This window comes from Mauremys mutica, chromosome 2, assembly GCF_020497125.1.
Source record: "Mauremys mutica isolate MM-2020 ecotype Southern chromosome 2, ASM2049712v1, whole genome shotgun sequence".
Lineage (NCBI taxonomy): Eukaryota > Metazoa > Chordata > Testudines > Geoemydidae > Mauremys > Mauremys mutica.
The window spans coordinates 296,032,989-296,154,884 of NC_059073.1; the positions used below are offsets into that span (position 1 = coordinate 296,032,989).

The window sequence follows — 121,896 nt, forward strand, 5'->3', positions numbered from 1 at the left end:
GGTTATTTAACCAATTATATTCCACCACCTTCATTGGTTTACACCCAACAACATTAATTATACAGCAGCCAGAAGCAACCACAGAACCAGACAGAGACCATGCAAATAAACATACAAAACAATACAGAGGTGAGGATTTCACAACTACACCTATACAGACATAAGAGTTCTCCAGCTGTGTCTATTGATCAGTGAGTTCTTACCAGACAGGCTGCGATCAAACTACGTTTCCTTTTACATCTTCTAGGCTCTTCCCTTTCTCTGGAGGTGGGAGCAATATCAGGGCAGGGTTGGATTCCTAACAGCCCAATAGCACCTTATTTCAATGGGACTAGTTTGGAATGGGAGGATGTGACCAGACACTTCCCAGCTTATGGCTGCCTTTGCTGCTTAGCCGAAGAATCAGGACTCAGACTGTCCCAGTAAGAGAAGGCCATTCCACAGACAGTGATTTTGATTCTTTCTTTTATACCTCTATAACTAGCTAAGTGATAAACATACACCTACATTCTTAAAGTATAGGCCTTTGCAGACAGGCCTGAATATCTATATCCTAACAACAACCTTCAAAAGACATGTGGGGAGATAATGTTTGTGTTTCTGTGTATTTACATATGTATGAGTAGGATCAACGATGTAATCAACAGTCCCTGTCTATGCTGTATTCTGATAGTTCAGAGAACACCCTAGCATGTAAATGAATTGTAAACACGGGATATCTCGGTATTCATCTCTCCTTGAAATGTACTGTGAATGGTGGAGGAACCAGCAAATGGCCTTATGTTAATTCTATAGCTAAGTACCAGTGATGGCCCTCCTTCAAAGTCATCCTAATGACCTTTTGTTCCCTGAGGAACTCCAACTTGTCAAAAGAGGACATGAAATTGTCTAAAAGATCCTTGGGTCCTGATTCTGTCATCTCAGATCTGCTTAGGCTTCATCAGGGGAAGTTTGAGTCTCAAGACTGAGGTCCCAGTTATGCTGGGACGCCCTGAATATGAGATTTGGACATTGGACTATGACCTATGACCTGAATTCTAAAGGAACTCTTTGCAACTACAAAGCTCACCAGCTCTGCTGTGAATCTGCACCTCAATGCATTGAACGCATGTCTGTATGTACATTGATCTCTTAACCATACTCTCTGTCTTTTGATTTTTAAAAAATCTTAGTTTAGTTAATAAGAACTGGCTGCAGCGTGTATTTGGGTAAGATCTGAAACATTCGTTAACCTGGGAGGTAACATGTCCAATCCTTTGGGATTGGTAGAACCTTTTCTTTTATATGATGAAATAAGATTTACAGAAATTTTCATCATATTTGATGTGGGTACCTGGATGGAGGCCTGAGACTGGGCACTCTAAGGGAACTGTGTTGTTTGGACTCCTGAGTTACCAGGCAGGTAATAAAGAAGCTGTTTTGTGCTGGTTTGGTGAATCTAAGTACTGGAATATCCACCAGCTTTATGGGGATTGTCTGCCCCATCTCTGCAGTTCACCCTGATTGAGTGACCACTGCTGGCTCCCCACTGGGACCCCGGTCACATAAGGGGACATAGTCGCCGACTCAAAGATCAGTATGGATCAGACATGCAGCATGGAGCCAGTCAGCTTCACCTCTGCCGTCTGCCTGATGCTAAGAGAAGGATTCTGCTCCCAGAATCCTCTTCCACAGTTCAGTCATGTCAAGCCATGTCCTCACCATCCATTCACTACGGTCACACCAATTCGGCACCATCGCAACGGTCCCCCATTCAATATTCAGTTACCACAGATAATTGTAACATCGCATCAATCATACCCGCAATTTGTACACTAACTGTTAGATCATGTGTCTCCTTTTCTGGTTTTTATAAAATTTAAAGCATTATTTTGTGATTTTGAGTAGCATAGTCCAACAGCTCAATCTTATACGTTTTCCGTAAAGCTTGTTTTTTTGTACATTGCGTACACATTTGGTATTCAAAACAGAAACATACAAGGAACAATGCTGCAGTTTTAGAGATTGAAAATAACATTGTCCTTTCGACTCCATTTTATGCTGTTACTTGACATACAACATTATACCAAGCACACATTTGAGATCTTATTTTTCCTACAGTTTTTTTAACAATTTTATGTTTTCGAGCACGCACACCTGTTACAGACATTATCAGGCTGGTTGACCGTTCTGTTTGGTATGGTGTGCCTTGACTAGCTTGTGTTTTCATATCCCAATTGGTATCAGTTCACTTTGGGTATTTGTGACGAAGTGGGAATGTTCTGGCTGTGTTCTGTGAATGCTGAGTCGGGAGTATTGACCTGGAAAGGTGGCAGGGGAGTTGTGCTGGGACGGCCCGGGCCTGCCTTGGGGAAGGGAGGATACCTGAGCATGTCACCTGAGAACCCAGGACGGGGGTTGGAGGCCAGGTGACACCTCTGCCCGGGACACTGAACAAAGGACACAAAGGCTGGGGGAGGAGCCGGGGGGAGGCTGAGTAAGGTTGGAGGGAGTTTCAGTTTGGGACTGCCTGGGAAAGAGAGGGGCGCCCTGACCAACAAGGCTGTGGCCTCCCTGGGGCCCTCAGATGGACCTAACTAAAGGGGGTCCTGTTGTTTGTCTCGGCAAGACCTGTCTGGGACTGTGTTCCTGTCGTCTAAATAAACCTTCTGTGTTACTGGCTGGCTGAGAGTCCTGGTGAATCGCAGGAAGCCAGGGGTGCAGGGCCCTGACGCCCCCACACTCCTTGACAGTATTCACCATAATCCATTTCCTTTGGGTACTACTCCATAGTACCCTGTTTCATTTTCCAGGCGCTGGTACATTTTTTGTTGTAAGAGAGTCTATGTGAGAGCTGACTGTTTTGCATAAATACTGGGTGGTGCCTTAGTTTTCCTGCATGTTGCACCAATGCTTAGGTGGGAGGAACAAGGTTGTGTGACTTGCTGAGACCCTTGGGGGCAGGCAAAGCCACTCCAGGTGCCTGTAGTAAGCTAAAGAAGGTGCTCTTCAGAACCTAAAGCCTAGGAGGGGGATGCGACCAGGTGACACTTTGCCCAGGACGTGAGCGAGAGACCAGGAGGAGGGGCAATAGGCGTGTTGGAGGTTGGGCTGCTGGACGCTGGACAGTCTGTGGTTGGGAGAGAGGCGGGGAGTCCAAGTTGGACTTGGCTAAAAAATTCCTGTGCCACCAAGTCCGTTCCACACTGTGTACCTGTTAATAAGCCCCAGGAGCCATGCCCAGGCTGACTCACTGCAGGGCTGCTAAATGCCCTGAGGTCGGACACAGGGAGGCCGAGATCGCTCAGGCTGTTCCCCCCCCCCGGGAACAGTGTGAGGGGAGGCATGCCTGCAGGGTGTGACTGGTGTTTGAGAGCGCAGTTTGAGAGCATGAGCCTGGTGAGTCTGTGACAGACTGCTGATTGTTCACTCCTTAGGGACTCCAATTACAGAAATCTGACACAGATTCCTTGTGTGTGTGTATACACTATGGTTGCAATCTGGAATTAACCATTTCCTACGTTTTGTGTTGATTTGGTTACATTAACCCATGTTTATTCTCCCCTCTGGTGCAGATTGTCCCCATATGAGTACGACATTTTAAAGCACATTTATGTCAGGGCACTTTTGTTTGGATGCTTTACATACAGATTTATTCCCAGACCCCAGTGAACATGTTCAGGGTGCACCAATTACAGCTGCAGTGACACATCTCCACATTCTCAGTGAGTTGATCCTGTATTTATGACTGGAATTTTAGTTTTAAACCAAGCCCCTTGAATTATATATTCTTGGGGTGCTTTTTCCCGATGGTGTCGGTGTCTGAGGGGTTTCTTTATGTGATATTAATTGCTGGGATACGTTGGCCTCCAATGCATATGCCCCATTTGTTGCCCTTGAGGTCCCTAAACACCTTTTGCTAGTTGGATATATTCCCTCTGAACCACTACAGCATGTTTTCCTGAAGCGTCTTGCCACCCGTTTGTGAATATCTTGGCTGTTAATCCCTGTTCCCACACAGAACTACAAGCCTTATTTGGTACATGAAATGTCCACATTCCCTGAGCGTCTTTTATGGCCTCAAAGGGAATGACAGATTCTGTTACCATAGGGTGCCAGATTTCCCGATCTTCCCCATTCTTCCTTCTTAGCATTCGACATTCCTTTATTGAATTGTGGAGAGCTCTGTACTGGAAAATCAGTTAACTGGATAGAAATGTCTTTTATTCCCTTTCACTTTGCTTTCTTTTCGCCCCTCTGTGAACCTAGTGAAATAAATGCTGCTAGAGTAAACAGTATCAGGGAAACAACTCTAATATGAGTTTTGTACAGGACTTTTTTGCAGAGGTTGGCTTCCAGTTGCTGCCCACAGTAAGGTTTACTTTGGCTAGGACTTTGATTAAATCTGCACTGTTATCTCTCCCAATACTGGAATTGAGACTTTCCAAAAGCTTTTTTTTTTTTAAACTTTTCCCTCCTCACAGAATTAAGCCTGGAGGCTGCTTTCAGATTTTGAGATTTTCCTATACTGAGAGTATATCGAAAGCAGAAAGCCTATTACACAACCAGTGAGGCCACTGGGTAATTAAGGTCTCCCTAGCAACCTAGAACACCCAAGAAGAATAAAGCCAATATAGACCAACTAAAGAAATTTGCATTCATCTTCACAGTTAAGACATTATAGTAAAGATTAGTTTACGGAGAAGTCTTTGAGAGGATTAACAAGGATCCAGAAAAGGCGATTTAGTGAATCTAGTGTACTCAGCTCTTCAGAAAGTCTTTGAACTCTCACGGAAGGTTTTTAGGCAAGGTGAGCTGTTACGGGATAAGAGAGAAAGTTCTTTATGGATCAATAAGAGACAAAAGGCAAGGATATCTGGTTAGTTTTTAGAATGGAGAGAGGAAAACAGTAGCGTTTCCAGGGGTCTGTACTCAAGGTGACCAGATGTCCCGATTTTATAGAGACAGTCCCGATATTCGAGGCTTTTTCTTATATGGGCATCTATTACTCCCCACACTCTGTCCCGATTTTCCATACCTGCTGTCTGGTCACCCTATGTACTGGGAAAAGGTAATACTGTTAAATGACCTATATATTAAAAAGGCAAACAATGAAGTGGCAAAAATTTGCAAACGACACAAAACCTCAAGATAGTCAAGTCCAAAACAGGCTTTGAAGAGTTGCAAAGGGGTTTTACAAAACTGGGTGACTAAGCAGAGGAAATTCATTGCTGACAAATACAAAGAAATGCACGTTGGGAAAACATAATTCCAACTATATATATAAAAGAATGGGGTTTAAATTAGCTGCTACCACCCAAAAGGAAAACGGTTCTGGAATCATTGTGTATAGATCCCGGAAAACAGTCACTTAATGTGCAACAGCCATAGCTGAAAAAAAAGCACAGCAAAAAACATCTAAAATAATCAGGGGTCTGGAACAACTTTATATAAGAAAAGATTAACAAAGCTGTTAATGGAGGGATAGCTCAGTGGTTTGTGCAGTGGCTAGCTAAGCCCAGGGGTGTGAGTTCAATCCTTGAGGGGGCCATTTTAGGGCAGAGTCAGTACTTGGTCCTGCTAGTGAAGGCAGGGGGCTGGCCTCAACTCAATGACCCTTCAGGGTCCCCTCCAGTTCTAGGAGATAGGTGTATGTCTCCATATATTAATTTGACTAGGACTTTCCAACTTGGAAAAGAGATAAGTAAAGGGGAATACAATAGAGGTCTATGAAATCCTGACTCTTGTTGAGAAAGTGTTGTTTACTTCTTCTTTAGAACACAAGAACGAGGGGTTACCGGTTAAGATTGCTAAGCAGCAGGTTTGAAATAAATACAGGAAAATTATTATGCAGCTTCTTATCAGAAACTGTTGTAAAGGCCAAGACTATAACAAGGTGGTTTTTGTGATAAAAGAAAGAGGTTGATTCATAGAGGCTGTTAGCTGAGATGGGCAAGGACAGTGTCCCTGGCCTGTTTGCCAGAAGCTGGGCGTGGGCTGCAGTGATTTTCACTATTTCGCTAGGAGGGTGGTGAAGCACTAGAATGGGTTAGCTGGGGAGGTGTTGGACTCTCCTTCCTTAGAGGTTTTTAAGGTCAGGCTTGATAAAGCCCTGGCTGGGATGATTTATTTGGGATTGGTCCTGCTTTGAACAGGGGGTTGGACTAGATACCTCCTGAGGTCCCTTCCAACCCTGATGTTCTATGATTCTATGATCATTGCCTGTTCTGTTGATTTTCTCTGAAATACCTGGCATTGGTCACTGTTAAAAGACAGGATGCTGGGCTAGATGGACCTTTAGTTTGACTCAGCAGTTTTCATGCTTGTGTCCCTAAGAAGAGTGCTCACTGTATTGAAATTTGAGTAATTTAACAATCTTCTTGCTTATTCTTCAGCTGGAATCCTGTAGCACAGACAGGTCTAGTAATCACATGGCCAACCAGCCATAGCACATTTCACAGGACTCTTCTTGCTTCCACACATTCAGAGATTAACCTGCAAAACATACGCAAACAAAACACACCAGGCTCTGACCGGACCTTACAGGTTAATACAGACTGTGCATTGATTTCTGAAATTGCTTATATTTAGTCCCTTGGCAAGTATAATTGGATTTGATCAGAATGTTTTTACACGTCTCCATCCGGAGTGGTTACTAAACTGCCACGGGCCTGGCCATATACTTACCTGGTAATGGGAAAGGGTTTCCTTTATTTTACCTTTGTTCACCAATTTTAAGCATTACTGTGTTTTCTATTTTTCATTGATATTTTAATGCCTTTGGCTCTTCCTTTTGCTTGTGTTGATTTCTCTGTCCAGATGTTTTCCAATGTTTGCATCAAATTTGCTAACCGGATCTTCTTCTGTACCTGCGCAGGCATCAGTTTCTTTGGTGTTAACAGGAACTCGGGAGTTCTTATAATGTAGCCTGTTCTCGATTCAAAGAGGTGAACACCATGTCAAAGAAACAATTAACAAATAACGAATTCAGTACAGAGACCTGCGCTGGCCAGTCTAGTTGGCAGGTTGGCTACACCGAGGGCAGATTTACAATGCTATTGCTAGAATATAACCATGGGATGTCATCTGCCACCCGGTCTCTGTACAAGCCAGGCTGGGGAGTCGCAGGGGCTTTGACACTTCACTACCCCTTGTGCTTTTAGATCCTGCAACGGGGGGGGGGGGGGGTTGGTTTTTTAATGTGGGGAACAGCTTCTGCCGCCTAGGAACGCTGAGGAGCTGCTTTACACATTTTGTTCACTACCTTGACCACGGCCCTTTCGTTCTAGCCCAAACCATGAGAAATTTCCCCGATCCACTTATTGTCTGGCAGTGCCAGGCTCACGCTCTTAATCCTTCAGAAACAACCTGGTTATTTATAGTCTCTTGCTTCACTCCCAGCCTTCCTGCCACATGAATCCTTCACTTTTCCCGTTGTACCAGATCTACTTTTCCTAGTTATGCGGTTACAAACCACTGTATTTATTTAAAATGTAGTTTGCTCTACTACCCGCGGCAGGTGTTTTAATACTCAGCATTGCCTTTGCTCCTGTATTAATTAATGCCAGGGACCATTAGATGTTTCCTTCTGTCCCCTCTTCCACGGAAGATTTACCAGTTATGTGGGGCTGAAATTTGGCTACTAACATTTACCTCTGGGGACAGGGGTTGCTAAGGGTGAGGCATTTTTACTGAAATGTGGAGCCACCCTGACAGGGAGCTCCTAATTTCATCTGAGCCAATTCCAGGGAGAACGAGCCACAAGAACTCACCGGCAGATCTCCTGGGCCTGTTCCCACACTCCCCACAGCCTCAACTCCTGGCTGCAGCATTGACTGTGACCTAGTCCTTGCCGTCAAATCACTTAAAGCAGCTAGCAAAGTCTCCAGAGGCTGCCTATCCAAACGGGACGGATCTGCCCCTTTCCTGAAGCTGAGCCCACACCTGTGCTCGCAATGATCCCCCATTGAACACTCCACGTCTCCTACCACACCCTCCTCGGCCTTGTCCTATTTCATTGCAACTGCCACGTCCCGTATCAGTGTGGTGGAGCCATTCCAGCCTGTAGGAAGCCTCACTAATCACTTTCCGAGAAGAACCACCTGCTCCTTCCTTCTGATGTATTAACAGAGCTCCTCTTCTCCGTTCAGAGGGGGTCAGAAAGTATCGGGCGACGTCTCTGTCACCTTGGTTTCACTCTGCCTCCGTTTCTGCCAACAAAGCCGTTCCTTCGAAGGGCCAGCACAAGTTATCATCGGCTCCCTTAAGTCTTCAGGATTGAAATGTTTTCTAACCACGTATTCCAGCAGCCAAGACAAACACGCTCTCTTAGTCAGAGAGTCCATTTGTCTAGCCAGTGCCTGTGTTTCAGTTTCAGTCAGAGGACAATTTACTTTCTCTCGTATTTGCCGTGAAGGCTGAGGCATTTTGCTATCATTACTGGCTGGGCTGCGGGAGGCCCTGGCAGGGGCTCCTCTTCCTCTTCCACCTGTAGAGTGATTCTTTCCGGACACGTATGGGTTAAAGCTGTTATCTGCTGAGCCTTGGTTACATTCAATGCTGGTTTCTGGTTTTCATTCTGCAAGTTTCGTTTTTTCACTTCCTGTTCCAAACTTTCTTGCACAACATCGCGCTCCCTTTACAAGCTTATCTGCAGCACTAGACATAGCACGGATGACATGTGCTGCTGGTTGGGCTTTCTTGGGACTGTAACCCCTTCGGGACCTCAACAGCAAGTTGTCCAAAACTTCCTCATGCAGTGTGGGGACGGCATCAGGCAGACATGGATCAGACCCGAAGCTTTTAAACACCTCTCTTAAACACTCATCAACCACACCCGGAGGCTTTGGGGCGTCCCCCTCGTCCTCCGGTTCGACGACCCTTCTCTGTCTGCGTTTGTGAAACATCATCAACCCCAGAACGCCCAATACAACCCCGCTCCCCAGTATATTTCCCTCTCTGCGTACTGTAACTAAATCTGGTCCCCCACGTTAAAATTAATATAACTCAGAACTGATTCCGAACAATATTTTAATTAGTTGGTTAACACCAGTGATTCAGGATACCAAGCTCCTCAAAGGCCACCACTTCAGAAAACAGTTTGATTCAGTTTCAGACCATTTTTTTCTTGGACATGACAGTAACCATCCTCTGCTACCAAATGTTGGCACCAGGGGGCTACTGCCCCGACTGGCTCGTTCAGGGCCGCCCAGAGAATTCCGGGGGCCCGGGGTCTTCGGCGGCGGGGGGCCCCCGCTCAGGGGGGGGGCGGCATTTGGCTCCGGTGGACCTGCCGCAGGCATGACTGCGGCGGGTCCCCTCTTCCCGCGGCTCCGGTTGAGCTCCCGCAGGCATGCCTGCGGGAGCTCAACCGGAGCCGCGGGAAGAGGGGAAGGGCGGCGCAGCGCACCGCGCTGCTTGGGGCAGCCTATTTTCTAGAGCCGCCCCTGCCCCCACTTCAGCAGTAATTCAGCAGCGGGGGGCCCTTCCGCCCCCCCCGCCTGGGCGGCCCTTCCGCCCCCCCCCCTCCCTGGGCGGCCCTGGTCTCACGTCGGGCACAAGAGCGAGACTGGCCCCGCAACCAGCGGGTCCATGCTGGGAGCAGACCCCGGGCTGCCCGGCTCCCCGCCCGCCCTGTACCTCAGCTAACGGAGACACGTCCTCCCTGATCAGTGTCCCGGGGCCAGGACAAAACTCCCGGGGCTCCATGCCGCGGCCGCGCGCGCTGCCCCCCCCCCCCGGGGCTCCCTGCTCACGCTCCCGCCACGCTCCGCACCCCCCTCAAGGACTCACCGGCCCGACCCCCTGGTGCTCTCTTGGTGGCCCCGCCCCGCGGCCGCGCTGTGTCGGCACGTCCGGCGGGTCTCGAAGATGGCGGCGGCCCGGCTCCTGGCCCCGCGGTTGCAGTAGCCGCGCTCAGTTCCCTGTCGGGGCCCTTGGGCGCCCCCTCTCCCGCGCCGGCTGCCCCGGAGCGGAACGACCCCCCTCCCGCCAGCGAAGACGGGAGAGGAAAAGTTTTCCGGCCCCCTGGAGTGAGTGAAGGACCCCACTCCAGGGGCCCCGGAAAACACTCGGGGGGCCCCTGCGGGACGCGGGGCCTGGGGCAAATTGCCCCTCTTGCCCCCCCCTCTGGGCGGCCCTGGGCTCGTTAATGGCTCCCGGCGGAGCAGGTCACCGTCACACCAGTGAAAACCGCCCACGGTCATTAACTTGCACACACGGCAGTGCACTGAGAAGGAATCACAGCAGCGGTGAAGGGCTCCATTAAGCACATAACTCCTGTGTCAGACATTAAGAGCTCCAGTAAGAGCGATACCTTCCTCGGAGCGAGCGTCTCTGTCACAGCCAGGCACAGACACGCCCTGCGCTCGCCTCACGCAGCCCCTGCCTGGCAAACAGAGACGGTGGTTACCAATTCCATGGACCACGACTTCTTCTCGCCGGGCCTGGTCTCCTCAGCCCTCTGCTCTGTCTGATTCCCTCGAGGCCAGGCCTCGGCTGCCGGGAAACCCCTCCGGTCACAGTCCCACTCGAGCCCACTCAGCAGAGTTTTGGCTACTCTCTCTAGCAGCGTTGCTTCTTCAAGCGTCAATTTAGGAATCCCCCCAACAGTAATTTACTTTGCTGCTGGGCCCTGGCAGGGGGCTGCGAGCCTGGGCCAGGGCCATGAATTGGGCTGGGGTCTGCTAGAGACTAGCCTGGCCTCTCTATGCCAGCGCAGCCCCACAGGAGGAGCTCAGACTCCCTCCTCCCCCGAACAGCGCTGGTTCCAGCCGTGGGAGCCCTGCTCTGCCGGCATGGCTGTGCTGGGGCTTTGCTGGCAGAGCAGGGCTGCTGGGGGCGGGCTCCCTACTCCTGCCCGACAGAGCCACACAGGAGAAGTGCAAGGTGCAGCCCAGCCCAGAAGAGTCCTTAGGTCAGCCTGGAAAAGGAGCCTCAACACGGGCTCGACGGGAGCGGGAGCCAGGCCCGGGCAGGCACTGCGGAGACCACAGCTCTCTCTTGGGTTCCTATGTCTCCGCTGATCCCACAACACCACGGAGAGCCTCTGTTCCCTCCAGCCGCCCTAGGTCTCTGGCTCCAGCCAGGCGGCACTGAATTCCCAGGGAGAATCTTCTGTAATATGTTGTGTGCCTCAGTTTCCCCTAAATGTTTCAGTGTTTCTGCGTGGAGGGAGGGCAGGCTGAGATACACGGGTGGGTGTCACCTCCCTCTGTGGGTGGAACGGCCCCGAGCCGCAAGGGGACCAGCGAGACAAGGCCAGCAGCGCCAGGGACTCAGGGACTCATCCCCCCTCGCAGCAGGGAAGCAGAACAAAGACCCAGTGGGAGAACAAAGGACTGAGAGGCATGAGAAGTGTCGGCTTCTGAGGGAAGCTGGGACCTGCCCAGGGAGGTCGGCCAGAGAGACAGAGCTTGCACCAAGGGGTTCCCTGCAGCCGAGATGGCTTGGGGCTGGCCAGGATGGTCTGAACTTTAACCTTCATTCCTCTGGGCTGCCCCAAGGCCTTCCTGTGTCCAGCTGACTAATAAACACTGCAAATACTCAGGAAGGTGCTGCACTTCCTGGGCAGAGCTCACAGCCCGAAGCAGGAGGGAGAGGCTCCGTCTCATGAGGCAGGGGGAGGTCACCTGGCTGGCCCTGAAGGGAGAGGGTGACCCCTTGTGGGGTCTGGCACACGGAAGGGTTCCTCCAAGAGACTGTCCCCAGGGGTGACCCTGCGGAGCCATGACAGCTGGTGTCAGAAGTGGGATGTTGACCTCACCAGGAGTACTTTGCAATAAGTGATGTGCAGCAGTAAAACAAGGGTAGCCAAAGGAAACTGGCGTGTTACCACCTCGCTACGGTCATCGCAATGCTGGGCAGGGAGACAGGTCCAAGAGCTGGGAAGCTCATCAAGGTGCCGCTGATTGCTCAGCTGGAGACAGATGATCAGTCCAAGAAGCAGGGTCCACACCTAGGCAGGGTTCCCAGAATGTCCAAGAGAGACAGAGGCAGTAGCCGGATGTGCTCCAGACCCAGTTCCCCATCGAGAGAGCTGTGTGGCGGGAGTTGGAGCTGTAGGTGGAGCAGCACAGACGGCAGGACACGGACAGGCGAGAGCTGACAGCAGAATCAGTGAAAGCAGGAACTGGAGCTGGAGAAGCCGAGGGGGAAAAGGCCCCACCGAGGGGTATGTGGGGAAAGGCCCCAGTTGGGGGGGGAGCTACAGGTGCTGACTTCACTGCCTTTGGGAAGGCCTGGGATTTGAACCAGGCTGGCCCTGCAGACCGGCTCCGCTGTCCCACCCCCTCGCTCGGGCCCACGGCGCCCCCTGCTGGTGCCATCGATCTGCCCAGAGCTCAGGGAGGACGTGACTCTGCTCTGATCTGTGTGTGGGAACTGAGGCTGAGTGACTAACACCAGTGCCGGGAGAACCCTGGACATGCCAGCTAGGACAGTGCCCAGGGGACGGGAATGATGCTGCGGCCTTGGGGGGGTAACGCTGGGGGCAGGTCCCAAAGGACCAAGCCCCAGACCCAGGTCAATATACACATCAGATCTTACCCACAAATCACGCTGTTGCCAATCCTTTAGAATCTAACATCTAAAGGTTTATTCATAAAAGGAAAAAGATGAGAGCTAGAATTGGTTAAATGGAATCAATTACATCCAGTGATGGCAAAGTCCTTGGTTCAGGCTTGTGGCAGTGATGGAATAAACTGCAGGGTCAAATCAAATCTCTGGAACATCCCCAGCTGGGATGGGTCATTCAGTCCTTTGTTCAGAGTTTCAGTTTGTAGCAAGGTCCCTCCAGAGGCAAGGAGCAGGATTGAAGACAAGATGGAGGAGATGCAGCAGCTTTTTATAGTCTCTTGCCATGTGGTCTTTGATTTCTTTGTTCCAAACACAAGCTGCCCAGCATATGGCATGGAAATATCTGAGTTCGGTCGATAGGCAGGTCCCTGCCTTGCTGAGCTACAAGGTGTATCTGCTTCTCTCAGTGGGTCAGTTGTAGCTGATGGGCCATCAAGCAGGCTAGCTGAGCTGACACCAACTTGTCTGGGGTGTCACCCAGAAGCACAGCACAAGTTTGAAATACAGACAGGATAGAGCCAATACTCATAACTTTAAATACAAAACTGATACAGGCACCCAGACAGCATAACCAGAACCAGCCAATCATAACCTTGTCATGGACACCTTATTAGACCCCCTTTATACAAGATTTGGTGCCACTACCGGACCTTGCTTGCAGCAGTGATCTATACGGTCCCAGTTCATGTCAGTAACGTCACAGACCCCTGGGTTGGGGCAGCTGAGGGGTTCCTCCCGGGGCCTGTCTGCAGTCCAAGGCACAGCGCCTGTGTCACAGACCTACAGGCTCGGGGCTGGACCCCCAGCTTTGGGACGGTCTCTGGGAGGCCCCTTCACTGCGCCAGCCCCCGGGGGTCCCGCTCTGCCTCCAGGGTGAGCCACACGGCCTCACCGCCCCTAGACTGGCCCTCTGGGCCTGCAGCCCCCCGGCCCCGTGAGCTCCGGGCAGCGAGTCCCCCGAGACAGCCCCTGAGGGAGACTCGGCCGCTCGCAGGGATCAGGGCCCCTCACCCAGCCCCGGCAGGGACGCTCCCAGCGCGGGCACAGCCGGGTTCACTCGTTAGCTGGCGCCCGGCCTAGGGGCCCGTCGGGCAGCCTGGGGCAGTGAAGGGTGAAGCAGGGTCCGTCCTGGCCAGCCCCGAGCCCAGCCCGGCTGTGGGGAACCCTCGGGTCCGGCTCCGTCCGTCTGTCTGTCTGTGCGGCCTCCTTGGTCAGAGTGCGGGTGAGAGCCCCGACTGCTTCCCACAGCCCCATGTAACCCCCACCTCATCCCGCCCCCAGTCCTTTGGTCACGAGCTGGGGAATGCGGCTCAGCCCCCTGCAGAAGGGGCTGGGGGGTCCAGAGCTCTCTGGTCTATGGCAAAGTCCTGGTGCTTGGATTTGCCATGGTCTTCTCAAGAGCTCCACTGATGTGGCGCCCAAGCGCCAGAAACCCGGCGCTGTTCACACCTGCCCCGAGAGCAGCCACTCCCTTTTCACTCACTAGAGAACAATGCAGCACCTAGGGGAAACTGAGGCACACACTGTTTCAAACCATTCCCACTGGGTCACACCGTGACACTGCCGGCCCTGCACACAGGGGAGCAGCCCGCAGGGCTCCAGCCAGCAGATGAAGAGGAAGAACCGACCAGGATGGTAGGAGAAAAATCACCCCATTTCAAAGCCAGTCGGGGTTTGGGGGCCAGAGCCTGCATGTTGGATGCCCCACCATGCTGCTCCCCCACAGCCCTGCTGCTCTGTTCCTTCCTTCCCCTCCTGGGCCTGCCAGTCCCTGCCCAGCAGCGCCCCTCATCCCCCGCTTCCCTCCTCCTGCCTTTTGCGTTATTCCTCCCAAGGCTCAGGAAGGAAACCTCCCTGTGGGTGATCCGGGCGCGGCTTCCCGTCTGCAGATCGGGAACAACACATGGGCCCGCTGTAAGGGTGGGGGCAGGGCAGGCAGCACAGCCCCCCCCCCCACAGCCTCCCTACCCCTGCCTCAGCACAGGCCCCCAACCCTGCTCCCAGCAAAGCCCTGCCCAGCAGCTGCCCCCATCCACATAAGCCACAGTCCCAGGGCTGGGAAGGGCAGGGGCATCCCAGCGGGGCACCCATGGGAGGGGCACAGAGAGCGGGATGCCCAGGGAGGGACCCTGGGCACAAGGCCAGCAGCATCGATTCCAGGCACTGGGTGGGGCACTGCCATGGGGGGCAGGGAGGCCCAAGCTGGGGGGGCCACGTGGGGGGCTGCACTGATTGTAAGAACAGTCTCTCTGGGTCAGCCCAAAGATCCATCTAGCCCAGGATCCTGTCTGCTGATGGGGCCAGTGCCAGGGGCTGCAGCGGGAATGAACAGAACAGGGCAATTTTGGAGTGATCCGTCCCCTGTCGCCCAATCCAAGCTTCTGGCAAACAGAGACTAGCGACCCCATCCCTGCCCATCCCGGCTAATAGCCAGTGGTGGACCTGTCCTCCATGAACCTGTAACCATGTGGCCACTGGCAGGACACAACTGAGAATATCAATTCAGGACAAATTGCTCAGAGCAGGGCAGTAACACACACCAAACCCGCCGTCCAAAGAGGACTTTGGTCTCACCCCACTGGCTAACCACAAATCACACAAGCAATTCCCTTAGACACTCCAGTTTCCCAGTATCACCACCAGTGCCACTCGTCCTGGGGATGAATGGTTATGAAAACCAACACCCCAGTGAAAGAAAACGGTTCTCTCGATCCCAAAGGACCAAGCCCCAGACCCAGGTCAATAGACAAATCAGATCTTACCCCCCAATCACGCTGTTACCAATCCTTTAGACTCTAAAATCTAAAGGTTTATTCATAAAAAGAAAGAAATATAGATGAGAGCTAGAATTGGTTAAATGGAATCAATTACATACTGTGAGGGCAAAGTTCTTAGTTCAGGCTTGTAGCGGCGATGGAATAAACTGCAGATTCAAATCAAGTCTCTGGAACATCCCCCACTGGGATGGGTCATTCAGTCCTTTGTTCAGCGCTTCTGTTTGTAGCAAGATTCCTCCAGAGGTAAGAAGCAGGATTGAGGACAAGATGGAGGGGTTTCCAGGGCCTTTTATCTCCTCTGTCCTATGGAAGGACTTGTTCTTACTGTGGAAAATCACAGCAAGATGGAGTTTGGAGTCACATGGGCAAGTCACATGTCCATGCATGACTCAGTTTGCAGATAGAGCAGCCATTGCTCACATGCTACCTTGAACTTTCCCAGGAAGGCTCCTCAGATGTGGATTGGAGTCTCCCAAGGTCCATTGTCCATTAGGGCCTTGTCTACACTACAGGACTATTTCGAATCTACTTAATTCGAATTTGTGGATTCGACCTTATGAAGTCGAATTTGTGTATCCATACTAAATACACTAATTCGAACTTCTGAGTCCACATTAACGGGGCCGGCGTCGACTTTCGAAGCGGTGCACTGTGGGAAGCTATCCCACAGTTCCCGCAGTCCCCGCTGCCCATTGGAATGCTGGGTAGAGCCCCCAATGCCTGCTGGGGGAAAAAATGTGTCGAGGGTGGTTTTGGGTAACTGTCGTCATTGAACCGTCAATCACGCCCTCACTCCCTCCCTCCCTGAAAGCTCCTGCGGGCAATCTGTTCGTGCACTTTTCTGGTCAGTGACAGCGTGGACGCCACAGCACTGCAAGCATGGAGCCCGCTGCGATCCTCGCCGTTTTCTCCTCCTCACACTTTATCGTCCACCTCTTCCACATTCAGCTGCTGAGAAATTGGGCTACTTTTCAATGGTTCTGCAAGCACTGGGGGACCATAGGGGACGTTTTACCAACATGAACGTCGTATGGCCGGGCAAGGTTCCTGATGCGTGTGTTCTCAGGAACTGTGGGCTGCTCAGACGCCTGCTGGAAGGTAGTTTCTTCCCGTACCACGAAATAACTGTTGTGGATGTGCATTTGCCTATAGTGATCCTCGGTGACCCAGCCTGCCCGCTAATGCACTTGCTCATGAAGCCCTATACAGGCGCCTGGGACAGCGACAAGGAACTCTTTAAATACCAGCGAGCAGCGTGACCTGTGACTGTTCAGTTTCTTTACAGAGAAGCTGAACCTGCCCCTGTTTCTTTACCCAGTTACTGTTGACTCTCCTCTTCGGTTAAATACCCCGTTCTCCCCGTTTCCTCCACTTCCAAGACACGTGTAAAAATAAAATACATGTCACACTGTTACTGAGGAGAGGTTTCTTTATTCATGACTTTTCGTTAAAGGGTCGAAACTGGAACGCAGACTGCGGTGGGTAGGGTGTGCGCTGATGTAAAGACCGCCTCTAAACTCAAGGAATGACAGGCTCCTGCTCCTACAGCGGTCCGCATTGCCGGACTGCTTGTTTCAACGGAGCCTGCCATCCCTCCTTTTTGGGATTCTGTGTGCGGGGGGCTATGTGGCCTTGTGGCGGAGGAGGACGGATACAGATTCCTCTGCTGCGTGACTCAGCGGTCCACGACAAGGACCGCTGTATAAGATCTGTACCCGCCCTCCCCCGCTAAAAAGTCACATCCCCACCGCCCACACAGAACCTGGAAACCACCTCCCATACCGACCACGGTGCCTGCTGACTGCACTGTGTGTGTTACCCGCTGCTGATCCGGCCCCCGTGTCTGTACCCTGCGAAAGGTGCCTGTCCTATGCAATTAGCAATGCACTTCCCCACGCACCCCATTCAAACACAGTCTTCAGTGAAGAAACATGACGGAAACAGTACTTAACAGCAAAGTATTTTTATTACTTAAGTACACAGTTATGGGATGGGACTGGGATTGGGACTTGTTTGAGTCCGGAAGGGAAGGACTTATGCAAACGTAAGGTATGAGAGCTTTTGGTTACTTGAGCACTCTGCTGGGGTGCAGTGACAGTATTCACGGCCCAGGGCGGGCATCCTCCTGGTTATTTGGGGTGAGGGGGCTATGTGACTTTGTGGCAGGGGAGGGCGGTTGCAGAGATACTGCCGGGGGCTCTGTCCTGCAGCGGTCCTGCAGAACATACACAAGTCGCCGGAGCGTGTCCGTTTGCTCCCTCAGTAGTACAAGCATTGCTTGAGTCGCCTGCTTGTGTTCCTCACGCCACCTCTCCTCCCATTCGCTGTGTGAGCGCTGGTACAGAGAGACTTTCTCCCTCCACTGCCTCTGCTGGTCCGCCTCGGCTAGGTAGCAGCCCACACATTCATCGAAAATCGTGTCCCTTGTCTTTTTCTTTCGCCGCCTAATCTTCGCCAGCCTCTGCGAGGTGGATGCTGTGGAAGGTCTGGAGACAGTGGAAGCTGTGAGATGGGAAACAGTTAGTTAATTCCTTGCAATGATACTTTTTTGCGAACAATTAACTGAGTCTAGGCTGTCTCTGTGAATTTTTTGTTGAGACCCCTGTGCCTGCTGTTGCACAAATCATTTGCGCGGTGGATTCTGGGTAAATGTCGCCAGTCATTCCTTCCTCCGGGAAAGCAACGGCAGACAATCATTTCGAGCACGTTTTCCATGAAATGCCCTGGCACACGCCATAGCGTGGCAACAATGGACCCTATTTTGCCTTTTGTGTATGTCACCGTATGTGTACTGGATGCCGCTGACAGAGGCGGACCAGCAGCGCTACACAGCAGCATGCTTATGCTTTTGCATGACAGCAGCGATGGTTACCAGGCATACTGCACCGTCTACCATACCATGAACTGGTAAGAAAACGGTAATAAGATGGTCATGGTTACCTGTCCTTTTGCACTGCGCCATTTGGTGCTGTCATAAGTGCCCCTGGTCGATCAGCCAGGGGCGCAAAAGCTAAATTTGGGAATGACTCCCCGAGTCAATCCCTCCTTTTTGGGTATCTAAAAATAGAATCAGTCCTGCCTAGATTATGGGCAAGTGTACTAGAGAACCACTGTATCATACAACCAGAGACCACAGCTGCTCTCTGTCCAATCCTGCATAAATTTTGAGCTGAACGCTATTCACAGGGTGTGCTCCTGAAACAACCCCAGCTGTTCATTCCGTTCTTCCCCCAGCCTTCCTGGGTTCCAATACCATTGTCCCCCCACTTGTGTGATGAAGTAATATAGAATGCATGAATAAGACACAGGTAGTCGTTTGTGAGAAATGAGTGGAAGGAAGCCTCCAGCTGCAATGATAGTCCAGAGATGACATTAAGGGGTGTGGAGGAGGGAGCCACTCATCCCTCTGCTAGTCCAGGGGCAATTGAATCTTTTCTTTACAATGAAGGGTGGGGGCTGATGGAGCTCAGCCCCCTGTTGCAATGATGAGGACGGTTACCAGCCATACTGCACCATCTACCATGAAAAATTAGCAACAGGCGGCCTTGACCGACCTGTCCCAAGCAAGTTGGTATGGTCGTTATGGTTACCAGTCCTTTTGCACTGCCCCATGTGCCAATAGGCTGATGATGAGGATGGATTTCCATCTTATTGTACCATCAGCCATCCATAGCGTGGGGGGAGCAAGGATGTTGGTGTTGAGTGCTGCACCATCGCGTCTATCTGCAGCATTCAGTACAGATACGGTGACATGTAAAACAGTCAACAGAGGATTGTTTTCCCTTTAACTTCTGGGGGTCGGGGGGGGTGCGTAAATTGCCGAGCTATGCCCCGACCCACCGCGGACACTGTGTTTGACCCTAGAAGCATTTGGAGATCAGCCAAGAATGCAAATGCTTTTCGGAGACAGCAGGAACTGTGGGATACCTTGCGTCCTCGTTCCCCCCTCCCTCCATGTGCGTCCATTTGATTCTTTGGCTTTCCGTTACGCTCGTCGCGCAGCTGCGTGCTGAGTCTGTGCTATGCCGTCTGTCCGTTTATTTATTAAAAATACTTTGGACCAGGCGTAACGTAACATTTCTTCCCCTACTTAGATGCAGGAGTCTCCGAGCGAGATCACCGTGAGGACGGGCACTGAAGGAGATAGAGAGCGCATGCTGCGTGAAATCTAGCACGAACCACGGACCTATGCAGCCGTGCTCGGGGAGGCAATGCTCCCTGAATACCGCATGAAAGCCTCGCGCGGAAAAGTGTGCTATCACGGAGCACCCAATAAGGCAGCTCTCCCCAGGAACCTCCTGCTGATGCTTATCGATTAACGGCAGGAGAGCTTCGTGGAGTTCTCCCAGGAGGATTTCTGTTCTATCACCATATATACAGAGACCTCCTTTTCACACACTTCAGATTCCTGTTATATTAAGAATAAAAGTTAACATGGTTAAAGCACTTACCGACTGATCCTACCCCTGATTCAGGATCCGGGTTCCTGGCCGGGGAGGGTTGGTAGGGGATCTCCGTGACGGTGATGAAGAGATCCTGGCTGTCGGGGAAACCAGCGTTGTAAGCGCTATCGCCTGCCTCGTCCTCCACAAACCCTTCCTCATCTTCCCCGTCCGTGAACATCGTCGAGGAACTGTCCGTCGACACTGTCCCATCATCAGAGTCCATGGTCACTGGTGGGGCAGTGGTGGCAGGCTCCGTAGCGTCCGTTGGCCGCTTTGATTTTTTGGTAGGCTTGTCTGGGGTCCTTGATTTTCACGCGGCGCTGCGTTGCATGACGGCTGTATCCTCTGTCTGTATCATGGCTTTGGAGACCTTCTCGTAGGTCTTTGCATTCCGTTTGTTGGAGCGCAGCTCCGAAAGCACAGACTACTCGCCCCCCACACCGATCAGATCGAAGAGTTCCCGGTCAGTCTATGCCGGGTCCCTCTTTCTATTCAGAGATTACATGAACTCCTCTGCTGGAGAGTTCTGCATTGCTGCCGGTGCTGCGGAGCTCGCCCCGATGTGCAACCAGAACGTCAGATTCAAACCGCCCAGACAGGAAAATGAATTCAAATTTTCGCGGGTCATTTCCTGTGTGGCTGGGCAGAGAATCCAAGCTCGGGCTGCTGTCCAGAGCGTCAACAGAGTGGTGCAGTGTGGGATAGCTCCCGGAGCTACTAAGTTCGATTTCCATCCACACCTAGCCTAATTCGAACTAGCCATGTCGAATTTAGCGTTACTCCACCTGCCGGGGTGGAGTACCAAATTCGAACTAAAGAGCCCTCTAGTTCGAATTAAATGGCTTCCTGGTGTGGACGGTTGAGCGGTTAGTTCGAATTAACGCTGCTAAATTCGAATTAAAGTCCTAGTGTAGACCAGGCCTAAGTGTTTCTTGATTGGGCACTTACTGAGAATAGTCCCTTCTCAAGAAGCTGACCAAATGCTTCATTGGTGCTACTTAGAGTCAAACACACTGAGATACCAGTACATAGCCAATATTCATAACTTAAATACAAAAATAATACACACATACAGACAGCATAATCATAGCCAGCAAATTACAACCTTTTCATAGACACCCCACATGACCTCCTTTGTACAAGATTTGGTGCAATTATAGGACCTTGGTTGCAGCAATGATCTATATGGTCACAGTTTATGTCAATAATGTCACAGAACCCTGTTACAGTCTTGGCCCTTCACAACATCCCCTGGCAAGGAGTTCCACAGGTTGACTGTGCGTTGTGTGAAAAAAGACTTCCTTTTGTTTGTTTTAAACCTGCTGCCCATTCATTTCATTGGGTGACCCCTGGTTCTTGTGTTATGAGATGGAGTAAATAACACTTCCTTATTTACTTTCTGCACACCGGTCATGATTTTATAGATCTCTGTCATATCCCCCCTCAGTTGTCTCATTTCTAAGGTAAACAGTTCCAGTTTTATTAATCCCTCCTCATATGGCAGCCGTTCCATACCCCTAATCATTTTTCTTTGTCCTTTTCTGAACCTTTTCCAATTCCAATACATCTTTTTTGAGAAGGGGTGACCACATCCGTACGCAGTATTCAAGATGTGGGTGTTATTTTCTGTCTTATTATCTATCTCTTTCCCAACATTCTGTTTGCTTTTTTGATGCTGCTGCACATTGAGTGGATGTTTTCAGAGAACTATCCACAATGACCCCAAGATCTCTTTCTGGAGTGGTAACAGCTAACTTAGACCCCATCATTTTAACTCCAGATCATTTGAGCAACACTGGTCCTAGTACAAATCTGCAGGGGACACTGCTATTTACCTCTCTCCATTCTGAAAATTTAACATTTATTCCTACCCTTTTCCTATCTTTTAACCAGTTACCAATCCATGAGAGAATCTTCCCTCTTATCCCATGGCAGCTTACTTTGCTTAAGAGCCTTTGGGGAGGGACCTTGTCACAGGCTTTCTGAAAATCTAAATACACTGTATCCACTGGATCCCCCTTGTCCACATGCTTGTTGACCCCATCAAAGAATTCTAATAGATTGGTGAGGCATGATTTCCCTTTACAAAAGCCATGTTGACTCTTCCCCAACAAATCATGTTCATCTCTGTGTCTGACAATTTCATCCTTTCCTATAGTTTCAACCAGTTTGCTGGGTACTGAAGTCAGGCTTACCAGCCTGTGATTGCCTGGATCACCCCTGGAGCCCTTTTTAAAAATTGGCATCACATTAGGTATCCTCCAATCATCTGGTACAGAAGCTGATTTAAATGATAGACGACAGTTAGTAGTTCTGCAGTTTCACATTTGAGTTCCTTCAGAACTCTGGGGTGAATCCCATCTGGTCCTGGTGACTTATTGCTGTTTAATTTATCAATTTGTTCCAAAATCTCTTCTAATGACACCTCAATCTGGGACAGTTCCTTAGATTTGTCAACTAAAAAACGAATGGCTCAGGTTTGGGACTCTCCCTCACAACCTCAGCCTTGAAGACCAGTGCAAAGCTCATCCGGAAGTTATCACCAGAAGTTGTCTCTGTCCTTTGTCATGCAGGATGGTCAGAATGGTCCCTTCTGGCTTTCAAATCTACAGATCTATAACCAGAATAATGCAAATTCCCAGGGAGCCAGAGGGGTGAGGTCAGGAACAGTCTGAGGCTGAGACTGTTCCAGGGCGGAAGCAGCGACCGTGGGCAGCGACCGTGCCGGGGCGGGGGCAGCGACCGTGCCGGTAAGTGTAAAACCCGAACTGAGGGAGGAAAGGGGAGATTTGTGATGGATTGTTGGCTGGTACAGCTTGTAAAAGGGAACCTGAAAAAGGTGACTGTGATTTGCTGGAAGTAGCTCAGTGTAGTGCGGAGAACAGCAGTTTACCTGGTAAGGAAGCTGCCCAACTCTCCCAGTATTTGCCTGTAACCAGCCCTGGGTGCTGGGGCAAGGGAGAGGAAGGCAGGGAAAGTTTGGATGGGCCTAAGCAGCCTGGTGAGCTGATGGATTGGTCTAGTCAGCAGTTTGGGAAGACAAGGTGTCACGGCGTCCCCGGGCGCTGCTCTGGAACTGCTCCCCACAAAGCCAGGCAGGACTCTGGGAGCCTCCTCTCCCTCGGAGCAGCCTGTCTGCAGGGCAAGAAGCTCCCCCGGCTTCACCTCCTGGGTCTCTCCTTGGAGCATTCAGTGTCCTCTGCCCCTCCGTGCGCTTCCCCCAGCGAGTCTGCCCAGGCGGGGTCCTGGGGGGGCCACAGGGTCCTGCACCCTCACTGCGCAGTCAGACGTGACTCTCAGCCAGCCAGTAACACAGAGGTTTATTAGATGACAGGAACAGGGTCTAAAACAGAGCTTGTAGGTACAGAGAACGGGACCCTCAGCCGGGTCCATTGGGGTGGGGGGGCAGTGAGACAGACCCCCACATCTGCCCTTCACTCCTCGTCCCCAGGCAGCTCCAGACTGACCCCCCCTCCAGCCCCTCCTCTGCTCAGCTCCTTTCCCGGGCCAGGAGGTCACCTGACCTCTTTGTCTCCAACACCTTCAGTTGGCACCTTTGCAGAGGGGGGGCCCAGGCCATCAGTTGCTAGGAGACAGTGCCAGGCATTTAGGTGCACTGGCCCTTTGCTCTGTAGCAACTGTATATCCTGATCCCACCACCTAGATATTTAAGAACTGCATAGGGGACATTGAGGCACGAACACATTAAGAACATTCCCAGTTCGCCACACAAGGACAGTGGAAGATGAGTGTCCCTGTCCCTTATCTGTTACCTGTGTGGAGAATTGTGACCGTGAAGGGAATGTGCCGGTGTCTGTCAGGGGTATTGACTTGCCTATGGAGGGAGCTACCTGGGTCTCCAAGCAGTTGTCTGTGAACAGCCCTGTGTGCTGGGACCAGGGAAGTGAGATCCCAAGCTGGGTGTCTGGTAAAGGAGAATGTGTCTGTGACAAAGTGGGGGATTTTCTTGTTTTTCCGTGTTCTCCAGGGGGTTGCATGCAGAGTGGGTGGGACTCAGTGTTCCCGGGTGTTACTGGTTTAACGAGGGAGGGCAGAGGGAGTTTGTTGTTACAGAGGCCTGGAGAGGGAACTTAGGACCCCGGCCGATGGCCTGGAGGATGGAGACCCCAGCGACTGGGGACCTGGTGACCTGGAGACCCGGCTCAGGAGTCACAGCCGGTTCTGGCCAGTGGGGGGACAATGGGCTGCGGGGAGAGGACCCCAGTGACCTGACCAGCCGGTTCCAGCCTGAGGGGCCAGAGGACAGACGAGGGGAGAGGAGGCCCAGGCGACCCTGTTTACCTGGGGAGAAGACAATGGGGATTGGTCCTGCTTTGAGCAGGGGGTTGGACCAGATACCTCCTTGAGGGCCCTTCCAACCCTGATAAATTCTATGATTCTAAGACTCGCACCCGGCAGAGCCCGGCAGGCTCTGTGGAAGGAGCAGCCGGGCAGCAGCCATGTGGCTGGGAACCCCCGACCAGTCTCAGGCCAAGCCGAGGCCCCGCAGCCAGTGGGGGATCCTGGAGCAGCGTGGCGGGGGCTGGCTCAGCTGGAGGGGCTGCATCCCTGGCCCCCTCCTGCCACTCACAGCCGGGCACCAGCCCCTCCGGGCTCTGCGGCCAGGCCCTACGGCCATCAGGCAGCACCTGGGGATTCAAGCCAGTCGCCCCAGCCCCAGGTGTGGGCTGTGTGGGGCCTACAGACACGGGGCTGGCACTGCCCTGCACTTGGGGGGCGCTCGGGGCCGGACACGGGGCGTGGGGCCTGCAGACACGGGCCGGCGCTGCCCTGCGCTGGGGGCGCTCGGGGCCGGACATGGGGCGTGGGGCCTGCAGACACGGGCCGGCGCTGCCCTGCGCTGGGGGCAGTCGGGGCTGGACACGGGGTGTGGGGCCTGCAGACACGGGCCGGCGCTGCCCTGCGCTGGGGGCGCTCGGGGCCGGACACGGGGCGTGGCGCCTGCAGACACGGGGCGGCGCTGCCCTGCGCTGGAGGCTCGCGGGGCCGGACACGGGGTGTGGGGCCTGCAGACAGGGGCCGGCGCTGCCCTGCGCTGGGGGCGCTTGGGGCCGGACACGGGGCGTGGGGCCTGCAGACACGGGCCGGCGCTGCCCTGCGCTGGGGGCGCTCGGGGCCGGACACGGGGCGTGGGGCCTGCAGACACGGGCCGGCGCTGCCCTGCGCTGGGGGCGCTCGGGGCCGGACACGGGGCGTGTGGGGCCTGCAGACACGGGCCGGCGCTGCCCTGCGCTGGGGGCGCTCGGGGCCGGACACGGGGCGTGGGGCCTGCAGACACGGGGCCGGCGCTGCCCTGCGCTGGGGGCGCTCGGGGCCGGACACGGGGTGTGGGGCCTGCAGACACGGGCCAGCGCTGCCCTGCGCTGGGGGCGCTCGGGGCCGGACACGGGGCGTGTGGGGCCTGCAGACACGGGCCGGCGCTGCCCTGCGCTGGGGGCGCTCGGGGCCGGACACAGGGCGCGTGGGGCCTGCAGACACGGGCCGGCGCTGCCCTGCGCTGGGGGCGCTCGGGGCCGGACACGGGGTGTGTGGGGCTTAGGAGTAGGTCCCTTCCAGGGGCGCGTGTGCAGCATTCAGCCGGCCCACGCTGGCTGCGGGGCCCTGGGCTTTCCTGACACCTCAGCCCCAGGGGGACGCCCTGGCTCCGAATCAGCTGCCTACGCCAGCAGGGCTGCAGGAGGGGAGGAAGCCCGGCCCGCGTGTCCCGGCCTCGCTGAGCAGTACAGGGCGAGCGCTGACACGCGCCCTGCCCCAGGGACCAGCTAACCTGCCACACAGATGGGGAATCTGGTGTAGAGCTGGGAAAGAACCCAGGAGTCCTGACTGCTGCCTCACCCCCACTCTTACCACTAGACCCCTGCTCCCAGGGCGGGGCTAGAACCCAGGAGTCCTGGCCCCATGCCCACCCCTCCCCATTGTGTGCCGGGCAGGGGCGTGGGAGTCACTCAAAGGTCCCCGGTTCGTCCCCGGCAGAGGAAGTGACTGTTGCCGGTCCCGGGCCGGAGCTCAGTCGACCCGGGGCTCAGTCGTGGCGTGATGGGGAACCTGCAGGGAGTGCTGCACGAGCCTGCCCGCACCTGTGCCCTCAGCCTCTGCTCCCGGCAGCGGGGCTCTGTGCCCGAGGATGGCGCCGGCTGCGCCAAGGCCAGGTAAGGGCCGAGGGGACACCGGGGTGAGCTGCCCTGCCCTGCCCACAGCCCCGTTCTCCCAGGCCCTGGCACTGGGCTGGCATTCAGGGGTGCTGGGCGCCAGTTCCTGCTCTGCCACATGCTCCCACGGGACCCTGGGCCAGGGGGTAACAGCCCGGCCCTGCCCCCCAGGCTCCAGGGAGCAGACACCCGACAGCGGGGAGATGCCCAGACGCTGCGTGACGGACACCAGAAAAGTGTCCCAGAGATGGGTGTGAGACAGAGAACCTCCGGCGACCCCGAGTCCCCCCCCCCCGACAGCGCCCCCCACTGAGCGCCTGACCCTCCCCCTACAGCATCCCCACTGACCCCCCACGCCCCTGACAGCACCCCCACTGACCCCCATTGCCCCTCCCCTGACAGCACCCCCACTGAGCCCGACCCTCCCCCGACAGCGCCCCCACTGACCCACCGACCCTCCCCTGACAGCACCCCCACTGAGTGCCTGATCCTCCCCCTACAGCACCCCCCACTGAGCCCCCTGACCTTCCCCCTACAGCGTCCCCACTGACCCCCCGACCCCCGACAGCGTCCCCACTGACCCCCCGCCCCTCCCCTGACAGCACCCCCACTTAGCCCCTGACCCTCTCCCTACAGCGTCCCCACTGAGCCCTGACCCTCCCCCTTCATCACCCCCGTCTGTGCCCCCTGACCTTCCCCCTACAGCGTCCCCACTGACCCCCCGACCCCCGACAGCGTCCCCACTGACCCCCCGCCCCTCCCCTGACAGCACCCCCACTTAGCCCCTGACCCTCCCCCTACAGCGTCCCCACTGAGCCCTGACCCTCCCCCTACAGCACCCCCCACTGAGCCCCCTGATCCTCCCCCTACAGCACCCCCCACTGACCCCCCCCGCCCCTCCCCCTACAGCGTCCCCACTGAGCGCCTGACCCTCCCCTTGCAGCCCAGCACACCCAGCTTAATGCTGCGCTGGAGGTTTGGGGTCGGCACCGACTGAGGGGAGAGCCCCCACCTGGCTCCCTGTAGCACAGTGCCCCCTAGAGGGAGGGGCGCTGCTGGGGGCAGGAGGGGTATTGTTGGGGGCCAGGAGGGACACTGCTCGTGGGGCAGGAGGGGCGCTGCTGGGGGGACAGGAGGGGTGTTTCTGGGGGGAGCAGGCGGGGAGCTGCTGGGGGGAGCAGGTGGGGAGCTGCTGGGGGGAAGGAGGGACACTGCTCATGGGGCAGGAGGGGCGCTGCTGGGGGGACAGGAGGGGTGTTGCTGTGGGGACAGGAGGGGAGCTGCTGGGGGGAGCAGGCGGGGAGCTGCTGGGCGGGCAGGAGGGGTGTTGCTGGGGGGAGCAGGCGGGGAGCTGCTGGGGGGAGCAGGCGGGGTATTACTGGGGGCAGGAGGGGTGTTGCTGGGGCGACAGGAGGGGTGTTGCTGAGGGGAGCAGGCTGCTGGGGGGAAGGAGGGGTGTTGCTGGGGCGACAGGAGGGGTGTTGCTGGGGGGAGCAGGCTGCTGGGGGGACGGAGGGGTGTTGCTGGAGCGACAGAAGGGGTGTTGCTGGGGCGACAGAAGGGGTGTTGCTGGGGGGAGCAGGCTGCTGGGGGGAAGGAGGGGTGTTGCTGGGGCGACAGAAGGGGTGTTGCTGGGGCGACAGAAGGGGTGTTGCTTGGGGGAGCAGGCTGCTGGGGGGAAGGAGGGGTGTTGCTGGGGCGACAGAAGGGGTGTTGCTGGGGCGACAGAAGGGGTGTTGCTGGGGGGAGCAGGCTGCTGGGGGGAAGGAGGGGTGTTGCTGGGGGGAAGGAGGGGTGTTGCTGGGGCGACAGGAGGGGAGCTGCTGGGGGTGAAGCTCTCACACAGGGTCCCCTCGCTGACTGTGCCCCCCCCACTGCTCCCAGCTCTGTGCCCGTCCGCCCCATTGAGCCCCCGAGATACTCGCGGATCAAGAACTGGGAAGCAGGTACCATCGCCTACGACACGCTCAGTGCGCAGGCCACGCAGGTGAGGGGGCGCCGTGGGGCACGTGGGGTGCGATGCCAGGCCCGTGGGAGGGGGCTGCAGTTGGGCTTGAGGAGCTGGGTGCCAGGCTGCTGGGGGGAGTCCAAGCCTCTGGCTCCCTGATCTCGGGGGGCTGTGAACCTCGGGGGCCGGACCAGAGCTCAGCCAGAGCCCCTGCAGCTCCTGAAACGGGCGACTGGCCTGGAGGCTGCCCCTGTCCTGGGCCCCACTGGGCCTGGCCCCTCGTTCCCGACCCCATTGTCCTTCTCCAGCTCTTCCACCAGCCCTGGGAATTGGCTCCCTCACGCGCCATTTCCTCGCAGGTCCTCTGCCCGCCCTGTCCCGGACTCCCAGGACTCGGCTCCATACGGTCCCCAGGGGGAACCCCCATCAGGGCGACAGCCCTTCTCGGGGGGCCACTCTCTCTTCGGGGTTACACCCCTCGCCTCCTGGGCCTGCACCTCTGAGCCTCCAGCAGCCTGGCTCTGCCATGGGCCCCGGTGCCCCCAGCCCCAGAGGGAGCAGTACCCCCCCCCGATCTCCCCTCCAAGAGGGAGCAATGCCCACCAATCTCCCCACCCCCCGAGGGAGCGATGCCCCCCCCCGATCTCCCCACCCCCCCGAGGGAGCGATGCTCCCCCTGATCTCCCCACCCCCCCAGAGGGAGCTATACCCCCTGATCTCCCCACCCCCAGAGGGAGCGATGCCCCCCCCGATCTCCCCACCCCCAGAGGGAGCGATGCCCCCCCCGATCTCCCCACTCACAGAGGGGTTGATGCCCCCTGATCTCTAGCCCAGAGCGACTCTCAGCCAGCGTAACACAGGAGGCTTATTGAGGGTTGAACCCAGCACAGGAAACTCTCCGGCCTCAGGCCTGGCTCCCTCAGCCCAGCACATCCCAGTCCCCCTGCAGCCAGGGGGGCTCTGCCTGCTCCCCCTCTCCAGCCCAGCACATCTAGGTCTCTCCAGCCTCCAGGGGGGCTCTGCCTGCTCTCTCCTCCCAGCCCCGAGCCCCCCCTCCCCCGCTTCCAGCTGGGCATCTGATATCACCTGCCCCCAAGCCCCGCCTCTGTCCTTTGTCTTCTGTCCCAGGTAAACAGGTCGCCTGGGCCTCCTCCCCTCTCCACTTCTCCTCCCTCGGGCTGGAACTGGCTGGTCAGGTCACCGGGGTCCTCTCCCCGCAGCCCATTGTCCTCCCACTGGCCAGAACCGGCTGATTGCCAAGCTGGTCGTTAGGTCCTCCATCTCCCGGCTGTTGTCCGGGTCCCGACTGCTGGGCGAGGTCACACCTGGCCCTTTCTAACAACAACCCCCACACCCACCCTCACCCCTTCGTTACACACGCAGCAGACAGGGAAACTGAGGCATACACTGTATTCATGCAAAACATTAAGAAGATCCCCCACTTCGTCACATCTCTTCCCCCTCCAGTCTGAACTGAGCGGGGTCACTCCAGCCGGTGACCTGGGGAAGTTCAGGGTCCCTTCTCCGGGACAAAGCGTTGGCTAGAACGTTTGAACTTTTATCAACATGGACCAACATCCACCTCATAACCCTGGGGGTCAGACCCCATCTTAGGGCTGGGCATTACCCCTGTCAGTTGGTGCAGCCCTGCCCTGCATCTGAACTTGTCCGCGTCTGGGCCTACCCCTGGGTTAGAGCCTCCTTCAGTGCACAGAGCGACCCGGCACTGCTTGGCCCAGGCTTCCCCGGCCAGCTGACCCGTCTCACGCAGCCCCGTGGTGGGAGCTGAAGTGGGGCACGAACCTCCAGTGGTGCCCTGCCTGCCATCCCATGAGAGACCTGGGCCTGCTTCTTGCTTTGAGGAATGGGCCAGTCTCTGATCCCCCTCACCTTGGCCGGCTCTGGCTTTAGACGGACGCTTCCTGTCCTGTGTCCCAGCCAGGTACGACACCTCTGCCATCCACCTTCCCCTTCCAGTCTCTATCGTCGTCCAGCATCCTGGTGCCCCAGCCCCTCCTCACCAGGACACGGTTCTCCCCAGCTGGCCTGAAGACACACGTTATTCATGCTCTCCCTGGCACACTCCTCCACACCCCTCAGGAACTGATCCCCCAGGCGCTGGGAGCGGCAGGTGCCCCCTTGAGGCTGACAGGCAGGACCAGGAACCCCAAAAGCCCCATGGGGTGATGGGAGCAGATTCCATCCCAGCATCTGGGTGCCAAGGTACCTGCCCGTAGCCTTTGGTGAGATCCCTGGTATTGAGGTAACTTGTTTAGGATCTTGTCAGGCTGAGGCCTGGGCCAGGCATCGGGCACGGTGATGGCATTGAGCTTCCGAGAGTCCACAGAGTCTGATCGACCCATCCTTGGGGACCGGCCCCACGGGAGAGGCCCAGGGCTGGTGGGTGGCTGGACCTCCCCTACAGCCAGCATGTCTCTGACCTTTCTGGCCAGGGCCTGGGCTGTTTCCCAGTGACTGGGGATGGGGAACACCTGGTGGGTGGGTGATTTTTGTCTCCCCTCCCCCGTGGACAGCTAGATTAGTGAGCCCAGGCCGGCTGGAGGGCAGCAGCTGGGAGGGACGCAGCCCCTCTACTTCCTGCCTATGGGCAGGGTTAGCTGGGCAGAGGGGGCTTGATTCCAGCAGGAGGCTGGCTCCTGTCTCAGGGAAGAGACCCGCTGGGGACCCCCCCCACTGCCTTCTCCTCCCCGTGCCCACACACAACCAGCCCCCACTGCTCCCTGTCAACGTGTGGCTGCATTGTGTCCACATGGGACACGCGCCTGACTGGGCCGCGCCAGGACATGACTCACCTGTCACGGAGTCCCCGGGCGCTGCTCTGGAGCTGCTCCCCACCAAGCCAGGCAGGACTCTGGGGAGCCTCCTCTCCCTCGGAGCAGCCTGTCTGCAGGGCAAGAAGCTCCCACGGCTTCACCTCCTGCGTCTGACCTTGGAGCATTCAGCATCCTCTGCCCCTCCGTGAGCTTCCCACAGCGAGTCCGCCCAGGCGGGGTCGTGGGGGGGCCACAGGGTCCTGCCCCCCCACTGCGCAGTCAGACGTGACTCTCAGCCAGCCAGTAACACAGAGGTTTATTCGATGACAGGAACAGGGTCTAAAACAGAGCTTGTAGATACAGCGAACCGGACTCCTCAGCCAGGTCCATTCTGGGGGGCAGTGAGCCAGACCCCCACGTCTGCCCTTCACTCCTCGTCCCCAGCCAGCTCCAGACTGACCCCCCCCAGCCCCTCCTCCTCTGCTCAGCCCCTTTCCTGGGCCAGGAGGCACCTGACCTCTTTGTTCTCCCCCACCGTTAGCCTCCCCTTGCAGGGGGAAGGGCCCGGCCATTAGCTGCCAGCGACAGAGGGGCGGCCAGGCACTGAGCCCCCCCAGGATTCAGAGGGAGCGTTAAGACCAGCCCCACTCCCTCACACCTCCCTTTTGCTGAGCTGTTGAGTGGCTGCTCCTGTGCAGCCTCTAGGCGGCCTGGCGGCCCCAGCTCGCTGCTCCTTTCCTGGGTGGGGGGGTGGCGAGGCAGCTGTCTGCACCCAGATGAAGGTATTACAACCGTCCCCCGCGCCTCACAGGCTGTGGGGGATCCCAGGGCTCGGGGCCTGGTGGGGGGAGGGGGCCCTGAAGCACCGGCGCTGGGGTCCATGCCGGGTCTGACCCCAACAGCCCCCCAGCCTCAGCTCTGCCTGTCTGTGCTCCAGGAGCTGCCCTGCAGTGGGAAGCGGTGTCTGGGCTCCCTCCTGTTCCCCAAGCAGATGGTTTGCCAGGCAGATGAGGGGCCCCCAGCCAAGGAGGAGCTGCTGCCCCTGGCCCGGGACTTCATCCACCAGTACTACAGCTCCATCAAGCGGTGAGTCCCCCCCCCCCCTCCGCAGGGACTGCCACAAGGGAAGCCCAGCAAACCACCAACAAACCCCTCCAAAGCCCAGGACTCGGGGGGCGGAATTCAGCTGCCCAGACGCCTGCTGGGGAGATAACACAGCGGGGCCAGCGCTGGGGGGAGCTTCCTGCTGCAGGGGATGGAGAAGGTGCCTGAGGGGAGGCTGCTCTGCCTGGGATGGGACAATAGGGAGGAGCTGGTTGGGAATTTGAAATCGGAAGGAGGATCCTGCAGGGTCCGGTTCTGTTCAATATCCTCATCACTGACTTAGATCATGGCATAGAGAGAGTCCACTTATAAAGATTACGGCCAATTGTGATGCAGTAGGGGCTGTCTGTGTGGTTGGTAGGTGAGAGCAGGGGCTGTCTGTGTGGTTGGTAGGTGAGAACCAGGTCTGCAGCTGTAACATGAGCCTGGCCTGGGGGAGGGGAGGTCTCACCTCTGGCTGGGGCTAGACAAAAGGGAAGGGTGGAGTGGAATCAGTCTTCGGTTTTGGGAGCTGGGAGGTGGGTTTTCAGGGGATCCTAGGCTGGGATCCAAGCACCCTGAACCCCCCAGAAAGGCCAGATCGAGGGGTCCTGGCTCTGAACACAAGCTGGGCTGTATCCTGTGTTCCTGTTGTTCAATAAACCTTCTGTTTTACTGGCTGGCTGAGAGTCACTGTGAGTTCAGGAAAAGGGGTGCAGGGCCGGACTCCCCCACACTCCGTGACACCAATACCAACTGGGAGGGGTTGCAAGCTGTCACGGACTCCCAGGACTCGGGCTCTCTCAGCTCCATGCGGTCCGTGGGGGGTGCCCCTTTCAGGGTGACAGCCCTTCTCGGGGGTCCACTCTCTCTCGGGGTCAGGCCCCTCCACCTCCTGGAGCTGCACCTCCCTGAGCCTTAGCACGTCTGTCTCTGCCGTGGGCCCCTCAGGGAGTCCCCTCGCTCTGGATCCCCAGGGCCTCCACTCCCAGAGGGAGCAATGCCCCCCTGTTCCCTAGCCTGGAGCGACTCTCAGCCAGTGTAAAGCAGGAGGATTTATTGAGCATCTGAACCCAGTATGGGAAACTCTCCGGGCCTCAGGCCTGGCCTCCCTCAGCACAGCACAGCTAGGTCTGTCCCACATCCAGGGGGGCTCTGCCTGCTCTCTCCCCCCGCCCAGAACCCCCCCCTGTAACGATGCTGCCTCTGGCAGGACAGTTCTGAGAATATCAATTCAGGACAAATTGCTTAGAGCAGGACAGTCACAGTAAAGGTTTCCTTTACTTCTAAGGCACCAAACCAGCAAGACAGAGAGGACTTCGCTCTCACCCCACTAGCTAACCACAAGTCACACAAGCAATTTCCTTAGACACTCCAGTCTCCCAGTATCACCACCAGTGCCACTCATCCTGGGGATGAATGGTTATGAAAACCAACACCCCAATAAAAGAAAACGGTTCTCTTGATTCCAAAGAATCAAGCCCCAGACCCAGGTCAATAGACAAATCAGATCTTACCCACAAATCACGCTGTTGCCAATCCTTCAGAACCTAAAATCTAAAGGTTTATTCATAAAAGGAAAAAGATATAGCTGAGAGCTAGAATTGGTTAAATGGAATCAGTTACATACAGTGATGTCAAAGTCCTTGGTTCAGGCTTGTGGCAGTGATGGAATAAACTGCAGGGTCAAATCAAATCTCTGGAACATCCCCAGCTGGGATGGGTCATTCAGTCCTTTGATCAGAGCTTCAGTTTGTAGTAAGGTTCCTCCAGAGGCAAGAAGCAGGATTGAAGACAAGATGGAGGAGATGCAGCAGCTTTTTATAGTCTCTTGCCATGTGGTCTTTGATTTCTTTGTTCCAAACACAAGCTGCCCAGCACATGGCCTGGAAATATCTTAGAGTTCGGTCGATAGGCAGGTCCCTGCCTTGCTGAGCTACAAGGTGTATCTGCTTCTCTCAATGGGTCAGTTGTAGCTGATGGGCCATCAAGCAGGCTAGCCGAGCTGACACCAACTTGTCTGGGGTGTCACCCAGAAGCACAGCACAAGTTTGAAATACAGACAGGATAGAGCCAATACTCATAACTTTAAATACAAAACTGATACATGCACCCAGACAGCATAACCATAACCAGCCAATCATAACCTTGTCATGGACACCTTATTAGACCCCCTTTATACAAGATTTAGTTGCATCAATGATCTATATGGTCCCAGTTCATGTCAATAACGTCACACACACCCTTCCAGCTGGGATTCCGATATCACCGTCCCCCAAGTCTCGCCTCTGTCCTTTGTCTTCTGTTCCAGGTAAACAGGTCGCCTGGGCCTCCTCTCTCAGCTGTCCTTTGTTCCCCTCTGGCTGGAGCCGGCTGGTCAGGTCACTGGGGTCCTCTCTCACAGCCCCTTGTCCTCCCACTGGCCAGAACCGGCTGTGACTCCCGAGCTGGACCTCCTGGGTACCAGGTCACCAGTTGCTAGAGAGTCCATTCTTCAGGCCATTGGCTGGCCCTCTGAAACAACAAACTCCCTCTCCCACCACCTCATTTAACCAGTAACACACAGGGAAACTGAGTCCCACCTCCTCCGCATGCAAACCATTGAAAACAACAAGAAACCCCCCTGCTTCATCACACAAGTGCTTTGGAGGATAGGATTAAAATTCAAAATGATCTGGACAAACTGGAGAAATGGTCTGGGGCTAAGTAGGATGAAATTCAATAAGAACAAATGCAAAGTGCTCCCCTTAGGAAGGAACAATCGGTTGCACACATACAATGGGCAATGACTGCCTAGGAAGGAGTCCTGCGGAAAGGGATCTGGGGGTCCGAGTGGATCACAAGCTAAATATGAGCTGTATTAGCAGGCGTGTTGTTGTGACAGTCACAGGCCCGATGCTCTGGAACTGCTCTGAATGGAGCCAGCCAGGAGTCTGGGTAGCGTGACTCCTTTCAAGGTCACCTGGTCGCATCCCCCTCCTGGTTCTCAGTTAACGAGGGGCATCTGCCATCCCTTACATGCATGCAGCTGGAGCCTCCTCAAATGGCCCTGAGGGTCTCAGCAAAGTCACACACCCTTACCCCCATCACCCAGGCATTGGTGCAATACACAGGGAAACTGAGGCACACACAGTATCCATGCAAAACAGTTAGACTCACATGCAGCATAACCAGGGAAAACCCACTTTGTTACAGTTATAAGCAGGACATGAGAAGTGATTCTTCTGCTCTACCCTGCTCTGATTAGGCCTCAACTGGAGTATTGTGTCCAGTTCTGGGCGCCACATTTCAAGAAAGATGTGGACAAATTGGAGAAAGTCCAGAGAAGAGCAACAAGAATGATTTAAGGTCTAGAAAACATGAGCTATGAGGGAAGATTGAAAAAATTGGGTCTCTTTAGTCTGGAGAAGAGAAGAGTGAGAGGGGCATGAGAACAGTTTTCAAGTACATAAAAGGTTGTTACAAGGAGGAGGGAGGTAAATTGTTCTCTTTAACCTCTGAGGACAGGACAAGAAACAATGGGCTTAAACTGCAGCAAGAGAGGTTTAGGTTGGACAGTCGGAAAAACTTCTTAGCTGTCAGGGTGGTTAAGCACTGGAATCAATTGCCCAGGGAGGTTGTGGAGTCTCCATTATTGGAGGTTTTTAAGAGCAGGTTAGACAAAGGAGGTCTAGATCAGTGCTTCTCAATGCGCGGCCCGTGGGCCACATGCGGCCCAATTAGCATACAGCTGTGGCCCAGCTGTGTGCCAAAGGCCACAGGGCCCGTGTGGCTGGGTTCCAGGCTGCCAGGCTTCCCCACCGGTATGGTGGGCCTGGGGCTGCTGGGCGGCCACAGTAGCTAAATTGCAGTGGAGTCTCTTTTTATTGGGGTTGATGGCCTGTAGACCAACAGATATTTTGCTGATCTATCTTCCAATTCAGCTATAATATGGGCATCGGCTAATGCTTGTTCAGTCCATGAGCTCTGCCCAAACTTTTGGAAAATGTTCTTAAAAGGAGTAGTTTCCTGTATGCATGGTACTTTTTTCTGCTCTTTTTGAGCTTTGTTTTTAGGGAATTCTTTTCACCTGAACATATTTTTTTATGAATTTTGTTTACTTTTATAATTTTTCTGTGCCGACGCTTGCGCTGGGACTTACATAACACAAACAGTCTGTACCCACTAAAACTCTGCCTGACAGAGCAGGAGGGGGGAACACTAAGCCCCTATCTTTTGGGCTCGATCCTGCTACGACCGAGGGTATATTCACCTGAGCAATTTTTCCCTGACAGACGGGTAGGAGCGAGGACTCTAATCCTCCCCCTTATGGCCCGCCACTTCCACACCTGGGGGTGTGTATACCTAGACAGTTTGTATATCTCTTATTTGTATGGTTTTCCCCAACAGACAGGTCGGAGCAAGGACTCTAATCCTCTCTCTATTGCCCGGTATTTCTACGACCGGGGGTGTGCACACCTGTATGATCGTTCACTTGATACGGATGGGATATTTCTCAGTGTGCTCAACAGACACAGTGCACGTCTTCCCCCTCTCGCAATTCTCCACCAAAAATGTTATGCTTATAGGAGGCACACGGGATCTTTTTCAGGGGAAAAGGCAATTCGCCGCATTTATTGAAGATACAACAATTAGCATATGCATTCAATCACACACACACACACGCTGTCCCGCCAGTCGATGCTATAGTTACCAGTCCAGAGTCCGGATCAATCTAGTGGCCAGCTCAGTTGATCACAGGTAGGGAAGAGCCGGGTTCCGACGGTCGCGACACGATGCTCCAGGGAAGTCTTGGCAGGACGAACCCAAAGTTTTATGGCAAAGTCCCCGTTTAGACAATGATCTTCCTTCATTGGGACCAGTGAGTTTTGCGCTGTCACGCTGTAATTTATTGTTGTTTGACGAGTGCTTGGCTTTTACATTTTTTTTGTATTGTTTTTAGGGAGTTACCCCAGCCTGGTTTACAGATATCTTGTCCCCACCGATAGGTGCTTGTTTTATAATTTGCCCTTTTTTGACAGTTCAATAGGGGTGGGTTGTAATTTGCTGGCGCTCTTGCATCTGGTTTTGGTTTTTTCCCAGAACATCTGGCTCGGCGATGGCCTTTACATTTATATTTTACACCCACATTCCTCATTCACACACAACACAGGACTGATTTACACAGAGCATTTTGAACAGGAACATCAAGTTGCAACGCACAAGAACACAATCACGACATCCTTTTACTGATTTTCACATGCTAAACCTACAACAAAGTGGTGACCTTAAAACGTCTCTTACTGCCTTGAAATCAGCCCAGACACAGATTCCGGCTGAGACGGCCCATTAGGCCACCCCTTTTGCTATTTAGAAAGGGTGGCTGGCAGGATATGGTTAAATCACACACCAATACATTTAAGACATGCTACATTATTATTTTTTATTTTAAATTATATTAAATTCATACATAAAATCCTACTACTACAGTGGGTTCCGTAGCTGCCAGGCCTGGCCTGCCTTGCCCCACGTGGCGGGGTCCAGAGCTCCTGGGCTGCCCTGCCCTTCCCAGCCCTGCAGTGGGTCTGCTCTTGGCCCCACTCTGTGGAGGGGTCTCTGGGCGGGGCAGGCTGGGCATAGGGGTGGGGGGGGCGCAGTGGTTCTCAGCTTGTGGCCCACAGTGATAAGTAGGCTGAGAACCCCTGGTCTAGATAATACGTGGTCCTGCCTCAGTGCAGGGCCTGGACTAGCTCACCTACGTTCTCTGGTGCGCCCACACCTTGAATACTGTGTCCAGCTCTGGACACCCGGCCTCGAGTGGAACTGGAAAAGGGTCAGAGAAGGGCAGCAAAGAGGACCGGGGGATGGAGCAGCTGCCACACGACGAGACACTAGGAAGATTAGGGTTGTTCCGCTTGGACAAGAGACGAGTGAGGGGATGTGATTGCGTGACTAAGGCTGTGTTATTTACCCCTCACATGACAAAATCCAGGGGCCACCGGACAAAATTAACAGGCAGCAGGTTTAAAATGAAGCCAAGGAAGGACTTTGTCACCCAATGCCAGGGCTGCCGGGACAGTCTGTGTAGTGGGGGTGCCAAGAGCCACTGAACCAAACTGTAACCCTGGATTCGTGGAAACCACTTCAAACCAGGGGGGTGCAGCAGCCCCCACCCCCCACGAGTCCCAGGACCTCTGCCCAACACACAACCAGTGGAACTCACTGCCAGGGGATGTTGTGAAGGCCAAGACTATAACTGAGTTCAACAAAAGAACTAGATCAGTTCCTGGAGGGTAGGGCCATCGATGGCGATTAGCCAGGATGGGCAGGGACACCACCCCATGCTCCGGGTGTCCCTAACCCTCTGCCTGCCAGGAGTGGGGAGTGGGCGACGGGATGGATCACCCCACATGGTCTGTTCTCTCCCCATAGGGCTGACTCCAGGGTCCACATGCAGCGGCTGCAGGAGGTGGAGCAGGAGATCGAGGCCACGGGCACCTACCAGCTGCTGGAGCCTGAGCTGATCTTTGGGGCCAAGCAAGCCTGGCGCAACGCCGCCCGCTGCCTGGGCCGCATCCAGTGGAACAAGCTGCAGGTGGGGAGGGGGAGCCACTGCTGCCAGCTGGGTTAGTACGGGGCTGTGCCAAGGACAGGGCCCCAAGAGCTCCCCCTCACCCCCAGGACAGGACCCCACCAGGGTTCCCCCTCACCCCCAGGACAGGACCCCCCAGGGTTCCCCCTCACCCCCAGGCAAGGACCCCCCCAGGGTTCCCCCTCACCCCCAGGCAGGGACCCCCCCAGGGTTCCCCCTCACCCCCAGGACAGGACCCCCCCAGGGTTCCCCCTCACCCCCAGGCAGGGACCCCAAGGGTTCCTGCTGCCCCCAGGACAGTGACCCCCCAGGACTCCCCTCCCGCCCCAGCAGGGCCCCCTGGGGTTCCCGCTCCAGGATCAGGGCAGAACAGGCACTTCCATGCCACTCATGGTGAGTGCTGGTCAGGGAGGACAGCGGGGCCTAGGGGTTAGAGCTGGGGATGTCATGCAGCAGGCCCGAGGGGCTGCTGCTCTGCCACTAACTGCTGCCCCCTGAAGGTGTTTGACGCCCGCGACTGCGCCAGCGTCCAGGAGATGTTTGGCTTCCTGTGCACCCACCTCCAGTATGCAACCAACCGAGGCAACCTCCGGTGAGATGCCCGCCTCCCCGGGCCCGTCCCCCATGGGACCCCCACGCCTCCCTGGGCCTGTCTCCCATGGGACCCCCCACGCCTCCCTGGGCCTGTCCCCCGTGGGCCCCACCTGCCTCCCTGGGCCCGTCTCCCATGGGCCCCACCCGCCTCCCTGGGCCCGTCCCCCGTGGGCTCCACCTGCCTCCCTGGGCCCATCTCCCATGGGACCCCCCACGCCTCCCCGGGCCCGTCTCCCATGGGCCCCACCCGCCTCCCCAGGCCCGTCCCCCTTGGGGCCACTCCCGACCCAGGCCCGTCCTCCATGGGACCCCCACGCCTCCCTGGGCCCGTCTCCCATGGGCCCCACCCGCCTCCCTGGGCCCGTCCCCCATGGGACCCCCACGCCTCCCTGGGCCCGTCTCCCATGGGCCCCACCCGCCTCCCTGGGCCCGTCCCCCATGGGACCCCCACGCCTCCCTGGGCCTGTCTCCCATGGGACCCCCCACGCCTCCCTGGGCCTGTCCCCCGTGGGCCCCACCTGCCTCCCTGGGCCCGTCTCCCATGGGCCCCACCTGCCTCCCTGGGCCCATCTCCCATGGGCCCCACCTGCCTCCCTGGGCCCATCTCCCATGGGCCCCACCTGCCTCCCCAGGCCCGTCCCCATGGGGCCACTCCCGACCCAGGCCCATCCTCCATGGGCCTCACCCGCCTCCCCAGGCCCGTCCCCATGGGGCCACCCCTGACCCAGGCCCCCCCATCTCCCCAGGTCCACCCCCCATAGGGCCACTTTCCCGGGCCCACCCCCCATGGGCCCACCCCTCACAGGGCCACCCCCTCATCCGGGCCCACCCTCCATGGGGCCACCATCCACCCAGGCCTTTCCCCATGGGCCCAGGCACACCCCTACAGGGCCACCCGCCTCCCTGTGCCCACCCCACACCTGGGCCCATGCCCCCGGGCCACTGGCCTCCCCGGGCCCATCGCCCCAGGCGGCTCTGACCCACGCCTCTCTCACAGGTCGGCCATCACCATCTTCCCGCAGCGCGTGCCAGGCCGGGGCGACTTCCGCATCTGGAACAGCCAGCTGATCCGCTACGCCGGGTACCGGCAGCCAGACGGCTCTGTGCTGGGGGACCCGGCCAACGTCGACATCACCGAGGTGGGGCAGCCGTGATTGGGGAGAGCGTCCTGCCTGACCCCCCAGAGCCCCCTTCCCGCAGCCCCGCCCCCCCGCAGCACAGCCCCCCTGCCCTGCCCAGCCCCCTGCACTCCAGCATCCCCCGATGAGCCCCTCACCCCGCACTCAGCCCCCAGCCCTGCCCCACTCTCAGCCTCCAACCCTGCCCCACTCTCAGCCCCCAGCCCCACTCTCAGCCCCACAGTCCAGCCCTGCTCTCAGCCCCACGATCCAGCCCCTGCTCCACTCTCAGCCCCCGGCCCTGCCCCTCCCCCACTCTCAGCCCCCAGCCCAGCCCCTGTCCCTCCCCTGCTCTCAGCCCCCTGCCCCACTCTCAGCCCCGGGCCGAGCTGTGTTCACAGACTCTCCCCTTGCAGCTCTGCATCCAGCATGGCTGGACGCCTGGGCACGGCCGCTTTGATGTCCTGCCCCTGCTGCTGCAGGCGCCAGACGAGGCCCCGGAGCTTTTCCTCCTGCCGCCCGAGCTGGTCCTGGAGGTGCCCATCCAGCACCCCACGTAAGTACTGGGAGGGGCAGAACAAGCAGGGCTGGGACCCTCCCTGTCCCGCAATGCAGGTGCCAGTTTCTGCTGATCCCTTGAGCAACTTGCCTAGTAGTGTGCTGGGGGACCCTGGGCACAGGCAGTGCTAGGGGGCAGCGTGGGGCTGGGGCAGTGCCGGGGGGCAGCATGGGGCTGGGGCAGTGCCGGGGGGCAGCGTGAGGCTGGGGCAGTGCCAGGGGCAGCACTGGGGCTGGGGGTGGTGCCAAGCGGCAGTGCTGGATATGGGGCAGTGCCAGGGGGCAGCACTCGGGCTGGGGGCAGTGCCAGGGGGCAGCATGGGGCTGGGGCAGTGCCAGGGGGCAGTGCTGAGGCTGGGGGAGGTGCCAGAGGGCAGCGTGGGGCTGGGGCAGTGCCAGGGGGCAGCACTGGGGCTGGGGGCAGTGCCAGGGGGCAGCGGGATGCTGGGGCAGTGCCGGGGGCAGCACTGGGGCTGGGGGCAGTGCCAGGGGGCAGCGTGGGGCTGGGGCAGTGCCAGGGGGCAGTGCTGAGGCTGGGGGAGGTGCCAGAGGGCAGCGTGGGGCTGGGGCAGTGCCAGGGGGCAGCGTGTTCCAGTGTGGGGCAGGAGCCCTCCCCTCTTGCACTCACCTACTTGTGCTTTCTCCCGATATCCCACTTCCCCACGTACCTCGGGGCTTTGGCTTTGGGATGACTGTTCTGTCCCAGAACATCAGGTCCCAGCTGGGCTGGGGACAGAGGGAAGCTCCCGGGGAAACTAATCCTCCTGCAGCCTGGCAGGGAGGGAGCCAGGTCTAGTGGTTAGAGCAGGGGGCTGGGCACCAGGATGCCTGGGTTCCATTCCCGGCGGTGCTGTAGGATGGGCTGTGTGGCTTGGGGCGCGTCCCTTCGCTCCGTCCCGCCCGTGCCCTGAGTGTGGTGTTGGGTGCAGGCTGGCGTGGTTCGGGGAGCTGGGCCTGCGCTGGCACGCGCTGCCCGCCGTGGCCAACATGCTGCTGGAGATCGGGGGCCTGCACTTCCCGGCCGCCCCCTTCAACGGCTGGTACGTGGGCAGCGAGATTGGCATGCGCAACTTCTGTGACAGCAACCGCTACAACCTGCTGCAGGTACGGGCTGCCCCCCAGCTCCCCCACTGCCCCCCAGCACCCCCTGCCTCCCACCCCTCACCGCTACAACCTGCTGCAGGTACGGGCTGCCCCCCAGCTCCCCCTGCCCCCCCACTGCCCCCCAGCTCCCCCACTGCTCCCCAGCACCCCCTGCCCCCCACCCCTCACCGCTACAACCTGCTGCAGGTACGGGCTGCCCCCCAGCTCCCCCACTGCCCCCCAGCACCCCCTGCCCCCCACCCCTCACCGCTACAACCTGCTGCAGGTACGGGCTGCCCCCCAGCTCCCCCACTGCCCCCCAGCACCCCCTGCCCCCCAGCTCCCCCACTGCCCCCCCGCACCCCCCCACCCCTCACCGCAACAACCTGCTGCAGGTACGGGCTGCCCCCCAGCTCCCCCCACTGCCCCCCAGCTCCCCCTGCCTCCCACCCCTCACCGCTACAACCTGCTGCAGGTACGGGCTGCCCCCCAGCTCCCCCTGCCCCCCCACTGCCCCCCAGCTCCCCCTGTCCCCCAGCTCCCCCTGCCCCCCACCCCTCACCGCTACAACCTGCTGCAGGTACAGGCTGCCCCCCAGCTCCCCCTGCCCCCCCACTGCCCCCCAGCTCCCCCTGCCCCCCACCCCTCACCGCTACAACCTGCTGCAGGTATGGGCTGCCCCCCCAGCTCCCCCACTGCCCCCCACCCCTCACCGCTACAACCTGCTGCAGGTACGGGCTGCCCCCCAGCTCCCCCTGCCCCCCCACTGCCCCCCAGCTCCCCCCACTGCCCCCCAGCTCCCCTTGCCCCCCCCACTGCTCCCCAGCTCCCCCTGCCTCCCACCCCTCACCGCTACAACCTGCTGCAGGTACGGACTGCCCCCCAGCTCCCCCTGCCCCCCCACTGCTCCCCAGCTCCCCCTGCCACCCACCCCACACCGCAACAACCTGCTGCAGGTAAGGGGTGTGCACCTGCTCCCCCTGCCCCCCCACTGCCCCCCAGCTCCCCCACTGCTCCCCAGCTCCCCCTGCCTCCCACCCCTCACCGCTACAACCTGCTGCAGGTACGGGCTGCCCCCCAGCTCCCCCTGCCCCCCCAGTGCCCCCCAGCTCCCCCCACTGCCCCCCAGCTCCCCTTGCCCCCCCCACTGCCCTCCAGTTCCCCCTGCCTCCCACCCCTCACCGCTACAACCTGCTGCAGGTACGGGCTGCCCCCCAGCTCCCCCTGCCCCCCCACTGCCCCCCAGCTCCCCCACTGCCCCCCAGCTCCCCCTGCCTCCCACCCCTCACCGCTACAACCTGCTGCAGGTACGGGCTGCCCGCCCACCTCCCCCTGTCCCTGTGGAGCGGGGGCAGGGCTGGGGATTGGGGGTGATGGTCCCTGTGGGGCAGGAGGTGGTGTGGGGGCAGGGCTGGGGGTGACGGTCCCTTTGAGGCGGGAGGTGGTGTGGGGGCAGGGCTGGGGGTGACGGTCCCTGTGGGGCAGGAGGTGGTGTGGGGGCAGGGCTGGGGGTGACGGTCCCTGTGGGGCAGGAGGTGGTGTGGGGGCTGGGCTGGTGGTGACGGTCCCTTTGAGGCGGGCGGTGGTGTGGGGGCTGGGCTGGGGGTGACGGTCCCTGTGGGGCTGGAGGTGGTGTGGGGGCAGGGCTGGGGGTGACGGTCCCTGTGGGGCAGGAGGTGGTGTGGGGGCAGGGCTGGGGGTGACGGTCCCTGTGAGGCAGGAGGTGGTGTGGGGTGACGGTCCCTGTGGGGCTGGAGGTGGTGTGGGGGCAGGGCTGGGGGTGACGGTCCCTGTGGGGCAGGAGGTGGTGTGGGGGCAGGGCTGGGGGTGACGGTCCCTGTGGGGCAGGAGGTGGTGTGGGGGCAGGGCTGGGGGTGACGGTCCCTTTGAGGCGGGAGGTGGTGTGGGGGCAGGGCTGGGGGTGACGGTCCCTGTGGGGCAGGAGGTGGTGTGGGGGCAGGGCTGGGGGTGACGGTCCCTGTGGGGCAGGAGGTGGTGTGGGGGCAGGGCTGGGGGTGACGGTCCCTGTGAGGCAGGAGGTGGTGTGGGGTGACGGTCCCTGTGCGGCAGGAGGTGGCCCTGCACATGGGGCTGGACACCGGGAAAACCTCGTCGCTGTGGAAGGACAAAGCTGCTGTGGAGATCAATGTCGCCGTGCTGCACAGCTTCCAGGTACGGGGACGGCAACTGGGTGTGGGGAGCATGGGGGGGGTGTCATGGAGGGTGGGGGAGTCAGGGCCCTGCACCCCTCTTTCTGGGGACTCACAGTGACTAAATTAATTATTTAATTAAATTAATTAATAATTGGAGATATACCAATCTCTTAGAACTGGAAGGGACCTTGAAAGGTCATCAAGTCCAGCCCCTGCCTTCACTAGCAGGACCAATTTTTGCCCCCGATCCCTAAGTGGCCCCCTCAAGGATTGAACTCACAACCCTGGGTTTTGCAGGCCAACGCTCAGACCACTGAGCTGTCTCTCCCCCAGGGGACTTGCAACCAGCCAGTAAAATGGAAGGTTTATTGGACAATAGGAACGCAGGCTACAGCAGAGCTTGTAGGCACAACCAGGACCCCTCAATCAAGTCCTTCTGGGGGTTCAGGAAGCTTAGACCCCAGCCTGGGGTTCCCTGCATTGCACCCCCCAGCCCCAAACTGAAACTAAAAATCCCGCCAGCAGCTCTCTCCCCCCTCCCCTCTCTCCTGTCCTTTGTTCAGTCTCTCAGGCAGAAGGTGTGAATTCTCCCAACCCCCCTTCTGGCTCAGGTAGATTTACTCTCATCCCCAGTGTAACCTCCCTGCAACATTCCCAGGTCAAATCCGCCCTGCTCCCTGCTCCCGCACATCAGTCCCTACAGCCCTGGCCCTGGCGCGGGTCCCTCACCCACTCGTGGGGTGCAGGTGTAACCCACACACCTCCTGGCGGTGGGTTCTGTCCCTCCAGTGGTGCCGAGACCATGTAGCGAGAGGGGGAAGGAGTCTCTCTGCTGCAGCCTTAGCTCAGGCATTGAACTCCAGGTGTCCCAGGTTCGAGCCCGCCTGCCACCGACCAGGCTCTGGTGGTGTCCTGGGTCTCTCCTCCCTCCCTCTGTGAGCTGGGCCCCCTGCCTTGCTCCTGGGCCTCCGGAGTCCCCTGCCCTCAGACGCACCCTGTCCCACAACCTCTGAGAGCTGGGGCAGGAGCCTGTGGCAACTGGGGAGCAGATCACACGCATATGCACGTATGTACACACAGGCCAGCACTTGCCAGCTCTCACAGACCCACAGGGACGGTCTCTGAGAGGCCCCTTCCCTGGGCCAGGCCCCCTGGGGGTCCTGCTCTGCCTCCAGGGTGAGCCACGCGGCTTCACCGCCCCTAGTCGGGGCCTGCAGCCCCCCCTCCCGGCCCTGTGAGCTCTGGGCAGCGAGTCCCCTGAGGGAGACTCGTCTGCTCGCAGGGATCAGGGCCCCTTGCCCAGCCCCGGCAGTCTTGGGGGTCCCAGTTCCCCAGGTGGGGAGCAGGGTGGCGGCTCTTCATTCCCAAGAGAGGCGGCAGCCTGCCCCAGAGCCACACGCAGCTCAGAGACCCCCCATGGGCGCCAGCTCCAGGGGGCGTGACTTGCTGCCCGGGGTGGGGGCTGGCTCTGCCATCTGCTCCTTTCCTTCCATCCCCCCCAGGTTGCCAAGGTGACAATCGTGGATCACCACGTGGCCACGGAGTCCTTCATCAAGCACATGGAGAACGAGCTGCAGATGCGCGGGGGGTGCCCGGCCGACTGGATCTGGATCGTGCCCCCCATCTCGGGCAGCCTCACGCCCGTGTTCCACCAGGAGATGGTCAACTATCTGCTCTCGCCCTGCTTCCGGTACCAGGTGGGCCCCGGATCCAGGTCCGGATTAGCGCAGGGCCCCGGGCTAAGGGGGACCCCGGTGCTGCAGGCCTCAGGCAGGCTGCCTGCAATGCCCTGTCCCGGAAGCAGCCAGCCGCTGGCATGTGTCTGCAGCCCCTGGCGGGGGGAAGGCAGCTCCATCCTCGCAGCTCCCATAGGCCAGTTCCGCTGCGGGAGGGGCACTTGCGGGCACGGGCAGCACATGGAGACACGCTGTCCCCCTCCCCACAGCGGCGTCCAGAGACGTGCCAGCAGCCGCCCACTTCCGGGAGCGGCATGGGGCCAGGGCAAGCAGGCAGCCTGCCTGAGCCCTGCTGCGCCGCCGGCCGGGAGCCACCTGTGGTCGGAGCCTGCACCTCGCACCCCCTCCTGCACCCCACCCCCTGCCCCAACCTGGAACCCCCTCCTGCACCCAAACTCCCTCCCAGAAAGAAACTAATCTAACAGCTGTTCGAGTGCTTGTTCATGTCCATTCCAATCAGGTGTGTGCACACGTGCACCGTTCACCCTAGCAGCATCTCTGGGGTCGGCCTGGGCACCCCCTGGAGTGGTGCCATCATGGTGCCCAATAAAGGGCCCTGCCAACCCGCCACCCCCTCAGGTCCTTCTCAGCACCAGGGACGGTAGCTGGGACTTCCCCGGCTCTTGCTTTGGCGCGCGGCTAAGCAGAACTTTCGCTGGAGGTAGTTACTTCTAGTGGGTTAGTGTCACGGAGTGGGGGGGAGTCCGGGCCCTGCACCCCCACTTCCTGCGATTCCCCGGGACTCTCAGCCAGCCAGTAGCACCAAAGGTTTATTAGCCGACAGGAACACAACCCAAACCAGAGCTTGTAGGCAGGGCCGGCTCTAGGCACCAGCAAACCAAGCATGTGCTTGGGGCGGCACCATTTTTTTTTTTTTTTTGCGCTTCAGCAGTTGTGCTGCCGGAGGTTTTTACCTAGAGCCGGCCCTGCCTGTAGGTACAGAAAACAGGGACCCCTCAGTGAGGTCCATCCTGGGGGCTGGAGAGCCCAGACCCAGGCTCTGAGCATCCCACCAGACGTCTCACCCAGCCACCCCCTCCCCCGGCTCCTCCTCCAGCCTTTGTCCAGTTTCCCGGGCAGAAGTTGTCACCCGGCGCCAGCCCCCTCCTGGCTCAGGCTACGAAGGGAAGCTGCCATCCTTTCATCCCCCAGTGAAGTCACCCCCTTATTTTCCATCCCCATCTAGTATCAATACAGACAGTAAACTAGTAAAACTCCCACGCAACATTCCCAGGTTAATACTCCCTACTGCGTCACACCTCTCCCCCCTCGAGACTGACCTGAGCGGGGTCACTCTGCCCAGTGACCCGGGGAAGTTCAGGGCCTCCTCTCCGGGACAGCGCGTCCGCTATCAGGTTGGCACTTCCCTTCACGTGGACCACGTCCATGTCATAGTCCTGCAGGAGCAGGCTCCACCTCAGGAGCTTGGCGTTGGCTCCTTTCATCTGGTGCAGCCAGGTCAGGGGAGAGTGGTCGGTGTACACGGTGAAGTGGCGCCCAAAGAGAGAGGGCTCCAGTTTCTTAAGGGCCCACACCATGGCCAGGCATTCCTTCTCGATGGCTGCGTAGTTTTGCTCCCAGGGTAGCGACTTCTTGCTCAGGTACACGATGGGGTGTCTCTCCCCCTTTTCATCTTCCTGCATCAACACCGCCCCCAGCCCCGTGTCTGAGGCATCGGTGAACACCATAAAGGGCTTGTCAAAGTCTGGGTTTGCCAGAACTGGGCCACTGACCAGAGCCTCCTTCAGCGCCTGGAGAGCCTCCTGGCACTGCTCGGTCCAGACCACCTTGTCTGGCTTCCCCTTCTTGCACAGCTCAGTGATGGGGCGGCTATGGCGCTGAAGTGGGGCACGAGCCTTTGATAGTACCCCGCCAACCCGATAAAGGCCTGGACCTGCTTTTTGGTCTGGGGAGCGGGCCAGTCTCTGATCACCTCCACCTTGGCCGGTTCCGGCTTTAGGCAGCCGCTCCCCACCCGATGGCCCAGGTAAGATACTTCAGCCATCCCCACCTTGCACTTCTCTGCCTTTACGGTTAACCCAGCCTCTCAGAGTCGGTCCAGCACTTGTTTAACCTGGGACACGTGGTCCTCCCAGGTCTGGCTGAAGACGCAGATGTCGTCAATATACGCCACAGCAAAACTCTCCATCCCCCTCAGTAGCTGATCCACCAGGCGCTGGAAGGTGGCCGGCGCTCCCTTGAGTCCGAAAGGCAGAGCCAGGAACTCATAGAGCCCCAGAGGGGTGATAAAGGCCGATTTCAGCCTGGCATCTGCGTCCAGCGGCACTTGCCAGTAGCCCTTGGTAAGATCCATGGTGGTGAGGTACCGAGCGCCTCCCAGCTTGTCTAGGAGCTCGTCAGGCCTGGGCATGGGGTAGGCATCAGATACGGTGATGGCATTGAGCTTTCGATAGTCCACACAGAACCGGATCGACCTGTCCTTCTTGGGGACCAGCACCACCGGCGAGACCCAAGGGCTGGCGGACGGCTGGATCACCCCCAGGGCCAGCATGTCCCTGACCTCCCTTTCTAGGTCCTGGGCAGTTTTCCCGGTGACCCGAAAAGGGGAGCATCTTATAGGAGGATGTGACCCAGTCTCCACCCAGTGGACAGTCAAATTAGTGCGCCCAGGCTGGTTGGAAAACAGCTGTCGGTACAGATGCAGCACCCCTCTGATCTCAGCATGCTGGGCCAGGGTCAGCTGATCCGAGAGGGGAATTGCCCCCAGGGGGAAACCAGCTTTTGTCCCAGGAAATAGATCTACTAAAGGGTCATCCCCCGGCTCCTCCCAATGTCCACACACGGCCAACACCATATTCCCCCCGTCATAGTACGGCTTCATCATATTCACATGGTACACCCGGCGGTGATGAGCCCGGTTCGACAGCTCCACCACATAGTTTACCTCATTTAGTTGCTTGATAACCTTGAAAGGATCTTCCCAGGCGGCCTGGAGTTTGTGTTTGCTCACAGGGATGAGAACCATCACTTGATCCCCGGTGGCGTAGGAGTGAGCCCGCGCCGTGCGGTCGTACCAGACCTTCTGCTTCCTCTGGGCTCGGGCCAGATTCTCCCTGGCCAGGCCCATGAGCTCAGCCAGTCTCTCTTGGAAGGTCAGGACATACTCCACCACTGTCTCTCCATCGGGAGTGGCCTTCCCCTCCCATTCATCTCTCATCAGGTCCAGGGTCCCTCTTATCCTTCTTCCATATAACAGTTCAAAAGGCGAAAATCTGTTAGACTCCTGGGGCACTTCCCTGTACGCGAACAGCAGGTGAGGTAAGTACTTGTCCCAGTCCTGCAGGTGCTGGTTCATGAAGGTTTTCAGCATCATCTTTAGCGTTCCATCCGCAAGGAGGGATCTTTCTGCAACTCGGGCTGGAACTCAGCGGCTGGGACAGGGATGGGGACCTGCTCTCTTTCACTGGCTGGGTCTGAGGCCACAGCCTCCCTGAGCCGTGTCCCTAGGCACTCACTCCCCTCCAGGGTAGGGCCCTGTGCCTCCAGGGAGGTACCCTCCCCAATGTCAGGGCATTGTGCCCCTTGCCGGCTCTGGCTATGGGTCACGACCAGGGCACCCTGGGGGTTGCTTGGCCAGTCCTCTTCATCACCCCCCATCAACACCTCAATGGGGAAATGATGGTGCACCCCCACATCCTTGGGGCCCTCCTTGGCCCCCCATTTCAGATGCACCCTCACCACGAGCCCCTTGAATGGAGTCCTGCCCACACCCATCAGGGTCAGGTGGGTGTTGGGCACCACCCAATCTGGAGTCACCACCTCGGGCCGGGCCAGTGTCACCTCCGCGCCCATATCCCAGTATCCATTGACCTTCCTCCCATCCACCTCCAGAGGAACAAGGCACTCACTCCACAGGGACAGCCCCGCGCCCACCCTGTAAACAGAGAACCTTGAGTCCGGGGCATCCAGCCCCCCAGAGCAGCTGGTCTGGGAAACTCCTCCATCCTGAGCCGTTGGGAAGCTGTCAGCCCCCCTTGGCTGGGAAGCCTGCCCCTCGTCCGGCTGGGTCCCTACCCAGTTAACCCGGTGTGGGTTCGGTCTGCTCAGTCTGTCCTTGAGCTTGGGGCACTGGGTCCGTATGTGGCCTCTCTGGCCACAGTAATAGCAGCCCATGTCCCATTGGTCCCCTCGAGCCGGCTGGTTGGTCCTGAGGTCGGTTGTTCCCCTTGAAAGGGGATTCTCCAGGTTCCCCCTTTGGGGGGTCTGTCACGGAGTGTGGGGGAGTCAGGATCCTGCACCCCCAGCTTCCTGGGACTCACAGTGACTGTCAGCCAGCCAGTAAAGCAGAAGGTTTATTTAGACGACAGGAACACAGTCCAGGACAGGGTCTTGCAGGCACAGATAACAGGATCCCCCCTGTTAGGTCCATGTTGGGGTCCCAGGAGCCCCACAGCCCCCATTGGGGAATCAGAGCCCTGACTCTCCCACACTCCGTGACAACTGGTGGCAGTGGTGGGATCTACTGCACCCTGTGGACGGCGCTTCCTGCAGTACGTGACTGGGGAGCAGTAAAACGAAGAGGCGATTGCAGGGGTGATTAACCCCTGGGAGTGTGTGACCAGAGAGAAGGACTTTGCAGTAACAGGGTCCCCCGGGGGGATTGCAGGAGCAGTCCCAGGGGCGGAGGAGTCTGCAGCTCGACCCTGGCAGAGAGGCGGTGACCTGAAGGACTGGCACATTAGGGGTCCCCCTGGAACCCGTGGGGAGCGGTGAGCACCCCGGCCTGTGAGTGGCCAGCAGGAAGATGTATGCCCAGCAGCGCAAGTGCAACCTGGTGGAGCTGTGCAAGCGGAGGGGGCTGCGCAGTGGGAAGCTCACCAAGGACCAGCTGATTGCCCAGCTGGAGGACGAAGATCGCGTGAATGAACCGGTCCCTGTCTCTGCGGGAAGCAGCCTGGCAGAGGCAGCGCAGGCACCAGTGTCTGTCCCCGCTGGGAGTGGTCAGCCGGCCGCTGAGGGCTCCCCGAGATCTCCCACCCCTAGGCCTAGGGGGAGGGGGAGGAGGAGCCCAGCGACTACCGAGGGCACCGTGAGCCCCCCGGCCAGCAGGGGAGCCTCCCTGCGACGCTCAGCCTCAGGCGGCTGGACTGGGAGAGAGAGATAAAACTGAGAGAGCTGGAGGATCGTAAGGAACAGAGGGAACATGAGGAGAGACAAAGCCAGCGTGAGCGGGAGGAGAAGGAGAAGCAGCGTAAACACGAGATGGACCTGGCCCAGATGAAAAACAGGGAGGCCCCGGCTGCGGTGAGTGAGGGGGGACCCAAGCCTACAAGAGCTTTGATAAGAGCTTCATGGCCCGGTGTAGGGAGGGGCTGGGCAGACTGGAGCTGGCTGGGGAAAGAAGGGAAGCAGGGACAGGGCTCTGATCCCCAATGGGGGCTGTGGGGCTCCTGGGGCCCCAAGATGGACCTAACGGGGGATCCGGTTATCTGTGCCTGCAAGACCTGTGTTGGTCTGTGTTCCTGTCGGCTAAATAAACCTTCTGCTTTACTGGCTGGCTGAGAGTCACTGTGAGTCCCAGGAAGCTGGGGGTGCAGGACCCTGACTCCCCCACACTCTGTGACAGGGTCCCAGGGTGACTCTCTCTCTGCACCATGGTGGGCTTATTCTTTTGGGACTCCTCCCTGCCACCCCTGACCAGCAGTCCACGAACTCGTCAGCCAGCTGCCCTGCGCGTCGCAGGTCCTCTGGCTTTTTGTCCCCCAACCACATCCTCAGGTCGGATGGGCACCACTCATACAGTTGCTCCAATACAATCAGTTTAACCAGGTCCCCCTTCATCTGGGCCCCGTCTGCCCACTTGTGGGCATATCCCTCCGTTCGGAGGGTCAGTTCCAGATATGGGACTCAGGGGTTTTATGCTGAGTCCAGAACTTTTTCTGGTGCCCCTCAGGAGTCAGCCCAGACTCGCCTAGCAGGGCCTTTTCCATCGTCCCCCGCCTCCCCCCCTTCCATTCGGCTGTACATCCCCACGGCTTTGGGGTCCAGTAAGGGGGTGAGAAACCGGAGCCTGTCTGCAGGGCACAGTGGTGCAGGGGGCCCACTCCAGCAGGGGCTGGGGCAGAAGCAGCCAGGGAGGCGGTGGAAACCTGCAGCTACTTAGGGCGAAGCTCATTAGGAGCTGGACGGGAGGCAGCTGCTGGGGCAGCGGAGATATAAGGAGCTGCCCAGCAGAGCAGAGGGGAGTCTCTCCTTGCCAGGCCAGGGAGGAGGACTGGCTCCCACGAACAGCACCTGAGACAGAGCAGTGCTGGGCGGGCTCAGGGGAGCGGAGGGGGAGCTCCGGTCCGTTACCCGCCAGGCTGCAGGCCCCTGCCAGAAAGGACCAAGAAGGTGCAAGAGCCAAAGGGGAAGTGGCCCAGGACGATTGGCGGACAAGGGGAGAGAAGGAGGGCAGAGATGCTGCCACTAGAGGGTCCCTGGGTCGGGACCCAGAGTAGCGGGTGGGCCTGGGTCCCCCCCTTGCACTGCACCTGGCTGTGGAGGAGTGTGGCCAAGGCAGACTGCATCTTGCCCTGAAGTGAGGGGCCAGAGTTTGGGTTGTGGCTGGCCCCTGCGGCGGGTGCAAGCCTCAGGAAGTAGTGGGCACTGCCGGAGGGCAGCCTCCTGAAGAGGACACCGCTGAGCGGGGGAGCAACGCGGGTCCCAAACAGCAGAGTAGGGCAGACAACAGGCAAGACACCACCTGCAGGGGGCGCTCCAGAGCTGCACTGAGCTAATCCCGGAGCAACCAGCAGGAGGCACCAGTGGTGGTGAGTCTGACTCCATTACACAGGGTCAACCCTGTGCAGCTCGCGGGCCGTCTCGAAGGCCCCCAGGAAGTCATCCATGTCCTCCCCCTCGTTACGCGGGGCCAGGATGCACTTATCAAAGCTCCGCACAGTCCTGGGTCCCCCCTCACTCACCGCAGCCGGGGGCCCGCTGCCCCTCAGCCTCGCCAGCTCCAGCTCATGCTGCCTCTGCTTTTCCCGCTCCCCCAGTTCATGCTGCCATTGTTTCTCCTGATCCTCCAGCTCTTTCAGTTTTATCTCCCTCTCCTATTCCAGCCACCTCAGCTCAAGCGATGGGGGGCTCTGCTGTGAGTATCCTCTGCTGGCCACGGGGGTCACGGTGCCCCCGGGGTTTGCTGGGCTTCTTCCAGCCCCCCGCCCCCCCGCCATAGGTAGGAGGGGCCTTGGCAGCAGTCTGACCCCTCCCAGCTGACAGACCCAGGTTTAAGATCATTCCTCTCCTGTGACTGGCTACCTGGACTGAACAAAACTTTAACATCTTCCCCAATCAAAAGATCCTTAGGCAATAACTTCCTGACCCAGCTCTCACTTCGTGCTGAGCCCCGTTCCATTCGAGGTGGATTCTGGCTAAAGGCACACCGACAGTAAACTCATAGGCCTGGTCTACACTGAGGGGGTCGATCTAAGATACACAACTTCAGCTCCGGGAATAGCGTAGCTGAAGTCGAAGTCTCTTAGTTCGACTTACCTCCCGCCCTCACGGCGCGGGATCGACGGCCGCGGCTCCCCCATCGACTCCGCTACCGCCGCTCGCCCTGGTGGAGTTCCGGAGTCGACGGGAGCGCGTTCGGGGATCAATATATTGTGTCTAGATGAGACGCGATGTATCGATCCCTGATAAACCGATCGCTACCCGCCGATCTGGCGGGTAGTGTAGACGTACCCTTAGAGAACCACAACATTCACACTCTGATTTGGCAAATCATCTTCCTCTTTGACCAGCTCTGCTTTAACAAGAGTGATGGTAGAAGCCATCATTTGCCCTACACAGCTTTTACCATTGACCTTTACACTCTCTAGGAATGTTCCATGACCACTCCCGTACAGAGCCCTGGCACAATGTATGGAGCCACCTTCTACTGAACTCGCAGTAACAGCATTGACATAACAGGTGGCCGTGTTGGGGTGCGTTTAGTTACACCAGACAACTGCTCAGAGTTATACAACATACCAACATTGTTACAAACTGGTCTTTCAAGAGGATACCATTTCTGCTGTTCTTCCCTTGCTTCTTTGACTTGGAGCTGAAGTCTGGCAGTTTCTTGTCGCATCTGGCGAACCCCCTCCTCAGCAGCCAGCAGCTCCATGCGCCCCTTACGAGCTCTTTCTTCTCTCTCGTCAGCCTCCTTCTTTCTTTTAGCAGCTTCTTTCTCCCTCTCAGCAGCTGCTTTCTCTAATTCAGCTATTTTTTGTTTTTCCAGCAATCGAAGATCTGCTAGTTTCTGTTCATGCTCCAGTTGCAGTTTATTTGCTGCCTTTTGCATTCTAATCGCTTCTGCATCTTCTGTAGCCTCAGGTAAGGGCCGTGCTCCTGCCTCCTGATCACTGGCCATTAACAGCTCTCCCAGTTCTTGATTTGTAGCTTTCTTTCTAAAGCTTATCCCCTTTTCTGAACACAGATCTTTTTTATCAAGACCCTCATTTGCTCTTTGCTCATCCATTGCAACTCCTCTTTAACCAACCAAACTCTCAATACCAAAATTCAAATGTGGATAGTGTGGGGTTCTGACCCAAAGCTTAATTGACCTGGTTCTGTGGTTCCTTGCACGACTACGCCACTGTGACGGTGCTGCCCGTGGGAGCCAGCTGAGGTCACTCAATCAGGGTGAACTGCAAACAAAACGGGGCAGACAAACCCCAAATGCTGGTGGATATTCCAATACTTAGATTTACCAACCAGCATGAAACAGCTTCTATAGCACCTCACTGGTTACTTAGAAATCCAAACCATGCAGTTCCCTTAAAGTGCCCAGCCTCAGGCCTCCATCCAGACACACCTGTCAAGCATATGATGATGATTACTGAAAATCTTATATCATAGAAACGAAAAGGTTCTTCCAACCCCAAAGGATCAGCCACATACCCAGGTCCAATTATAACTTAGATCTTACCCAAAATACATGCTATAGCCAATTCTTATTAACTAAGCTAACATTTATTAAAAAAGAAAAGTGAGAGAGAGTTAGTTAAAAGATCAATCTACAGACAGACTTGAATTCCATTCTTGAGGTTCAGATGCACAGCAGAGATGAGCTTGTAGTTGCCAAAAGTCCTTTTAGAAATAGTCCAGAGGTTACAGTCCAATGTCCATATTCAGGGTGGCTCCAGTCAATGACTGGGGATCTCAATCATTGGGGCTTAAGGTTTCCCCCTCTTGAAACCCAAAGCAGATCTGAGATGAAGCAGGATCGTGTCCCAGGTTCTTATACATTTCCAGCAGCCTTTCAGCCTGAGAAAACAATCGGCTTAACTCCTTCTCTCAAACATCCTGGCAATTAGCACAGGGTAATGTATCCATTAAACAGTTCAGATACAGGTTACCACAACCTTCAAAGAAACACATAGACAATAATACTATTTCACTCAAGTATCTTCCTAAATGTTAATATTCCTTGTTTGGTCTTTGAATCAAAGCTCTAGCGATAGACAAGACTTGTTTGCTGACATCCCAAGACCTGAGCTAACACCTCCCCTTCTACCTCTACCAATGCAGCTGCATTTCAAAGCTCTAGTCATTAGTATCTTCCTAACCAGTCTCTAAAGTTCGGCCATGGGTCAGGTCAGTCTGTGAGTTAATTAACCCTTTCTGGCCCTGTCACCTTCCAATTAGATATTAGATCAGACTCATAACGTCACAACTCCCTACTCTGTCACAGTTAGTATAGCGTAGTTAGTTCACTTATAAGTTTCAGTTATGGGGGTGTGTCACGGAGTCCCCGGGCGCTGCTCTGGAACTGCTCCCCACAAAGCCAGGCAGGACTCTGGGGAGCCTCCTCTCCCTTGGAGCAGCCTGTCTGCAGGGCAAGAAGCTCACACGGCTTCACCTTCCTGAGTCTCTCCTTGGAGCATTCAGCATCCTCTGCCCCTCCGTGCGCTTTCCACAGTGAGTCCGCCCAGGCGGGGTCCTGGGGAAGCCAGAGCGTCCTGCCCCCCCACTGCGCAGTCAGACGTGACTCTCACCCAGCCGGGGACACAGAGGTTTATTCGATGACAGGAACAGGGTCTAAGACAGAGCTTGTAGGTACAGCGAATGGGACCCGTCAGCTGGGTCCATTCTGGGGGGCAGTGAGCCAGACCCCCACGTCTGCCCTCACTCCTCGTCCCCAGCCAGCTCCAGACTGACTCACTCTCCAGCCCCTCCTCTCTGGGCTTTGTCTCTTTCCCGGGCCAGGAGGCACCTGATCTCTCTGTCTCCAACACCTTCAGTTGGCACCTTGCAGGGGAGGAGGGGCCCAGGCCATCAGTTGCCAGGAGACAGGGTGTCGCCATTCTCTGTGCAGACAGTATCACAGGGGCCTTCTTGGGCTCTGCAACAATCACACACCCTGATCCCCCACCTAGATACCTAAGAAATGCATAGGGGAAACTGAGGCACCCACATGGTATTCAGAGAATACATTAAGAACATTCCCACTTCGTCACAGGGGGGTCCCCCCCATCGTCCCTCCCCCCTTTTCATTGTCACCGGAGAATGCCGTAATCCCCAGGCTTCAAGATTTGCCAGGACTGTGTGAAGCACATGCCTAAAAGTGACCCCCCCACACACCTCCTGTTTCCGCTGTCTGGGTGAGGGTCACCAAAGAGACCTGTTGGGAATTCTGACCAAGAACTCTTTAAGAGAGGGAGCAGTGGCTAAAATCCTCCTCATGGAGGCAGCTCTCCGACCTCAGTCAGATCCAGGTACCAGGGATCCTGCTCCCAGCACGTCTCCTTCGGCATGGAGCGTGCTGGCACCATCTTCAAGAGATCCAGCGTCGAAGAAAGACACTGCCGAGGAGGCTGGGCATCATCATGGAGCCTCTCAGGGGCATTCCAGCCTTCGGCACCAGTCCCAATCGCCAGCACAGAAGAAGAAGACAGAAAGAGGCCGATCTCCCTTGGCAAGACCCAGGGACCAGCCACCAGTGAAACCTCAGTCAGGCCACGGCTCGGGACCTCAGAATGGGGCTACGTCGACTCCTGCCCAAGCGAGGCAGTCGAGTCCGGTCCCATCGCGCTCGCCGAACCCCTCTGAGCACCTGCTGCTCCCGTCCATCCCGGAGGCTTTCGAGGCAGTGCAGGACCTGCTGAGACTCACGGCGCCGTTCTCGCCTCCGAGGCAGGCTCCGTCCCGGCACCCCATTCAGTCTAAGGGAAAGCTAGCAACAATGTCACGCCGATCCCTGTCACCTTGGCACCCCCCGATGCCAGCGCCTCCATCCAGGGAGCGCAGTGGGTCCTCAGGCTCCCGACACTACATCGAGAGGTGCAGCGCCACCCTGGTCCTCCTATTCAGACTCGTACCGCTCGGACTATAGCAGGAGCAGAAGGTCCAGATCACGGCACCACAGGGGGTCCCACCTGACACAGTGGCCCTCAGAATGGCTGAACCTGGCTCAGTGGCCCTTTTGGACTCCGTGGGCTTTCAATCAAGGCCAGGGCTGGAGCCAGGGGTCCCGTTCGGGAGCTGCATCAGTGGCGTCTGCAATGTTTGTCCCACCATGACCAGCGACTGAGGCAGTACCTCCAGCGACAACGCGGTCAGCCATGGCACCATCACCGACATTGGCACCGACCACGGCGCTGCCCTTGAGGACGCCTTCAGCACTGGAGGCCTCAGCAGCTCAGACTGCTTCTACAGTGCCAACTGCGCCTTCAGCACCAACAAGGGCACTGGCACCAGCATCAACGTTGGCTGCAGCCACAGGCGCTGACTCCGTGGGTGCTCCAGGCCCGGAGCACCCACGGGGAAAAATTGGTGGGTGGTCAGCACCCCCCGGCAGCTCCCCATGGCCCCACCCCCCTGCCCCAGCTCACCTCCGTCTCCGCCTCCACCGCGAGTGCTGGTGTGTACTGCTTCTCCCCCCCGCACACAGGGCTTGCGCTGCAAAACAGCTGTTTCGTGCAGCAAGCGCTGGGAGGGAGGGGGGAGTTGGAGGAATGCGGTGCGCTCGGGGAAGAGGCGGAGCTGGGGCGGGGATTTGGGGAGGGGTCCAGGAGAGGCAGGGAGGGGGCGGAGTCGAGGCTGAAAGTTGATGCCTGTGGCTGCCACGGTATCCACGAGGACCCCAGTGCAGATGCTACACCAGGAGTCTACACCAGCACCGGCGCGGGATCCAACATGACCACCAATACCAGCACCCTTTGTGGCACTGGGACCAGGCCAACCGACCACAGTCCCCCCTGGGGTCACGAGATCCCGTGGGTGGGGATGGTAGAGAGCAACCACCTCCTCCTTCTCTGCACCAGATGAGGCACTGGCGGGCGCTTCCGTAGCCCCAGCTCTGGAAGACTCCAGGGTGTTGCAGCAGCTGCTGTGCCGAGTTGCCCAGGGTCTGGGTATTAAGGCGGAGGAAGTAGTAGATGATGCAGACCCTATGGTGGATATCCTGGCTCCCTCCGGCCCCTTCAGCCGTATCCCTGATAAAGACAATCACAGACATGACCAAAACTCTGTGGCAGACCCCGGCCTCGCTGCCACCCACTGCCAAGCGGAACGAACGCCAGTACTTTGTGCCCTCCAGGGGTTATGAGCACCTCTACCCCCACCCCAGCCTGACGCGCTGGTGGTGGATGCTGCTAACCAGCGGGAGAGGCAAGGCTTTCAGGGCCCTTCCCCCACGAATAAGGACACTAAAAAGCTAGACCTATTCAGGCGAAAGGTGAACTCAATGGGGGAACTGCAACTCTGAATATTGAACCAACAGGCCATGGTCAGCAGATACCTACAATACCTGCTCGGCGATGGCTAACTTCACAGAGTTGCTCCCCTTGGGGTCCTGTGCCAAATTTTCAGCTTTGGTTGAGGAGGGGAGACTGACTCCCTGCAGGTAGCACTTGATGGGGCAGATGCTGCCACCAGGGTTATGGCCACAGGAGTGGCCATGAGAAGGGGCTCATGGCTCCAGGTTTCTGGGCTCCCCTATGAGGCCCAGCAGACCATACAAGACCTGCCTTTTGAGGGTGAGACTGAACAGCCGAAAGGACTCCAGAGTCACCCTCAGGTCCTGGGCCTCTACACACTGTGAACGCAGCGGAGACACTTCCATCTGCAGCCTCCTCAGCAGTTCGGTCACCAGAACCTCCAGGACGGGTCCAGAAGAAGAAACAGGACAGGCAGGATGTCATGGGATCTCACCCCCACTTTGAGCTTGTGGGTTCAAAGATGGGGACCCGCAGGTATTCTCCCCCCACCCTAACCCTTAGGGTAGGATTCCTTCTCGCTGCCACCAGTCAGGTTAACGTGTCTGACGCACTGCCTGTCCCCCAAGCTTCCCCTGGGGAACCCAGATTCAAACCCCTTGAATCTCTACACACAGGGAAGCAGCCCACTTCCCCCCTCCCTCTCCTGCTCTCTCTCTGCTTGGAGACAATCCTTGTCTCCACAGAGTGGCGCCTAGCTTCCTTCCCCTGAATCCACAGGTAAGGAACTTAACCAAGTCCTGAACTTAAAAGAGTTTATTAAAAGAATAAAAGAAAGAAGAGAAAAAAAATACACAATCTCTATGAATCCAAGATAGACATTCATAGGGTCTAATCTTATTAATCCCTGGAGAAATTTCTCCCTTTTCCTCAGTACAAACAATACAGGCAAAATTACGAATAATCAGTGCAAACACACAGAATTGCAGACACAGGATTCTTATATGCAATTACCCAGTTCTTTTAATACTCACTAGCTTGAATAGAAGAAATTAGTTCAGAAAGATGAGCAGACTTGGTTAAGCGTCTGGTCTGGTGTAGGTCCAGACGGCTAAGAACTCAGAACAAAGAACACAGAGACCCAAGTTCCCGCTCTCTGGGATTTTCAAATTCTCTTCCCTGATTGGTCCTTTGGTCAGGTGTTTCACCAGGTCTGTGTTAACCCTTTACAGGTAGACCTTAACCCTTAACTAACTACTTATGACACGCCCCCCAAATCGTCACAGTGGGATCCACTGGCGGCGATTTCCTCCTAAACTGCAAAACCAACAGAGTAATAAACACATGCACTATTACATATACTACTAAGCATATAACATGTAAAGAACACTTTTTAGCCACTAGATTCTGGGAAACTGTCACGAGAGAGTGCATCAGCAACTTTGTTGGAAGCTCCTGAAATGTGTTGAATTTCAAAATCAAAGTCTTGGAGAGCTAAACTCCATCTGATAAGTTTTTTGTTGTTTCCCTTGTTAGTATGAAGCCACTTTAGTGCAGCATGATCGGTTTGTAGCTGGAACTGCCGTCCCCAAAGGTATGGGCGTAGCTTTTCCAAAGCATACACAATGGCGTAACACTCTTTTTCACTGACGGACCAGTGGCTTTCCCTCTCAGACAGCTTCTTGCTGAGAAACACGACAGGATGGAAGTTGTGATCCGGTCCTTCCTGCATTAGTACCGCTCCTACCCCACGTTCAGATGCATCGGTGGTAACTAGGAAGGGTTTGTCAAAGTCCGGGGCCCTTAATACAGGGTCAGACATGAGCATCGCCTTAAGCTGGATAAAGGCTTCCTGACACTCATCAGTCCACTTAACTGCATTTGGCTGGGTTTTTCTGGTCAGATCAGTTAGTGGAGCAGCGATTTGGCTGTAGTGTGGTACAAATCGCCTGTAATATCCGGCCAAACCTAAGAAGGATTGGACCTGTTTCTTTGACCTTGGGACAGGCCACTGTTGGATAGCCTCCACCTTGGCCTGTAGGGGGTTGATGGTTCCTTGACCCACCTGGTGTCCTAGGTAAGTCACTCTGTTTTGGCCTATTTGACACTTTTTGGCCTTAACAGTTAGTCCTGCCTGCCTGATGCGCTCAAAAACCATTTTTAAATGTTCTAGGTGTTCAGGCCATGAATCAGAGAAAATGGCCACATCATCGAGGTATGCAACTGCACAGTCTTCCAATCCTGCTAGTAGACCATCCACCAGCCTTTGGAAGGTGGCAGGTGCATTCCGCAGTCCGAATGGAAGCACAGTAAACTCATACACCCCTGCATGGGTGATGAAGGCAGATTTTTCCCTGGCGGGTTCATCTAGTGGTACCTGCCAGTATCCCTTGGTTAAATCAATGGTAGAGATGAACTGGGCACGTCCCAACTTTTCCAATAGCTCATCAGTGCGTGGCATTGGATAGTTGTCTGGACGAGTTACAGCATTGAGCTTACGGTAGTCCACACAAAAGCGTATTTCCCCATCTGGTTTGGGAACCAGAACCACTGGAGATGCCCATGCACTGGTAGAAGGGCGGATGATACCCATCTCCAACATGTTGTCAATCTCCCGTTTAATAGCAACTTTGGCATGAGGTGACACCCTGTAGGGTGGGGTCCTAATCGGGTGAGCATTACCTGTGTCAATGGAGTGGCAGGTTTGCTCAGTCCGTCCTGGGTTGGCTGAGAACAAGGGCGCGAAGTGAATGCACAGCTCCTTGATCTGTTGCCGCTGCAGACGTTGCAGGGTTGTGGTGAGGGTCACCTCTTCCACACCACCATTTCTTTTACCTTCGTAGTAGACACCTTCAGGCCACTCGGTGTCATCTCCTTCCTGAACTGTAAAGTGACAGACCTGTAATTCTCTGGGATAAAAGGGCTTTAGAGAGTTAACATGAAACACTTTAGGCTTTAAAGAGGAATCAGGGAATGTTATGAGGTAGTTAACAGCTCCCAGGCGCTCCTGGACCATGTATGGCCCTTCCCAGGACGCTTCCATCTTATGGGCCTGTTGCGCCTTCAAGACCATGACCTGGTCTCCAACCTTGAAGGACCGCTCCTTGGCATGTCGATCATACCAGACCTTTTGCTCCGCTTGAGCATCTCTTAAGTTCTCTCGAGCAAGGGCCCAAGAGTCTCGGAGGGTGTTTTGAAGGTTGCTTACAAAGTCCAGAATGTTAGTCCCTGGAGGAGGTGTAAACCCCTCCCATTGCTGCTTTACCAGCTGTAATGGCCCCTTAACCTCATGGCCATATACCAGCTCGAATGGTGAGAATCCTAAACTGGGATGTGGAACAGCCCTGTAGGCAAACAGCAACTGTTGTAACACTAGATCCCAATTATTGGAGTGTTCATTGACGAATTTGCGGATCATGGCCCCCAATGTTCCATTAAACCTTTCCACTAGGCCATTAGTTTGGTGGTGGTACGGGGTGGCAACCAAATGATGCACCCCATGAGTTTCCCACAGGTCTTTCATGGTCCCTGATAGGAAATTTGTTCCCGAATCTGTAAGAATTTCAGAGGGCCAACCCACCCTGGTAAAAATGTCAGTTAAGGCCTGGCACACAGTTTGAGCCCTGGTGTTGCCTAGAGCTACTGCTTCCGGCCATCTGGTAGCAAAGTCCACAAAAGTCAGTATGTACTGCTTTCCTCTGGGGGTCTTTTTTGGGAAAGGACCCATAATATCCACAGCTACTCGCTGAAATGGGACCTCAATTATGGGAAGTGGCTGGAGAGGGGCCTTGACCTGGTCTTGAGGTTTTCCTACCTTTTGGCATACCTCACAAGACCGGACATACTTGGCAACGTCCTTGCCCATCCCCTCCCAGTCGAAGGACCTTCCCAACCTGTCTTTGCTTCGGTTCACCCCAGCATGGCCACTGGGATGATCATGGGCTAAGCTTAAGAGCTTTTCCCGGTACTTCGTCGGAACTAGCAACCGTTTTTGAGGATGCCAGCCCTCCTGGTGTCCACCAGAAAGACTTTCCTTGTATAAAAGTCCTTGGTCCACAACGAACCGGGATCGGTTAGTGGAGCTGAGAGGCGGTGGGTTGCTGCGTGCCGCCGCCCATGCTTTCTTGAGGCTGTCATCAGCTTCCTGCTCTGTCTGGAACTGTTCCCTTGAGGCGGGAGACACCAGTTCCTCTGGAAGTGATGTAGGTGATGTGATTGTTTCTGTTGACTGTGAACCGCTCCCTGCTGGTGCACAAGGTGTCATTTCAGGCTCCGGCTGAGCCTCTTGGGTAGGCTTGTGTGCTGGTTTTTCCAGTTCAGGCCCGTTGTCGCCCTCTGGCGGTGGAGTTGTAATCGCTGGCGCCGGTGCTGGCGCTGGTTGCTCTTCCAGTTCTGGTTCTGGGACTGGATGTAGTATGGCTGCTGTAGGTGTTGGCATGGGATCCGGTTCCACCACCTCTGTCTGGGTCTCTGGTAACACAGACGGGGTCTTGGTGGATGGCTCAGGAACAGGTATGGGTGCAGCAGCTCGTCTGGCTTGGCTGCGTGTAACCACTCCCTCTGTTTCTGGCGGCTCAACGTGATGGGCCAAGTGGTTGCCCAGTATCATGGGGACAGAATAATTGTCATAGACAGCAAAAGTCCACGTCCCTGACCAGCCCTTGTACTGGACAGGTAAACGCACTGTAGGTAATGTTACAGGTTTTGACATGAAGGGGCGAACTGTCACTTTGGTTTTCGGGTTGATGAATTTGGGGTCCACGAAGGTTCGGTGGATAGCTGACACATGTGCTGCAGTGTCTCTCCATGCGATAACTTCCTTTCCGTCCACTCTCAAAGTTTCCCTAAAGCATATGGGTATTTGAGAGATATCTACTTCCGGGTTTCCTTGGTGTGCAGGTGCAAGGAGTTGGACCCGGTTCAGGTTCTTTGGGCATTTGGCTTTGATATGCCCCAGTTCATTGCATCCAAAACATCGCCCACTTGATGGGTCACGGGGTTGTGTTGGTTTACTGGAAACTGGTGAGGTAGAAGAAGAGGTAGGGTGTGACTGTGCTTGGGTTGTAGGTGTGGGCTTGATTGGCCCTCGATGGTAAGGTTTAGTCTCGGTGGGTACCTTGTGTGATTCGCTCCCTTTGGCAGTAGCTTTCGTGTTGTCTACCGATGCCATCCATCTGGCTCCAATCTCTCCTGCCTCAGTGAGAGTTTTAGGTTTACCATCTTGGATGTAGCGTCTAATGTTCTCAGGAACACCATCTAGGAACTGCTCCATCAATATCAGGAGGTGTAGGTCGTCTAGCTCCTCAACCTTGGATCCTGATATCCAGGAGAAATAGTGTCTTTCCAGGTAAGCAGCGTGCTCTGGAAATGACATCTCTGGTTTCCATTTCTGGGCTCTGAAACGCTGACGGGCGTGATCAGGGGTGATGCCCATTCTGAGTCTGGCCTTGGTTAGGAACAGTGGAAAGTCGTCCATCTGGTCTTTAGGCATTTCAGCTGCCACAAGGGATAATTGTCCGCTGAGCTGTGACCTCAGCTCCATCATGTATTGGTCTTTAGGAAGATGGTATCCAATACAGGCCCTCTCAAAGTTTTCTAAAAAGGCCTCAACATCATCCCCTGCCTTGTAGGCGGGAAATTTTTTCCGAAAAGTGTGATCAGTAGGTGGATGGGGTGGTGGATTATGCTGCTTAGCCTGTTCTACTTCCAGAGCCTGCCTCTGGATTTCCAGATCTTTCTCTCTTAATTCCATTTGTCTGATGTGGTCTGCCTCTCTGGCTTTCTGGTCTGCCTCCATGGCCGCCATGGCCATCTGGTGTTCTCTCTCTTTGGCTTCCAGGATTTTTATTTGCAATCGAGCAAGCTCTAGTTGGTCACTTGTTTCCGTCATATCTGTGCCTTGGGGTGCTGGACACCCCCTCCCTGTTTATGATAACTTGAGTAGAGAAAGGGTAATTAATTCTGTGTATAGCAAATTGTGTGTTGCAACTCTCTATTGTTCTGTACTGAGCAACAGGGAAAATCTAAAAAACTCTCTGTCTCTCTGTGAGAAAAGACTAGTGAAAATCTCGGCTTCCTGGCTTCTGCATTTCAAAAGTCACAGGACAAAAAAACTGGCTTCAGGAGCTCTCTCTCCTCACCAAACCTGTTTTCCCTGTTGGACGGGATGAGCTCGGAGGAGCACTCCCCCCACCCAAGGAATCCTGATCACACAAAGGAGGGACACACCTCCTTGCAACCTGTGAGGGCACTTCCCCCCACCTAAGGAATGCACACACTTTCTTTTCCTCCAAGGTGCTTTTCTATGCCACCCGAAAGAAACTGCTTTCACCAAAGCCTGCTGGAAACTTAATTCCCTCCAGCCAAACTGCTGGAACTGCTTCTAACAATACCACTTAGAAACAGAAGACTAGTAAACTACCTCTTCTCTCAGGTTGCTTTCCTGCTCTAGAAGAAGAGAATAGCTTCCTTCAGCGTAGCCCAGCTGAAAAAACTCCTTCTAACAATGGATTCGAAACTCCGCTGCCACCATGTCATGGGATCTCACCCCCACTTTGAGCTTGTGGGTTCAAAGATGGGGACCCGCAGGTATTCTCCCCCACCCTAACCCTTAGGGTAGGATTCCTTCTCGCTGCCACCAGTCAGGTTAACGTGTCTGACGCACTGCCTGTCCCCCAAGCTTCCCCTGGGGAACCCAGATTCAAACCCCTTGAATCTCTACACACAGGGAAGCAGCCCACTTCCCCCCTCCCTCTCCTGCTCTCTCTCTGCTTGGAGACAATCCTTGTCTCCACAGAGTGGCGCCTAGCTTCCTTCCCCTGAATCCACAGGTAAGGAACTTAACCAAGTCCTGAACTTAAAAGAGTTTATTAAAAGAATAAAAGAAAGAAGAGAAAAAAAAATACACAATCTCTATGAATCCAAGATAGACATTCATAGGGTCTAATCTTATTAATCCCTGGAGAAATTTCTCCCTTTTCCTCAGTACAAACAATACAGGCAAAATTACGAATAATCAGTGCAAACACACAGAATTGCAGACACAGGATTCTTATATGCAATTACCCAGTTCTTTTAATACTCACTAGCTTGAATAGAAGAAATTAGTTCAGAAAGATGAGCAGACTTGGTTAAGCGTCTGGTCTGGTGTAGGTCCAGACGGCTAAGAACTCAGAACAAAGAACACAGAGACCCAAGTTCCCGCTCTCTGGGATTTTCAAATTCTCTTCCCTGATTGGTCCTTTGGTCAGGTGTTTCACCAGGTCTGTGTTAACCCTTTACAGGTAGACCTTAACCCTTAACTAACTACTTATGACACAGGAGAAGGCCGCATCAACCCTCTGGCCAGGGCTCAGGACAACCCAAGCCATCTTCAGGGCCCAAACCGGCCTTTGAAGGCGCGGTCGAGGACGGTGTACCACACCAAAGATTGGATCCACCCTGCCTTACCTTCTTGTCCCGACTGTCCCCTTTCTACTGTGCATGGTCCCATATCACCTCGGACTGCTGGGTGCTCCACATGGTAGAGAGGGGATACTCCATCCAATTCTGTGCCCTCCCACCCTTCCACACCCCTTCCCCATCCCTCTTCAGGGACGCTTCTCTTGAGCAGTTCCTTATCCAGGAGGTGCTGTCGCTCCTTTCGCTAGGGGCAGTGGAGGAGGTTCTCAGGAGTACAGGGGCAAGGGCTTCTATTCCCAGTATTTCCTAATACCGAAAGCCGAAGGTGGCCTCAGGCCCGTCCACGATCCTGTTGAATTCCTGCAGGTCCAGAAGAAACTCAAGTTCCGTATGGTCTCCTTGGCCTCCATCATCCGCTCCCTGGATCCAGCAGACTGGTGAGCCACCCTCGACTTGAAGGACGTGTACTTTCATATCGCGGTCACCCAGCCCCGCAGGAAGTACCTCAGGTTTGTGGTGAACAACACCCACTACCAATTTACAGTTCTCCCGTTCGGCCTGTCAGCAGCACCTCGAGCCTTCACCAAGTGCGTGGCAGTCGTCGCTGCATTCCTGTGCAGACACCAGGTACAGGTGTTCCCGTACCTCAGTGACTGGCTGATCAAGAGCCACTCCAGGACCCAAGTGGAAGCTCAAGTCAAATTCATCAGGGCCACCCGTGACAGCCTGGGTCTCCTTCTAAATGAAGCAAAATCGACTCTGTCCCTGGTCCAGAGGATAGAATTTATCGGGGCAATATTGGACTTGACCCAGGCCAGGGCATACCTGCCACAAGCGAGGTTCCAGACCCTGGCCAGTATCATTCGAGGCCTCAGACAGTTTCCCACCACCACAGCAAGAAACTGCCTGAAGCTTCTTGGACACATGGCTGCCTGTACCAACATGGTGCAGCATGCCAGGCTCGGGCTTCGACCTCTTCAGTCGTGGCTTGCGTCAGTGTACCGCCCGGCCAGGGGCAGCCTGGACAGGATTGTGACCCTGCCTCGCCTGGTCCTCAACCCCTCCTGCGGTGGCTTGACCCTCAGGAGGTGTGCTCAGGGGTCCCCTTCGCCACTCCGCAGCTGTCTCTGTCACTAGTGATGGACGCATCAGACTTGGGCTGGGGAGCACATCTGGGAGACCGCAGGACTCAAGGTCTCTGGTCTCAGGCAGATCTGGCTCTCCACATCAATGTCAGAGAGCTGAGAGTGGTGCACCTGGTGTGCCAGACCTTCCGGGCACACTTAACGGGACAATGTGTATCAGTCATGATGGACAAAACCACAGCAATGTTCTATATCAGGGGTAGACAACCTATGGCACGTGTGCTGAAGCCGCCACACGAGCTGATTTTCAGTGACACTCACACTGCCTGGGTCCTGGCCACCGCTCTGGGGGGCTCTGCATTTTAAATGAAGCTTCTTAAACGTTTTAAAAACCTTATTTACTTTACACACAACAATAGTTTAGTTATATATTATAGACTTATAGAGAGAGACCTTCTAAAAATGTTAAAATGTATGACTGGCACGTGAAACCTTAAATCAGAGTGACTAAATGAAGACTCGGCACAGCACTGCTGAAAGGTTGCCCACCCCTGTTCTGTATCAACAAACGGGATGCACACTCCTCGCCCCTCTGCCAGGAAGCCCTCATGCTGTGGGACTTCTGTGTAGAACATTTAATACACCTGCAAGTGTCATACCTCCCCAGGGTACAGAACACGCTGGTGGACCACCTCAGCAGGTTGTTTCATGGCCATGAGTGGTCCTTCCACCTGGCCGTCACAATTTCAATCTTCCAGAGGTGGGGATTTCCCCAGATAGACCTATTCGCCAAGTGATACAATGAAGTGCCAGCAGTTCTGCTCCTTCCAAAATCACAGCCCGGGCTCCAGCGCGGACGCGTTCCTCCTCCATTGGGGATGTTGTCTCCTATACGCCTTTCTGCCAATACTGCTCATTCACAAGGTGCTCCTCAAGATCCGGAGGGAATGCGCTCAGGTCATATTAATACCACCAGCTTGGCCCCGTCAGCATTTGTACACATCTCTCCTAGATATGCCCGTGGAAGCCCTGATCACGCTGCCGCTCTTCCCGGACCTTCTAACACAAGATCACGGTCATCTTCAACATCTGAACCTCGAGTTGCTTCACCTCACAGTGTGGAAGCTCCATGGACCCAATGGAGCTTTCCTGTTCAGACCAAGTTTGACAGGTCCTCCTTGGCAGCAGAAAACCATCTAAGAGAGACACATACCTTGCCAAGTGGGTGAGATTTTCAGTCTCGTCAGCGCAGCATCATTTGTGCCCGACACTAGCTTCAGTGCAGCTTATTTTGGACTACCTCCTACATCTGAAGCAGCAGGGGCTTTTGTTATCATCAATAAGGGTGCACTTAGCTGCCATTTCGGCCTTTCACCCAGGCGAGAAGGGCCTTTCTGTGTTTGCTAACCTGACAGTCAGCCTGTTCTTAAAAGGGCTCGACAGGCTATACCCTAATATCCGTCAGCGTGTCCTGGTCTGGGACCTCAACCTGGTCCTGTCTAGACTCACGGGATCCCCCTTTGAGCCCTTGGTGATGTGCTCCCTGCTGTACCTCTCTTACAGGGTGGCGATCCTGGTGGCGATAACCTTGGCCAGGAGGGTGTCTGAACTCAAGGCCCTAACCTCAGAGCCCCCTTATACTGTGTTCTATAAGGATAAGGTGCAGCTCAGATCTCCTCCTGCTTTCCTCCCAAAGGTGGTATCACAGTTTCACATTAACCAGGAGAGCTTTCTCCCGGTGTTCTACCCTAAGCCACATTCTAGGAGAAGGGAGCACTCCACTGCGTGCTAGCTTTCTACACTGAGAGAACGAAGCAGAAAATCGGTCCAGCTGTTCATGGCAGTGGCAGACAGAATGGAAAGGCCTACCCATGTCAACACAATGCATTGCATCGTGGATTACATCCTGCATCTGCGAGTGCTACAGCCTGGCAGGGGTTCCCGCACCCCCAATCACTGCACACTCCACCATCAACAGCATTCCTGGCTCAGGTTCCTGTGACAAAGTGGGACTGTTCTTAATGTTTCCTCTGAATACTGTGTGGGTGCCTCAGTTTCCCCTAGGCATTTCTTAAGTCTCTAGATGGTGGGCCAGTGCAAATAAATGGCTGACACTCAGTCTCCTGGCAACTAATGGCTGGGGCCCTTCCCCCCCCCCACCCCCGCAAGGGGATGCTAAAGGTGTGGGAGAACAAAGGAATCAGGTGACCTCCTGGCCCGGGAAAGAGACAAAGGCCAGAGAGGAGGGGCTGGGGGGGTTCAGTTTGGAGCTGGCTGGGGACGGGGAGTGAGGGCAGATGGGGTTGTCTGGCTCGCTGGGCCGCAGAATGGACCCAGCTGAGGGTTCCTGTTCTCTGTACCTACAAGCTCTGTTTTAGACCCTGTTCCTGTCATCTAATAAACCTCTGTGTTACTGGCTGGCTGAGAGTCACGTCTGACTGCGAAGTGGGGGTGCAGGACCCTCTGGCTGCCCCAGGACCCCGCCTGGGTGGACTCGCTGGGGGAAGCGCACGGAGGGGCAGAGGATGCTGAATGCTCCAAGGAGAGACCCAGGAGGTGAAGCCGTGGGAGCTTCTTGCTCTGGAGACAGGCTGCTCCGAGGGAGAGGGGGCTCCCCAGAGTCCTGCCTGGCCTTGTGGGGACTCCGTGACAGTTCCCACTCAGGAAATCTGCAGAGCGGCGACGTGGTCCCCCATCCGCACTTTTACCGCGCGCTGTGCCATTACGCAGCAGGCCAGAGACGATGCCGCCTTCGGATGAGCCGTGCTCCGATCAATGGACGACTCTGACTGCGCCTCCTGAACTTGGGCTTGTGACTCACATGATATGAATTGACATGAACAAGCACTCGAGAGTGAGTGGTGGAAAAAGCCGATTATTCATCTTCTCGTAACTGTTGTTCTTCCAGATGTGTTGTTCACGTCCATTCCAATACCCACCCTCCGACCCCTCTGTCGGAGCAGCCGGCAAGAAGGGCCTGAGGGGGTGGCGGGTCGGCAGGACCCTATATTGGATGCCATGAAGGCGCGACTCCAGGGGGCGCCCAGGCCGACCTGACGGTTGCTGCTTGGGGGGAAATCTTGTGGCTGGCGTGCCCGCGGCGCACGCCGCTGATTGGAATGGACATGACGAACACATCTCGAAGAACAACGGTTACAGGAAATGAGTCAGTGTTTCTAAGGTAAGAAGGAGCTAGGTTGAATTCCCTGTATTCTACAGGTTTTAACCGCAGAACGGCTTTATGTTAATGAACAGGCAGGTTCAGTACAGCGTTAAAGACTTGTATACGGGGGCCCCACAAAATCGAATAGCCCGGGGCCCACAAGAGAGTTAATCCGGCCCTGCCTGGATCGTCCCTCCCCCCAGGGACTGCCCCACCCCCCAGGATCACCCCTCCCCCAGCCCCCCCAGTGCCACCCAAGGGAACACATCTCCCCAGACACACCTTCTCCTTCCCAGGCAGCCCCACGCAGGCCCAGCCCCCCAACAGGGGCTCCCCCAGCACCTCCCTGGGGTGCTGCACAGCCAGCCACTTCCCATGCTCCTGCACAGTGGGGCTGGCCGGACCCAGGCCCTGGTGGGCTGCATGGCCGCTCCCCGCCCCCTCCCCACGGCTGCCCGGGGCTGACCTGGCTGGTTCTTTTGCAGCCGGACGCCTGGAAGGTTTATACCTCGAAGGGCACCAGTGTCACCAGGAAGAAAACCTTCAAAGAAGTGGCCAAGTAGGTGCCAGGCTGGCCCCGGGGTGGGGGTGGGGAGAGGGGTGGGGGGCAGCAGGTGGGGAGGGTAAGAGCACTATGAGCGGGCGGGGGTGCGGGGACCATGAGCAGGGGGTGGGATGGGGGAGTGAGGGCCCTGGGTGGAAGGCGGAAGTGTAAGGGATAAGAAAGGGCAGAGTCCATCCCCTCAGAACTCCCCTTCTCAGTCCTGGGACCTCACACTGCCCCTACCCCCCATCCCGTGCCCCCCTCAGGGCCATAGATAGGCGTGTCTGGGCGTGGCAGGACCGGCAGGGCACGGCGACGCGTGTCTGGGCATGGCAGGACCGGCAGGGCACGGAGAGGCGTGTCTGGGCGTGGCAGGACCAGCAGGGCGCGGAGACACATGTCTGGGCGTGGCAGGATCCGCAGGGTGCAGAGAGGCGTGTCTGGGCGTGGCAGGACTGGCAGGGTGTGAAGACACGTATCCAGGCGTGGCAGGACTGGCAGGGCGTGGATAGGCGTGTCTGGGCGTGGCAGGACTGGCATGGTGTGAAGACGCGTGTCCAGGCATGGCAGGAGCAGCAGGGCGTGGATAGGCGTGTCTGGGCATGGCAGGACTGGCATGGTGTGAAGACGCGTGTCCAGGGATGGCAGGAGCAGCAGGGCGTGGATAGGTGTGTCCAGGCGTGGCAGGACTGGCAGGGTGTGGGGATGCGTGTCTGGGCGTGGCAGGACTGGCATGGTGTGAAGACGCGTGTCCGGGCGTGGCAGGAGCAGCAGGGCATGGATAGGCGTGTCCAGGCGTGGCAGGACTGGCAGGGCGTGGATAGGCGTGTCCGGGCGTGGCAGGAGCAGCAGGGCATGGATAGGTGTGTCCAGGCGTGGCAGGACTGGCAGGGTGTGGAGATGCGTGTCTGGGCGTGGCAGGAGCAGCAGGGCGTGTATAGGTGTGTCCAGGGGTGGCAGGACTAGCAGGTTGTGGAGATGCGTGTCTGGGCGTGGCAGGAGCAGCAGGGCGTGTATAGGCATGTCTGGGCGTGGCAGGATTGGCAGGGTGTGGAGATGCGTGTCTGGGCGTGGCAGGAGCAGCAGGGCGTGGTTAGGCGTGTCTGGGCGTGGCAGGACTGGCAGGGTGTGGAGATGCGTGTCCGGGCATGGCAGGAGCAGCAGGGCGTGTATAGGCGTGTCTGGGCGTGGCAGGACTGGCAGGGTGTGGAGATGCGTGTCTGGGCGTGGCAGGAGCAGCAGGGCGTGTATAGGCGTGTCTGGTCGTGGCAGGACTGGCAGGGTGTGGAGATGCGTGTCCGGGCGTGGCAGGCTTGTCTGGGCGTGGCTGGACTGGCAGGGTGTGGAGATGCGTGGCAGGAGCAGCAGGGCGTGTATAGGCGTGTCTGGGCGTGGCGGGACTGGCAGGGTGTGGAGATGCGTGTCCGGGCGTGGCAGGAGCAGCAGGGCGTGTATAGGCATGTCTGGGCGTGGCAGGACTGGCAGGGTGTGGAGATGCGTGTCTGGGCGTGGCAGGAGCAGCAGGGCGTGTATAGGCGTGTCTGGGCGTGGCAGGACTGGCAGGGTGTGGAGATGCGTGTCCGGGCGTGGCAGGAGCAGCAGGGCATGGTTAGGCGTGTCCAGGCGTGGCGGGACTGGCAGGGTGTGGAGATGCGTGTCTGGGCGTGGCAGGAGCAGCAGGGCGTGTATAGGCGTGTCTGGGCGTGGCAGGACTGGCAGGGTGTGGAGATGAGTGTCCGGGCGTGGCAGGAGCAGCAGGGCGTGGATAGGTGTGTCCAGGCGTGGCAGGACTGGCAGGTTGTGGAGATGCGTGTCTGGGCGTGGCAGGAGCAGCAGGGCGTGTATAGGCGTGTCTGGGCGTGGCAGGACTGGCAGGGTGTGGAGATGCATGTCCGGGCGTGGCAGGAGCAGCAGGGCGTGGTTACGTGGTAGGAGCAGCAGGGCGTGTATAGGCGTGTCTGGGCGTAGCAGGACTGGCAGGGTGTGGAGATGCGTGTCCGGGCATGGCAGGAGCAGCAGGGCGTGGTTAGGCGTGTCCTGGCGTGGCAGGACTGGCAGGGTGTGGAGATGCGTGTCCGGGCATGGCAGGAGCAGCAGGGCATGGTTAGGCGTGTCCAGGCGTGGCGGGACTGGCAGGGTGTGGAGATGCGTGTCTGGGCGTGGCAGGAGCAGCAGGGCGTGTATAGGCGTGTCTGGGCGTGGCAGGACTGGCAGGGTGTGGAGATGAGTGTCCGGGCGTGGCAGGAGCAGCAGGGCGTGGATAGGTGTGTCCAGGCGTGGCAGGACTGGCAGGTTGTGGAGATGCGTGTCTGGGCGTGGCAGGAGCAGCAGGGCGTGTATAGGCGTGTCTGGGCGTGGCAGGACTGGCAGGGTGTGGAGATGCATGTCCGGGCGTGGCAGGAGCAGCAGGGCGTGGTTAGGCGTGTCAGGGCGTGGCAGGACTGGCAGGGCGTGGTTAGGCGTGTCCTGGCGTGGCAGGACTGGCAGGGTGTGGAGATGCGTGTCTGGGCGTGGCAGGACTGGCAGGGTGTGGAGATGCGTGTCCGGGCATGGCAGGAGCAGCAGGGCATGGATAGGCATGTCGGGGCGTGGTAGGAGCAGCAGGGCGTGTATAGGCGTGTCTGGGCGTAGCAGGACTGGCAGGGTGTGGAGATGCGTGTCCGGGCATGGCAGGAGCAGCAGGGCGTGGTTAGGCGTGTCCGGGCGTGGCAGGACTGGCAGGGTGTGGAGATGCGTGTCTGGGCGTGGCAGGAGCAGCAGGGTCTGGTGTCTGGGCATGGCAAGCTGCTTAGAAGTGCCAGGAGCTGCAGCATCCCTGACCCCTATGCGTGGGCATCGCGGGGGCTTGGGGGGTGGAGAGAGCAGCAGGGGGGCTGACAGAAGCCTTGGCCAGCTCTGCCTGGGCCAAGCTATGGCAGAGGCACTGAGGCCATATCCTGCCCCATCGTTGTCTCCTCCCCTCACCCCGCGGCTTGTAGCCATAGGACCCGGCTGCCCGGGCACTGCCCTGGCTGGCTCAGACCACTGGCCCGGCAGGGGCTGGGGCGGGCCCGGTGACTCTCTCTGGCCTCCCCACAGCGCGGTGAAGTTCTCAGCCAAGCTGATGGTCCACGTGATGGCGCGGCGCGTCAAGGCCACTATCCTGTATGCCACCGAGACGGGCAAGTCCCGCACCTACGCCTGGAACCTGGGCGAGCTGTTCCGGCGCGCCTTCGACCCCAAGGTGGGGCTGCGGGGGACTGCCTGTGGGGCGGGAGGGGGTTAGCAGGGGATTGGTTGAGGGCTGGCTGGGGGAGAGGGGGACTGGCAGGGGGGTATGGGGTGGAGATTCGCTGGGGGAGGAAGAGGGTCTGGCTGAGGAAGGTGGGGGGTTGGCTTGGGGGGCTGGGTGAGGTCAGGGCTGCCGGGGGCAGTGTCAGGGGGCTGGCTGGGGTGGGTGGGGGCTCATGGGGGGCTGGGGGAGGATGGGAGCTGGTGGGCAGGAGGCTGGCGGGGGTGGGAGACTGGCTGTGGCTGATATATTGTTCGCCCCTTGCCGGGTTCCCCATCTCCCCAAATGCTTTTCAGGTGCGGGGGAACCTGCAACATTTGGTTTCCCAGGGCTCCTGCCTTCTCTTCCCAGCTCGGGGGTGGGGGGGAGCGGGCAGAGTCTGGTGGGTACAGAGGGGGAGGGGGCGGGAACCAGGACGCCTGGGTTCTGTTCCAGCTCTGGGGGGCATTGGGGTCTGGTGGCTAGAGCAGGGGGAGCTGGGAACCAGGACGCCTGGGTTCCACCCTGCTCTGGGAACGCAGGCACTGCCAGCGGCTCCGCCCCATGGCCCCCATAGCCCCCATGGCCTGGCTGCTCCGGAGGAGGCGGGGAGACCCCTATAAGTCAGTGATGAAATAACCAGCCCAGGTGAGGCTCCCTGGACCCCCCGCGGGGCCAGGCCCAGCCGCTCCAAGGGACCCTGCCCAGAGGGAGACACCCCAAGCCCAGAGCAGAGGCCGGCCCAGCGCTGTCGCAGGCAGCCCGGCCGGATGCCCCTGGGGGGCTCTGGACAGTCTCATTATCCACAGCAAAGTCTGACGCTCTGCCTGTGCCTGAGTGCTTGGCCTGAGCGAGACCCTGTGGCAGGGAGTTCCACAGGCTCAGTGTGAGTGGGGACAGAGGGATCCCTCCCCCCAGCCTGGAGCATGCAGCCTGCCTGCCCTGCGCGGGAGATGGGCACAGCAGTGCCCTACTGACCCCCCGTGTCACCCCCTAGGTGCTCTGCATGGACGAGTACGACATCGTCAGCCTGGAGCATGAGACCCTGGTATTGGTCGTGACCAGCACCTTCGGCAACGGCGACCCGCCGGAGAGTGGGGAGGTGAGGGGGGACCCCAGGGGGCAAAGTCTTGGGGCAGCACCTATGGATTGTTGTTGGGTGGGGAGCTGGCATTAGAGGACCGGGGAGGTGCCCAAGATGGGGGGTCGGTGCCCGGGGGAGCAGCGCTAGGGGGCTGGGGGATGCCCGGGGAAGCAGTGCTAGGGGGCCGGAGGGGGCCCGGCGGAGCAGCGCTAGAGGGACGGGGTGTGCCTGGGGGTGGCAGGCAGCGCTAGGGGGCTGGGGGGTGCCTGGGGATCGGTGCCCGGGGGTGGCAGGCAGCGCTAGGGGGCTGGGGGGTGCCTGGGGATCGGTGCCCGGGGGAGCAGCACTAGGGGGCTGGGGGTGCTCGGGGGTGGCAGGCAGCGCTAGAGGGCTGGGGGGTGCCTGGGGGTCAGTGCCCGGGGGTCGCAGGCAGCGCTAGGGGCCCGGGGGGTGTCTGGGGATTGGTGCCTGGGGTTGGCAGGCAGTGCTAGAGGGCCGGGGGGTGACCTGGGGAGCAGTGCTAGGGGGCCGGAGGGGGCCCAGGGGAACAGTGCTAGGGGGCCGGAGGGGGCCCAGGGGGAGCAGCACTAGGGGGCCAGGCAGTGCCCGCCCAAGCCCCTGACCCCTCTCTCCCGGCAGAGCTTTGCCAAGGCGCTGATGGAGATGTCTTCCCCCTATGTCAGCTCCACGCAGCCCGAGCAACAAAAGTGAGTGATTCCCTGGGTGTGGGGCAGCTCTGGGCCAGCGCTGAGGACCCCCTGTGCCCGGGGCTATGGGGTTAGCGAGGTCCCTGGGCTGGCTGGGGTCACTGCACCTGGGGCAAGGCTGCGGGTGGCACGTTCCAAACCTTGGACTGGGGAATGCCTGGGACATGCACCCACCGCACCAGCACCCCTGAGAGGGGAAAGGCCCCCACCCAGGGGTTGGATCGGAGCTGGTGCCCCCACAGGGGAGAGGTCCCAATCCCAGCCCCCACCCTGGGGCAGGAAGGGGGGCCCCTGCCCAGCCTGGGCTCACTGCGTGTCCCCTCCTAGGAGCTACAAGGTGCGGTTCAACAGCGTCTCGCAGAGCGACGGGCTCGTGGCCTCGTGGAAGAAGAAGCGGAAGGAGTCGAGCAACACGGACAGTGCCGGGGCCCTGGGCACGCTCCGGTAGGGGCAGCCCATGGCGAGGGGCACCGGGACACCTGGGATCCGGCCCAGCTCTGCCCCTTTTAGCTCCTGGCTCTGGCTGCGTTCCCTTGTCTGTTGGGTGTGGGGGAGAGACGCACTCGCCCCTCGTCACAGAGCTGCAGGGTCTGGGCTGTGCCTGGCCTGTCAGCAGGATCCAGGGGGGACCCCTTAGCAGGCCGGGCCCAGGGACCCCCAGTTCCCTAGGGACCCACACTCCAAGGCGGGGCCTTCACCCCAACGCCCCGTCTCCCCGTGCTCCCAGCAGCGAGGCCTGCGGGAGGCCGTGCTGGGCCCGGCCGGGGGCAATGTTCCCGGGCGTGTTCACTGCCACGCGGGCCGCCTGTGCCAACCGGGACCCGTCGATTGGTCGCCTGGCCTGTCTGACGGGCCGAGGTCAGCGCAGCGAGGCAGGAGTCCAGCCGCAGGCCAGTACCCGCCGGGCCAGCCGAGCAGCGCCAGCCCCGGCCCCGTCCCCGTCCCACCAGCCATCTTCCAGAGGTTTCCTGCTGCCAGGCACGGCTGGTTCGGGCCTTGGCGTCTCTGTCTTGCGGGACGTGCTATGGGGCTGGGGTCGGTTTCAGCCGGTGCATGACCCTCTTTGCTCCAACCCCCTCTCAGGAGCCCCCAATCCCCTGCCACCTGCGCTGGTTCCCCAGGAGACTCAACCCTTCAGTGACAGTGCAACATGCAGAGGGAAACTGAGGCACATGCAGGTGTCATACAGATATCACCCAACTCCCCCTTTGGCCCCCTCCATCCATGTCCCCAGCTCAGCTCCAAGTGCAGCGTTAACCCTTCTGCCACCACTGGAGAGCAATGAAAAGTGCAGGGGAAACTGAGGCACACAGCGGCTTTGTAAAAATGTTACCGAAAATTCCCTTTGGCACTCGGGGAAGCCAGTGAGGGCCAGGAAACGCCCCCTGGGTGAGGGCAGCGGGCGGGGGATGGGAGTGGGAAAGTCACACGTGGGCCAGGGGGCATTCTGACCCCTCCCCCCACTCTCAGTGCCTCCCCAAGAGCCATGGCGCCCCCTGCTGCCCTAGGGGGCAGAGGCAGCCCCAGCCAGCACCCCCTTTGCCAATGCCTCTTAGAGGAGGAGGGCACCCTGGTCTATCTGCGATCCCAGCCCTGTGCCCCCCAGCTCTGCCAGTGCCCCCCACTCCCGACCCGCAGCCCCAGCTAGCCCAGCCCTGGGCTCCCCCTGTCCTGCAGCGTGTCCCCTGGGGCTGGTGGGAAGTGACTGGGTGACCCGTATGTTCCCACTCGGCCCTGGGGTCCCCCTCTTGGTGGGGCTGGAGCGGGGGGCGGGGCAAAACCCCGCCAGGGGCTCAGCTGATGTCTCCTGTGCCCCCCAGGTTCTCAGTCTTTGGGCTGGGCTCCCGGGCCTACCCCCACTTCTGTGCCTTCGCCCACGCCGTGGACACGCGGCTGGAGGAGCTGGGAGGCGAGCGCCTCCTGGCCATGGGAGAGGGTGACGAGCTGTGCGCCCAGGAGGAGGCCTTCCGCACCTGGGCCAAGCGCGTCTTTCAGGTGAGCGGGGCGGGAAGGGCAGGGGCTGGGGGCAGGGGGAATGGGGCTGGGAGGGCAGAGGGGGAGAGACCGGTGTCACGGAGTGGGGGGGAGTCAGGGCCCTGCACCCCTCTCCCTGCGAAAACCCGGTAGACTCCTGGGGTACCTCCCTGTAGGCGAACAGCAGGTGAGGTAAGTACTTGTCCCAGTCCTGCGGGTGCTGGTGCATGAAGGTTTTCAGCAGCATCTTTAGCGTCCCGTTGAGCCTCTCCACCCGCCCGTTGGTCTGGGGGTGGTACGCTGAGGCCCAGGTGTGCCGGACCCCACATTTCTCCCACAAGCACCGGAGCAGGGACGACATGAAGTTGGCTCGTTGGTCTGTCAAGACTTCCTTGGGGAACCCCACTCGGCTGAAAATGGTCAGCAGCGCATCCGCCACAGTGTCTGCTTCAGTGGAAGCTAAGGGCACTGCCTCGGGGTAGCGAGAGGCGAAATCTACCATCACCAGAATGTATTTCTTCCCCGACCGGGTCGCCTTGCTGAGAGGTCTCACTATGTCCATAGCCACCTGGAAAGGCTCCTCTATGATGGGCAAGGGTCTCAAAGCTGCTTTCCCCTTGTCCCAGGCCTTCCCCACCCGCTGGCAGGGGTCACAGGAGCGGCAGTGCTGCCGGACATGGGTAAAGACCCCAGGCCAGTAAAAGTTCTGCAGCAGCCTCTGCCTGGTGTGCCGGATTCCCTGGTGCCCGGCGAGGGGCATGTCATGGGCCCGGCGCAGCAGCTGGTGGCGATACTCCTGGGGTACCACCAGCTGCCCCCTGATCCCCCCGACTCCATCTTCCCGGGGGGAGCCCATTCTCGGTACAGGAACTCCTTCTCCCACAGGAACCTTTTCCGGCAACCTCCCCCCATGGTCTGTACCGCACTGAGGTCGGCCAGGTCCCTGGGCTTCCGCAAGGAGGGATCCTTCTGCAACTCGGCCTGGAACCCAGTGGCTGGGGAAGGGATGGGGACCTGCTCCCTCTCACTGGCTGGGTCAGAAGCCGCAGCCCCCCTGAGCCTTGTCCTTGGGTGCTCCCTCCCCACCAGGGTAGGGTTCTGTGCCTCCGGTGTGACATCCTTCCTGAGGGCAGGGCGTAGTGCCCCTCGCCGGCTCTGGCTGTGGGTCACGACTAAGGCGTTTTGGGGGTTGCTTGGCCAGTCCTCTAGGTCCCCCCCGGCATCAACACCTCGGTGGGCAAATGGTGGTGTACCCCCACGTCCTTGGGGCCCTCCTTGGTCCCCCATTTCAGATGCACCTTCGCCACGGGCACCTTGAATGGGGTCCCGCCCACCCCCCTCAGGGTCAGGTAGGTGCTGGGCATCACCTGATCTGGGGCCACCACCTCAGGCCAGGCCAGCGTCACCTCCGCGCCCATATCCCAGTATCCATTGACCTTCCTCCCATCCACCTCCAGAGGAACAAGGCACTTGCTCCGCAGGGACAGCCCCGCGCCCACCTTGTAAACAGAGAACCTTGTGTCCGGAGCATCCAGCCCCCCAGAGCAGCTGGCCTGGGGCCCTCCTCCATCCTGAGCCGTTGGAAAGCTGTCAGCCCCCCTTGCCTGGGAAGCCTGCCCCTCGGCCGGCTGGGTCCCTACCCAGTTAACCCGGTGTGGGTTCGGTCTGCTCAGTCTGTCCTTTAGCCTGGGGCACTGGGTCTGAATGTGGCCTCTCTGGCCACAGTAATAGCAGCCCATGTCCCATTGGTCCCCTCGAGCCGGCTGGTTGGTCCTGACGCCGTATGTTCCCCTTGGGAGGGGGTTCTCCATGTTTCCCCTTTGGGGGGTACCAGGGTGACTCTCTCTCTGCATCGCGACGGGCCTGTTCCTTTGGGGCTCCTCCCTGCCACCCCCCAACTGGCTCTTCACAAACTCATCAGCCAGCCGCCCTGCATGTCGCGGGTTCTCTGGCTTTTGGTCCCTCAATCACAGCCTCAGGTCAGATGGGCACCGCTCATACAGCTGCTCCAGTACCAGCAGTTTAACCAGGTCCCCCGTCATCTGGGCCCCATCTGCCCACTTGCTGGCGTACCCCTCCATGTGGACGGCCAGTTGCAGATATGAGACCTCAGGGGTTTTATCCTGACTCTGGAACCTCTCCCGGTACATCTCAGGGGTCAGCCCAAACTCGCACAGCAGGGCCTGCTGGAATGGGTCGTAGTTCCCTTTCTCCTCCTCTCCCAGCTGGCCGTACAATGCCACGGCTTTGGGGTCCTGTAAGGGGGTGAGAACCCGGAGCCTGTCCGCAGGATCCACCTGGTGCAGCTCGCAGGCCGTCTCGAAGGCCCCCAGGAAGTCATCCATGTCCTCCCCCTCCTTACGCTGGGCCAGGATGCACTTATCAAAGCTCCGCGCAGTCCTGGGCCCCCCCTCACTCACCGCAGCTGGGGGCCTGCTGCCCCCCAGCATCGCCAGTTCCAGCTCACAATGACACTGTCGCTCTTTCTCCTCCAGTTCATGCTGCCTCTGTCTCTCTTTCTCCTCCAGTTCATAATGTCTCTGTTTCTCTTTCTCCTCCAGTTCATGCTGTCTCTGTTTTTCCCATTCTGCTCGTTCTGCTCGCTCCTCCATCAGTTCCTGCTGCCTCAACTCCAGCTCTTTCAGCCTTATCTCCTTCTCCAAGTCCAGCCGCCTCAACTCCAGCAATGGGGAGCTCCGCCGGGACGATCCCCTGCTGGCCGGGGGTGTCACGGTGCCCTCAGTATTCGCTGGGCTCCTCCCCGCCCTCCCCCTAGGCATAGGAAGGGGGGGTCTCGGGAAGCCCTCTGCAGCCGGCTGACCACTCCCAGCGGGGACAGACACTGGTGCCTGTGCTGCATCTGCCCGGCTGCTTCCCTCAAAGACAGGGATCAGTTCATTCCAGCGATCTCCCTCCTCCAGCTGGGCAATCAGCTGGTCTTTGGTGAGCCTCCCTCTGCGCAGCCCCCTCTGCTTGCACAGCTCCACCAGGTCTCACTTACGCCGCTTGGCAAACATCTCCCTGCTGGCCACTCGTAGGCCGGGGTGCTCGCCGCTCCCCACAGGTTCCAGGGAGAACCCCTGGTGTGCCAGTCCTTGAGGTCACCACCTCTCTGCCAGGGTCGAGCTGCAGACTCCTCCGCCCCTGGGACTGCTCGCTGTGATCCCCCAGGGGACCCTGTTACTGCAAAGTCCTTCTCTCTGGTCACACACTCCCAGGGGTTTAATCGGGCCCTGAAACCGTCCCTCGCTGACTCTTCAGCACTCCTGGTCCTGTCAATCCCCCTTTGTTTTACTGCTCCCCAGTCACTTACTGCAGGAAGCGCTATCCACGGGGTGCAGTCGATCCCACCGCTACCACCAGTTATCACGGAGTGTGAGGGAGTCAGGGTCCTGCACCCCCACTTTGCAGTCAGACGTGACTCTCAGCCAGCCAGTAAAGCAGGTTTATTAGACGACAAGAACACAGTCCCAAGCAGGGCTTGTAGGTACAACCAGGACCCCTCAATCAAGTGCTTCTGGGGGGTTTAGGGAGCTTAGACCCCAGCCTGGGGTTCCCTGCACTGCAACCCCCAGACCAAAACTGAAAAACAAAACCCCCTCTAGCCATCTCTCTTCCCCTTCCCCCTGCTCCTTCCCTCCCTCTGTCCAGTTTCCCGGGCAAAGGTGTCACCTGGCACCTCCCCCCTCCTGGCTCAGGTTACAAGCTCAGGTAACTCTCAAGTAAAATCATCCCCTGCTCTCCCATCCCCCATGCAGACAGTCCCAGTAAAACTAGACAACATTCCCAGGTCAATCTGCTCCGCTCCCTACTGCGGGTATGGCTACACTTACGGTTTGCAGCGCTGCTCATCCAGCTGTGTAGGAGCAGCGCTGGTGTGTGGCCACATTTGCAGCATTAGCAGCGCTGCTGGGAGCAATGCATTATGGGCAGCTATCCCAGCATTCAAGTGGCCGCAACGTGCTTTTCAAAAGAGGGGGGTGGAGTGGGGTCTAGTGTGACAGGGAGCGGGGGGAGAGAGAGAGGGGATTTTTGGAGCCAACACTGTGTGTTTAGCTTCCTGCCTTGAAAAATCAGAACATGTTTCCAACCCCTTAGTCTTAACTCTTAATTGCAAAAAGCCTGCAGCTCCCCGCTGTTTCACTCCCTCCCTGCCTGCAATCTCATTTGATTGTTTACAGCCAGGTACAGATGATCACAGCAAACAGGAGCTCTGTTTTTGTTTTTTAGATAAGCAGCAGCGGCAACGGAGCTCCGCACGGAGCTCGTTCACAACAAAACAAAGAGAGGCTGCATAACAAAACAAAGAGAGTAATTTATAAAAGCATTCTGGGATACACCTTATACCCTGGAGGCCAATCACAGCGCTGGTGTGTGGCCACACTTGATGACCAGCGCTGCAATCTTTATTCCCCATGCTGAGTGAGGTGTACGGCCAGCGCTGCAGCCAGGGAGTTGCAGCGCTGGAAGTGCCCTGCAGGTGTGGCCACTTACTAATTGCAGCGCTGGTGGAGGCTTTCCAGCGCTGCAACTCGCCAGTGTAGCCATACCCTGCGTCACAGCTGGGCAGAGGGGGATTAGAGGTGCAGAGGGAGGGGCTTGATGCAGGGGGAGTTGGGGTGCAGCAGGAATTGGGGTGCACAGGGGGACTGGGGCGCACAGAGAGGGGAAGGGCAGGCTCTGGAGTGGGGTATTGGGGTTCTGGGAGATCACAGAATATCAGGGGTGGAAGGGACCTCAGGAGGTATCTAGTCCAACCCCCTGCTCAAAGCAGGACCAATCCCAACTAAATCATCCCAGCCAGGGCTTTGTCAAGCCTGACCTTAAACACCTCTAAGGAAGGAGATTCCACCACCGCCCTAGGTAACCCATTCCAGTGCTTCACCACCCTACTAGTGAAATAGTGTTTCCTAATATCCAACCTAAACCTCCCCCTCTGCAACTTGAGACCTTGTTCTGTCATCAGGTACCACTGAGAACAGTCTAGATCCATCCTCTTTGGAACCCCCTTTCAGGTAGTTGAAAGCAGCTTCAAATCCCCCCTCATTCTTCTCTTTTGCAGACTAAACAATCCCAGTTCCCTCAGTCTCTCCTCATAAGTCATGTGCTCCAGCCCCCAATCACTTTTGTTGCCCTCCGCTGGACTCTCTCCAATTTTTCCACATCCTTCTTGTAGTGTGCGGCCCAAAACTGGACACACTACTCCAAATGAGGCCTCAACAATGTCGAATAGAGGGGAATGATCACATCCCTCGATCTGCTGGCAATGCCCCTACTTATACAGCCCAAAATGCCATTAGCCTTCTTGGCAACAAGGGCACACTGTTGACTCATATCCAGCTTCTCGTCCACTGTGACCCCTAGGTCCTTTTCTGCAGAACTGCTGCCCAGCCATTCGGTCCCCAGCCTGTAGCAGTGCATGGGATTCTTCCGTCCTAAGTGCAGGACTCTGCACTTGTCCTTGTTGAACCTCATCAGATTTCTTTTGGCCCAGTCCTCTAATTTGTCTAGGTCCCTCTGTATCCTATCCCTACCCTCCAGCGTATCAACCACTCCTCCCAGTTTAGTGCCATCTGCAAATTTGCTAAGGGTGCAGTCCACACCATCCTCCAGATCGTTAATGAAGATATTGAACAAAACCGGCCCCAGGACCGACCCTTGGGGCACTCCGCTTGATACCGGCTGCCAACTAGACACGGAGCCATTGATCACTACCCATTGAGCCCAACGATCTAGCCAGCTTTCTATCCACCTTATAGTCCAATCATCCAGCCCAGACTTCTTTAACTTGCCGGCAAGAATACTGTGGGAGACCGTATCAAAAGCTTTGCTAAAGTCAACATATATCACATCGACTGCTTTCCCCTCATCCACAGACCCAGTTATCTCCTCATAGAAGGCAATTAGGTTAGTCAGGCATGACTTGCCCTTGGTGAATCCATGCTGACTGTTCCTGATCACTTTCCCCTCCTTTAAGTGCTTCAGAATTGATTCCTTGAGGACCTGCTCCATGATTTTTCCAGGGACTGAGGTGAGGCTGACTGGCCTGTAGTTCCCCGGATCCTCCTCCTTCCCTTTTTAAAAGATGGGCACTACAGTAGCCTTTTTCCAGTCATCCAGGACCTCCCCCAATCGCCATGAGTTTTCAAAGATAATGGCCAATGGCTCTGCCATCACATCCGCCAACTCCTTTAGCACCCTCGGATGCAGCGCATCTGGCCCCATGGACTTGTGCTCGTCCAGTTTTTCTAAATAGTCCTGAACCACTTCTTTCTCCACAGAGGGCTGGTCACCTCCTCCCCATGCTGTGCTGCCCAGTGCAGCAGTCTGGGAGTTGACCTTGTTCGTGAAGACAGAGGCAAAAAAATCATTGAGTACATTAGCTTTTTCCACATCCTCTGTCACTAGGTTGCCTCCCCCATTCAGTAAGGGGCCCACACTTTCCTTGACTTTCTTCTTGTTGCCAACATACCTGAAGAAACCCTTCTTGTTACTCTTAACATCTCCGGCTAGCTGCAACTCCAAGTGTGATTTGGCCTTCCTGATTTCACTCCTGCATGCCTGAGCAATACTTTTATACTCCTCCCTGGTCATTTGTCCAATCTTCCACTTCTTGTAAGCTTCTTTTTTGCGTTTAAGATCAGCAAGGATTTCACTGTTAAGCCAAGCTGGTCGCCTGCCATATTTACTGTTCTTTCTACACATTGGGATGGTTTGTTCCTGCAACCTCAATAAGGATTCTTTAAAATACAGCCAGCTCTCCTGGACCCCTTTCCCCCTCAGGTTATTCTCCCAGGGGATCCTGCCCATCAGCTCCCTGAGGGAGTCAAAGTCTGCTTTTCTGAAGTCCAGGGGCCGTATTCTGCTGCTCTCCTTTCTTCCTTGTGTCAGGATCCTGAACTCGACCATCTCATGGTCACTGCCTCCCAGGTTCCCATCCACTATTGCTTCCTCTACTATTTCTTCCCTGTTTGTGAGCAACAGGTCAAGAAGAACTTTTCCCCTAGTTGGTTCCTCCAGCACTTGCACCAGGAAATTGTCCCCTACATTTTCCAAAAACTTCCTGGATTGCCTGTGCACTGCTGTATTGTTCTCCCAGCAGATATCGGGGTGATTGAAGTCTCCCATGAGAACCAGGGCCTGTGATCTAGCAACTTCTGTTAGTTGCTGGAAGAAAGCCTCATCCACCTCATCCCCCTGGTCTGGTGGTCTGTAGCAGACTCCCACCACGACATCACCCTTGTTGCTCACACTTCTAAACTTAACCCAGAGACTCTCAGGTTTTTCTGCAGTTTCATACCGGAGCTCTGAGCAGTCATACTGCTCTCTTACATACAACGCAACTCCCCCACCTTTTCTGCCCTGCCTGTCCTTCCTGAACAGTTTATATCCATCCATGACAGTGCTCCAGTCATGTGAGTTATCCCACCAAGTCTCTGTTATTCCAGTCACATCATAGTTCCTTGACTGTGCCGGGACTTCCAGTTCTCCCTGCTTGTTCCCCAGGCTTCTTGCATTTGTGTATAGGCACTTAAGATAACTCGCTGATTCTTCCCGCTTTCTCGGTCTGAGACAGGAGTCCTCCCCTCTTGTAGTCTCCTGCTCGTGCTTCCTCCCGGTATCCCACTTCCCCACTTACCTCAGGGCTTTGGTCTCCTTCCCCCTGTGAACCTAGTTTAAAGCCCTCCTCACTAGGTTAGCCAGCCTGCTTGCAAAGAAGCTCTTCCCTCTCTTCGTGAGGTGGAGCCCGTCTCTGCCTAGCAATCCTCCTTCTTGGAGCACCATCCCATGGTCGAAGAATCCAAACCCTTCTCTCCGACACCATCTGCGTAGCCATTCATTGACTTCCACAATTCAACGGTCTCTACCCTGGCCTTTTCCTGCCACAGGGAGGATGGACGAGAATACGAGATGAGAGTGGCACAGGACCAGGAGGGGTGGGGGTGGGTGAGGGTACCGGGGTCTCCTCCCCCCACTGTAGAAGGAAAAGCGCCCCCTTGCTGCGCACTTGGCTCAGGTCTCACTGGCAGCCAGCTGCCCCCAGGGGTGGTATTGGGGTTCTGGGCCCCCCACAGCAGGGCCTGAGGGTTGTGACATCAGAGATCTGGGCTCCCAATGATCCCCCACCCCCCCACAGGCTGCCTGCGACACCTTCTGTGTTGGGGACGACGCCGAGGAGGCCGTCAGGGAGATTTTCACCCCCCGGCGAAACTGGAAGCGCCAGAAATACCAGCTGAGCGTCCATGCCAACCCCCCGGACATGCTGACAGGTACTTGCCGGCCAGTCCCCTCCACACCCTGCAGGGGGCGCTAGCTTTGGGGCAGGCGATCACCAGCGGGGCATGACCCCCCGTGCGACGGTGCAGTCACAAGGGCCCGTGCGATGCTGGCTGCAGGGTCCGGGCAGGGAGGTGCTTTTCCCTCGGCCTGGCCCTGGTGCCACCTGTCCAGAGGGAGGTTGATAAATTGGGGGGTGTCAGCGCAGAAAGCGATTGAGGGGCTGGGGACCTGCCTGCGCCGTCTGGTTAGCGTCTCCCAGCCATGCTTCAGGGGTGAAGGGATCAGAGCGGGAGGGCCTGGCTCGGCACTGCTGGAAGGTCTCTGTGGAGCGGCTCTGTCCCGCCAGCGTAACTCACCCAGTGAGCGCGGGGGCAAGGCCGGGGGAGACCCAGCGCCGACCTAGCGCTGTGCACACCGGAGCGGCTGTCGGGGACACGTCACTCGGGGGGGTTCACGCCCCAGCCGACCACAGTGCTTGGGCGGATGTGAGCGGGGTGCCCACACGGGGCACAGATCCAGCACCAGCTCCACACTGGAGCAGCAGATGGTCCAAGAGGAGCCAGTGGCCAGAAGCTGAAACTAGACAAAGCCAGGCACTGGGTTTCACGGACTCACAGATCGTGCCCACTCGTGGCCCCTTGCGGTCTGTGGGGGGGCCCCTTTCAGTGCGACTGCCCTTCTCGGGGGTCCACTCTCTCTCGGGGTCAGGCCCCTCCACCTCCTGGAACTGCACCTCTCTGAGCCTCAGCACGTCTGTCTGTGCCGTGGGCCCCTCAGGGAGTCCCTTCACTCTGGACCCCCGGGGCCTCCTAACCCCCGAAGGGGACGATGCCCCCTGTTCTCTAGCCCGGAGTGACTCTCAGCCAGCGTAACACAGGAGGGTTTATTGAGCGTCTGAACCCAGCTCAGGAAACTCTCCGGCCTCAGGCCTGGCTCCCTCAGCCCAGCACATCCCAGTCCCCCTGCAGCCAGGGGGGCTCTGCCTGCTCCCCCTCTCCAGCCCCAAGCCCCCCCTGCTTCCCCGCTGGGCCTCCGATATCCCCGGCCCCAAGCCCCCTCTGTCCATTGGCTTCTCTCCAGGGAAACAGGGTCGCCTGGGCCCCCTCTCCCCTCTTCTGTCCCCTGGCCCCTCGGGCTGGAACCGGCTGGTCAGGTCACCGGGGTCCTCTCCCCGCAGCCCATTGTCCTCCCACTGGCCAGAACCGGCTGTGACTCCTGAGCCAGGTCACCAGGTCTCCAGTCGCTGGGGTCTCCATCCTCCAGGACATCGGCCGGGGTCCCAAGTTCCCTCTCCCGACCTCTATAACAACAAACTCCCTGTCCCCTCCCCTCGTTAAACCAGTAACACCCGGGGACACTGAGTCCCACCCCCCTGTGCATGCAACCCCCTGCAAAACACGGAAAGAACCAAGAAACCCCCCCACTTTGTCACACTGGGGCGCGTTGTTAGCACCGAGGGGCGTTAGCCATGGGGACGATGGAGCCAGGCACGGGCTGGATTCTCCGTCACCACCGGTCTTCAGTCCAGCTCGGCCGTTTGCTTGAAGCATGGCTCTGGGAGTTGCTGGTCCCTGGCCAGTGTTACGCAGGGTCAGGCCTGCTGGCCTTGGCATCCATGGATCTGAGAGAGGCTGGTAAGGTGGATAGAAAACTGGCTAGATGGTCGGGCTCAATGGGTAGTGATCAATGGTTCCATGTCTAGTTGGCAGCCGGTATCAAGTGGAGTGCCCCAAGGGTCGGTGCTGGGGCCGGTTTTATTCAATATCTTCATTAACGATCTGGAGGATGGTGTGGACTGCACCCTTAGCAAGTTTGCAAATGACACTAAACTGGGAGGAGTGGTTGATACGCTGGAGGGTAGGGATAGGATACAGAGGGACCTAGACAAATTAGAGGATTGGGCCAAAAGAAACCTGATGAGGTTCAACAAGGACAAGTGCAGAGTCCTGCCCTTAGGACGGAAGAATCCCATGCACTGCTCCAGACTAGGGACCGAGTGGCTGGGCAGCAGTTCTGCAGAAAAGGACCTAGGGGTTACGGTGGACAAAAAGGTGAATATGAGTCAACAGTGTGCCCTTGTTGCCAAGAAGGCTAATGGCATTTTGGGCTGTATAAGTAGGGGCATTTCCAGCAGATCGAGGGATATGATCATTCCCCTCTATTCAGCACTGGTGAGGCCTCATTTGGAGAACTGTGTCCAGTTTTGGGCCCCACACTACAAGAAGGATGTGGATAAATTGGAGAGAGTCCAGCGGAGGGCAACAAAAATGATTAGGGGGCTGGAGCACATGACTTATGAGGAGAGGCTGAGGGAACTGGGATTGTTTAGTCTGCAGAAGAGAAGAATGAGGGGGGATTTGATAGCTGCTTTCAACTACCTGGAAGCGGGTTCCAAAGAGGATGGATCTAGACTGTTCTCAGTGGTAGAAGATGACAGAACAAGGAGTAATGGTCTCAAGTTGCAGTGGGGGAGGTTTAGGTTGGACATTAGGAAAAACTTTTTCACTAGTAGGGTGGTGAAGCACTGGAATGGGTTACCTAGGGAGGTGGTGGAATCTCCTTCCTTAGAGGTTTTTAAGGTCAGGCTTGACAAAGCCCTGGCTGGGATGATTTAGTTGGGTTTGGTCCTGCTTTGAGCAGGGGGTTGGACTAGATACCTCCTGAGGTCCCTTCCAACCCTGAGATTCTATGATTCTATGGGGCTGGGAGCCCCTCCGCCCCCGGACCCGCTGCTGCGAGAGGCCAGGGTGGGAGTAGCCGGGAGCCCCCCCCTTGCCCGGACCCTCTGATGGGAGGGGCAGAGGCTGGAGTCACCAGCAGCCTTCCCAACCCCCTCCCCACAGCGCCCCCTGCTGGGGGCTGGCCCCCACTGACCCCTCTGGCTGTGCTTGTTTGGCAGGTTTATCCCAGGTGCACAAGCGCAGGGTGTTTCCCTGCCGTGTCCTTTCCGTGCAGAACCTGCAGAGCGAGGAGTCCAGGTGAGACCCCCCCGGGCCGCCCTGCCTGGCCTGGGAGCCCCCCGCCCCTGGCGCTGGGGCCTGCTCTGACGCCTCCCTCCCTCCCAGCCGCTCCACCATCCTGGTGCGCCTGGACACGGCCGGGCAGCCGGAGCTGCAGTACCTGCCCGGGGACCACGTGGGCATCTTCCCCGCCAACCGCCCGGAGCTGGTGCAGGAGCTGCTGGAGCGCGTGGAGGAACCGCCCCCTGATGAGGAGCCCGTGGCCGTGGAGTTCCTGGAGAAGGCAACCAGTGGTGAGAGGCCAGGGGCTCCTCCCCAGAGCCAGCACTGGGGGCAGGGACCCTGGTGCTAGCGCCTGGGGGATCCCATGGGGGGTTCTGTGGGGGACCCTGGTGCTAGTGCCTGGGGGATCCCATGGGGGGTTCTGTGGGGGACCCTGGTGCTAGTGCCTGGGGGATCCCATGGGGGGTTCTGTGGGGGACCCTGGTGCTAGTGCCTGGGGGATCCCATGGGGGGTTCTGTGGGGGACCCTGGTGCTAGCGCCTGGGGGATCCCATGGGGGGTTCTGTGGGGGATCCTGGTGCTAGCGCCTGGGGGATCCCATGGGGGGTTCTGTGGGGGATCCTGGTGCTAGCGCCTGGGGGATCCCATGGGGGGTTCTGTGGGGGATCCTGGTGCTAGTGCCTGGGGGATCCCATGGGGGGTTCTGTGGGGGGGGGTGCCAGTGCCTGGGGGTCCCATGGAGGTCTGGGGGGACCCTGGTGCTAGTGCCTGTGGGGTCCCATGGGGGGTTCGGGGGGGGCGGTGCCAGTGCCTGGGGGGTCCCATAGGGGTCTGGGGGGATCCTGGTGCTAGCGCCTGGGGGTCCCATGGGGGGGAGGAATCCGGCAGCTAGAGCCCCCTTTTGCTCTGACTCTCTGTGTTGCTTCCTCCAAAACGACTCTGTGGTTGGGCACGTGGGGGGCCGCCCCCGATGGCAGCAGAGCTCGGCCTCCGTCATGGACCCCCCAGGTCTGGTCTGTGCCCAGCCTGTCACAGCCCTTGGGAGTGACCCCTTAGCAGGCCAGGCCCAGGGGCCCCCAGTTCCCTACGGCAGCCCTGTGACCTCCACACTCTGGGACGGGGCCTCCGGCCCCTGTGCCCCATCTCGCTCCGTGCTCCTGGCCGGGGCCTGCGGGAGCCTGTGCACACCCCTCCTGCCCCCTGCTGAGCACCCAGGGGGTAGCCACACAAAGTAAAGAGGGAAACTGAGGCATGGCTAGAGGTCCTATCCCAGACTACGTTCACTGCGTCACAGGGCAGACGTTCCCCCCCTCCCCGGTCTCTCTGCAGGTGGGCGCGCCAGCCCCAAGGCCAGCTGGGTGCCCCTCGGCCGCCTGCCGCCCTGCACCCTGCGCCAGGCCCTCACCTTCTTCCTGGACATCACCACCCCGCCCAGCCCCCAGCTCCTGCAGCTGCTGGCCACGCTGGCCGAGGACGCCGCTGAGCGGGAGCAGCTGCAGCGGCTCAGCCAGGTGCGAGGGGCCTCCGGGGGGCGCTGTCTGGGACACCGCTGGGGGAGCAGCCTGGGCAGTGGCCCTGCGCTGGGTGGGGGTGGCCACGGGGCCAGCCAGGCCCAGCACGGGGGGCGAGGGAGGGTCCGCAGGCTCCCAGCCCAGCGCCAGGGGTGGGGGGTTAGCATTGTCATTGGGGGCAGGGGGAGGTAGTGTTGGGAAGGTGGGAGGCAGCATGGGGGATGGGGGGAGCATGGGAGGGGCTGTGGGGGGCTCGGTGGGTCCCAGCCCGGCTGTGGTTGGGGCTCGGGGGAGGGGCTGTGGGGGGCTCGGTGGGTCCCAGCCGGCTGTGGTTGGGGCTCGGGGGAGGGGCTGTGGGGGGCTCGGTGGGTCCCAGCCGGCTGTGGTTGGGGCTCGGGGGAGGGGCTGTGGGGGGCTCGGTGGGTCCCAGCCCGGCTGTGGTTGGGGCTCGGGGGAGGGGCTGTGGGGGGCTCGGTGGGTCCCAGCCCGCCGGTGGTTGGGGCTCGGGGGAGGGGCTGTGGGGGGCACGGTGGGTCCCAGCTGGCTGTGGTTGGGGCTCGGGGGAGGGGCTGTGGGGGGCTCGGTGGGTCCCAGCCGGCTGTGGTTGGGGCTCGGGGGAGAGGCTGTGGGGGGCTCGGAGGAGGGGCTGTGGGGGGCTCGGTGGGTCCCAGCCGGCTGTGGTTGGGGCTCGGGGGAGGGGCTGTGGGGGGCTCGGTGGGTCCCAGCCGGCTGTGGTTGGGGCTCGGGGGAGGGGCTGTGGGGGGCTCGGTGGGTCCCAGCTGGCTGCCGTTGCAGGACGCCCAGCAATACGAGGAGTGGAAGTGGTTCCGGTGCCCCACGCTGGGCCAGGTGCTGGAGCAGTTCCCCTCGCTGGCGCTGCCCGCCTCCCTGCTGCTCACCCAGCTGCCCCTGCTGCAGCCACGTTACTACTCGGTCAGCTCCGCGCCCGGCGCCCACCCCGGCCAGATCCACCTCACCGTGGCCGTGCTGGCCTACCGCAGCCAGGGTGAGTGCCCGCCCCTTCCCCCCAGCCAGGGTGAGCGACCCCCTGTGACAGCTTCCCCCCGGGGTGTCCCCTGGAACTGGGGTACCACTGAGCCCCCTGACCCACCAGTATTAGCTCCCTTTGCACTGTATTGCTGTGACCAGCCTGCCAAGCCCTGTGCCAGGCTCCAGAACACATACAGGTAGAGACACACCCAGCTGCAGTTACATACACACCGGTTCTTTAACCAGCCCCTGCATGGGAAGGCACAGCTAAGGCACCTCCCAGTTCCTAAGGCACGGACCCGCCTCCCGAGCGTAAACCCACAATTATATCATCTTGCGCTGCCCAGAGATCTGTACAGCGTAAGCTCATGAAAGTCAATGTGGAGAGGAATATACACAGCTTTCTGCCCCAAGTTATGATTTCTACACACTAGTTTTAGACAAAACAAAAACAAGTTTATTAATTACAAAAGAGATTTTAAGTGATTATAAGGGATAGCAAAGAGATCAAAGCAGGTTACCTAGCAAACAAACAAAAACACAATCTAAGCAGAAACCTGGTGGAACAAGGATAATCAATGGGACACAGTAATACCAAGATACAAAATATATCGGAAGCACAGAACAGGTCGTGCTGGTGGGGGAGTGGCACCACACATGAAAGAAAGCGTAGAATCAAAAGAAGTAAAAATTGTCAATGAATCAAACTGTACCATAGAATCTCTATGGATAGAAATTCCATGCGCTAATAATAATATAGCAGTAGGGATATACTACCGACCACCTGACCCGAATGGTGACAGTGACTGTGAAATGCTCAGGGAGATTAGGGAGGCTATAAAAATAAAAAAAATCAATAATAATGGGGGATTTCAGCTATCCCCACATTGACTGGGCACATGTCACCTCAGGACAGGATGCAGAGATAAAGTTTCTTGACACCTTAAATGACTGCTTCTTGGAGCAGCTAGTCCTGGAACCCACAAGGGGAGTGGTAATTCTTGATGTAGTCCTAAGTGGAGCACGGGATCGGGTCCAAGAGGTGAATATAGCTGGACCCCTTGGTAATAGTGACCATAATATAATTAAATTTAATATCCCTGTGCCAGGAAAACCACCACAGCAGCCCAACACTGCAGCATTTAATTTCAGAAAGGGGAACTACACAAAAATGAGGAGGTTTGTTAAACAGAAATTAAAAGGTACAGCACCAAAAGTGAAATCTCTGCAAGCTGCATGGAAACTTTTTAAACACACCATAATAGAGACTCAGCTTGAATGTATACCTCAATTTAAAAAACATTGTAAGAGAACTAAAAAAGAGTTACCGTGGTTAAACAACAAAGTAAAAGAAGCTGTGAGAGGCAAAAAGGCATTTTTTGAAAAGTGGAAGTTAAATCCTAGTGAGGAAAATAGAAAGGAGCATAAACACTGGCAAATGAAGTGTAAAAATATAATTAGGAAGGCCAAGAAAGAATTTGAAAAACAGCTAGTTAAAGACTCAAAAAGTAATAGTAATTTTTTTTTAAGTACATCAGAAGCAGGAAGCCTGCTAAACAACCAGTGGGGCCACTGGATGATCGAGATGTTAAGGAGCACTCAAGGACGACAAGGCCATAAGAACGGCCGTACCGGGTCAGACCAAAGGTCTATCTAGCCCGGGATCTGTCTACTGACAGTGGCCAATGCCAGGTGCCCCAGAGGGAGTGAACCTAACAGGTAATGATCAAGTGATCTCTCTCCTGCCATCCATCTCCACCCTCTGACGAACAGAGGCTAGGGACACCATTCTTACCCATCCTGGCTAATAGCCATTTATGGACTTAACCACCATGAATTTATCCAGTTTTCTTTTAAACACTGTTATAGTTCCAGCCTTCACCACCTCCTAAGGCAAGCAGTTCCACAGGTTGACTGTGCGCTGCATGAAGAAGAACTTCCTTTGATTTGTTTTAAACCTGCTGCCCATTAATTTCATTTGGTGACCCCTAGTTCTTGTTTTATGGGAACAAGTAAATAACTTTTCCTTATCCACTTTCTCCACATCACTCATAAGAGGGTAGGGATAGCTCAGTGGTTTGAGCATGAGCCTGCTAAACCCAGGGTTGTGAGTTCAATCCTTGAGGGGGCCACTTAGGGATCTAGGGCAAAATCAGTACTTGGTGCTGCTAGTGAAGGCAGGGGGCTGGATTCAACTCAATGACCCTTCAAGGTCCCCTCTAGTTCTAGGAGATAGGTGTATCTCTATTAATGTATTTATTGTATAATTTTATATACCTCTATCAGATCCCCCCTTAGGCTCCTCTTTTCCAAGATGAAGAGTCCTAGCCTCTTTAATCTCTCCTCATATGTGACCCTCTCCAAACATCTAATCATTTTAGTTGCCCTTCTCTGAACCTTTTCTAGTGCCAGTGTATCTTTGCTGAGATGAGGAGACCACATCTGTACACAGTATTCGAGATGTGGGCGTACCATGGATTTATATAAGGGCAATAAGATATTCTCACTCTTATTCTCTATCCCCTTTTTAATGACTCCTAACATCCTGTTTGCTTTTTTGACTGCCACTGCACACTGCGTGGACGTCTTCAGAGAACTATCCACGATGATGCCAAGATCTTTTTCCTGACTTGTTTTAGCTAAATTAGGCCCCATCATATTGTATTGCATTGCTATTGCCATTGCAGAAAAACTAAATGAATCCTTTGCATCAGTCTTCACAGCTGAGGACGTGAGGGAGATTCCCAAACCTGAGCCATTCTTTTTAGGCAACAGATCTGAGGAACTGTCCCAGATTGAGGTGTCATTAGAGCAGGTTTTGGAACAAATTGATAAACTAAACAGCAATAAGTCACCCGGACCAGATGGGATTCACCCAAGAGTTCTGAAGGAGCTCAAATGTGAAATTGCAGAACTACTCACTGTAGTCTGTAACCTATCATTTAAATCAGCTTCTGTACCAGATGACTGGAGGAGAGCTAATGTGATGCCAATTTTTAAAAAGGCTCCAGAGGTGATCCTGGCAATTACAGTAAGCCTGACTTCAGTACCGGGCAAACTGGACAGAATTGTCAGACACAGAGATGAACATAACTTGTTGGGGAAGAGTCAACATGGTTTTTGTAAAGGGAAATCGTGCCTCACCAATCTACTAGAATTCTTTGAGAGGGTCAACAAGCATGTGGACAAGGGGGATCCAGCAGATATAGTTGTAACGAAGCTGCCTCTGGTGGGACACAACTGAGAGTATCAGTTCAGGACAAATTGCTCAGAGCAGGGCAGTCACAGCCCCAGGCTGGTGGTTCTCCACCTCTAAGGCACCAAACCAGCCAGACAAAGAGGACTTCGGTCTCACCCCACTGGCTAACCACAAGTCACACAAGCAATTCCCTTAGACACTCCAGTTTCCCAGTATCCCCACCAGTGCCACTCGCCCTGGGGATGAATGGTTATGAAAATCAATGCCACAGTAAAAGAAAACAGGTTCTCTCGATCCCAAAGGACCAAGCCCCAGACCCAGGTCAATATACAAATCAGATCTTACCCACAAATCACGCTGTTGCCAATCCTTTACAATACAGTGATGGCAAAGTTCTTGGTTCAGGCTTGTAGCAGTGATAGAATAAACTGCAGGTTCAAATCAAGTCTCTGGAACATCCCCAGCTGGGATGGGTCATTCAGTCCTTTGTTCAGAGTTTCAGTTTGTAGCAAGGTCCCTCCAGAGGCAAGGAGCAGGATTGAAGACAAGATGGAGGAGATGCAGAGCTTTTTATAGTCTCTTACCATGTGGTCTCTGCTTTCTTTGTTCCAAAGAGAAGCTATCCAGCACATGGCCTGGAAAAACCTCAGAGTTCTGTCCATAGGCATGTCTCTGCCTTGCTGAGTCACAAGGCGTATCTGCTTCTCTCACAGTGGGTCAGTTGTAGCTGATGGTCCTTAATGGGCCATCAAGCAGGCTAGGCAGAGCTGACACCAACTTGTCTGGGGTGTCACCCAGAAGCACAGCACAAGTTTGAAATACAGACAGGATAGAGCCAATACTCGTAACTTTAAATACAAAACTGATACATGCACCCAGACAGCAGAACCAGAACCAGCCAATCATAACCTTGTCTGAGACACCTTATTAGACCCCCTTTATACAAGATTTGGTGCCACTACAGGACCTTGCTCCCAAACGTCTGTTAGTCTATAAGGTGCCACAAGACTCTTTGCTGCTTTTACAGGACCTTGGTTGTAACAATGATCTATATGGTCCCAGTTTGTGTCAATAACATCACAATAGCATACTTAGATTTTCCGAAAGCCTTTCACAAGGTCCCTCACCAAAGGCTCTTAAGCAAAGTAAGCTGTCATGGGATAAGAGGGAAGGTTCTCTCATGGATCGGTAAATGGTTAAAAGACAGGAAACAAAGGGTAGGAATAAATGGTCAGTTTTCAGAATGGAGAGAGGTAAATAGTGGTGTCCCCCAGGGATCTGCACTGGGACGAGTCCTATTCAACATATTCATAACTGATCTGGAAAAAGGAGTAAACAGTGAGGTGGCAAAGTTTTCAGATGATACAAACTACTCAAGATAGTTAAGTCCCAGGCAGACTCCAGCCAGACACAAAAACTGGGTGACTGGGCAACAAAATGACAGATGAAATTCAATGTTGATCAACGCAAAGTAATGCACATTGGAAAACATAATCCCAACTATACATATACAATGATGGGGTCTAAATTAGCTGTTAGCACTCCAGAAAGATCTTGGAGTCATTGTGGATAGTTCTCTGAAAACATCCACTCAATGTGCAGACAGTCAGAAAAGCGAACAGAATGTTGGGAAGCATTAAGAAAGGGATAGATATAAGACAGAAAATATCATATTGCCGCTATATAAACCCATGGTATGTGCACACCTTGAATACTGCGTGCAGATGTGGTCTCCCCATCTCAAAAAAAGATATATTGGAATTGGAAAAGGTTCAGAAAAGGGCAACAAAAATGATCGGGGTATGGAACGGCTTCAGTATGAGGAGAGATTAATAAGACTGGGACTTTTCAGCTCAGAAAAAAGACGACTATAAAATCATGACTGGTGTGGAGAAAGTAAACAAGGAAGTGTTATTTACTTCTCATAACAAGAACAAGGGGCCACCAAATGAAATTAATGGCAGCAGATTTAAAACAAACAAAAGGAAGTATTTTTTCACACAACGCACAGTCAACCTGTGGAACTCCTTGCCAGAGGATGTTGTAAAGTCCAAGACTATAATAGCGTTCAAAAAAGAACTAGATACGTTCATGGAGGGCAGGTCCATCAATGGCTATTAGCCAGGATGGGCAGGGATGGTGTCCCGAGCCTCTGTTTGCCAGAAGCTGGGAATGGGCGACAGGGGATGGGTCACTTGATGATTCCCTGTTCTGTTCATTCTCTCTGGGGCACCTGGCATTGGCCACTCTCGGAAGACAGGACACCGGGCTACATGGACCTTGGTCTGACCGTGTATGGCCGTTCTTATGTTCTGAAGCTTAACGTGCTACATAGACTGGGTCTGAGTAGCAGAGTCTCACCCCAAGAGATGACACTGGCAGGCTGCAGATTCTTAGGGGCAAACTGCACTTGCTCACAGCTTGGAATGCCCGGGTGTTCCGTGCACAGGCTACGGAGCCCTCTCGCCGGGGTCCGGCCCTTCCCCCCAGTTCAGTCCTTGTACCTCAGGTGCTTCCCGGAGTCTCTTTGGGCAGGGAGTCAGTGACAAAGAACCCCGATTATGTCACTCCCCTTATGTGGCTTCGCATAGGGCCGGAACCCTGCCAGTCAGTGGAAAAGCACTGACATCCCAAGATGGAGTCCTGCACCAGGTGACTCGATCACATGATCCTGTAGTTCTAGCAGCCACAAGTCAGAGGCTGTTTAGAGCAGCCTCAGGAAGGCTCCCAGGTGGGAGATAAACTTCTTCTAAGGCCTATTGTTTTCTTTAATGGCCCTTCCCAGCCAGCCATCTAGCGCAGGGGTTCTCAGGGGGTCACAAGGTTATCACATGGGGAGTCGCGAGCTGTCAGCCTCCACCCCAAACCCCGCTTTGCCTCCAGCATTTATAATGGTGTTAAATATATAAACAAGTGTTTTTAATTTATAAGGAGGGTCGCACTCAGAGGCTCGCTGTGTGGAAGGGGTCATCAGTACAAAAGTTTGAGAGCCACTGATCTAGACTGACTGCATTCTGCCTACCAGTGGGCCTGCCCCGGGTGTTAACACATCTCTCATACAGATACAGAGTCAATATTCCTAACTTCAGATACAAAAGTGCTACAAGCACACAACTAGGATAATCACATTCAGTAAATCAGAACCGTTTCACTGATCTCTCACATAAAAATACATCATAGTTATGGCTTGAATGTTACACCGCCTTCCCCTTCAGCCAAGGGAGCAGGCCCACACAGCCAGGGGGTGACCCCAGCAAGAGTGAGCAACACCCCACACAGCCAGAGTGAGTGATACCCCCCCAGCCAGGGCAACCCCACAGCGAGGTGAGCAGCCCGGCTCTTCCCCCCTGTCCCAGGGAGATGGAGCCGGGAAGAGAGAGATGGGGGGGATGGGGGAGGGTATCTGAGGGGACATGGGGAGGGCACTGGGTGGAAGGAGAGAGAGGATGGGGGGCAGGTGCCATCCCCATCAGGCTTCTGAGCACCCTGCCCCTCTTCCCCTGTGTCCCGCAGACGGCCAGGGGCCCCTGCACTTCGGCGTCTGTTCCACCTGGCTGGCCCAGCTTCAGGAGGGGGACATGGTGCCCACCTTCATCAGAGGGTAAGGGGGGCCAGGACCCTACCCCAGGGCACAGAGCCTGGATGGGGGCTGGGACCCTACCCGCATGCTCCCTCCTGTGGCTCTTCCACCCCACAGGCCCTACAGATCCCAGCATGCCCTGCTCCCCTCTGAGCCCCACTTACCCCACGGGGACTACAGCTCCCAGCATGCCCTGCTCCCCTCTGAGCCCCATTTACCCCACAGGGACTACAGCTCCCAGCATGCCCTGCTCCCCTCTGAGCCCCATTTACCCCACGGGGACTACAGTTCCCAGCATGCCCTGCTCCCGCCTGAGCCCCATTTACCCCATGGGGACTTCAGCTCCCAGCATGCCCTGCTCCCTTCTGAGCCCCATTTACCCCACGGGGACTACAGCTCCCAGCATGCCCTGCTCCCTTCTGAGCCCCATTTACCCCACGGGGACTATAGCTCCCAGCATGCCCTGCTCCTGCCTGAGCCCTATTTACCCCACAGGGACTATAGCTCCCAGCATGCCCTGCTCCTGCCTGAGCCCCATTTACCCCATGGGGACTACAGCTCCCAGCATGCCCTGCTCCCCTCTGAGCTCCATTTACCCCCATGGGGACTACAGCTCCCAGCATGCCCTGCTCCTGCCTGAGCCCTATTTACCCCACGGGGACTACAGCTCCCAGCATGCCCTGCTCCCGCCTGAGCCCCATTTACCCCACAGGGACTACAGCTCCCAGCATGCCCTGCTCCACCCCTAGTCTGGGGGCCCCTCCCCCTCCCATTAACCCTTTCTGTTGCTGTGGCCCCTGCCCCAAGGCCCCTACAGTGCACTGGCTGTGGGCAGTGCTGGGTGCCCAACCCGGTGCCACGCCCCAGACACCATCATTCCCCACACAGGGCCCCGTCCTTCCGGCTCCCGCAGGACCCCAGCGCCCCCTGCATCCTGGTGGGTCCAGGCACCGGCATTGCCCCCTTCCGGGGGTTCTGGCAGCAGAGGCTGCACGACATGGAGATGGAAGGTCAGACGGGCAGGGGGGCACAGCTGTGGGGGCTGTGTGGGGGCTGGGGGACCTGGATTGGGCAGGGGGTCTAGGGGTCCCTAGGGCTCATGGCCTGGGAAGGTTGGGAGTCTCGGGGCCGGGCCTGGGGTTGGGGGGGTTGCGTGCCTCCATGCACCTGGATTGGGTTGGGGGGCTGAGGGTCCCTAGGGATCTTGGTCGGGGGGACCTGGTGCGCCTTCCCAAGGGGCACTGGGAGGGCCAGGTGTGTCCAGGAGGGGTCTCAGCAGGGCCAGGGCAGGGGCAGGTTCCTGAGGCTGGGGGGCCAGCGCTGCCCCTAACCCTGCCTCTGCCCTCCAGGCCTCCGGGTGGGCGAGATGACCCTGGTGTTTGGCTGCCGCTGTGCCCGCCTTGACCACCTCTACCAGCAGGAGGCGCTGGAGGCTCAGCAGAAGGGGGCGCTGAGCCGGGTGCTGACAGCCTTCTCCAGGGACCCCGACGTCCCCAAGGTAACGGGGGCTGTAACCGGGGGGCTGGCTGGGGTGGGCCAGGGCGGCTAACAGTGACACTCTGCCCTGCCCCAGGCCTACGTGCAAGACATCCTGCGGACGCAGCTGGCGGACGATGTGTACCAGGTGCTGTGCCAGCGCGGAGGCCACCTCTACGTCTGTGGGGATGTCACCATGGCCACCGGCGTCCTGCAGACGGTGCAGCAGATCCTGGCCCAGGAGGGAGGCATGACGCTGGCCGAGGCCGGAGACTTAATCAGCGAACTCCGGGTACGGGGTGGGGGAGCAGCTCCAGCTGGTGGCATGGGGACACGGGGACCCTGGGCTGGGCTAGCAGGGGGCTGTGGGTTGGGAGTGAGGGGCACCGGCAGAGCTGGGGGTGTAGGGACTCCAGGGCTAGGATAGAGGCTGTGGGTCGGGACTGAGGGGTGCCGGCAGAGCTGGGGGACCCCAGGGCTAGAATAGAGGCTGAGGGGTGGGACTGAGGGGTGCCGGCAGAGCTGGGGGACCCCAGGGCTAGAATAGAGGCTGAGGGGTGGGACTGAGGGGTGCCGGCAGAGCTGGGGGGCAGGGGACCCCAGGGCTGGGATAGGTGTGCGGGTCGGGACTGAGGGGTGCCGGCAGAGCTGGGGGGCAGGGAGACCCCAGAGCTAGGATAGAGGCTGCAGGTCGGGATTGAGGGGTGCCAGCAGAGCTGGGGGACCCCAGGGCTGGGATAGAGGCTGCAGGTCGGGACTGAGGGGCGCCGGCAGAGCTGGGGGACCCCAGGGCTGGGATAGAGGCTGCAGGTCGGGACTGAGGGGTGCTGGCAGAGCTGGGGGGCAGGGAGACCCCAGAGCTAGGATAGAGGCTGCAGGTCGGGACTGAGGGGCACCGGCAGAGCTGGGAGACCCAAGGGTTGGGATAGGGGCTGTGGGTTGGGACTGAGGGATGCCGGCAGAGCTGGGGGGCAGGAGGACCCCAGGGCTGGGATAGAGGCTGTGGGTCGGGACTGAGGGGTGCCGGCAGAGCTGGGGGACCCCAGGGCTGGGATAGAGGCTGCAGGTCGGGACTGAGGGATGCCGGCAGAGCTGGGGGACCCCAGAGCTAGGATAGAGGCTGCAGGTCGGGACTGAGGGGTGCCGGCAGAGCTGGGGGACCCCAGGGCTGGGATAGAGGCTGCAGGTCAGGACTGAGGGGCGCCGGCAGAGCTGGGAGACCCAAGGGCTGGGATAGGGGCTGTGGGTTGGGACTGAGGGGTGCCGGCAGAGCTGGGGGGCAGGGGACCCCAAGGCTGGGATAGAGGCTGTGGGTCGGGACTGAGGGGTGCTGGCAGAGCTGGGGGACCCCAGAGCTAAGATAGAGGCTGAGGGGTGGGACTGAGGCGTGCCAGCAGAGCTGGGGGGCAGGGGACCCCAGGGCTGGGATAGAGGTTGTGGGTCGGGACTGAGGGATGCCGGCAGAGCTGGGGGGCAGGAGGACCCCAGGGCTGGGATAGAGGCTGTGGGTCGGGACTGAGGGGTGCTGGCAGAGCTGGGGGGCAGGGGAGCCCAGGGCTGGGATAGGTGTGCGGGTTGGGACTGAGGGCAGGCTGGACTTGCAGGGCTCCCTGGATAATGTTCTCGCTGCCCTGCGGTTGCTGCCCTGTCCGGCGCTCCCTCACAGCGGGTCTCTCCCCAGGACCAGAACCGCTACCACGAGGACATCTTCGGCCTGACGTTCCGCACACAGGAGGTGGCCTCGCGGATCCGCTCTCAGTCCTTCTCGGCGCAGGCGCGGAGCCTGCTGGACCCTGCCCCCTGAGTGGCCCATGGGGGTGGGGGCAGGGGCCTTTGCCCCATTGCTGCTGCTCCCCTGCCCCCCAGAGCCCCTCAATAAAGCATTTAGTTTTGATAATTGTAGTTTGTCGTGTCCCACGATGCGCCAGCGCCTGGGGGGCGGCCCTGTGTCGGGGTGGCCTCCCGCACCCCCGTGGAGGGCAGAGCCCCACATTCAGACGCTGCCAGCCCAGCCGGCCGCGGGCCCGATGCCCACAGGGCCCGGCGCTGGCCAACGCCGCCGGCTGCACCACGGCCCAGGAGCAGGGAGCCGGGCAGAGGGAGGCCCAGGCTGCCACTGCTCCGGGGCGAGGAGCCAGCGGCTTCCCCAGGGCCCTGGCACGGGGCAGAGCTGGGGGCCAGGGAGCCAGGCTGACTCCAGTCCGGGAGGGGCGGGGCTCTGGCTGGGGGCGGGGTCAGTCCGGGAGGGGCGGGGCTTGGGCCGGGGGGCGGGGTCATTTCTGGTTGGGGGCGGGTTCAGACGGGGCGGGGCTCGGGCCTGGGCCGCTCCTGAGGAGGGGCGGGGTCAGACGGGGGAGGGGCGGGGCTCTGGCTGGGGGCGGGGTCAGACGGGGGCGGGGCTCGGGCCTGGGCCTCTCCTGAGGAGGGGCGGGGTCAGACGGGGAGGGGCGGGGCTCTGGCTGGGGGCGGTGTCAGACGGGGGCCGCTCTCGGGCCCGGAAGTTCGCGCTCTCTCGCTGTCGCCGTGGTGACGACCCGGCCGCCCCGCCAGTGGCGCGGTGCATTGTGGGCCGCCGGCCGGTGCCGTCATGCTGCTGCTTCGGGCCTGCTCCGCGCTGCGCCCCGCGGCCAGGTACCGCGTCACCCGGACGCCTGGGTTCCCTCCCGGCCGGGACCGGCCCAGGAGCTTCACCCCCCCCCCGCTGTGCCGGCGCTGGGGCGGAGTGAGACCGGAGCGACCCCAGGGCCCGGGGGGGTCCCGCTAAATCCCCCCCGCGGGCACCGCCTCCCCCCGCTGTGCCGGGGCGGAGTGAGACCGGAGCGACCCCAGGGCCCGGGGGGGTCCCGCTAAATCCCCCCCGCGGGCACCGCCTCCCCCCGCTGTGCCGGGGCGGAGTGAGACCGGAGCGACCCCAGGGCCCGGGGGGGTCCCGCTAAATCCCCCCCCCGCGGGCACCACCCCCCCCCCGCTGGGCCGGCGCTGGGGCGGAGTGAGACCGGAGCGATCCCAGGGCCCGGGGGGGTCCCGCTAAATCCCCCCCCCCGCGGGCACCGCGCCCTCCCCCCCCCCCGCGGTGCCGGGGCGGGGTGAGACCGGAGCGACCCCCGGGCCCGGGGGGGTCCCGCTAAATCCCCCCCCCGCTGTGCCGGCGCTGGGGCGGAGTGAGACCGGAGCGACCCCAGGGCCCGGCCCCTCACCCTGAGTCTCCTTCCAGGTGCGTGGCCGGTCGCGCCAGAGTCTCCTGCCTGCTCCGGGCCCCCGGCCGCCTCGCCCCATGGCCCCCGGTGCTGCCTCGCGGCCCCTTGGCGCTGGGCCGGGCCACTGCGCTGCTGGGGGGGGCGGCCGTGCTGGGCGCGGGGGCTGCCCTCGCCCGCAGAGCAGCCCGCTGCCAGGAGGCGGCGAGCCCCGGCCCAGCCCTCGCCGCCCCCGCGCCAGAGCCCGACTTCGACTGGGCCGAGTTCTGGAAGTTCCTTCGCCCGCAGCTGCTGGCCCTGTCGGCAGCCGTCGTGGTAAGAGCTTCCCTGTCCCCCCCGGGGAGCTGCAGGGAGCCCGGCTCCCGCCTTGGCTGGTCTGGGGCTGGAGGACCCTACCTCCCCCCAGGAACCAGTCCGAGCCGCCTGGCCCGGGTCAACGATGGGCTCCCATCTCTCTCTGCAGTTTGCCTTGGGCGTGGCCCTGCTCAACATCCGGATCCCCATGCTCCTGGGGGAGCTGGTGAACGTGGTGGCACGCTGCACCCAGCAGCATGTTGGGAACTACCTGCGGGAGGTGCGCCGGCCTGCCCTCCGCCTGCTCCTGCTCTACAGCCTGCAGGTGAGCTGGGGGGCTGTGAGCTGTTGGGCTTTCTGAACACCCACCCCCCGTCGTCTCTAACAGAAACATGCAGCCGCTGTCCCAGACGCCCAGAGGGGCCAATGCTGTACCCAGATCTAAAAAGACCCTGGGGTGATCCGGGGAATTAGACCAGTCAGCCTTACAGCTGTACCTGGCAAATTGGTTGAAATGATCATTAACAACAGTCTGTTAAAAGACCTGGAAAAACTGGGTTTCACAGGGTCTAACCAGCATCATTTTTGCCAAGGAAAATCACGTCTCACTCATCTATTGAACCAACTCATGTAGTTTAGACTTTCAAAAGGCTTTTCCAAGGTCCCCCACAAGAGGTGGCTAAAGAAGTGAAGTTCTCCGGGGCTGAGAGAGACAGTGCTGTCCTGGATCGAAGGCTGGCTGGGCACAGAAAGCGAGAGCAGGACTAAAGGGCACAAGGTTAACAGCGGGGCCTGAAGGCTCCAGGCTAGGTCCTGTGTTTAATGAATTTATCAGTGGTCTGGAAAGGAGGGTAAGCAGGGAAGTAGCAGCATTTGCAGCTGGTAAGTTATTTAGGTGAGTCAGGCCCAGAGAGGGCGGTGAGGAACTCGGAGATCTCAAGCCCAGCTGGGTGAAAGGGCTGCATGACAGGCAGTGAAGTTCACTGCTGATAAATAGTAAGTAATGCGCATTGGAGGGGAAAATACCAACGACTTGTCCACCTGACAGGGCTCGACATTAACTGCGTCAGCCCAGGAAAGGGATCTGGGTGTCACTGCCAACAGCTCAGTGGAGATCTCTGCTCAGTGCACAGCTGTGGTCAAAAAAGCTGAGGTGATGCTGGGATGCTTAAGGTCTAGAGTGGTGAATAACTGAGACTATTCGAATGCCTTTTGATAAGCCAATGGCGCAGCCTCATCCGGATCCCGTGTGCAGCACGGGTGCTCTGTCCCAGACGGATATGGCAGAGCTAGAGGGCGTTCACACAAGGGCCACAGAGATGACCCCGGACCTGGAAATGCTGTTACAAAGAGAGATTGGAATGACTGGGATTGTTACCCTAGAGAGGCGGTGTGAGAAGTCTATAAAATAACGACTGGCCTAGATCAGTGGGATCGTGCCTGGCTGTGCTCCCTGACTCGTAACACAAGGATGAGGGGCCAGTCCATGAAATTAAATGGTGGGATGTTCCAAACTGATCTGAGGAAATACAGTCCCACAATGTGCGATTGGACTGTGGAACTCTCTGCCACAGGAGGAGGTTGAGGCCAGGGACTGAGGAAGATTCCAAGAGGATGTTTATGTAGGTTCCAAAAATATCCAGGTAGAGCCCTGGGCGGGACTGTTGTTTAATCCCGCTCGTATGGCAGCGGGGCCCGTGGGATCCCAGCCCCGCAGCAGGGCTCTGCACTAGTCCCGCGCAGTGTGCTACATCCAGGGGTGTTTTAATTCCTGGCACCACCTGTGTGACAGAGATGTGAAGGCTGCTGCTGGTCCCTGCCTCCTGGGGTTGGGATGAGACTCCAGGAGGGGCTGGTCACCCCAGATCTGCGGTGGTGGGGCTCTCGCAGGCACTGTTGGGCAGGGCGCTGGGCTGACCCACTGTGGCCATTTCTCCATCCCCAGGGGCTGCTGACCTTCAGCTACATCGTGCTGCTGGCGCGGGTCGGGGAGCGGGTGGCCGGCAGCATGCGCAAGACCCTCTTCGCATCCCTGCTGCGGTAAATCCTCCCGCTTGGGGGGACGGAGGGTGGGAGATGCCTGCAGGGGAAAGGGCAGGAGTGGGCGTGGAGGGGGCTGGGGGCAATGGCTGCGGGGGGGTATGTTTGGGGAGCAAGGGGTGGGGGAATGATGGGTTGCTTAGGAGGTTGGTGGGGGAGCGGAGGGGGTTGGAGGCAGCAGCTCCTGCAAGCCCCTCCCCCAGCCCCTGTCTCCCCCCGCCAGGCAGGACGTGGCGTTCTTTGATGCCAACCGGACGGGGCAGCTGGTGAATCGGCTCACGACCGACATCCAGGAGTTCAAATCCTCCTTCAAACTCGTCATTTCCCAGGTGAGGCCTATGGGAGCAGCCCTGGGTGTGTCCGTCCGTCCCCCGGGCAACCCCATCCTCTCCCAGCCACCCTGGGTGCTGAGTGCCCACGTGAGCCTCTCCCGGCACTGCTGGGGAGGGCCTGGGGGCCACGTGGGATCCCGCTGACTGGGTCTCTGCCTCCAGGGCCTGCGCAGCGTCACGCAGACTGTGGGCTGCTTCGCCTCGCTCTACCTGCTCTCGCCCAAGCTGACCGGGCTCCTGCTGGTGGTGATGCCCAGCCTGGTGGGTGCCGGCGCCCTGATTGGCTCCATCCTGCGCAGCTTGTCCCGCCAGGCCCAGGAACAGGTAAAACCCGCTGTGACGGGTTCAGTCACAGAGACCCCCTTGGGACTGTCACCTGACGTGCTGAAGTTACCTCTCAGCCCGTTTTCCCTGCCAGCTCGGCACTCCAGAACCCTGCCCTGTGGAGCCAGACATGCCAGCCTGCTGCAGCACAGACTCAGGGTCTGGGCCACGTTCCCAAAGCTGCAGGCTTAGCTGAAAACAGCTCAGCGGGTTACCTGTGTGCAGCACCCAGACACCCAGCTCCCCATGGGATCCAAACCCCAAATAAATCCCTGTTACTCTGCATAAACCTTATCCAGGGTCAGCTCATCAATTGTCTGCCCTCTATAACACTGTGTCGCACAGAGAGATGTGCACAGCTGTCTGCTCCCCCAGGTATTAATCACTTACTCTGGGTTTAATAAGAAACAAAAGTGATTGTATTAAGTATAACAGGTAGGATTTAAGTGGTCTCAAGTAATAACAGACAGAACAAAGTAAATTACCAAGCAAAATAAAACAAAACACGCACCTCTAAGCCTAGTACATTTGATTAAGAAACTGATTACAGGTAAATCTCACCCTCCGAGATGTTCCAATGAGCTGCTTTCACAGACTAGGCGCCTTTCTAGTCTGGGCCGAATCCTGTCCCCTGGGACAGGCCTTGTTAGTTCCAGCAGACGTCTTAGCTGGAGATTAGGGCTGTTCTCATGACTGGCCCCCTTTGTTCTGTTCCACCCCCTTTTATAGCTTTGGCCCAAGGCAGGAATCCTTTGTCTCTCTGGGTTCCCACCTGTCCTAAATGGAAAAGTACCAGATTTAAGATGGATTCCAGTATCATGTGACATGGTCACATGTCCTGTGAGACCTTATTTTTCATTACCCAGGGGCTGGCCCACGCGTACACAGGAAGGTGTGCAGGTAAATAAACCATCTACAGCCAATGGCCCTAGTCAGTGGGAGCCATCAAGAGTCTAAACCCCCATCAATGGCCCACACTTGGCACGATTACAATAGCACCCCAGAGTTATACCTCATATTCCTGGCTTCAGATACTAGAATCATAGACGATTAGGGTTGGAAGAGACCTCAGGAGGTATCTGGTCCAATCCCCTACATACATACAAATAGGAGGAATATATTCAGTAGGTTATAACCTTTGTAATGATACCTTACCGCACCTTTTCCATAAAGCATATTTCAGTTACATCATATTCCCACTCATAAGCATATTTCCATAAAACATTATGGAGTGCAACGTCACCCCACCCCCACCAGGCCCTGGAGCAGGTAACACACACACACACCCCCACACACACACCCCACACACCCTGCCAGGCCCCGGAGCAGGAAACACACCCCCACCCCCACACACACACCACACACCCCACCAGGCCCTGGAGCAGGTAACACACACACACACCCCCACACACACACCCCACACACCCTGCCAGGCCCCGGAGCAGGTAACACACACCCACCCACCCTGCCAGGCCCCGGAGCAAGTAACACACACACACACCCTGCCAGGCGCCGGAGCAGGTAACACACACACACACCCTGCCAGGCGCCGGAGCAGGTAACACACACACACACACCACACACCCTGCCAGGCGCCGGAGCAGGAAACACACACACACACACACACACACACACACACACACCCTGCCAGGCCCCGGAGCAGGTAACACCCCCCCACACACACACACACACCCTGCCAGGCCCCGGAGCAGGAAACACCCACACCCACCCACACACACACCCCACACACCCTGCCAGGCCCCGGAGCAGGAAACACACCCCCACCCCCACACACACACCACACACCCTGCCAGGCCCTGGAGCAGGTAACACACACCACACACCCTGCCAGGCCCTGGAGCAGGTAACACACACCACACACCCTGCCAGGCCCTGGAGCAGGTAACACACACCACACACCCTGCCAGGCCCTGGAGCAGGTAACACACACCACACACCCTGCCAGGCCCTGGAGCAGGTAACACACACCACACACCCTGCCAGGCCCTGGAGCAGGTAACACACACCACACACCCTGCCAGGCCCTGGAGCAGGTAACACACACCACACACCCTGCCAGGCCCTGGAGCAGGTAACACACACACCACACACCCTGCCAGGCCCTGGAGCAGGTAAAACACACACACCCCACACACCCTGCCAGGCCCCGGAGCAGGAAACACACACACACCCCACACACACACACACACGCCAGGCCCCGGAGCAGGAAACACACACACCCACACACACACCCCACACACCCTGCCAGGCCCCGGAGCAGGAAACACACACACACCCCACACACCCTGCCAGGCCCCGGAGCAGGAAACACACACACACCCCACACACACACCCTGCCAGGCCCCGGAGCAGGTAACACCCCCCACACACACACCACACACCCTGCCAGGCCCCGGAGCAGGTAACACCCCCCACACACACACCACACACCCTGCCAGGCCCCGGAGCAGGTAACACACACCACACACCCTGCCAGGCCCTGGAGCAGGTAACACACACCACACACCCTGCCAGGCCCTGGAGCAGGTAACACACACCACACACCCTGCCAGGCCCTGGAGCAGGTAACACACACCACACACCCTGCCAGGCGCCGGAGCAGGAAACACACACCACACACCCTGCCAGGCGCCGGAGCAGGAAACACACACACACATCCCCCCCCCCACACACACACCCCACACACCCTGCCAGGCCCCGGAGCAGGCAACACACACACACCACATACCCCGCCAGGCCCCAGAGCAGGTAACACACACACACCCCACACACCCTGCCAATCCCCGGAGCAGGTAACACACACACACACACACACACACACACACACACCCGCCAGGCCCCGGAGCAGGAAACACACACACACACCCCACACACCCTGCCAGGCCCCGGAGCAGGAAACACACACACACCCCACACACCCTGCCAGGCCCCGGAGCAGGAAACACACACCCCCCCACACACACACCCCCACACACACCCCCACACACCCTGCCAGGCCCCGGAGCAGGAAACACACACACCCTGCCAGGCCCCGGAGCAGGAAACACACACACCCTGCCAGGCCCCGGAGCAGGAAACACACACACACCCCACACACACACCCTGCCAGGCCCCGGAGCAGGTAACACCCCCCACACACACACCACACACCCTGCCAGGCCCCGGAGCAGGTAACACCCCCCACACACACACCACACACCCTGCCAGGCCCTGGAGCAGGTAACACACACCACACACCCTGCCAGGCCCTGGAGCAGGTAACACACACCACACACCCTGCCAGGCCCTGGAGCAGGTAACACACACCACACACCCTGCCAGGCCCTGGAGCAGGTAACACACACCACACACCCTGCCAGGCCCTGGAGCAGGTAACACACACCACACACCCTGCCAGGCCCTGGAGCAGGTAACACACACCACACACCCTGCCAGGCCCCGGAGCAGGTAACACCCCCACACACACCCCACACACCCTGCCAGGCCCCGGAGCAGGAAACACACACACCACCACCCCCCCCCCCACACACACACACCCCACACACCCTGCCAGGCCCCGGAGCAGGCAACACACACACACCACATACCCCGCCAGGCCCCAGAGCAGGTAACACACACACACCCCACACACCCTGCCAAGCCCCGGAGCAGGTAACACACACACACACACACACACCCGCCAGGCCCCGGACCAGGTGGTACACACACACACACACCTGCCAGGCCCAGGGGCCGGTAACACACAGCCCCCACCAGGCGCAAACGGTGGCTGTGTGTTTGTGGGTCCCCCGTACGGAGGGAGCGTTGAGGTGGCAGGTGCCCTGGCCATGGCACCTCCTGCCCCATCAGCCAGCCGGGCAGGCAGTGCCCACAGAACAAGGTGGCCTGTGACTGTCTCTCTGCAGGTGGCCAAGGCCACAGGGATGGCAGACGAGGCACTGGGAAACGTGCGGACCGTGCGGGCCTTTGCCATGGAGGACACAGAGGTGGCGTAAGTACCAGGCAGCGGCTTTGTCCCCACCCTGTTCCATTCCCGCCAGCGCCATGCACACATGCTCCCTGCTGCCCAGACCCCAAAGCTGGGACCTTGTACCTCGCTCCTTCCCATCTGGGCCTACTTCCTGCTCCCCAGCCTGGCACCAGGGGGCGCTGTGCAGGGAGGTGCCACCTCCAGGCCCTGGCTGGTTCCCGTAGGCACCAGGGGGCGCTGTGCAGGGAGGTGCCACCTCCAGGCCCTGGCTGGTTCCCGTAGGCACCAGGGGGCGCTGTGCAGGGAGGTGCCACCTCCAGGCCCTGGCTGGTTCCCGTAGGCACCAGGGGGCGCTGTGCAGGGAGGTGCCACCCCCACAACCTGGCTGGTTCCTGTAGGCACCAGGGGGCGCTGTGCAGGGAGGTGCCACCCCCAGGCCCTGGCTGGTTCCCGTAGGCACCAGGGGGCGCTGTGCAGGGAGGTGCCACCCCCACCCCCTGGCTGGTTCCCGTAGGCACCAGGGGGCGCTGTGCAGGGAGGTGCCACCCCCACAACCTGGCTGGTTCCCGTAGGCACCAGGGGGCGCTGTGCAGGGAGGTGCCACCCCCACCCCCTGGCTGGTTCCCGTAGGCACCAGGGGGCGCTGTGCAGGGAGGTGCCACCCCCACAACCTGGCTGGTTCCCGTAGGCACCAGGGGGCGCTGTGCAGGGAGGTGCCACCCCCAGGCCCTGGCTGGTTCCCGTAGGCACCAGGGGGCGCTGTGCAGGGAGGTGCCACCCCCAGGCCCTGGCTGGTTCCCGTAGGCACCAGGGGGCGCTGTGCAGGGAGGTGCCACCCCCACCCCCTGGCTGGTTCCCATAGGCACCAGGGGGCGCTGTGCAGGGAGGTGCCACCCCCACAACCTGGCTGGTTCCCGTAGGCACCAGGGGGCGCTGTGCAGGGAGGTGCCACCCCCACCCCCTGGCTGGTTCCCGTAGGCACCAGGGGGCGCTGTGCAGGGAGGTGCCACCCCCACACCCTGGCTGGTTCCCGTAGGCACCAGGGGGCGCTGTGCAGGGAGGTGCCACCCCCACACCCTGGCTGGTTCCCGTAGGCACCAGGGGGCACAGTGCAGGGAGGTGCCACCCGTAGGCACAGGGGGCGCTGTGCAGGGAGGTGCCACCCCCCAGGCCCTGGCTGGTTCCCGTAGGCACCAGGGGGCACTGCAGGGAGGTGCCACCCCCACACCCTGGCTGGTTCCCGTAGGCACAGGGGGCGCTGTGCAGGGAGGTGCCACCCCCACACCCTGGCTGGTTCCCGTAGGCACCAGGGGGCACTGTGCAGGGAGGTGCCACCCCCCAGGCCCTGGCTGGTTCCCGTAGGCACCAGGGGGCACTGCAGGGAGGTGCTGTAAGGAAGGCCTTGCACCTGCCAGCCCCACTCCTGGTGCGGGACGCCGCCTCTCCCCTGTCTTGCAGCCTGTACTGCCATGAGGTGGATCGGTCGAGCCAGCTGAACGAGAAGCTGGGCGTGGGCATCGCTGCCTTCCAAGGGCTGTCCAACGTGGTGCTGAACTGTGAGTGGACGGCGCGTGGCTGGGCCCTGCTGTAACCAGTCCCCGGGAGCACCAGACCATCAGGTCCCGGCCGTTCACAAGGGTGGGCCACATGGCTCCCCACCCCTGACAGAGCCGGGGGGCTCCAGCCCTCCCCCTTCCCCTCGCGAGCTCTGCCAGCGAGTCCCTCTGAGCTGGGGGAGCCTTGTGCACTCTGCAGGGACCGACTCGCCCAGCCAGGATCGGCCCCAGCACCAGGAACCTTTTCCCCCCAGAGCAGGTTCATCAGTCGCCTGGAACAAGCCCTCAGTAGCCCAGAGACGCAGTCCGGACTGGCCCCAGGGCTCCCATCAGCCATGGCACTGTAGGCCCCCGGTGACCCCCCACGAGCCCCAGCACGGCTCTGGCTAGGGGCTCGGCTCTGCTCCCTGCAGAGAGCTGGGGGAGGAGTTGGCTCCAGGTTAATCTGCAGTCAGTGAGTCTCTGTGGGGGCCTCTAGGCAGCCCTAGTGCGGGGAGGGACAGCTCAGTGGTGTGAGCACTGGCCTGCTAAACCCAGGGGTGTGAGCTCAATCCTTGAGGGGGCCACTTAGGGATCTGGGGCAAAATCGGTACATGATCCTGCTAGTGAAGGCAGGGGGCTGGACTCAGTGAACTTTCGGGGTCCCTTCCAGCTCTATGAGACAGGTATGTCTCCACCTCGCCCTGACCCCCTTGGCGCAGGGAGAGCTCGACCCCTAGGGACAGACTCACTGGGATGCGGAGAATTCCCGCCCGCAGAGCCAGCTGCCCTCTGAGAGCCCCTGGCCTGGCTCAGCCCACCCCTTTGCACCCAGCCGGCGCCAGCGGCTGCACTCCACCCTGGAGGTGGCTGCCTTTCCAGGGGGTTAGGGATATACTTAGCCATCCCTTGGCGCGAGGGCACCGTGCCAGCCCGTGTGTCTGAGGGGGCTGCAGGCTTCTCCTCTGTCCTGTGTCCCGCTCCCTGTGGCAGGGCCAGGGGCCCTCATGTCACCGTGCCGCTCTCTGCCCCTGCAGGTATCGTGCTGGGCACCATCTTTGTGGGGGGCTCCCTCATGGTTGGGGAAGAGCTCTCACCTGGAGACCTCATGTCCTTCATGGTGGCTTCGCAGACAGTGCAAAGGTCAGAACAAAGGTCGTGTGCATTGCACCCCAGTGTGGGGTCTGGGGGTGGTGCTCACCTGGAGAGTCGGTATCAGTGGTTCACAGCCAGGCTGGAAGGGCAGAACGAGTGGGGTCCCGCAGGGATCGGTTCTGGGGCCAGTTCTGTTCAGTAGCGTCACGGATTTAGCTCAGGGCACAGAGCGCACTTGTAAAGTGTGCGGACGATACCAAGCTGGGAGGGGCTGCAAGTGCTTTGCAGGATAAGGATTAAAATTGAAAATGATCTGGACAAACTGGAGAAATGGTCGGGGATAAAGAGGATGAAATTCAATAAGGACCGATGCAAAGTGCTCCCCTTAGGCAGGGACAATTGGTTGCACGCGCACAATGGGCAGTGACTGCCTAGGAAGGAGTCCTGCGGAAAGGGATCGGGGGGTCTGAGTGGATCACCAGCTAAATGTGAGTCAACAGTGTAACACTTGCAAAAAAAAAAAAAAAAAGCAAACATCCTTCTGGGATGTATTAGCAGGAGTGTTGGAAGCAAGACACGAGAAGTGATTCTTCTGCTCTGCTCTGCTCTGCTCTGCTCTGCGCTGATACGGCCTCAACGGGAGTGTTGTGTCCAGTTCTGGGTGACACATTTCAGGAAAGATGTAGACGAATTGGAGGAAGTCCAGAGAAGAGCAACAAATAGGATGAAAGGTCTAGAAAACATGAGCTATGAGGGAAGATTGAAAAAACTGGGTCTGTTTGGTCTGGAGCAGAGAAGCCTGAGAGGGGACATGAGAACGGTTTTCAAGTACATAAAAGGAGGAGGGAGGTAAATTGTTCTCCTGAACCTCTGAGGACAGGACAAGCAGCAATGGGCTTAAACTGCAGCAAGGGCGGTTTAGGTTGGACATTAGGAAAAACTCCCTACCTGTCGGGGTGGTTAGGCACTGGAATAAATTGCCCAGGGAGGTTGTGGAGTCTCCGTTGCTGGAGGTTTTTAAGAGCAGGTTGGACAAACCCCTGTCGGGGACGGTCTGGATAATCCTTAGCCCTGGTGTGAGTGCAGGGGACGGGAGTAGAGACCCCTCGAGGTCCCTGCCAGTTCTCTGATTCTATGTCCCCTGCCCAGTGCTGAGCAGAGGCCTCTCCCCTTGTCTCGGCAGGTCCATGGCCAACATCTCCGTTCTGTTTGGACAGGTAGGTGGGGCAGGGGCTGTCCGGCTGGCTCGGCCCCCCCCTTGGCACTGCCCCGCTCCTGTGGGGCTAGCCCCATGACGCAGCCTGCCAAGGTCGGGGTGATCCATCCCAGCAGCCGGTTCCCAGGGCTTGCCTGCTGCTTCTGGGATCCTGGCCCGGGATGGCTCCTGGGCGGAGGGCGCTGGGACTAGCACCGGGCTGTCCGGCTGGTTGAAGGTGCAGCTGGTGGGTCTTTATCTGTACGCCCTGCTCTGGCCCAGCTGCTGCACCTTGTAAACTGAGTCAGGGACCCCTGAGGCACAACAGTGGTGACGGGGGTTCCTGCTGCGCCCTGTCCTGGCCCCAGACTGTCAGGTGGTCAAGGGAGAAGGGCCAGGACCCTACTGCCCAGGGCCCTTCCAGCACACAGCGCGATGTGGCCATGGGGGTGACGCAAACGGGGCCGTGCTCAGGGCTGCCCCAATGACAGGGTGACCAGGGCATCGGGCAGTCCCACCCCATCGCTGTCCCCGCAGGTCGTGCGAGGCCTCAGCGCTGGAGCCCGTGTCTTTGAGTTCATGACCCTGGAGCCCACCGTGTCCCTGTCCGGGGGGGACCAGATCCCCAGCCACTCCCTGCTCGGCCACATCTGCTTCCGGGACGTCTGCTTCAGGTGAGGGCAGCCGGGGGGGCTGTCGCCACTGGGCACCTGTCATTCTCCTCACCCTCGGTACCACCCTTCCCGCACCTCTGCTGGTGCCCCCCACTCCCGACCCACAGCCCCTGCTAGCCCAGCCCTGCCCCCCAGCTCTGCCGGTGCCCCCCACAGCCCCTGCTAGCCCAGCCCTGCCAGTGCCCCCCCACTCCCGACCCGCAGCCCCTGCTAGTCCAGCCCTTCCCGCAGCTCTGCCGGTGCCCCCCACTCCCGACCCGCAGCCCCTGCTAGCCCAGCCCTGCCAGTGCCCCCCCACTCCCGACCCGCAGCTCCTGCTAGCCCAGCCCTGTCGCCCCCCCCAGCTCTGCCGGTGCCCCTCACTCCCGACCTGCAGCCCCTGCCAGCCCAGCCCTGCCCCCCAGCTCTGCCGGTGCCCCCCACTCCCGACCCACAGCCCCTGCTAGCCCAGCCCAGCCCCCCACTCCCAATTGTACAGCTCCTCCCAGGGCCTGTCCTGCTCCGCCCTTGCCCAGCCTGACCCCTCTCCTCTTGCTGTCGCAGTTACCCCACGCGCCCCGGCTGCCCAGTGCTACGGAACTTCAGCCTCACCCTGCCCCCTCGCAAGACTGTGGCCATCGTGGGCGAGTCGGGAGGAGGTACCACAGGAAGTGCCCAGGTTCCTCCCCCACCCCCTGACTGCCCTGGGCCCTGAGCGCCAAGAGCACCCCCCCCCGAGTCTGTCACAGGTGGGGTCTCGCAGGGCAGCCAGGCCAGAGAGGGGCGGGGGGAACAGGGGAATGGTCTTGGCTCCCAGCCCTACCACCCCCCAGAGCTGGGATAGAAACCAGGCATCCTGGCTCCCAGCCTACGTGGGCCCCCCTGCCCTCCCAGAACAGCCCCTGTCTCGGCACCACCTCGGGTCAGAGCCCTGTCCCCTGCCCCTCCCTGGGCTGTGGGCAGTTCCGGGGGCGCTGTGTGCCAGGCTGCGTCATGGCCCATGTGCTGCCAGCCTCATCCCCTTGCCCCGCAGGGAAGTCGACGGTGGCGGCGCTGCTGGAGCGTTTCTATGAGCCCACGCGGGGGGTCATCACGCTGGACGGGTGTGAGCTCTGCACCCTGGACCCCTCATGGCTACGGGGGCAGGTCATTGGCTTCATCAGCCAGGTGAGGGGGCGGGAGAGCGCAGGGGGAGCGGGGCACAGTGAGACTGCGGTGGGGGGAGTGGGGTGCAGGGGGGGCGCGGTGGGGGTCAGGCTGCTCCCGGTACTGAAGCAGTGTCGTCCCCGTCCCCCCACCAGGAGCCTGCGCTCTTTGGAACGACCATCCTGGAGAACATCCGCTTTGGAAAGCCCAACGCGTCCGATGCCGAGGTCTACGCCGCGGCCCAGCTGGCCAACGCCGACAGCTTCATCCGCAGCTTCCCCCAGGGCTACGGCACCATCGTGGGTGAGCGCAGGGCCCTGGAGCCTTCCTCTGCGCCCCACTCACCCATCGCTGCCCGCGGCTGTGGAGCCAAGTGGGCGTCATCCGTGTGGGGTGGCTGCCGTGGGCCAGCAGCTCCGGTTCCATCCGGCAGACGCCGAGCCGCTGGCTGCAGCCACCAGACCCGCTCTGAGTGGGAATAGGGCTTGGGTGGGGGGTCTCCGCCACGCGGGGCAGCCCTACTCTAGCTCAGGGTCCTGGGGGGAGGGTCCCTGGCCTGAAATCGGTCACCCCCGGAGCCCCTGCCCCTGTCCCCGCAGGCGAGCGCGGCGTGATGCTGTCGGGCGGCCAGAAGCAGCGCGTGGCCATCGCCCGGGCCCTCCTCAAGAACCCGTCGGTGCTGATCCTGGACGAGGCCACGAGCGCGCTGGACACGGAGTCGGAGCAGGCGGTGCAGGAGGCGCTGGAGCAGGCCATGGCTGGCCGCACCGTGCTAGTCATCGCCCACCGCCTCAGCACCATCCAGTGCGCCGACCTCATCGTGGTGCTGGCCCGCGGCTGCGTGGCTGAGGTGAGGGGGGGCAGAGTCCTGCAGGGGGGGTTGGCAGCTCTGTGGGAGGGTGTTCTGGGGTGGGGTGGTCCCTGGGTGGGGGGAGTTCTCGGGGGAGGGGCACAAGGTGTTGTTTTGGGGGGAATATGAGGGCGTGGGTATGAGATGGGTGTTCTGTGGTGGAGGAGCTGTAGAGGGTCCTGGGGGGGAGGGCGCGGGGATGAGATGGGTGTTTGGGGGGGGTAGTCCCTGGGTGGGGGGGCTGTAGAGGGGTCCGGGGGGGGTACGAGGGCGCGGGGATGAGATGGGTGTTTGGGGGGGGCATAGAGAGATTCGGGGGCGTACAGGGTCACAGGGCCAAGGCTGGGCAGAGCACCCATTGGGCGTGGCCGGCTCTGGTGACACCCCCGCTCTCCCCCCAGGCTGGGACCCACGCAGAGCTGCTGCGCCGGGGCGGGCTGTACGCTGAGCTCGTCCGCAGACAGGCCACGGAGCAGCCCTGAGCAGGGACGGGTCCGGCCGAGGCGGCTGCAGGGACTGAACCTGGCTCCCGCCGGAGCTGGGCCGAGCCCACCGCAGACACAGGATCTGTGCACCTACCTCTGGCCCTGGGGCCCTGCCCGGCCACGGCCCCCCCCCCTTCTGCTCTGCCCCCCAGGCGGGGCTCCCGGCCCCCCCTTCTGCTCTGCCCCCCGGGCTGGGACCAGCTCCAGCCCCCTGCTGCTCTGCCCCCGGGTGGGGCTCCCGGCCCCCCCCTGCTGCTCTGCCCCCGGGCGGGGCTCCTGGCCCCGGCCCCCCCTGCTGCTCTGCCCCCGGGCGGGGACCAGCCGCAGCCCCCTCCTCTACCTGGGAGGGGCTCCCGTCCTCCCTCTCTGCTCCGCTCTGCTTGCCTGGGTCCCTGGCTCTGCGCCCCCCCCCGTCCCCGGACCCCTGGCAGGACCCGGCTGTGGCCGCAGGAAGGGGGGGGGGGCAGGTTCGTGTTGTGCCCCGTCCACCAATAAAAGCCAAGTGCTGCTGTTGTCTGGGGCGGGGGGTGGGGCTGAGTCCTGGGAGGGGGCAGGGGGAGCCAGGACTAACCAGCCCCACTTCATTACCATGGCGATTGGCCTGTGAGCTCATCTCATCTGCCCCCCCCCATGCCTGGAGTGGGCTCTGGCCATGCCCCCGCCAGGTGAGGGCTTCCAGGGGGCTGGGGGTTGCCATGGGGCCGAGGGACTCACCCCGCTGGGGCTGGGCGGGGCCCCAGGCAAGCAGAGTAATGGGCTGGGGGGTGAGGGGTCAAGCCCCCAGGGGTTGGGGGGCTGGTTGAGGACCAGGCCAAGCCCTGGGGCCTCATGGCTCTGAGAAGCCTCCAGGCCCATCTGCTCTGGGGTCTCGTCCCACAGGTTACAGAGCTCCCTGGGCCCCCCAGCCCCCTTCCCGCTAACGACCCTCCCCCCACGGGTTTGGGACAGGACCCTGCATGCCCGCCCGGGGCGCCTGGGCTGGGGGGGAGGCAAACCAGGGGCCATTCTACGTGTTTCGAGCTTCATCCGGGATCTGCCAAATTGTCCCAGGCCTGGTACCACGGCCCGTTCCCAGCACGTCCTGCCGGTGCTGCTACCCCCCGTCCTGTGTGAGCTCCCACCCGCTGCTCATCCTCCCCTGGCAGCGGGGCCCACCGCGCCGCCACCAGCCGTAGCATCAGCTCCGCCTGCTGCCCCTCGGCTTGACGTGCTCCAGAGAGGCTGTTCCCCCGCGGCCCCTCTGCTGCCCAGCGTGGCCACAAGGCGGGGTTCTGAGCCCCTTCAGCAGCTGGGGCAGCCCCGTGGCCCTGGTAGCCCAGGATCCTGCCTTCGGCCGGCTCAGTGCCAGGGGCTTGAAGAGAACAGGGCAACGTGGACTGATCCGCTCTCTGGCATCCAGCCCTAGCTTTTGGCAAACAGGCGGGGGCCCCTCAGAACATGGGGGGGGTGTCCCTGCCCATCCTGGCTAATCGCCATTGAGGGACTGAACCTTGTTAGAGCCTTGGCCTTCGCCATCCCCCAGCAGTGAGTTCCACAGGTTGTCTGGGTGGCAGGTGATGAATCACTTCCTTTTGCTTGTTCTTAACCGGTGCCCTGTTAATTGTTCGTTACGGTGAGTCCTGTGTGGGAGGGTTTCTTGTTTTCATCTAGCCCAGCTTGTCATTTATATTTTTTTTCCATTAATTATATTTCCGTTCAGTTTTTCCCCTTGACTCTGGCTCCAGTATGGCTGGAGATTTTATTTCCCCTCTCGAAGAGTCTCTGCTCACGTACCCAGCTCTGGTCTGGTGCTTCTCCTGACCCAAAACCTTTTCTGTTCTCCTCCTTTCTGCCGTCTCGTGTCCCAGTGCTCTGCGTTTATCCTGCTCCGCTCCGGTTCCGCCGCTAGCGCAGATCTAGGTTCCCCTTCCCTCCTCCCTCTGACAGCTTTTGCCAACTGCTCCCATTGGGCGCGTTCCAGCCCCCTCCGCAGCTCGAGCCGCCCCCTCGCTGGCCGTCTCTGCCCAGGACAGCATTCGGGGCAGCTGCACCGCTGCTGGAGTGGTGCCAGTGTCAGGGTTACTGCACCCAGCTGGGGCTTCACCCACTGCCGCAGCCTCTTCCTGGGGGCGAGCCCAGGGGTCACTTGGCAGCACCCCAGACGTATGCCCGAGGGGCTGGGCATGGGGCGGGGGTGCAGTCACTCTGGAACACCAGGAACAGGGCTCGGGGGGCTGCACTGGCCCTGCTCTGGTGCAGATGCCGGTGGTGTTTGGGGGCCTGGTTCTCCGCACAGGAGCAGGCAGGGTTAGTGGGCTGGCACAGGGGGCCGTACTGCAGAGCTGGGGGTCTTGCTGAGAGAGCCTGGAGCCCCCCTACAGGCCCTGGGGCAAATATTAGCAATGATGTTTGCAGGGGGGGTGTCCCACTCTGGGGCGCTGCCTCCAGCAGGAGAGAAGAGACAGGCCTGGGTTGGGTTGGGCTAATTTCACCTGTTCGCCCCAGGGCGGGAGCTGCGGGCCCCAAAGCAGAACGTGGTGCATGGCTGGGCTGGGGGGGGGGACACCCCCAGCCAGGGCATGATGCTCAATTCTCCCCCCACCCCGCGGTCGTCCTGGCAAAGGCCCAGGAGGGAGCAGCAGCCTCATGGAAACCCCTCCCCTGAACCACTGGGGCCGGGGGAGCCTTGGCCCGGCCCAGCCTGGCCCCCAACACAGGGTCAGTCCCGTACCAGGACAGGCCAGAGCCTTCTGCCCCCTCTGGCATGGGGGCACCGGCAGGAAAAGCTCCCTGGAGAATCCATGGGTGGCCCTGTCCCCTCTCTCCAGGGCCCCAGCCTGGAGGCAGCTTGGGGGCCCCTTGGCTGACTGGCTGCTCCCCACTGCTGGGCGAGCCCCTGGGACTCGGTGAGAGCCCAGCGGGGGGGCAGACACCAAGCCCAACAGCTTCCCCAAGATGCCCCATGGGCTGGTGGGGGGAGCAGCTCATTCCCTTGAGGGCTCGCGGCCTGGGGCCTGCAGCAGGGGAGCGGGCGCTGGGGGTCCCTGGCAGGTTTATCCCTGTACCGGGGGCTCTGACCCAGCAGGGGAGTTTGTCTCGGCTGGAGCACCAAAGAGCAGAGCGACGCGCCAGGATCCTGGCAGCACAGAGCGGCCGAGAGGCTGGGGTGTGGGGGGAGCGTCCCCCAGGGAGGGCAGCTCCTGGCCCCGGGGAGTGCTCAGCAGGGGGCACCTCCCCCTGGTCCCCCACCAGAGAGGCCTTGCTGGGTTAGGGGGGCCAGCTGGGCTCTTTGCAGGGCCAGAGCTCATGCTGAGCCCCCCATGTGGGAAGGTGGCCAGGCCAGGCCAGGCTGTGCCCTTCCCCTGTACCCAGTGCAGGCACCAGTTCCTGCAGCAGGGAGCCCTGTGTGTGCACAGCAGGGAGAGCCCCCGCCACGGCGACACGGAGCCAGGACATCCACCATCCCATGCACGGGCGCATGCCCTTCCCTGGCCCTCACCACACCAGCCCCACATCCCACACTGGGGGGAGGGGGCACCCAGGGGGGCCTCAGGGAGAGTCAGGTGTGACTGAGCAGCCAGGTCTCTGCACCCAGTGCAGGCAGGGCCTCAAAACCAAGGCTTCCTCCATCGCGGCCCGTGCAGCATCCGCCTGGAACGGAGACAGCCAGGCCGGGAACCAGTGCTGGGAACGAGGCTGGGCTGGGCTGTTCCGCCTTCACTCCCTTTGGGGGAAGCTGGTGATGGCAGCCTGGCTGCAAGACGAGAGGATGGAGCAGGCGGCACCACGACCAGCTGCTTCTCCTGGGCCTCAGCCTTGTGCTGCCTTGGCCTGGTCCTGAGCGGTGTCCTGGCCAGGCCCAAGAGAGGCACTCAGGTGCCACCAGCGAGAGCCTGACCACCCTGGGCCGCGTGGCTTTGTCCTGCCGAGTGCCCCCTTCCATCCCTTGGCGGGCGCCTCCTGGCTAGACGAGGCCGGCTCAGCTGGCCAGGGCTGGATAGTTTGCAGTGCTGCCGTGACCAGAAAACGGCCACGAAGCCCAAGGCCTGGGGTGGTGGTAGCGATACCAAGGGCCGGGCTGGGTAGCATTAGGGCTGCTCCACAAGGGGGGGGCTTTGGTGACACTTCAAGGTCCTGGCCCCACAGCTCCAGGATGCCGAGTTGCCAGTTGGCTGCAGCTGGAGGCTGGGCCGGGCTAGCCCCAGCAGGGAGGGGGCAAGTCAGGACCTGACACAGACGCACATTTTCCATGTTTGCTGTTTTTCTTCCCCCACCCCCACCCCTGTGTGCGCAGGTGTTTGGTGGGAAACAGGGTTGGCCTCGCACCGGCCCAGAGCCAGCTCCCGCCCCTCAGCTAGTCAGGTCGCCTGCTGGCGCTGCTCAGAGCTTGGGAAAACAGCCCACCCGCTGTGAGGGGGGTAAGCCGACTTATGGCCCGGGGTGGGCCTGGCTAGGGTGACAGAGGAATTCTTCCGTCAGCCCAGCCACTGCCTCTGCGGAGAGGTGTATTTCCTGGGGCCGGGCGAACCCTTCGCTCACTGTAGTTACTACAGAAGCAGCAGAGTCCTGTGGCACCTCACAGACTGACAGACGTATTGGAGCAGGAGCTTTCCTGGGTGAATACCCACTTCCTCGGATGCATGTTACAGAGCAGCAGGGCCACGACCGCGTTTCCCATGGAGCCAAACCAGAACTGCTGGTCTCCCCCCCCAACCAGTTACCAGCTAAAGGCTGCTTTCGGTGCAGCTGCAGCCCTGCAGGTCCCAGGGCATGAGCGCGCCAAGGTGGACGAGGTCAGAGCTTTCCTGGGCTCAGCGTCTGCTGGGGGGAGAGACAAGCTGACCCAGAGCGCGTCGTCAGGGTGGGAAGTGCTCAGCGGGTCTGTCCCCACTGCCAGGCACGCCCAGGGTTAGAACGCGAGGTCGCAGCCCCGGGGTTTGTTAGCCTGGGGACTGAACAGCTCCACTCCTGCGGAACCCCAGCCTAGGCACTGCGGAACCCTGGCTCCCAACAAGGGGCTCCAGCATCCACACTGCATTCCATGGGGCCGAGTCCAACCCCCGTACCCCAGACTTCCTAGCGCCCGCCCCAAAGGGGCCAGTCCAGCCCTCTGGCTGTGGTGCAACCGGAGTCCGTGACTCCCAGAGCACAAAGACAGTCAACCCCCGGGCCTGCAGGGTGCTGTTGGCAGAGTCCCAGAGCACAAGGCCAGTGGGGGCTGCAACGAAACTACAAAGCACCAGGGCCTGACCCCGGGTCCCGGCTTGACTCAGGTTTAGCCCCTGGGGCCGAGCGATGTGGCGAGAGTCAGAGTCTGAGCCCTGGGCTTACACTGTAGTGCAGACACACCCAGAGCGG

At 58.7% G+C, this 121,896-nt stretch overlaps 2 protein-coding genes across 6 annotated transcripts; both read left to right on the plus strand.

The window, feature by feature from the left end:
* The first annotated feature begins 25,801 nt into the window (after positions 1-25,801).
* Positions 25,802-101,301, plus strand: NOS3 (nitric oxide synthase 3). Of its 5 annotated transcripts, none has more exons than XM_045004280.1 (26): positions 25,802-25,947; positions 27,832-27,934; positions 31,607-31,755; positions 38,164-38,326; positions 38,824-38,915; positions 39,915-40,056; positions 40,452-40,591; positions 41,523-41,697; positions 43,747-43,848; positions 45,332-45,526; positions 70,353-70,426; positions 73,490-73,634; positions 74,659-74,763; positions 75,385-75,452; positions 75,780-75,896; positions 77,273-77,447; positions 85,564-85,696; positions 88,606-88,684; positions 88,772-88,959; positions 89,999-90,180; positions 90,976-91,186; positions 97,883-97,970; positions 98,838-98,959; positions 99,299-99,447; positions 99,523-99,717; positions 101,107-101,301. In XM_045004280.1, exons 1-26 carry the CDS (start codon positions 25,835-25,837, stop codon positions 101,227-101,229), a joined length of 3,528 nt encoding a protein of 1,175 aa, XP_044860215.1. In that variant the 5' UTR covers positions 25,802-25,834; the 3' UTR covers positions 101,230-101,301. The 5 variants fall into 5 exon arrangements, 4 of the variants coding, with proteins under 4 accessions (XP_044860215.1, XP_044860216.1, XP_044860217.1 ...); XM_045004281.1 differs by having other exon boundaries at positions 98,838-98,857; positions 99,374-99,447; XM_045004282.1 differs by lacking the exon at positions 31,607-31,755.
* A 628-nt stretch (positions 101,302-101,929) lies between these two features.
* Positions 101,930-116,744, plus strand: ABCB8 (ATP binding cassette subfamily B member 8). The gene is made up of 16 exons (XM_045004293.1): positions 101,930-102,056; positions 102,640-102,934; positions 103,083-103,238; positions 104,859-104,953; positions 105,177-105,282; positions 105,448-105,609; positions 109,536-109,621; positions 111,059-111,156; positions 112,173-112,278; positions 113,414-113,447; positions 113,963-114,099; positions 114,643-114,737; positions 115,112-115,245; positions 115,380-115,527; positions 115,824-116,074; positions 116,476-116,744. Exons 1-16 carry the CDS (start codon positions 102,013-102,015, stop codon positions 116,554-116,556), a joined length of 2,028 nt encoding a protein of 675 aa, XP_044860228.1. The 5' UTR covers positions 101,930-102,012; the 3' UTR covers positions 116,557-116,744.
* The last annotated feature ends 5,152 nt before the right edge of the window (positions 116,745-121,896 follow it).

What these genes read in the sequence shown, in the direction of transcription:
- ABCB8 (XM_045004293.1), top strand. Translation starts at nt 102,013, where the DNA reads ATGCTGCTGCTTCGGGCCTGCTCCGCGCTGCGCCCCGCGGCCAG. An exon ending in CCCTGTCGGCAGCCGTCGTG is followed by an intron (nt 102,935 to 103,082) that starts GTAAGAGCTTCC and finishes CTCTCTCTGCAG; the next exon opens with TTTGCCTTGGGCGTGGCCCT. An exon ending in GCTTCGCAGACAGTGCAAAG is followed by an intron (nt 112,279 to 113,413) that starts GTCAGAACAAAG and finishes TTGTCTCGGCAG; the next exon opens with GTCCATGGCCAACATCTCCG.
- NOS3 (XM_045004280.1), top strand. Translation starts at nt 25,835, where the DNA reads ATGGGGAACCTGCAGGGAGTGCTGCACGAGCCTGCCCGCACCTGTGCC. An exon ending in GTGCCCATCCAGCACCCCAC is followed by an intron (nt 40,592 to 41,522) that starts GTAAGTACTGGG and finishes TGTTGGGTGCAG; the next exon opens with GCTGGCGTGGTTCGGGGAGC. An exon ending in GGGCCAAGCGCGTCTTTCAG is followed by an intron (nt 77,448 to 85,563) that starts GTGAGCGGGGCG and finishes ACCCCCCCACAG; the next exon opens with GCTGCCTGCGACACCTTCTG.